General features: G+C 34.8%; 1 protein-coding gene across 2 annotated transcripts; it reads left to right on the forward strand.

Moving 5' to 3' along the window:
* The first annotated feature begins 63,453 nt into the window (after nucleotides 1-63,453).
* On the forward strand, nucleotides 63,454-118,696 carry CDH10 (cadherin 10). 2 transcript variants are annotated; one of them, XM_058818726.1, is made up of 11 exons: nucleotides 63,454-63,811; nucleotides 85,320-85,614; nucleotides 95,436-95,555; nucleotides 96,156-96,323; nucleotides 101,319-101,506; nucleotides 104,411-104,664; nucleotides 106,197-106,333; nucleotides 108,443-108,564; nucleotides 114,509-114,671; nucleotides 116,575-116,826; nucleotides 117,708-118,696. In XM_058818726.1, exons 1-11 carry the CDS (start codon nucleotides 63,581-63,583, stop codon nucleotides 118,199-118,201), a joined length of 2,424 nt encoding a protein of 807 aa, XP_058674709.1. In that variant the 5' UTR covers nucleotides 63,454-63,580; the 3' UTR covers nucleotides 118,202-118,696. The 2 variants fall into 2 exon arrangements, with proteins under 2 accessions (XP_058674709.1, XP_058674718.1); XM_058818735.1 differs by having other exon boundaries at nucleotides 114,563-114,671.
* The last annotated feature ends 25,483 nt before the right edge of the window (nucleotides 118,697-144,179 follow it).

The raw sequence follows: 144,179 nt of genomic DNA on the forward strand, positions 1-144,179 counted from the left end.
GTTGAAGTAAAATTTTTAGAAACCATTACTAACTCAGTGGGTTGCTGCCATACTAGGTTTTGTTAAAATATTTCATATTAACTTAATTACAAAGCACTTGATTATTTAATGCAATTGTGAACCAGCTCCTCCACAAGAGTTACAGAGATTCACACAGTAGTGGTCTCTTGCATTGAGCCATTAGTAAAAAAGCCCGCTGTTTTAAATTTCCTGCTGTCTAACAGTTTTCTCTTTATCATTTTAAATTAATTTCAAAATTCAACTGAAAAGTTTTTACCCCTAACCAGGACCTCTGAATACAAGGAGACTAAAAAGTAATTTTTTTTTTTAGTTAACTGATGTGGCTGCATTTGATCTGTCTTAAAAAGGAAAAACATTTATTAATATTTTAGCCAAGTACTGTCTAAGCAGAAGACAAGTTGGCTTGTCTTTCTTGTTTTGTTTTAGAGAAAAATATTTCAGCTAGGTACATTTTATATTGGCAGTCAACACTGGATAAATATGAAAAATTCTAAGCAAAATAGGTAGAAGTGTGGGAATTGTCTGAACATATATTGCCTGCTACATAGACAGTACCTAACATTTTCAGCGATTTCATCATAAAAATGCAATTAATTTAATTAAAGGACCTTGAGACAAGGAAAAAAAATCTGAATTTTTTATTTGTAAAATCATTACCATAAAAATAGAAAAAAATAACTGAAGTTTTGCAATTGTTTTTAACTTCAACTCCTGAGGTATGGATGAAGGAGTCAGACTACTGAGAACAGAACTTCCTGGGTTCCTGGGAGAAACACGGCCTGAAACCAAGAGCAACCTAATCAGATGGAACAGAAATGGAATAAGAGAGTTTAAAGTATCTATGAGATGAGCCAAGACATGTGGGTTTGTTTTGTTTTTCTCCAGAACTGTCGAAATTTAAATATAAGGAAGAAAAATCATTCAAAGTGATTGAGAAGTTTTGCTGTTTTCAGACTGAGATGAGGAAGGGCTTTGATTTAAAAGAAATGAGAAGTAAAAAGCCAGATTAGGAATGAAGTGATGAGGCAAATATTGAGATGGACACAATGGAAGGTGATGTCTTTAAGCTGACATCAGAAAAACTAACTTGCCAATAAAGACATTTAATACCTTTTGAGGAGGATGTGGACTTAAAACACTTAGGAAGATAATCAGACTTAGCAGTCCTCTGAAAGTAAAATGCCACTAGAATATTTAATTATAAGAATCTGACATTCATAAGTTCCCTCAATGTTCAGGTAATTTCCTCTCTTAACTGGTTCGATCATTTAACTTTTCTCCTTTGCAACTAACATTCCATAAGGCAATTGGAAAATGAGATCAATATTACCAATGTCACTATGACATTTGATTAAGTAAAATCTTGCCTGGCTTTTCATGAGAAAATTTGGGATTCTCATTTCCAGAACTTAATTAAGTCCCATTTTTCTAATTTGATTATCTTTGCAACTTCAACTTTCATCTTAATTGTAAGCAGTGGTGAGAAGCTAAATACAGCCTACATTGTCAGAACCATTGAGATTTGTGCAGTTTAGTCTTCTTATTTCCACAATGTGTTTATGGGCTCGGTATTTTTTTCTTTTTCCTTTTCCTTTTACATGTGGAACACGTTGTGTGATGTAAAATCTGAATTCTATAAAGGCTTGCAGGCTTGAAGGCTAGATCGTGATATAGCATTTTTAGTCTGTTTATTTTCTGCTATAATTTTGAGAAATGTGGCTTTATTTTAAGGCTTCCTTTCTGTGGCATAATCACAGTTGCCATGTTATCTTGCCTAGCTACTAGTTACCTTATCTAACCATCTAACCTCTTAAAATGTATTTTTTGAAATTTCAATTTTTGGTGTGAAGTGCTTGTGAGATGTTGTGGGTTGGGTTTTTTTAATTTGTTTGTTTGTTTGGGTTTTTAAAAATTATTTTTCTTTTGTAAGTTATAAATAAAATATAAAATATAGGACTTCTTCATTATAAAGGGTTTTCTTTTTCCCTTGAAAAGAGAAAGATACTGTATTTGGTCTCTCCATAGTTTTTCTGGAAATCAACACAGCAGCTCTTATTTTAGAAAGAAATGCCTAAGTGAAACATTCATATGGAAAGACGTGTGTCAGCAGGGAGGCTATGTTTGAGGTTAAAGGCAAAATTAATGGGCATTACCCTCCAGCTGCTGGGAAATGTAAAGCTGTGCTGGAGTTGAGTCAAAAGTTCAGAAGGAATCTCAAATATATCGGGACTAGAAAGAAGCCAAAGCTCTCTCCTACAAGGCTGGTAAGCTTTTGGGTTCCTTGAAATGTCACTGATCTTCAAACCAGTAATCCATTTAGCATTATTTTATTATATTCCATTTTACACAAAAATAATGCTAATTGATGTATAATCCATCACATGTTTTTCCTGCTGATACTTCAGCATGAGATTTGCATCTACAAACAAGAATTTTGGTCTCTTTAGAAACCTCAGTGGTACTTGACTTTGTTACCAAACTCTGAGTTTGCAAAAGCTCAGAAGTGTGACCATGAAGTGATTGATGTCATATAATAATTTCTAGCTTTAATAACTGCTCCAAGCAGGTATTTCAAAGTCTGTATAACTTGTAAATAAATACATTGACCAAAAACTTGTTTGTTTGCAAGAAATCCAAGAGTCTATCGACCCCATCTGTGCTCCTACTACCTCATGTTGTGCAGCGCCTGAGGGACAGGGCTTGAAGGGATGAAGAATTCAGAGAAGGATTTGCTCACAAGGCATTGCTGGTGGCCCCAGCACAGGACAGGACTGAGCTCCTCAGCCACAGGTGGGCAGGTGAGACCCCTGGGGGAAAGTCCAGGCAAGGGAGGGCAAAACACTGCCTGGAAGCCAGGGCTGAGTGAGGGGAAAGAGAAGGATGAGGTCAGGATGGTCCCCAGGCCCCCAGCAGGGATGCCTCTGTGGCCCCAGGAGAGACCCTGTCAGGGCAGGTGGACAGGCTCCAAGGGACTCTGCAGCCCATGGAGAGCCCATGCTGTAGCAAGCTTGTCTTGAAGTACAAGCTGCTTGTCTCCAGCTTATGGAAATGCCCCAGGCTGGAGCCAGTACAGAGTGTGAGGAGGGAGGAGCAGCAGAGAGGAGTTGTTATGGACAGCGCCCCATTCCCCATCCCCCTGCTCTGCTTGGAGAGTGTACTGGTGCATTTGTATTAAACATGGCTTTGGTAATACCTTTGAGGTGGTGCCTAAAGTAACCTAAGCCACTCATTCACAACAGAGGAGAAGAGTTAGGGGACTGACAGATGAATAAGTAAAAGTAAACCTGGGAAAAAAAGAGGGGGATAGGGGTGGGTCAAGGTGATATGTGAATTCTGCTTTTGTTTCAGACTCCTCCAATCTTTTTTTTATTTGGCAATTATTTACTTTGCTTTCCGCCATTCGATGGTAATTGGTAAGAGATGTCCCTGTCTTTATCTCAATCCATGGGCCTTTTCATTATTTTTTCTCCTGATCTGTTGTAAAGGGAGATGAGACTGGATGAGTGGGGATCTGGGCATTACATAAGGTAAACTCGCCATGTCATCCTTCAAGGGAGATGTAGATAGCAATTAATTCACCCTTACCTTTCCTCTTCTTAAAGCCAAACTTTTCCTCACCCTTGTGGCCCTCTGCTGGAATCACTCCAGTGCATTATCTCCTTTGTACAGGGCAGTCCAAAACTGGATGGTTTCCAGAGGTGGTCTTGTAAGTGCCTGTTCCTGAATTTGGATATCCATTTCCAGTTAATGCTTTATCCCTAATTTAAAAGTTAACATCAACATTTATTTGAAAGACCTTTGCATCTGAAAGTCCTCTGTCACAAAAAACAAAGGAAAACAGTATAAGGATCTGGAATACTAAGTTAATAATGAAGGTCACAAGTGACCACTTTAATCAGCTAATATAATAGCATAAGGGAAATTCACTTCTGTCTTTAAGCTTTAATAAAAACGGTTACAATGCCTTTATAAAAGGACACAAAGTAAATATGAAAATTAAACAGCTGTAAGTATCTTACATATGTTTTTGGCAGATTTTACATTGCTAAATTAAACTGGCCAACAAAAAAAACCACCAAACAAACAAATAAGCAGATAAACAAAAGAATCACAGCTATTGGATCTTTCCATGCACTTATTCAGCTAAGCAAGATAGACCTCAGGAACTGCCTTAACCTGTTGAATTTTGTTTTTCTTTTTGTAGAGAAGTTAATCTTAGACCACTCATAAAAAGGTGCTAGAAGCAAGTTTGCAGCAAATTGTTAAGGCAATGTCAGCATAGGATTTTGGAGTTTTACAGTCTTTAACTTATGGATGCTTGTTAGTTGACATTATAGTATTTTTGTTCATTTCAAGAAAATTTCTAAATGGTGACCAGTTAGATAAAAACATTGGTATGCTTTTGCTTTGCTAAAGCATTTCCATTTCTTAACAGTATTACATCTGCAGGGAAAATAACAGCAAAGTGCAAATGTATATCTCTTAGCAGCAAAAATCCCAAACTCTCCAAAGATTTTAGAGAAAAGAGATTTTATTAATAACTACTGGTAGTACTTTCCATACTCACATTGCACTAGTTTCTCCCTCGACCCTTTTTTTATTATATATTTATAAATATGTATATAGAATATAGATGTATTCTTATTATAGATCCTTTTACACAGTAGAAGTCGGACAAGGAAGAACAGAAAAGAGGTTTCCCTTTTGGACAGTGAATTATTAGTAGCATGTTCCAGTAGTATTACAATATACTCCATATTGGAGAAGAAAACTTCTTTCTTAAAGAGAGAAGTTGCCTGATTTTATTAGGAAACTAAATATGCTTGTAGATAATTTTTGCATTTTCTAAAACAAAATGGTTTCTGAAAAATGTATTGTCAATAACTGGAAATTTTTCAAAAAGATACTAAAAGTTATTGCTGTGGATGAAAACTTCGAAATATTTAAACTTTTTATTTTCCTCTCTGATATCCCCTCCCTGGTTATTTGCACTATATTTCTGATTTTCAACCTATTGCATAATAATAATGAACAAATGTCACAATAATTTCATTGCTTAAATGTTTTTAACCCAATCCCTTGCCTCAGACACTTAGCAATATTTGAAATGCTTTCATTTTTACGTACTTTAGATTTATTTTAAGCTAGATATACTGAACAGTGTAATGCACTTAATTAGTAATAAAATATCCCAGTCTGAATTAGAAACCATATCTTAAAATTATCTTTATTTAACAGTTTGAGATAACTACATTAGGTATTTAATTTTGGAGCCTTGATATTGAAAAAAACATTACAGTATTTCTCCTACTTATTAATGTTCCTTCATCTGCTTTTTAGTAATTACTTTTCAGTTTCAGCAGTTTATAGTTCTCCAAGGTGCTGGAGGCTGAAATGTTAATGGTTATTGACTCACACAATTGGCTGCTTGCAAAAGCAATGGGTGCTTTGGTGAGGCTGGGTTTGCAGCCCCCAAGCAAAGGTGAGGAGGAGAATTTTGGATTTGTGGTGGCAAAACCTCTGACCCAAGTAAGACAGAGGCTGTGAGCACCCACTGCTGGAGGATGACCCCAACAAGCTGACCTTTGTTTAGATAAACCAGTTGAGCTCTGTGTCTAATGGTGTCCCTGATCATCTCTGAGTGATGTCTTAAACAAGCTGTTTTCTGGCCAGATAAGGGGAAAGGCCAATAAGAATAAGATCCTGCAGAGATGTGATGGCTTCTATTATGGTAATTCCTTCTGATAAGGCACAATATGAGAAGCAGGGCACAATACTGGCCATGTCATTAGAAAGGGCCAGAAACCATCAAACAGACCCAAAGCACCCTCAGAGTCATTCTGAGGTCTTCCACCAGAGGACCGTGCATGATCCACAGTGTTACATCAGGGACTGTAAAACTCACTCCACCCAAGGGAGATATCTGGGCATCCCCACCCAAACCTGAGCATTTATTACCCCATTGAACTTTGTGTTTCATGGGCTTCCCCCATACCAGACAGATCATGACTGGTGACCGTGTGACCATTACTTCGACCAATGGACATCAAATTTTTAACAAGCAGGTGTCATTTTTGGATCCATGGCTGGTGATTTCTCTCTTGTCCACTATCTACTCTTATCCTTTCTTTCTCTCCTTCCTTTTCTTTTCTTATATATATTCTCTTTATACTTTTATATTGCTATATGTCTATTTATAATTTAAAAAAAAAACAGCTTCATGCCTCCCTTCCATTGCAACCAAATTGCTCTAAAATAAACCTGCCACATATGGTGTCATTTCAATCTAATCAAGAACATCAGTTACCCCATCGTCAGGAGCAGGTCAGAACAAAAAACTGGGCTTTTTCCTCCTCTCTAGTGGTTTTCAACTTGTATATTCCTCTGAAGGAGAGCATTTACTTCTTAATAGATTGCTGTGGACATGCAGCTACACGGCATTGTACTGAAATGAGAGACAGAGTCTCAAGGTCTGTTTTCTGAACCTTTTATTTGTTTTAACAAAGTTGAAAATTTGCTTTAAAAGGCTCCATTATTCCAAGTTATATTTCAGTAAAATAGTGCAAAGGATCAAAGGTTCTTGGATATCTCCTGAGTGTTTCCATTTTGCAAAGAGATACAGGGAGGTCTGCCTCAGATGCGTGCATAACATGGGATGCCATTGAAGGTCTCTTAATCTGTGCCTATGCAACACAAAGGTTATTGTGCTATATCGTGATAACACTTGGGACTGTGCATTCCAAGAGAAATTTCAATTTTCTGTTTGAATTTACAATGAACCATATTAATCATTAGAAAAATAAGTGCCTGGTTGGATGGAGTTGAATGCTTGCTCAATACAGTAGAAGTGGTTCATTTCTTTCTTTCCTGTTTTCATAGTATATATATCCTTCAAGTATGTGTCTTGCAAGTTTCACACAAGGCAGATTTATTTTCTCTTCCTGCCACAAGAAAATTAAATTATTTATTAAATTTCTTTCATGCACTGTTACCCATTTTGGTAACTCTTCAAATTTTAATTTCTGATTTGATATTTTTTGACTTAACCTTTCATATGAAGTAAAAATCTTATCTACGGAACAATTTTTGCATTTGTACTTGTTGCTTTAGATTTTTTTTTTCTGTGATTAGAATGAATCTTAGTTACTGGAGATATAGTAACAAAGATTTTAAAAAACAAACTCAACAAAAAAGCTCAAAAACTAAAAATTGGGTCTTTATTTTCAGAAATTCAGGAAAATATAATCAAACAACTTGGAAAAATGGAAAGGTCATGTTATTGGCATGACATGTTCTCTTCCTAGCCCTTTGGAGATGACTTGGTACTTTTGCAATAATTTTACTATTACTGTGAAATTGTATTTTCCTTATTAACTGAATATATAAAGTTTATGTAACTATTTGATAAATTTGTATATAACAGGAATATCTTCAATTTCTAACAAATGTCCATATGTGGTAGATGATTATATTGTTTGGCATATTGAATAGGCATTTCAGCTGAGCTGTGTAAATCATTGCAGATATAGAATGTGAGCTATCATTCATGCAAGCAGTTTCTTTGGAACAGAAGAGGCAAGCACCAATATAATTGCAATGTTTCTTGAAATAATTTACTCCAAAGTAATATATACAATTTTTATGTAGTGCACTGTATAAAAGTGTACTTGTTAAACAGTGTTTTTTAATGTGCCTTCCAAATACACAAGGTAGAAAACAATTAAACACTTTTACAACACCTATCCAAGATAAGTTAGGCAAGTTATTAACTTCTCTCTGTAGCCCTCTAACTTTTGGCAGAAGCAAGTTAATTAATTCATTTTTTATGATACCTAATACTGGAATTAACTGTAATTTTTGTTCAATGAAGAAATTAAAAATTTCTAGGAAGAGTAATTTCACTAAGTGAAGAAAGACTAGGACCAAAAGATGATGGAATAAACATTTGTGCTGATTTTGGCTGGGGTAACAAAGGCTAAAATGATAAAGAGACGGGTTTTTTGCTTCTGAGCAGGGCTTACATAGAGCCACGGCCTTTACTGCTTTTCATTCTGCCACGGTGGAAGGTTCTTGAATATCTCCTGTGAGGGCGGCTCCCCAGCCTCTCCGCACAATCAGCTCCAGAGCTCAGTAACGAGCCCTGCACAGTAAAGAAGCTCTTCCTCATGTTCAGGGGGAGCTTCAACAGGACAGAATGAAAAAATGCTTGCTGTCTAATTGAAAAAACTTGCCACTTCTATAGATGGAGACTTGATGACTTCTGATAAATTATATCCCACTCAAAACTTCTGCATTTGACTAAGTTAAAACAAGTTTTGCCTGGGGGAGAGGTGAAATATACTTTTTGATCTTCTTAAAAAATGCAACCAAGGTTCAAGTATCATCTTTCTCTCTTTACACATGGCGATTAGTGCCACTTTAAAATCAACCTGTCTGGCTTGGAACACTATGCAGTACAAATCCAGAAAATGGTTAGTGACAAGTAATGGCTGGTGATGCATACCAGTGTCCTATCTTCTTTAGCTTTTATTTAATTATTATATTACTATTGTATATTTAACAAAAATTCAACTTGAAAAGTAAGTTGGCATACTAGTATTATCAGTTTAAAGATGTCTCCTGGGCAGCAGAATTTTTTCGGTCATTACTGAATGGATACACTAACACTGTCTCCTGCCAATTTTGATTTGTAAATTTCTTTCCTTTTTTCCCCCAGAAAAAAATGTTGTATTTATTTCTGCAATAAGCTTTCTTTGAAATTATGGAACCAAAATGACAAACAATATACATGCCACCTCCTTATTTAATTTCAGTTGTGTTGACAGCATTAAAGCTTATCATAACTAATGGCTCAATCTACTAAAGTAGACTGAGATAAATAATCAAGATCTCTTAACTTGCTAATGCTCTGTAAGTAAAGCATCTGGCAAGAGAAAGAAAATAGTTCTTTTTCTCATCAATTCTCTTTGGAAATTAACCTAACAACTCAAATAAAATGAGATGTTTGTGGACTAAGAATGACATATTAGTGGGAGAACTTGGTTACAGAGAGCTAAGAAACTGGAGATCTTCTAGAACAATAGAAATAAGAAAATATATTTATGAGGCTCAAATAAATAAGAAAAACCCCATTAATAGTTCTCTGAGTTACTGGGAGACTTATGAGTTCGTAGGAGGCTAATTTCCAGCGCACTTTTTTTGTTGTTTTAGTTGACTGAATTTTTTGAGCTAACCTGTGCTAAAGTTTGAATGTGCACTCATCCTTCATAAGATACCAGAAATTGTTCATTCAGGAGAAATGTTGCACATGTCATATGGCCTAGAAAAATCTTGGTCAGGACATCTCGTGACACAATCCCAGGCACACATTGCCACTGTCAATGGCTGCTGGGACCCCCACTCCCCTTTATTTTTTTGATGCAATTAAGGCTAATATTTCATTGTGGTATAAAAATGTTAAGTATTAATCATATTTTTTCTAATCTGTGTATTGATAACTTCTGTAGGGATTTATTGCTAATTGTTAATTTTTATTTGACATGCAAATCATACAGCTTCCTAGTCCTCCATTCCAAAATCTCCTGACATTCATAGGGAGGCTTTATTATATGTGCAGTAATATTTTCCTATGTGAAATACAATAGCTAGTATATGTATGTATGTATTGTATATAATCTTACTTCATACATTTAGTTTTTAAATATATCAAGTGGAATATGGGTAAAGAGCTTATGCACTATTGTGATTTATTCCGTAAACTGGCAACATTATATATAGTACAAAATATGATGAGTTCAAAAATACCTAAATGACTCAAAAACTGCAGAGATATACCAAACAATGTCAAATCACCTCTGAACAACGCAAGGAGATTGCACATGCAGCTAGCCATATTTTCTTTGATTAAAAACTAGAGTTTATTCAGAAACTATTTTACTATTTGACCACATTGTTATTCACCCCCAAGTTTACTTTAATGAAAAGTAGATGTTTTGGTTTTGAAAGTTTTGAGGTTTTACATCTCAACATGAAAGTGCATTTCTATATTCAGTGTAGTCTGTCCTTATCTTCACTTCCTTAAAACATCCTGACTTGGTTCAGCTTTTTATTCTAGAAATCAGTTATTGCTGCATATATAATCATGATGAACCAATTTGTTTTTTTTTTGTTTTTTGTTGCTTTTTTTTTTTAATTCCACACCTTTTCAGTTCACTGGTAAAGGAGATAAAAACAAAACTTATTAAGAGTTTAAAAAGTTTCATGATCACTCACATGCAATTTCTTGCTTTTCCAATGCTGACAGAAAAAAAACCCACACTAGGTTACAGGAAAATGTCACAACTATAATAGTTTAGCCAGAATAATTTTATAACATCTTTTGACATTCAGAAGCTCTCTTGATTTTAGTTCCCATGCAACTAAAATTAGAAACTCCATGCTGTTGTCCTGAATGGTTTCTTTACTCACACATAAGAATTACATTTGTATTTCCTGGTTACTAACTAATTTTCTTATGATTGATTTGCTTTGCTCAAGAGAAACTAAATTATTTCTGAAAACCTGGTTAAACTAGAGCAGTATCACATATATTTCAAGAAAAAGGGCTCTATTTTTTTAAATTCATTATATGACTCACATGAAGGCCTTCTGTAATTTATTTAAGCTAAAGTTTGACCCTCTCATCTTTTAACAAATACTGCTATTTTAATGTAGTTTCACTCTTTATCCCCCTTTTCTATTCTTTTCCACAGGAAAATAAAGATCCAATAGTAATTATGAAGTAGAAACTGGATGATGATTAACCAGAAATTAACTAATTCATGTAATAGAGTTGCTCATAGTCAAGGTAAGTATATAATGAAATAGCCTTTTTTAAGGATTAGATTGAAGATGGTTTTATGAACCTCTATTCAAAGACAAAGAATGTTAAAGGCTGATTTATATCTTGAAAATAATGTTAAATGCAAGTTTCAGAGTTTAAAAAAGAGGCATTTTGAAATTAAATCATGGTACATAAATTACTGTTTAAATGAGGTACTGTTTGATTTTCCTTTCCATTACAATATGTTCAAGGTTCTTTTCTGAATGCTTCAATTCAAAGCAAAGAGGTTTATTCTTAAAAATATTCCACATTAGAGATGCACAGAAAATTAAACAATGAAGCAAAGCAGATCTTGATGTGACTATTCACTGAAGTGTATGTCCACAGCATGTCTGAAGGAAAGTCAGCAGGTACATGACAGATTACTACAAGGATATCTCTGTAGCAGTACCCGTCATCTCCCAACAAAGCACAATGTTCTTGCTTCTCTCAGTTGTCATTTTCTCAGCAACAGAAGGGACATTTCTAATTTAAATCTTGAAAAAAAAAAAGTATTCTAATAAGACTGAAACTTCAGCATATGACTGTAATCTAGGGATGTTGTTTCTTATATTCTGAGTATTTTGATAAGATTAATCTCTCTCTCTTATTTCTGCAACATTTTAAAGTGAGGAAAAAAGATTTCAATCCAAAATGTCTTTGAAATACAGCATGCTGTTATGAAATAACACAATTGTGTCTTTCCTGTATGATAAGGCATATTGTGTTCGCCAGAAAAACTGACTTTCTGTTAGCTAAATCCAGAAAGATTGTCATTTTGAGAAAAGCAGCATGTCTTTAATGAACGCAACACCTGTCTTGCTTTGGTTTTGGTTTTGCCTTTCTGGTGATCCATACAAGGTTTTTCTAATCCTAACTTTGCAGTGACCTCAACTCTGTAGGCCAGAATGTTTTAGCTTGATATTTCTTTTCTTTTGAGCAGTATTTTCTACCCAAATGTTTCTTGTCATAGTGAAACGTTAACTGCTCCTCTCCACACTCACTATTTCCACATCTCTTTGTTTAGCTTCTCATTGTGAGTAAAAGAATATTCCAGAAACATTCCTGAGCTCTGGGGAAAATCTTTCGACATTTCAGTGGGAATGGTGACCTTCAAAATTTGTCAGATTTACTGCAAACCTGAGAATTGTTCATCTGGATCAAAATAAAACAAGTATCCTCAAATAATCTTAAAAAAATTGCCTTTGTAGAAAACATGTAAATAATTATTATTTATTGCCATTATTGTTAATATCCAATTGCTTTCTAACATTGTATGAACATTAGTATGATACTTCTTACAGCTGTGGGGAAAGCCAATGATAAAAATTAATAAATACAATCATTTTTTGGTAGTTTCTAATGAAGTTATTTCAAGTTCTTTAATGACAATTGAGACACTCTTTCCCAATATATGTCACCAATATTTTGTGGCTAGTAACAGAATTTTAATTGTTTAAAGTTTAGACTTACACAATTAGGAAAAAAACCAGTATCACATATATTTCAAGAAAAATTAGCCAGCATTCCATAAGTTTCGGTGGAAAAAGAAACATTGTCATCTTAGAATTAAATGATTAATTATGCAGAAGAAATGCAAGGAAACTGTAAGCTTTGTATGAGCAATTTGCAAATTGAAGGTGAAATGTAGTAATTCTTTAATTAATATCTCCATTGTAGTGATGAACACAGATAAGGGATTGGCCAAAATTCACAAAAAGAATTTATGACAAAATTTATAATAGAGATTATTATCTCTAGAACTTGACATGTGTTGTTACAGTTAGACTACACAGCATTTATAGTTAATAAGCTATTTTATAATACTTATGGAAGGGATTTTCTACAGTTATCATCTTCTTCCCAGTACCCATTAATAGTGAGTTATGTTCCATGCATCATCTTAGAGCTTTCACAGTTAAGTGTTAAATTTTATATTTTTTGATTCATGTAAGTTATGTCAGTTTTTCAAAAATTCAGGAATGTTCTTTTCTTCACGATGAAACCTAGGAGGCTGTCATGGTGTTCTCTCTGAATGCACTGTGCATTGTATTTTCTATACAATTTAACTGTCTTGAGACCTAAGAGACCAGTTACCTTTCAAAGATTTTTTAAATTAACTGTTTTTACTTAAAATAAAAAACTAAACAAGGGCAATATTAAGTGAAAAATGTTAAACAGTGTTAGTCTGATTTTCAGGGTTCTTTACTTTTGGCTGCATTGCCTAATTGCTAATTCTGCATATGGCATTTATGACAAAATAAATATTAAAAATTATTTGCTATGTCCCAAAAAAACTGTGCTAATAGTCTCCCATAGGCTTTCATTATACCTTATAACTTCATGTTATACTGCACAGAAGCATAATTAAAAAATGCCAGAAGTCAGAACTCTTGAATACTTGCTTTTTTGGGACCAGAATTAAGAATGTAGCACAATAAATGGCCTAACAAGAGAGCAAACCCAGGCTTCTAATCTGATGTTCAGGTTGAAGATAAGCTATAAAATGGTGTTGGCTCATTTGTGTCCTCTTGAGTTTCTTTTTTTGTTGGTTTGTTTGGTTCAAGTTTGTTTGATTTTTTTTTCTTTTGTAAAGCTATTGTCCTGAGGCTAAAATATTATGGTCTTTTAGAAAGCTGTATGGGAAATTAATTTTCTGCTGTGTTGTGACATTTTTGAAAAAGAGAAAGTATTAAATGACTGAATGGTGAATCATTGTTTTGAGATTTATTTTATTATTATGTTACTATGTTATTAAAGGCCATATTTTGCTAAAATGTTGAAGACTCAGTTTGAAGGTAAATTAATTTTTGTTAAATTTTTTAGGTCACTTCTTGACTCCTGCATAAAAATATCTTGTTACAGAGGAATATTTTTCTAGAATGGTATCTATTACATTTTATCCAGTATATTCCCATTATGTATCACTGAATTTTTCAGAAGACAAGAAACAGTTGGTAATATTATTGTGGTAACAAAAACATGTATAAACCTTCAGAACAATTTTACATTTACATTTAGAGTAATATAAATGTAACAATTTCTAAATTTCAAGTAGTGAAGAAAATCATATCTGTTGATATTAAAATATCTAACGAAACACAGAAATGACACTTTAATTCTTGTTTATGCCAGGAAGTCTGTAATTTTACAGAAAGAAACAAAGTTATACACAAGAGTAATATATAATGTCTTGTATGTATTGGATTGACTGTGTTGTGTTATACTATTTGCAAGAATTTTCCCTTGCCTTATTTTGACTAAGCCATGAAAACCAACAACAAAGCAACCCACTCTATGTATTAGTTTCACTTGATTTTGATTCAATCAAATGTGATTGATTGATTGATTCATTCAGTCATTTTAAACTCATCTGAACTTCATAGGCAGTTTTCTTTGCCTGTTCTTTCTGTGTTTTTTCATCCAGTTTTATTTCTGGCATCAGATGTTATGTTGTCACCTAAGCAAATCTCTTTTCCATTTTTGTTGAGTCTGCCAACAAGATTGCTACTCTAATGAGTCCTGATGGCAATTTTTACGTGTGCATATTTATGTTCCTTATTCATTGGGTCCTTATTCATTGGGCGGTTGTCCAAGCAATAAAGTGATTTTATTTAAACCACTAACTGGACATTAAATGATGACGACTTCCTATATTACCTACAGACTGAATTTTCATATAAGGTATGTGCATAGCCGTGTCCTTGGTTATGTATATATTTGTTGACTATGGAAACATCCATATCTAAAAAGAGACTTGCCTGTAGCTATCAGATGATTTTGTATTGCAATTTAGTGTGTTGCTATTTGGCTAAAATTTTGACAATTAACATGTATCTTTTTCACAAACCTTGATGACAGTTCTGCAAACAATGTAAGTGCTGATACTTTTGCAGGAATCGGTAAAGGACAGACTGACTTTAAAATGTGACATCCTTTCAGTGACACTTCAGTAGGGTTCTTTTCTCAATACAGAAAGATCAGACTGAGGTTCAAGGAGGAACAACTGTGTCATGCAAACATGGATAGGAGCATTTTTTGACTTCATGTAACTTGCCCTTGGTGTTAGAGTTGAGCACTCTGCACTCTGAATTCTTTGCTGTCAGATGAGGACAATCCCTTTTCTGTGTCTGTTTGGCACCCCACTGAAATATAAAGAGCATGAATTCCAATCAAGGGTGCTACTTAAGATCTAAATCCCTACAAGTCTGCTGACTGGTAACTCTCTGGTATTGTATTTGGAATAGCGAAGATGATGATTTCACTAAATTTTTCATGAAAAAAAAAAATCTGTAACACATGAATACAGAGGTTAGAAAAGAAACAGTTCTTCTAACAGATATTGATGATGGTTTTGCAAACTACAATGAGTTGTTTGACCTCGTATTTTTACTCCTTGTCAATTTTTTACTCTTTGTATTTCTACTCCCAGTGTTTTTTACTCCTTCCTCAGAGAAAGATACTGCTATTCCTGTAGTAGTCAGGAAAGTTTAAGGCAAGAAAGTTAGGCATACTGGGAGGGATTAAAAAAAGAAAAATATGCCATGTGCAACATTATGCAACAGCTACATTGTTTAAGCACAGATGAAGAGTTTCAGTCAATTATCAGCTTTTTGTTTGTTTGTTTCAAAGTGTAATCCGTCTATTTAATGGGAGCCTCTTTTGGGGCTTTTTCCTTAATTCAATGAAAAATATACAGATAAGAGATTCAACTTTGTGATTGAGAGTTCAGAGTAAATTCTGATGTTAAGAAAAGGTGCTAGCATTTGTTATTTCAATGTCTTGCTCCTTTGTTACAAGAATAATGTAACTGCTGCTTGGAACACTTCTTTTAGCATACATCTATACAAGTTATAATTTTTTTTTTTTTTTTGTTTTACAAAGGCATCTTAATTTTCTCCTCACCATTTATTTTCCTTTACTTGTAGTCAAAAATATGTCAGTAACACTGAAGCTCTCTTCCTATATCTGGATATCGGACTAAGTCTTCGTCAGTTTATATACACAAAGTATTTTAGATGTATAGATCAGCTTCTGGTTTGTATTTGATGCCCCTAAAAAATCTTATATAAAACAACTATAACCAGAATCTGGAAGTATTTGATTTGCATGTTTTTAATCTGATTTTCTTTTCAGTAAAAATCTTAGGTTCTGTTTTATCATTTCTGTAGTATTTAAATGCATGTATTTTAAGCATATGAAGTCCTGGTTTTCTATCTGAGTTTTGGTGCTGAGTCAGAAATTATAGAGAAGTCTCCCTCTACCTATTCTCAAGGGTAGGCTGGATTATTACTCGGACTATCTGGAGTAGAAATAAATATTGTCTGAACTATTTGGAAGACAGCAGGTTGATATTTAATAGGGGACTTACCATTACTGTTAGTTTTGGTAGGATGTGAAACATTCAATGCCACATCACTTTTCTGCTGTTGGGCAACTTCCCCCTCTCTAATCAATGAGTTTATCCTTGTCCAATTATAGATAGAAGAGACTGAGTATGCTTAGGCTTGCTAATCAAGAATCATAAGAGTCATAGAATAGTTTAGGTTGGAAGGGACCTTAAATACCATCTTGTTCCAACCCCCTCCCATGGGCAGGGACACCTTTCACTAGACCAGGTTGCAAAGAGCTCCATCCAACCTGGTATTGTACACTTCCAGGGATGGATCATCCACAGCCTCTCTGGAAACATGTTCCAGTGCATCACCATCCTCACAGTAAAGAATCTTTTCCTACTGTCGAATATAAACCTGCCCTCATTCAGTTTGAAGTCATTTCCTTGTCCTGTGCTTTTGTGAATAGAACCTGTAAAAGAACAGATATCTGAATCAATTCCAGTAAGTAAATAAAAAATATTTTACAACCTCTCCTGTTACATAGTTTTGTATTCTCAGTCAGAACACAAATTCTTATCCAATCCCTAGTAAAATCTCTCCTAAGGAGGTGTTTCAAAGTAAAGCTGGAGTACAAGCACGTGATTAATTCCTGTAGGAGAATCTGTAGGTAAAATTTAGAAGAAATAGGAAAGACTGCTAATGGTACTTCCAGACCTGCTAATTGCAGCTTGACTTGCAAATCACCTAAAACCTGCTAAGAAAGAATTGGGGGAATTTTTTGTTGTTGTTTGTTAAAACGTTTTCTCTTTGTCTGACTTATGCCCTCTATACGTCATTCTCTATGAGGTAGGTTCAGTGGAAAAAAAACATTTCCTCAGGTGTACTGCTTTGTACATTGGCAACTTGACCCATAACAGGGACAGCATAAGAAATAACAGGCCCCTTCTTTATTTCACTTCTTATATGCTAGACAAGAAGGTGTGCCTCTTGACAAGTAGATAGCACAAGAGTAGCACTTTTCATAATATGATACAGCTGAGAAGTGTCAATTTGGATCCTGCTAATTGCATATGAAACATTCAATGACTAAAGAGCTTAAAATGTCCCTAAGTCTTTGAATTCAAATGTAATATGGCAAAAACAGTATACACATGTTGAAATGTAGCCTTTTTTTTAATTTTATTTTTGTCTTTTATACTGAGCAAGGTTATGATTTACTGTCTGCTTTTGTCTATAAATATAATTCCTGGTATTATTTAGACTGAAAATGTATGCTGAATTTGATTTTGTTCTCTGAGGGAATATAGTTTCTTTCAATTGTGAGCAATTGATCTAAAGATGGTTAGCAGTTTAGCTGTTCTTAATGTATCACCATCACACTTGCCAAATGAAAAATTGATACATTCAATCTGTATTCTTCCAGATATGTTATGTTATCAAGGGAGGTAAGATTTCTTGGCTGTTTGTTAATTTATTTTCAATTGCATTTGCATGCACATTCTTATTTAAATGGAATGGAATGGAATGATACTAAACCCCCTTATAAACCTGCAGAGACAGATTTATGTGTAACAGCATTGTTATATAATATTAAATCAAAACCATGCATCTAAAGCAAACATATCAATGGGCCTGAAATATAAAAAATACCATTTACTTAGGAATGCAGAGAGACATATTAATGGGAATCAAAGAACAAGTTTTTGTAATTGTTTGTAACATTTCTGGTGCTGTTATCACTGAATGAAAAATAAGAAATGGAAAGATCAAGGAAAAGAGATACCTGGCAACCTTCACATAACTATTACTAAGAACACTTTGGTGTGCAGTGGGTCTTTTACACCGTGTGATGTCTTATACCTGCAAATTAACTTTAACAAGGCTTGAACTAGTACTAACAAAAAAAATAACGAACAATTGGCTGACTTGAAAAAGGGAAATCTACTGAGTAATTTTGGTGAAGTCAAGTAATGATGTCTTTTTTCATATATATTTGCATAGTATTATACAGAAATAATTTTGGTCCAAATTAGAGGATAGCTGTTCTATCAAAAGACTTCTGCTTGCTTGTATTAATAAAGCATTATTTTATAAAAGCTTTATCTATTCTAACTGCTAAAGAAATGAAAGGCTATTTGAAGACTGCTACCAATAATCCATAAAGATTTGTCCTGCTGGTTGCTAAAATTTTTTTTCCATAATTATTAAGTAAACCAAAGACAAGTTTTTATACAATATAGATTTTTTTGACACATCTCTTAGTTTCGTAGTAATTTAATCTTTTCTGTGTGTAGACTTCTGTATGAATTATGTTTCATTTATAAATGACACATAATTCCATGTTTGTAGATGTTTTCCATGTACGTATAAACTTTTTTATTGCACTAAAATTCACTTGTAGCATCAGAACATCTGCACTCTAAGATAGAGGAGTAAGAAGGCAGATTTATAAAAGCAAAAGAGTTTTAGCAGATATCAGGATGTGCACATTCTGAAATAACTGCAATTAATGAAAGACTGGATGTTGGACTGATTGTTTTGAGCCAGCTACTTCAGCTTTCAAAAATTGCAAAAAACCCCTATTGTTTTGGTTAAAATGAGATGCCAGAAATCCAAAGAAGTCAAAAAATCTTTCTTGTTGTTTTTGTTTTTAGTATAATAATAGATCAAGGGGAATTTATAACAGGAATCAGGGCATTGTAAGACATGGCTGAGACTGCACGGAGAGTTAAAGGAAATGTTGCTATTGTCAGAGCAGCAGCTGGTATGAACACTACTGGATGGAATGGAGAGGTGATGCTACTTTTAGGAAAGTAATAGGGTACTGCTGTTGGATTTTTTTCTTAATGCTTGCACTGTGAGATATTTTGCTCCTCCTTCTTTTTGTTCCTGGTACTACCAATATGTTCCTCCAGAGTACTTAGACTGTTTGATATTGGATCCTCTGCTCCTATATTGCTGTCACCTCTCTCTACTATTTATTGTTATACTTTTATGGTTCTAAGAGACCTCTGGAGGTTGTCTTGTCCAACCCTTCCCACAAAAGGCCATCTAGAGCTGGTTGCCCAGGACCATGCCTAGACAGCTTTTGAATATCTCCAAGGATGGAGACTCCACAACCATCTGGAAAACCCATGCCAGTGCTCAGTCACCCCCGCAGGACAGAAGTGTTTCCTGATGTTCAGAGGAACCTCTTGCTTTTTGGTTTGTGCCCATTGCCTCTGGTCCTATCACAGGGCAACTCAGGAAAGAGCCTGGCTCTGTTCTCTTTGCAACCTTCCCTCAGGTGCTCATGTACACTGATAAGATCTCCCCGAGCCTTCTCTCTTCTGGTGCAAAGAGTTGCAGCTCTCAGCCTTTCCTCACATGTGAGATGCTCTTTGCTGGATTCTCTCCAGTGTGTCCATGTCTCTCTTGTGCTGGGATGCCTGGAACTGGACAAAGGACACCAAGGCATGGCCTTGCCAGTGCTGAGCAGGGAGAAGGATCCCCTCCTTTGACCTGCTGGCAGTATTTTGTCTAATGCAGCCATCAGCCTGCTCTGCAGAAAGGGCACGTTGCTGGCTCTTGTTCAGCCTGGTGTCCAGAGAACCAGGTCCTTTTCTGCCAAGCTGCTTTCCAATAGGTCAGTTTCTGGAATATGTGGGGTTGTTCCTCCCCGGACGCAGGACTTGGTGCTTCACCTTGTTGAACTTCATGAGGCTCCCATCAGCTGTTTCTGCAGCCTGTTGAGGTGCCTCTGGATGGCAGCATGGCCCATCAGCCACTCTTCCCAGTTTGGGGTCAGCAGCAGCAAACTGACTGAGGGCATACTCTGCCCTATCATCCAGATAATTAATGAAAATGTTCTACAGTATCGTCTCTGATACCCATCCTTGGGAAATGCTGCTAACAAGTGGCCTCCAATTAGACTCCATACCTAAGTACTTAGTACATTCATGTGCATTTCATGAATAAATAATCCACATTATAGATGTGCATGTAGTCATTGTAGAAGAAAACAGATAAGACTTTAGACTCAATCTTACAAAAATTCAGGAAATATTAAGATTATTTGCTTATCCTGCAGCTACGATGTGGTGCATAATGATCATTATATTTTCCTAGGTTATTGTCCTAAAGGCACATATTCACTTTTTAAAAAATTCTGCTTCGTTGTGATTATTCAATGTAGTGTATGACTTTGTTTGGGACACACTTTTCAAATCCTGCTTTTTTACATAATTCTTAAGGACTTCTGTAGTTCCTAGCATTAATGTTTTCCAAACATTAGCTTGTCCTCTTACTAAGTGTCTGACCTGGGGCCGTGATATTTAACCTTTTCCAAAAAATAGAATTTAAGACATAGAGAGAAACCACAATCAGAGGTACCGGCAGGCTCAGTGAAAACACACAGACTTCACTTTCACAACTTTTGCTGTTACTTCAGCACATGAAACTGAATGTTCAGCACTTCTTTATATCACAGCTAGCACTTCAGTCAGAAACTTGGAAAGAATCAGATATAACAGGAAAGCAACCATTAAAGATATCTGGTTCAAGTAATGTGTTCAGCATCAAGCAGATGTAAGTGGCAGAGGTTTAGATATGGTCTCATTCAAAGAAGAATGTTTTGACTGTGAAAACTTCTATTTTCCCCTCCATTCAGTTCCATTCCCTAAAAATTTTCTGGCTACTATAAAAGACAATTTTTTTCTAGATAACTGTTGCCAGACGGTGACTTACCCATAAACCAGTCCATTTTGTGCAGCAAGGAAGTGCACTTTCTGGATTGTGTGAAGAGAGATGGAAATAAATTAGGATATATGTGTAATAAACTGATTTCTTTTTATATATGCACTACAATATTTTAGTTTAGTTTTCCTTATTAATAACAAACAATTCTGGCTTTTGTTAACTTTGAGGCACTTGACTTTTATTGTTGGGTTTCTGTGTAACATATTACAGACATAAAAAATGTATCAAATGTGGGATAAAACTATGAAGAAATAGGATCATTAAGCTCCATACAGGTCACTGCTAGGTTTGGAGTCTTTACAAGCACCACACTGATCAATACTTCAAGGGTTCATGAGGCTACTAATGTGCTGTCATGCTTCATGTGGGCCAACAATGAGTGGAGAGAATTCCAGTGGGTAGGACAGACACTTGCCAGTAGCAATATTTAGGACAATGGGGTCTAATTCCAGATATTTCTTTCTCATCTTTCTTATACCTTTTCATCTTCCTAAAAATGCAAAAAATGTTGGTCTATGGTATCTCTGCCACTATTGTAACCAGAAATGAAAATAGAAGAAAGCATCTCCACGGTAGTGTGGTAGTAGATACATAATTTTGGATGATAAAACTGCGTAACTTGAAGATGGCAAAAAGCAACCCCACAGTCTCTGGCAAGATCTTTATCTGTTTGGCTTTTCATTTGTGTGCTTCCTCTTTTTTTTTCCCACCTCAGGTTTCCTTGTTCAGTTTCCATGAATTTATTTCTTTGCCCCTATTCTGCCACTACTTCTTCCTTCTTGCTTCTTTATCAGATATACGTTGTTGTTTTTCTTTCCCTTTGCTGTCCAAGAAGAATGAGTCCTCCAGCCTCCACTCCTGCTTCTACCACCCTTTATTTTCATGCTCCTTGACCTAATCTGTCCCCATTGTTAAGCTTCTGTGACTCAAAGGCCAGCTGTACTCTGTGGAGTTTCACATTCTGCCTTCAAAACATGAAGGTTGTTTCACTTCTGTGAGAAAATTTCAGCTGTATAATTTTTTCTGATTCTCTGAAATTTCAGTGTCATTGTGGCCAAAATGTTTTTAAATGATTTCTGCCCAAGGCATACCATCGGTGTAGAAAATTTAATCCTAAATAATTTGTTTGGTAAATTGATAAGTAACTAAAAATGGACTTTTCTAAAGGGAAGTATTAGGCAGTGTTAAAAATAGGTTATGATGCCACCTTGTTTTAAAGTTACTGTCATGTGTATGAATAAGTATATGGTTGAATAAATGTTTTTCCTTAGATGACCATATGCTATCAGCATTCATAGACACTGAATTTTAAGCAGCTGACCATACCAACAGAAACAGTAGTTTGTGAAAAAGTATGGCTTTTCTAGAGTTAAACCTCAACTCTCAAAGTCAGTCCAGTTTAAGGGTACAAGTGTGACTTGCAGTAACTATGCCTGAATAAATTAATATCTCTCTAGGATAAGATAAGTTCACTTCAGCTGAATAAAACCCTAGAAGAAATGTACCAAAATACTTCACAGAAAAGGGAGTAAGCACACAGTCAGGGTCTCTGACCTTCTTTTTCCTGAATTATTTCCACTTATTTTCTGTCAACATTTGGCATAGATCTCTGTGTGTATGTGTGTGTGCATGTGTAGAATAGATTTTTCTGCATTTACACAAATTGTCATTTATTACCAACTTTGTGGTTGCAAATGAGAAAAATGCTAAAAAGAGATGCGGTTTTTACCTTAATATTCAACACTTAATATTCCGTTCATCATCCAAAAAGAAGTCCAGCTTTATAAAGATATTTTGCATCCATGTATACACACTTGCACATATTTGTGTCTCCCTTCCTTAAAATTTAATTTGTTAGTATTACTAAATTGAAAGTGTAACTTTTATTCTGCTGTCAAAGCCTAAATCTAATATGTTAGGAGACAGAAGCACAGTTGGTACAGTCCGAAAAGAAAGTTCCATGAACTTTACCTTCAGATTGATATGAGAGGATTTGCTTAAAATAAAATAATCTTGTGCTTTCAGTTCAGCACAAATAAATGTGTAAACTTGGAAAACAGCACAGGTGCCTCAATAATATTGCCAGTTCCACGTGGATTAATGGGAACTGTGAATGTATCTTTACATTTTATCTTTACATATCTTTACCTCTGTGTGGTAGAGGCTAGGAAAATTGAGTTAGTCCTTTGACAGGAGAGGAGAAGATGAGGATCTGAGAATGAAAGTCATTGGAAACCAGGAGCAGAGGGGCACATGGCAGTTCTGATTTTTATAGTGATAAAAGAATGGGAAAGGGAGAAGGAAAGGATACTCTTTTTTCTACAGAGATTTTATACATGGCACTGTATTTATGAGCCCAAGTACAACGAAAGCCAATAAATTGAATTGCTTTCCTTGAAAGATTAAAAATCTGTCAGGGTAGATGAATTTCTCAAAACAAAATCATTTCATGTATGGCAGTAAAAAGAGATTCCCTCTGCCCCCACAACTTGGCATTTTGCTGCTTTACTTGTTTCTATCTCCAGACGATATCTTCACATGCTAGTATAGTATGTTCCTGAAATGCTGACTTGCTCATCTGCCAAAAGGTTGTGCTGAGGTGATGGGTCATTCCTGTTCCTACTGATGATTACAAATAAGGGAAAGCAACAGCAGGTGGTTATATCAGAAAATGATGGTAAGTCATGGTACTGATCTTGCCTTTTTTTTTTATTGTCTTTTATCCTGAAAGCAGCTAAAAACAAGCAGAATGGTTAAAACTGAGTAGCCTAACAACATCCAGTGAGCTACACATTTCTGTATTAGATTTCCTAATAGTGAAATAGTTGTCATTGTTTCTTTCTTCCTCACTCCCAAATACACTTTTCAACTCCTGTTTTAAGAGAATTTGGCTTTCCTTTTTTTTTTTTTGAAGACTTTTTTTTGCAACCAGAGAAAGCCTCTTATGACACTTCTTAAATAGAGCAATACTGACATCCATTGGTTTAATCTTATGTGACTATTTGTTAAATCTCTTCTAACTAATGTACACAGAACTCTCTACAGTATCACAATGAAAGGATTGAATTTGATACAATCCAAGGAGGATTGTGCTAAGTCCAATTTGCTGTATTAGAAACATGAAACCAACACAGATTACTCGATGCAAAGAAACACATTGCAAAATGTGAAGTCCAAATACGATGACTAAAATAAAATCAGGCATCACAAGTACCAAATGGGGAAAAAATATTAATGGGGAATCAGTAGTGATGCTGATTTTTTTTTTTTTTAGAATCTCTAGAAATGTGAAAAAAACCTAATTTTATATGAACGTGTCTTGTTTCATATTAATCATAAGGCAAAATAGTGAGGTGTGAGGAAAAATTACTAATCTAATAGAAAAAAGCAGTTCAATGAAGAAAATAATTAGTCTCTGGTTTCATCTCAGCCCTCAAATGTTTTCCTTTAACTTGGCGGCATGCTGGTTTTTAAAATAGATATATCTTTTATAAACACTGCTGTAAGACCACTGGTGATATAATGAGGCGGTTACATTTAATGAAGAAAAATACGCCACAAAAAGTGGAGGTGCTTTCAGTATTCATTAATACGACGAGCTAAGCAGATGAGGCTTAGGCTTCAAACCCAGAGAACCATTCTGGCAGCGAAGGGAGGGCGACAGGCTTCCACAAAAAAAGCTTTCCGCTCGCTGTACCCTCCCACCGCATTCACTTGCAAATCGCTGTGTGCTCGGGAAGCCTGCACTTCCCCGGGCTCCAACCTTCCCACCAGGGTAAGTGCTGCGGCTCCAGCACAGCCTCCCTCCGCTCCCCTCCGAGCGAGGGGGGACACTGACGGAGGGGTGTCTGTGTGTCCGTGTGTCCGTGTGTCCGTGCACGCTGCGCGTCTGTGTGTCTGCGGTGGTGCGTCTTCGCTGTTGGTGGTGGTGGCTTTTTTTTTTTTTTTTTTTTTTTTTTTGGTCGTAAATCAGAAGCTCTGAATGAAAGCCGGTCGGAGGGAGAGCTCCCCCCTTAGCTTTGGCTCCGGACTGTCCAGAGTTAAGTGATGCTGGGAGGAAAAGCCTGAGTTAGATCCAAGTAGAATCAGTCTTAAAAAAATAGCAGGAGAAAACTGACCAAGAAAAGGACTCTAATAGCTCGTTTTTCAGTTTGGTTGGGGTGGACACCACTTTCTCAGCAGAATAAAAGGTAGGAACCTTTCTCATTTTCTTTCTGTTGATATTATTACTGTTATTGTATTGGAGCAGTATGTTGTTTAATGCAATTCCTATATTTCTTCTACTGTATGCAACTTTCTGCATTTTATGAATATGCGTCAGGAGTATGAGACAAGGGATAGGAAATAACTGCTGTGCATTCTCTCCTCAAAGTAAACTGATATCATCATATGCATTCAGGATTGAAACACTAAGCATTTTATATTTTTTCTTCTCCTAGTATGCAGGCTGTCTTTTGAGCAGCAGTTTCCATCTATAGTCAGTTCTTGAAAATTCAGAATGGGGGGAGCAAGTCTAATTTAACTGAAAAAAGCACAATGTTTCCTAGTGTAACAGTTATGAGCATAGCATGAAACGCACACATATGTGCCCTCACTTTCTGTATACCTGTGCAAGTCTGTTGCAGCTTTCACTGTTAATCATTCTGACCTGGATTGAATTTCAGAATAATTACCTACACTCACAGAAAAATGCTTCTTATGAAGGAAATCCCTGTGGAGAAGGATAGCAAAGTGGATACAAGCAATATTTCAAATATCTGTACAGAGCTATATGTACACAGAGGGGGATAAAATTGCCTCGTTTGACATTTCAGTAAAAGGGAAGTGGAGGGAGAAGGAAAAAACAGGGGTTAGAAGGGAAAAGGTGGAGGGAGGAAAAATTCACTCTGCACCTGTGTGAGCATTTATTGTCAATGCTGCAATAAAATCCATATTTGATGTGGTGTTAAATTAATTCAGCACAATACAAACCTAAATCCATGCTCCCAACTACTAACTGTTGATGGCATTGTCATCTGCATAAGAAATTTTCAATAGGCTCATACTGTACATGATACTAGTTGCAGCTGGAGAAATCTAACAGCCCTTCAGCTTAGGAGAATGCATCTACACGTGCAATCAGTGACAAATAACAGCCAGCATTTTGAAACGGACCTATCATCTCTGTTGCTTCCACACAAATGGAGCTGTTGCCTATAATCTTCGTCTTTCATTTCAGTAAAAGCCTCTGTATTACCCCAACAGCACTCCTGCTGCTTTGAAGGTATTTTTTAATTATACAACTTGTTGTGCATGTATGTGTGGATCCATATGTGAGTGAGTGAGTATGTGCACAGTGTGAGGAAGCAGGTCTGTAAAAAATAGTGTGGGGCGTTTTTTCTTTTCTTTTTTTTTCCCCCTTCTTTTAAAGGTAGTAGGCTTTAAATTTACATGGTGATGTTACTGGAGGGGAAAGGCAGAGAGTGGGAGACTGGCACACACTTCTGAATCTCTAATTCCTTTTCACATATGGCACTTACTAGGAATATTACGAGTCTGGTACTAAGATTTATTGAGATTGTTACAGCTACACAAACTTTTATATTAATTGCTTACCTTCTGAATGAAATAGCAGTCTATGCTCTTTTAGAAGAGGAAAAGAAAGAAGGAACTTAGGGAACTAAGGAAAGCAAGAAGGAAACAGGTTATCTTCCTCAAGAATTGAAAACCAGCTATTTAGAGTCAATATGGGTTTATGGCAAGAGAAGAATACTACTTGGATTATCAACTCTTAATCTAGTTTGGGCCTGAGGGCTCATATTTTTATATACTTTGTTATATAAAAGTTTGAATAAATAGGTAATAATTTTTGCAGCAGTTTCTGTTAATTTCAATTTAGATTTATGTCTGTGGTTTTTTAAGTGTGGTGTCAAGACAATGATGTGCACTTAAAGAGGAACACTGAAATGTCTGAAGAGTGATGATTGTAATGCATATATTTAAACTGAAAATTGATCCTGATTATTTGATTTTCTTGTTACTTTGAGTAGCATTGGAAAATATGTCTTGGCTACTTGCCTTGCCAACCATTTATAAATATAATACTTTAAGCAGTTTGTGGGAAAGAAAATAGCAAAATACAACTTAAAAAGACTGTATATAGAATCTTATATATTACTAGATCATCTATTTCGCTTTGCATTAGAATAAATGAGTATAGATACACTAAAACTTCACACTTGCATGTTCTCAATAGACAAAGGGTCTGTGAAGAATGATGAAATACTGAAATGTGCTCACAGTAGACACTGTGTCTACTGTTCTTTTTTGTGCTTAGCAGTAGTTAAAAATGCAGAAAAATAATGTTATAGATGAGGGAAAATGAGCATGGAATTAATTAAATGTAGACAAAGATTAAAAAAATACACATCTAGACATACAAAGCAATATACAAATTTCAGCTAAGTGATGTAAGTTTTTTTCCTTGCTGAATAATTAAATGTAAAAGTCAGAAAAGGTTAATTTGAAGATAATATCTGCCTCTGATTCTGAGAGAGTAATTTCCTGATCTGAACGTGATTTCCCAAGGAAAGAAATGAATGTAATAGAGCCTGTCTCATCTGGATAATTCTGTGCAAGTGATTTTTTTTTTTTTTAGGTCTGCTAACCATACTTACAGTCTGATTGAAAAGGAGTATAATTTTGTACCACTAGGTTGCAGCACTGGTACAGGGGGTCAAAGTAAGGTTGAACTATTGTTGAATAGTAGTAATGGGGTGAATATGGGGTTATGTTAATATTATTTTAAATTGATTCATTATTATCACCTGAAATCATGTTTGTGAACACCAAGGAGTTTTAACTGGACTTCATAAAATGTCCTTCACAGATTTGAAAAAACCTGCTCTACTGCTAATTCTTTGACATTATTATTAATTTTGTGACTGACAGAAACAGAAGAAAACCACTGATTATTTGGACAGAATATAAGGGTCTAAGAAACATTTTGTGAGTGACTTCAGTGAACCACATGAATATTACCACTGAATTTGCTATGGGCTTTTTACTAACATACTGTTTGATACATTGGTTTTTGCAAAGAAGGAAAAACTGAAATTAGAAAAGTAAATACCATCTTCTCATGAGCAGTTTAAATATGCCTGAGTAAAGCATTATGCAGGGTGACGTCACCGCGCATGAGGATGCCACATCACAGCACACTTTCATTTGCTCTATATGAGCAATAGTATGTAATAATAGTATGTAACTGTCAATGAAAGCTCATAGAAACTAAAGGTGCAGTTCATTGAAACATTAGGTGATTAAAAAGCACACATGCTGCATGTGCTGGCCTTTCAAATCTGCTATAATGTGAACACCTGCCTTTTGAGAAAAAACCCATAATTCCTCTATTGTCTAACTTCCGGAAAACCTTAAAAGCAAAAAGAAATAAAAGAAGCAGCAATGGTATTCTGAGCTCTAAATGTTCTCCAAATCTCTCTTTAGGCCAAGAGGAACTCCTATAGCAAAAGTTGCTCACGTTTTGCTCCCTGGATTTACATGTCTTCAGCTTTGAATCATTGGCATGGTGACTTCCCTAAAATGCCTGTTTCTGTGGGTTTATGACTCTACAAGAGAGCAATAGAAAAAAAATTGTCATCTCTGGGAGCTGGGCATATTGTAGTGAGCAGACTGCATTACTGCACACAGAAAAACAAAACAAAACAAAACAAAAAAACCAAAAAGGTATCAGCTGAACCTGAACACCTCTTTTCATCTGGAGAGAAGCCAGAGTACCACCCAACCAAAGGCTATTGAGCTTATATATTCTCTCTACTGACCTATCAGTCTATTTTTTTTTTCATATGTGGGTGATCTGGCAAAAACATTGCCCATTGAAATCTTTATACACCTTTCTTTTTACGTGCAGTCTTCCTAACTATATAATGTCAGAGACAATTACCTCAGATGTGTATGTGTGATTACAGTAGAGGTAAAACAGGGACAACCTTTATCTTAAACAGGGCTTGCATTCTAGGAAGCAGAATACTTGAAATTTCTTTCTTAATTTAATTCAGCCTTTTATTACTTGACTTTTTCTGCAAGTCCCACTGCTGTTTCTTGTCTTTATTAACTTTCATAAAATAGATCATGTTTATAATTTTTTTTGTTAAAGGAGTGTGTCCAGCAGGAGGCATAAAGCTCTAGTAGCATCTCAGAGGTACTTCCTAGCTTGTCACAGGGCATCTGCTCTGGGATGCAAACTCAAGTCTGCTATCTGGAACTGTGTACCTTGTACCAGCAGGCTTCATTGGGGAAATACAAAGATTTAGGAAGTTAATTGGATGTAATGAAAAGCAACATGGGAGGTGTCCTTTTTAATATTATTCCCACATGTATGTCATTCTTCACATGATGTTTTTATTTGTAACTTCTTATGGCATCTCTTAATTTTAACTAAAGTGAATGTTGAACTATATTTAAAACAGTAGAGAATCATGTAATGAAGAGTTCATGTGTGTGTGTTTAGGTAAAGATAATGATTCAAAAAATTACATGAAATAGATGTTTCCAGAATTCTGGAAATTTTTTTGAATTGCTTCAAAGCTACAACTGTATTCTTCTGTTTTCTTAGAAAGCAAAAAACCCCTCTTCAAACATTTTCTCATGAAGAACTGTATATGGTATGATATATATGAATGTATGTACATGTATATTTTACTGTTAATATTCCATCACCTACCACGTTACAGATTGCATTTATTGTATCACCCTAGTGCAATATTTTGCATTAGAAGATAAAGAACATGATATGCCACCACTTATCCAGACCAGAACATGATCCTTAAAGATGGCTGCAATCCTCATGAACTCTGCAGTGCTACAATACCCAGATTTTATGAACATGAGGAATATATACCAATGTAATTTGCAGCATTATTGGCAAGACTCAAAATGCAGTGTCCTAGAGGACTGTTAATTTTTTTCCCCCAAACTAACATAAAATAAATATATAGAACTGAACTTTTTAGTGCATGCATCTACCACACTTTCCATCTGTTTAATACATGCAAAAATTATCTTACTAATTGTCACACTCTCCTAATAGAAAGCACAAATAAAACAGAGCTATACCTGTGTATAGAAAACTTAGAAGCCGTACATTCTGTCATGAGTTCCTCTAAGTATCACAGCCTTAATTAAGAGAGTTTCAAACAGTTAATATCTTACACAAAAGACAAAATACATGGAGTAAATCTATGATTTTAAATGAGAGAGAGAAAATATACAAGAACCCAAAGAATGTGTAATTATTTGGAGTTAATATTGACCATAGAGGGAGGGTGATTAAGTTTATTCCGGTTCTAAGTATTCCAAGAAAAATTATCCCATAAATGTATCAATTCCTTTCTCTTTGAAGTAGTGAGTTGTCATTTCCCTGATGCCTTTTCCATGGTGTATGGAACTGGGAACCATATAAATGAACACCCATTTTATCTCTGTGTCACCAGAAAATTAGTTAAAAGTAGACATTTAGATTAGATATTAGGAATAAATTCTTTACTTGTAGAGTAATGGGGCACTGGAACAGGATGTCCAGGGAAGCTGTAGATTTCCTATCCACACTAGTGGGTGTAATCATAACTCATGGTAGGAGGGCCTTGGAACTACATGATGTTGAAGATCTTTCAGGTCCCTTCTAACCCCACCCTTCTTATGACTCTATGATAAAATGTCATTGATTCTATAAATCATTAAAATTATAGGTAATATATCTACTAAAAGTTTACATGGGCTAATTAGATTGATAAGATTTAATTCTTAAAGTTATGTTGGGTGTATATTTGTATGTTTGGTTTTTTAAATGTTGAGATTATTCAGAAGATGATCTGGATGTTCAGTTTTTTAGAAATAATTGCAAAATGAAACCCAAGAAAAACAGAAAGCACAGAAAGAAAAAAGAACCAACTGAATAGGTTTAACATAAAAAATCACCAAATATGATGAATTGAAGCAAGAGAATGACAATATTTTAGTTCTTACTTCCTTTCCACCTGTAAAAATGAATTTTAGTAACAAATTATGCAAATAATCTTTTACAAGAAGATTACCTCATGCTATAGATCATATTTTCATTAGGAGTACAGATACCTTCTAATTTTTGGAGTTTTTAATTTAATATGGGACACGGTTTTTACATGTCGATACCGCTTCATGCTATATTATTTTTCCATGCATTATAAGTTTGATTCCGTGGCATAAGCTATGCAGAGCTGTTACCCTGCTCTCCTGACTTTCTGCTAAAAAATAAAAGCACTGTTAATGAGAGTAGTCTTGTATTAAGCAGTAAGTAATAGCGTAGACCTCAATTTATGAATGTGTTAATGGGGTACACCTAATTACTTTGCAGCCAAATCAAAAAATTTCCTTGCTTCTGAGACTACAGAAATTAGACATTTCATTATGGCATGAAATATATTTTAATATCTACTTAAACATATTACATCTAAGTTCCCTAAATATACTTCTGCTTTCCACTTCTCTTGGCCAAGTTTTAAATATTATAGTATTAAAAAAAAAATAGTCTTGTAAATCTTCTCTTAGGGATAGTTTCCACAGTCTTTTGGCAGAAATTTCTGGTGTCAATTAAAGAGTGGGTTCTCACTATCGTGAGAACCATTTTAGGAAGTGTGATTTTTCCCCCTCTGTTGGACAAAGATTATTTTCTGACATTAGCATGCTGAGATGTGCTCTTTCCCTTGAGTGAGAGTGTGGTCCTCATGGTGAAGATAGCACTAAAGCTGGAATCTTGATTAAAATGGGTGAACAGAGTCCCAGGCACGTTAGGTACATTTGGTTTTCTTCATGACTTAGGGGCATTTTATTAAGTTTCTGATTAAGAAGTTAAAAGCAATTGTGCTATGTGTTACTGGAACTACTTTGTTTTCTAGTAGTCACAACAGAATGGAATGTGAACAGATAGAGATAGATGGATTTTCCTCTCTAATAGCACTGTTTTATAAAATTGCTGCTACTATTCCTTCAAATTTCCCTTCTTAAGTGATTTCAAACCAAATAGTATCCTGATTAGTCTAATTAATTTCTTAAGGAAGAAATGTATTGGGGTTTTTTGTTTGTTTATTAGTTTTTACTATTTAGAGGGTCTTTAATCATTCTGATCACCAGAATAAACTGATCTCTTCTATAAAATTTAAGCACATATGTGGAATACTTCTACAGGATGGAAAATTAGGACAAAATCATACCTTTATTCCTTCCATCCTTGATTAACAAAGCATCTAAATCACTCTGAAACACATGCTGTTAGCGAATATATCCTAACTGTGGTTGGTTTTCTCCAGTTTTTTATTTGAAGCCAAAATAATGAGAAGTAGGAAAGGAAAGAAAAGAACTAAGACATACTGCATTATATTATCAATCCCAATAAAGTTTTGATGAACATAAATCTTCTAGAGAATTGAAGAATCTATAATGTGACTAAAAAAGGGTCACTAGGCTTGAGATATTCTAAACTGGAAGCCTGAAATATTGTGACAATGAAGGAGAAACCAATTATTTGAGCTAGGAAATCAGAATTTGCTTTTTTTTTTTTTTTTAAATACCAGTATAAATACATTTCACTGCTTTCAGGGGTTTAAGTGGTATTTGCTAGTGCTTTAGAACAGAACTTACAAATGAGCTTTTAAGTTTTTACTTCTAGCAACAACCACTTAGCAGGAGTTACAAACCAGTGGTAAAGCTCAAAGTAGTTCAGCCTTCTAAATTACAGGACCAGACCCCCTGTGTTAACAGAGCAATGAGTTCTTGTTAAATTTCAGGTTGTGTACATTCAGGAGAGAAAATACCTGCCATTTCCCTGCTCCATGGCTGCAGCTGTCAAGATCCAACTAGAAAGTGCTTGTGCATGTGGGCTCTGAGGTTGTTTTGCCACTTGGGCAGGCTGTGAAAGTCAAGGCTAATGGGGTAAAAGCAGCCTAGGTGGATCAGTGCCACAGCTGCCAGCTACATGGTTCCTGCTGAATCTCTGGAAAAGCACCCAGGTGGTTTTGCCTTAGAGGTGTCCATGACTATTGGGTCACTTTAGTGATGTGACTTGTTCATTGTTACTCTGAGTATGCTGGTTGGAGTCCATTTCTACTTCTAATATATTAAAATCCTTCTTTTCTCAGAAAAAAAAATAAAAATAAAAGAACACCACGATAAAAATCTTGATGCCCTGGTACTAAACGATTAATTCCTGGACAAGTTTAGAAGCTATTTAGTTATCATTACAGTGGGATATTAGTTGTGAGGAAGATAAAATGAAAAAAAAGATGATGTCATAATGGCATGATGACAGCAAAAAAAGTATACTTTAAAGTATTCTTTCTAATTCTATCTAAGTAAACAGAAATCATCCGAATGATTCTAATGTTTAATCAAGTGCTGACTTCTCAAGGATAATCCAGTAGTTCTTTAAAATATATGAGCTAAAATGAAGTGATGTGCAGAAAAAAATGTTTGAAGGTAGCCTAATATGTTTCTGTAAAATCAGAAATACTGGTGATGAGGATCAGGACAATACTGACACAAACCTATTTCTTTTACAATATTAAAATTTTTCTTTAAAGGAAAAAAGCTATAGTGACTTGAAATTAGCTGTGGAATTTTTAGTTCTTTTTTCAGAGATGTTTGCTTTCTTTCTCATTGGAGGTTATGAACTGCTTTTTAATAGTAGTTTTGCTGGAATTTTAATAGACACATGTGTTACATGAAATAATTGCCAGTGAAGTGATTATGGCTTGAATTTTTTGTCCTACATGGGACTATGGGGTCTGGTTTTGGTTTGCTTTTATGCAGTTAGCCTTCTCCAAGCTGTTCATGTCACATAGTAATGTCCTTTGTACAGGATGAGGTTTTGCTGTGGGAATAGAAAAGCATTCATTTGACAATAGGATGTCCTACAAGTTAGAAACAGTTTCTTCACTTTTCATGTTACATATCACACAACTTTTTAAAGAGCTCAAAAAGTTTGAGATAAACTTTGTTTTTAATGGTATTTGGGGGTTTTAATTGAGCAGAGTAAAGGAGCAATTCATAATGCATAAATGAAGTTTCATAAATTTTCTTTAATGGAAATGATACATTGCTGATGGTTTTGGAGTGAATTTTTTTGTGTCTGTTCAGTTTTTATTAATATATTAGATATGGTTTTACTTCCCTGTCCTATAGGGGAAATATATAATTCTAAATGTCCACAGCTAGTTCTTTGCAATTTGTAGGAAACTTAAGCTTTAGTATAACAATTTTTTTCTCCTTTAACTCTGTGGTAAGTCTCTACATTTTGGTAGTTTTTCAAAGTAAGCACAATGATACTCATAACTTGCTAACCAAATTGAAAGTCAAATATTGAAGACATTTCTTGTGCAATTCCCTGAAAAGTGTTCCTTTTTTCAGATGGGAGCCTTAGGAATGCAGATATTTTTAATCTTTTGGTGCCATCTCGTGGCAAGAACATAATTATATGAAACAAAGAGGTAGTCTTTTCAGCACGTATTTTCTAAGCTTAGCAAAAATGTACATTGCTTTGGTGATATATATTTATGTATAAATTTTAATAGGGACTGTAAAATAACAAACTAATTCATGCATAGGACAACGCTATCTTGGGTTTTCGGTTTTCTTCCTTTTTAAGAGCCTATAAGTATCGATTTGAGAAATCTCACAAAAATTGACTGTCATTAGCCCGTAGAAATAGATTTTTAGTCTGCTGCATTAGATCTCTGTAGCATACTTAACTGGTTCAAGGCAATTGTCAATATATTTTTATTCTAGCAGTGCATTACATCTCTGTAGAATACTTTAATATTTAGCTAGCTCAAGGCAATATTCACTTCAGCATCCTGTAATGTTTAACAGAAAGCCAGGGTCTGTGATAGCATTCTTGTGTTTCATTTTATTTTCTGGTTTTGGCTTGGGAATATTCATACCAGCCTGCATCCAAAAAAAAGGGGAAGAACAGCACAGGAATGCTCTATATTTTTCTGGTATTTTCATTGGGATTCAGAAAAATCAGTAGTTTTGTTTCTGTGCTAAATAAATACTAGCTTAATACAGAGAGGCTTTAAAGATAATGCTTGTAGGTATCTGCAATCAGTAAAGATCACATTCTTGCTCAGTTTCTGGAGAAATTTTCTATACATTGGTCCATATTTGCTTACTTAGCTTTAACTTCCAGTCTGAAAGTTGCTAGATGCAAATATACTATTCTCTTTAAAGAGCTGGAAAGAGAATCGAGATGTCTGTCCTGCTTTTACTTATGGTGGAGGGTTCTCATTCTTTCAAAAGTAACGATGTTTCTTATTCTTAAAAAAAAAAAAAGAAACTATATCTTGTTCAAGTAACATCCAAATATGCTGTAGTTATTGAAAATAAATGTCAGATTATTACTTTGTGAGTTATTATAGTATCCTGCAAGCTGAAGAAGAAAATACTATGAATCAAAATTAGTACCAAATGAGAACACTGTTTAAGATCCCACCTGTTCTTTTCATGTCAGATGATTCCATTACTTTCTGTAAATATTACCATTAGTGTATATGTACTGTATACTTTCTGTATTTTTACAGAAAATAATATTAGAAGGATAAAAATTCAAGATATATTTTCTAGCAATTATATGGTAAATATTAAAACGTTAGTCACTAGAATGTGATTTTTAATAATCACTCCCTAGCTGAGGTACCACTGTGATAAATTCAGTGTACTTTGATAAGTCAGTCAACAGGTGGTTGTTGGTTAGAGATTGTGTGATTTCTTTGATTAGGGTTAGCTAGATATAAAACTCCCTTGCCTATCAGCTAGAAAGAGAAGAATCATAATAAGATACAGAATTTCAACAGTTTTATACAGGTATGAGATAATGTGATTATTTCCTCCTCATCCCAATGCTTAACATTTAAGTGTTGAATACTTCTCTCTGTTTCTATATCTGCCTCCTGTAATAGACCACAAAATTAAAGTGGTGACTTAAGAGAGAATTGCAATTGCTCATTCCAGTGAATTGATTAGATGTATATTACCTTGCAAGAACAACAAATCCAAATATGTGTCATAGTTTTGATAGAAATACAGACAGAAAAGTGTGAAGCTTAAGGCCTCACAAACTAAATCTTAAAAAGGTTTATAGAAAGATATTTACCAATATATTATCTTCCTAACTTCTTCTTCTGGATTAATACACATTTGTTTATGGATGTCAGTGTAAATGTCTTTCTGTTACTTTTAATACAAACAGTACAGAATATTTTACAGATTATTAAAGAGGAGGAAAGTAGAATTCTGTTATATGTTTTGGACAGGTTTTTCTCACTTTTAGTTTAAGGCATTTTTAAAATGTACTTTCTTCTAAAAGCTTCAGCAAAGGTAGGCAGCATGCTTCACCTGAAACATGGAATGAGATGGGCAAAAGAGCAAGCACAGGTACAGAAAGATGATGCAGCATGCCATAAGTAACCAAAGAGAAAGTCTCCAAAGAGATGAGATTAAGAAAATTGCAGAGAGTGTTATGTGGATAAGAGGGAGGTAAAATCAGTTTAAGGGATAAAAAGAATATGTAGATCGGAAAATGTATTAGAAAGATGAAATAATTCAATCTATCAATGTCTTCTTTGAAGTTAGGGAGGGAAGAGGAAACATGGTCAATTTAAGCGATTCTTCCTATTTGTAGAGCTTCTGGAGGTGAAAAGTTAATGATTTTGTGATTATCTTCAGAAAAGCTTGGAAATATGTATAGCACAATTTCAGAATACCTTTTTGAAAAAATGCTAGGATCTCCTCATTTTTTTTCTGTAAAATTCCTTGTATTCCCTTTCTTCAAATGGCACCTGTTGAACAGTAGTTTTTTCTCTTTCAATCCCAGTGTGCATAATTTAGTTAGAATTTTAGGTAAGAAAATACATTATTTATGCTGGAAACTGTTGGATCGTGTATATAAAGGGGAGACTGAAAAGTGTCTGTCACTGAACTTGTCTAGATGATCAAAGGGAAAAAATGCTTTTTAAAACTGTTTCTGGGGTTATTCTGTCAGATAAGATTGATCGCTGAGCTGTGGAACTTGTGTATTTAGTGTGTTCTCCTGACTGTCAAAATTCTTTATATCTGGTGTGACGACCAGTTAGTCTAAGCAACACATACCTAAGCTGTGGCAGTGAAAGAAAAGAAATCATCCTGCTGTACAACTGCAGTAGTAAATAACTGACATGTTTCAGGGCCCACAAGCCTTCAGAAATTTTAAACAAGACATAAAGGTCACAAAAGCACAAGTTCCTGACAATCATGGGTGCTGTTATTACATGCACGATGTAGCTGTGCCATCTTTTCAGACTCCTGCAGAAACAGTCTGAATGAGTTTGTAGCTATGACTTTGTCCTTTGGACATTGCACTTCTTAGGACAAACTGGGAAGGGCTTTTTCAATAGAAAAGAGAACTGCAAAATTAGAAGTAGCAGCACTGATATGTAATTTTTGGCATTTGGTTAAACTTACTTTTGTCAAAGTAAACTTGGTTGTTTTCTTGTGAAGATAAACAGAGAAGCCTAGGTATGTATTATCTGCAAATGATGCACTTTTTCCTTCCCTACTTTTTACAGTATAGAAATAAATAATAACAATAACAATAATAATAATAATAATAGTAAAAATTTGTATGAGGTATGAATATAGAAATAAGAAAATAATTAAAATTATCTCTTATTGGACTGATGGGATGAAATCAACATGCTTCAGAAATAAAAATGTGTTTTCCTGCAGTGGATTTATAGCCATACACTCTGATGTAAAAGCACTATGACAGACTGTCATGAGGATAGCTGTCACTTTTTAGTATTGTTAAGAGAATTCAGGAAGAAAAAGGCAAAAGAAATTCTAGTTCCTTAAAAATGTGACAGAAATTTCCAGCCTTAAGACATTTTAAAACTTATTTTTCCCTGATATTATCATAATTTTTAATAGCCTCACAGTGTCTTGTGCAGGATAGAAACACTTTCAGAGAAACGAAACCCTTTTTTCTCTAGAATTGTCTCTCTAACAGCATTCAATTATGTTCTCTTCAAGCTAAGGAAAAAACACCTTTATGTCCAGATATTCCAGAAGTATTTGTGATAGTTTTAGACCTGCCTACAGCTCTTTTCTATCTCCTTAGGTGTTTGTGATGACTGATTTACATGGGAAGGGAATGGTGACAATGATCAGCTCTCCTGTTTTTTGTTTTTTTTTTGTTAGTCCACGTTGCTATCCACAAGGACTTTGCAGATTTTGCCCTTTGAAAATACCATACTAGTCTGTCTTGCCACTCATTAAAAAAAAAAATAAAAATCCTGCAGGAGTTAAAGTAAGAATAAATCTTCCTCTTTCTGTGTGTTTTGGTACTTCTCTGAAAGGCATTTTGGTTAACAGCAACAGTCAGGTGCTCTTATCAGTTAGGCCACGCTTGAAGTGCTGGGGCTTGTTCAGGCGGAAGAGTCATGCATGTGAGGAACCTGAGACTCGGGGCTGGACAGCACTGCAGGAGCTCCTCGTTGTCAGTGGATTTCTGGTGCCCTCTTTGCAATAACAGGGAAGGAGTTTGCCTCCAGGAAGGACTGAAAGCCACCTCCAACTATATTTTTCAAACCTGGAGTTTGTATGCAGAAAACCACAGAAGTTTGAGGCCAGGTTATGTTGATAAACTCAAGTGCTTCTGTGCAGAGGAGACCCCAGGAGTTCAAAAATTCTTTAAGCTTGTGTTTAATTTCCAATACTGTTGACAGGATTTGATCAGATATACAAAGTTCAGCACATTTATTTTTTTTTAATTGTGTCCAGATATGTCCACACTTGTGCTTTGGACAATTTTGTCCTTAAACACAGCTGTGCCTTGTTCTGAGACTAATTTTCTAACAGAAAATAAGAATAAAACAGCTCTGTATTTCTGAGGTTAACTTTTTCTAACTTCCAGTTAACCATCAATCTCATATATTTGTCTCAGCTAGTGCTTAGTAGTACTATGTTCAGAACTTATAATTTTTCCAACACTTCATTGGTTTCCACCTTCATTTTAATAAAAGGGTAATTTTAATTGCTCACATAATTCTTAGGAGGCAGTGACTTTTTTCATAGCCTTTCAATGATGTCCAATAAGTATTTCTCAGGAAGTTGATTTAATTGACTTAAGGACCATAATGAACAGCCTGCTTTAGTATTGAAATGAAGAGGACAGTTGGAATGATTAAATTTTATGGAGAACTCACATGATTAGAGCTTGTCCTGGAAGAGAAGTGCAAAATGAGAACTTTCACTGAGCTGAACATTCTTATTGCCTAGGAAGTGCTCAATTGCACTTTTGCTTCAGGGTACATTGAGCAGAAATTTTCACATCCAAAGCAATATAGGGAATTATATATTTAATAGAATACTAATAAGTTACCTCACTGAAATACCACAGTGTGGCAAGTCAAACACTGCCAAGTATTTTAGAATTATTAAATCTTCCACATAAGACTTTAATATATAATTATTAAGGATATCAAATTTCAAGCCTTTTTAAATACAAATATTTTACTTCTAGAATTTTAATCATTGCTGCATTATCCTTTATGTGTTTCTGTTAGTACAATTTCCAAAATTATAAGCAATGTTTTTGTGATGCTAGTTTTATTCCAGTGTGGCCCAGCTCTTATTCAGTTCTTGATCACTGGCTTTCTTTCTGTGCTGTGTAGGTATTGGTATTTTAAAGTTTCTTTTATGTTCTTTGCCTAGGACATACTTCTTATGTTCATTGATTCTCACTTCACATTTCCTGTCAATCACAGAGTTTTATCTTCATCTATGTGATGTAATATAGCAAATTAACAACTGAATGCTTTGAAATGCAATCAACAATTGAGTGCTTCAAAACAATTGGTGCTTGTGAACAAAAGGTTCACTGTGGCAGGCTAAAAGGAGTCTGAAGTCCTGTGTGAGAAACTTTATTATGTAGCTAAAACAAAGAACACTTCTTTTTTTTTAGCATAAAAATATATTAATTCAGGCATCCAAACTTCTGTTGTAGTAGGCTGCTAAGTAATGTCATACTTTTTCCAGGTATGCCCTTCCTGGGCTGTATCACCAAGATCCACAAAAATTGGTTAAACTTGAGGAGACCTAATTGGTGCAGCAATGGCCTGAAACCATGTCAGAGACCATATGGCACAGTGGCAAGGAGAAAAATTAAGAAATTGTTCAGACATCAACAGTCACGTGATAAGTCCCTTTACATCTATCCATAAGAAAAGACTGTCTCCAGGTATCAGCACACACATACAGATTATTCTTGGAGATGCTGTGATACTTTGCATATGCTTACAAATACATTTTTTCTAATGTTTCTTCGGACTTCTGCTAGTTTTTAAACATTGATTTTATGGTGTATTCAGTGCTTTTAAAAATATTCAATGCTCTCAAGGGTATTCATGATATACAGCTAGAATTCCTAGATAATTTTCGGTGTATAAAGGCTATTATTTATAAAGATTTAATTAACGATAAAGAAAAGTCTGGTTTTATCATGTCTTAGTTATTAGCTCCTAATAGGTGTGTGAAGTAATCGGGGTTATTAGGCTGCAACAGTGTTTGTGCTTAGGCATAGACCTCTTATCTATTTGTGCACTGCCTGGTTGTTTGCAAAACAGCAAAGGCTTCAGAACTGCTGAAGAGCTTTAGGCTGTTTTTTGTCCATTCAATATATTATAATTAAAAAATACAGCCACTGCCACCCCCCCAGACCATATCCACTCTGCTTAGTCTGTAGTCCTGTTACCTCCTAGAAATGTTATATGGATGCTTGGGCAGCACATTATTTAGTGAAATTTGAATTAAATTATAATTCCATAACTGGTGGGGCTTTTTTTCTTTTGAACTCAAACAAAACTAACAATCAGTATTTAGCCTAGAGCGGGGACATTGCAATTACACTGTATAGCAAATAAAATAATTCTTCTTGATCATCTGAGATTATCAAAAATTATGGGATACAGTTATGAGTATATAGATGTTGAAAACAGCATTCTAATATCAGTTTCATCTTGGGAATTTTTACTAATGATTGGGCTGCTTTGCATATAGTCTCTGGGGCTCCTTGTCTGTAAACAGAGTCTGGTGGGATTTGCTCATTCTCTTCAAAAGTCTTCCATTTCCTTGAGGTCCTGTGCCATAATGCTTATGTAAGCATTGAGAAAAAAATGTTCATGGGGGAGAGAAGAATTAGGATGTCTGAGCTGTGTATTGGGAGGGGAAACATAACCCAGGGTACATGTGATGTACAGTTGTTTGAAGATATGCAGCTTTACCCATTTTTCACTACACAGGAGTGAAAAGCAAAGAAAATCTTTCTATAGTGTGTTAGTATTGGGTTTCCAGCATGAAGACAGACCTATGCAAACTGCCATGTTTAGGTGTGTCTTAGTTTGGAGAGACAGGTGTCTGCTAAGGAAGGCAGGAGCCTCCCCTGAAATGAAAATGCAGACCCCCTCCCTCCAATTTGCTATAAATTTTAAATTAAGGGTCTCTCAGGCGAAAATATGGGAGCAGGAATAACAGTTCTTTATTAGAGAAGAAAATAAAAAGATAAAATAAACAATGCAGTAAACTAAAATAACACTGACAGAGTCAGAACATGACCTTACACCCTGTTGGTCAGGGTGTTGGTAGCAGTCCAGTTGGAATTGTGGCTGCAGTCCTCCAGGTGTGGCTCTGTTGGAGCAGGGACCCTGTAGAAAGGTGTAGTCCTCTTCTGAAGATCCAGTGGACGAGGCAGCTCTTCCTCTGGGAAATCTAGTGAAGAAAGCCATGCCGGTGTTCCAGAATCTCAAGATTATATCCAGGTAGGAATGCATGGCTCCTCCCTCTGGGTGGAGCATCTCACAATGAGATGCTATAGCTCTTATCAGTCATGCAGTGACATTCAATAAAGATAAGGAAAACTGCCCACTTAAGAGAAAACAACTGCCATACAGATGGCAAATAGAAAACAATTTACTTGGCAATCCAGGACAAGGTGCTTGTATTTTCTTGTACTTTTGGAAGTCTTTCTATGGAATCCTGCATATGGAAATATTGTGGCCTGTCAGAGACTGTCACAGAGATAAGACATTTGTAAAACTAAGACTGGGGAATAGCTCACAGAGTTTGGGAATAATTTGGCCTAAGTCAAGTTCATCCCTGTCCACTGGATATGGATTGTATTTGTATACTTAAGTAAAATAACATGGTAATATATAATAAAATAAATCTGGGAACTTTCAAGTCTGATGAAGTCATTCGCCATTTTAATGAAATGTTGATTTTATTTTTTCTTAAAAATTTTTCAGTAAACAATACTGATTTATTTCTTCTGCTTCATTCCACAGTCTCTTTGGAAACATAAGATTTTTTGTTTAATGCTGAATGACGTGTCACATTAGAGCTTAGTGATTTGAAACAGCTGAAATAGCTAAAAGAATTAAATGTTATATTGGAGGCAGGTCGTTCTTAATAGCAATGTGATTACAGTTTTCATAGGATTTTTCCTCTTTCAGACAGCATTTCTTCTGCCTGCTTAGAATCATTTCATCTTTCTTTCCTTGAAGACACAGTGGGTACATAAGCATTAACCATTTTGTGTTCAGGCCCTTGGGCTGTTTCCTGATCCAGTGAGGTTATGAAGTACTGCTGAAAATCTAGTAGTCTAAAGGACCAACTGTAAAAAAAACCCAAAACATAAGGTGAGATACTAGTCAACAAAATATGAGTAAGCATTTAGTTTTTCAAATTATGTTTAATCCCTAAGCAGCTCTGAAGGCCAGCCTGCAAATATTACCCATTTTATGTGGAATCTACATTAATGGAACACTTTATTATTTTTGATTTCACAAAATAGGGCCAGTATGATTAAGATTGGCTCAGAAAACTTGGTTCTCCTTTGTTCAGTTATTGTGTGGATATGAAATATATCTCAAAGTATACATTATATAATAGCATTTTATAACTTTTTTCAGTCTAGATAAAATGAAGTTCAGGGTTGGTCTTTTGGGTATAGCACTTACAAGGTTAAGGATGGATACAGGAGGAGAAGGAAGTTAAGCTTCAAGACAGTCTTAAGAGATTAATTGTACTATGTTAATGTGTGCTAGTTCTGTCTGTAGATGTGATTATCATAAAAAAATTTTTAAAAAAATTAACTGGACTGGAGTTTGTGGGTTTTTTTTCAGTTGTTCTTCTCAGCTACAAATAATTTTAAACATAATTTCTTGCACATTCAGTAAATATGGATAAGAGATTAACCTCCTTCCAAGTCATTCATATTTCTAAATTGTAACTTGTTCTTCCCTCTCACATGTTTTTTTTTCTATAGTGTAGCAGTACCAGTTTGTTCCATTTGCCATGACAGTCATGAGATTTCCTTTCCTCCACACCTCTTAAAATGTGGTGTTCAAAATGAATTTATTATTTTAGCTGAACCCTTCCTATTGTTGCGTGAGTAGAGAAGATATACTTTTTTTTCTTACAGGTAATAGTCCTCCTTATATATCAGTTTTGGTTTTTTTTGAATCCTGGTGATGTCTGCCGTTAAATCATATTCAGTGATCTTTGCCTCACAAGCATTAAGATGGTTGACATTTAGTAATTTTTCTCTGTCCACCAGGCATGATAATTATTCAATCATAGGAAGAATTAAGAGAGGAACTGGAGTGGAAAATGTATACTTTTAATCAGAGAATGACTAATTATTCTGAAGCTGCTTCAGCCAATTCATGTTCTATACTAGTAGTAAATTCATTAAGCCCATGCTTTGAAAACCTGCAAATTGCAGTGAACAGTGTGTGGTCCTTGAGAATCCCTGATTCTCCTGCTGAGCTGGTTTTATTTTATCAACATGTGAATGTGCTGCTGCTGGGTTGCTGGGTTTTCTAAATGTCTTACAACCGAGTCATCCCATAGCTTAGCAGTTGCCTTGCTTACAGCTGCACACCTTGTCCAGTGTCGTTCCATCCCCTTCAGGGGGAGTTTTCATCACTTCTCACCTAGAAAGTGTTTGTGCATTTCTTCAGGATATTGTGTCTCCTGGTTGTAAAACATATTGTAACTCAGCTAATAGGATTGCAAAAGGTGGCCATTCACATCTAAATTCTTTAATTACTCTTTCCTGTTTAATGCAGAGATCATAACATCTTGCTGCCAATATAAATTGTATTAGCTACCTGTCCTAAATATATTTGTAAAAGAATGCTGCTGTGCTAAGACAACATTCTCCAACTTCCTTCAATTTATCTGTCAAACACTGCTCCTCCAGTGAGTATTGAATCAAAATTTTCAATCTTGCTTCTGTTCCTAATTCTCTTACAGAATTGTTTCATCCTAGACATCTCTGACTTTTTTTTGTACCTTGACTTTGTCTATTTTACCTTGTTCTTTCCCTGTTATTGCTTTATATTCATATTTAAAAACACAATGCATTTTATATTTTTGAAGCTTGTTTCACTATGTTTTGAATGAAATTACAGTGTCTTAGCCAAAGTCTATTCTTTACTGCATTTTCTATTCCAGTTTTGCATTACAAAAGGTTTTGTTTGTGCCATATAGTTTCTTTCAAAAGTTACTCCTCCTTTGGTCTTCTTGTCTTTCCTGCACATAATATTATCATAATCTTCCAGTCCTTTAGGATACTGCACCAGCTTTCTAAGATGCTTATTATATGGTTTTGAACTTTCAAAACAAAAAATGGTGTGATTTTCTAGGTTTGCTCATTTTTGTATTAATGTACAGATGTCAAAGACATCTGATTAGATTCCTAATGCAGTATCTCAACCCTGACTTGTTTTTTTTTATCCTTCATGTCTCTCAATTCTATTTATTCTGTCCTATATTCTTTTTCCTATCCATACCTAACTAACATGTTTGTGTTAGCATACCCATGTTTCATCTCTAGAATCCTTTTACTAAGCTAGTACATAATTTTTCGTTCCTTATTCCCCTTCAGGTCCCCTAAGGGAAAAAAAATCATCTTTATGTAATAACTCAGTGAAAAATATCCCCTAAGTGAGGAAGGCAAAGAAGTCCAGATGACACAGTCAGTCACAGATTTATTTACAGAATTTGTTCTATAGAAGTGGAATTTTTTTCTTATGAGAAGGTTTTTCTATAAGGTAATGAATAAAAAGAGTTTGTTAATGAAAAGAGTAAGGTGTTTTTACAAATGTTGACACTGTGGAAAAAGCTTGCAAACCTTGGCATGGATGAGCATTTGTAGCAGACTTCAGCAATTTGCATAAATAAAGCTTTTGGAGGGGAAATTAAATTGGAAAAGGTTATGGAACAGGATTTGGAAAAAGCTCAAGGCACAGAGACATTGAAGAAGCTTCTGTGTGGTTGCAGAGCAGAAGGGACTCACGTGCAGCACCTGTCAGGACTGAGGATAGAAATGACAGCAGCAGTGCTGCTGCTGATCTGGCTGCTCTGTGACGTGACTTCTTGCTGACCTCATTGCCTGTCAATGGTGTTTAACATCTTACATCACCAGTTTCCAGAAAGGCCCAAAATTGACAACAATGTGAGAGTGACTTCCTATCATATTCAGTGTATGGACATTTTTTAAACACCTTTCTCTCTCAAAACTGGTGTACTTTTTGTAGGTTGGGTATTTATTTTCTTCACTGTCATAGAGCTGTCTGTCTTAAAGAGTTCCACTGAGTAATGTGAAGGAGGGATTGCAAATTCGAATGTTTGTTTATAGGCATTGGAAGAAATTACACTTGAGTTCTTCAATCCTCACTCATACAACAGTTATTAGAGATTAGATATCTGTTTTACTCTAAAATAATGTTTTGAGAAGAGGGAAGTAGTCATTGCTTGACATTTTCACTAAGCTTTGCTAATGTGTATGTATAGATATTTCATTATATTGTAGTTCTGTGCTTCTCAACACTGAGGAAAAAAATCCCTGTAGTTTATTTAAAAATCATAATATTCACTTTAATTACATATCACATTTTTCTTTGAGTAGCATCAGTGAATATCTTTAGCAAGTACACTTCAGTCACTGAAGTAGATGGCTTTTTGTTGCTGAAACTGAGAACAAATCCTTGACATTCTTGTAGCAACATAAGGATAGCACTGTCACCAACATTAGATTCTTATGCTAGTCTGCCTTTCTCAAATAGGTGTTTGGAAGAGGAGTAAAAAAACACCAGATATAAAAAAGAAGCTGTGGAGAAAAAAAGAGGATAGTTGTCAACATGCCAATGAAAATCTATTTTCAAAATATAGGCTAGAGTAAGCAACTTGTGAGTGACACTGGATGGAAATTGGAAAAGTAAACACATTGAGTCATAAGAATAAAAACATTCAATGGGATGTATTACCATTTAATTTATGTGACCTTTACAGCCTCCTAAGAATCACCTTTACTTTCTATTTGGAGCCATTAATCCATTGGATCCTAATAAATTAATTTGGGAGCTCAAGTAACCTTCCTCCTGTTTGTCTAAAATCCTAACCTTCTTGTAACTACTTGCTTTACTGTAAAGCAAGATATAAATGAAAATAGGACATTTAAAATGTTCAGCATTGCTTCTTCCATGCTGACAGTAGCATTGGGTCAATACGGTTTTTTCTTGCCAGGTGCAGCAAATGATGTTTGTAGCAATATGACAGAGATCCAGTCTGACATAGCATTCTCAAAAGTGAGAAGCTGGATGACACCCTGTAAAAATATCAAGGCAGATTGGATAAAATAGTAATTCTTTATCTACTAGTTAAGTCATGGTATGCATTGGATGGAAATGGATTTGCTTCCCCTGGAGTGATTTTGATAAGAAATGATTGCTATTTCCTATATTGACAAATATAGGAAAGTGTCTATATATTGGAAAGTGCAGAAAGTGTCTGAATATACTGTTTTATGTGTACTCTTGTACATACAAAAAAAAGCTGTATCTTTATGGATTTATTTCTTAGCCAGCTTTTAGACATTGGCATTAACAGAAGATGGGAGATTCAGATTTTTCTCATGACTTTGTAACCCAAGAATTGTAAGGAGAGTCTATCACATATAGATGTGTCTATCACATTTTTTGATCTTTTATGGTGTTCTCCTCCCTCTAAGTGATTTGAAATCTGGTGATAAGAATGCACAGATCATCTGGTTCTTGATATCCAAAGAGAGTAACTTTATTGAAAATAACTTTCTGTGAGGGAAGAGAAAAAAAATGCATGGATTTTCTGGATTAAACCTGGCAGGGAGTAAGCACCACACAGCTGCTCCGTCACTCCCCCTCCTGTGGGATAAGGGTGAGAAAGGGAAGGGTAAAAGTGAGAAAACTCATAAAGACACTTTAATAGAAAAAGCAAAAGCTGCTCACACAAGCAAAGGAAAGGAAGGCAATTAATTCACCATTTCCCATGGGCAGGCAGGTGTTCAGCCATTGCCAGGAAAGCAGGGATCCATCACATGTGGCAAAGGTGATGTGGGAAGATAGACATTGCTCCTGATGTCATCCACTTCCTTTTTTCCCTCAGATTTATTGCTGAGCATGATGTCAGATGACATGGGACATCCCTCTTGCTAGTAAGAATGGCCTGTCCTGGTTGTGTGTCCTCCCATCTTTCTTGTTTACCCCCAGTCTGCTCACTGGAGGGATGGGGCAAGGACCAGAAAAAGGCCTCAACACCAGGCAAGAGCTGCTTAACAAGAAGGAAAACATCCCTGTGGTATCCACACTGTTCCCAACAAAAATCCCAAACACAGTACCATAAAAGATACTGCAAAGAAATTAATTCTACCATAGACAAAATCGGTACAATGAGAAAATGAATTGAGGGATTCTAGTATGTTATGCACCAAGTGGGATTAAGTGGTGAGTTTCTTTTTGCCTTAGTTGAATAACATTTTTAAGTATTAATTATTTTACAGAAATACTTTGTGTTTATCCAAACTATTACTTTATAATGACAATAAACTATATGTAAAATATCTCAGGTATATGCTGCATATATCTCTATATATTTCACATTTTGAAAGGGTTTGCCTTCAAATACACAGAATTATCAAATTTCTGTTGTCCTAAGAAGAACAGCTTTTTTTTTTCCCCAGGTAGTTTTCTTAGGTATCTGGGTGGTATATACATCTTATCATTTCAGTTATGAGGCTGAGATGGAAATATATTTGTAGCTGAACAGACACTTTGAGAACATTTCTAATTCTAAGAATTGGAAATAGAGATTATTTTTTTTGCAGTCCTTTTGTGGTTACTCATTTGTGATCTCTACAAGAGAGAATTCACTTGCTGTTCTTGAGATTTGGTAAATTTACAGAAAAACATTTTTGAGAGAAAAATGTGTAGATACTGCTTAGTACACCATCACTTATTCAGAAATTATATCAAAATATTTCATATAATATAGGACAAGGTAGGAATAAGTCTCTGTAACACTTTACAAAGTCTTAACTGCAAAGATCAATATATCATTAATCACTTGTAATTTCTTTCTATTTAAAAAGAGGACTGTTGTTTAAAAAAACATATAGTTAAATTATCAGCTGTCCATATTTTAGTGAAACAGTCCCTTGTTCTAAAAAAACAGTCTCAAAAACCCAAAACTCAGAGACCAGATGGTAATTGCCAGGTGTAAGTTATTCCTATATACTAATTGTATTTCTCTTGTACAATTTTTACTCAGTCACATTAAATACAAATAAACAAGTTTTTTTCACATAGAAATATGTTTTTAATTCTAATTGAGTTCCAATTGGAATTAAACTATAAACATTTGTTTTACAATTATAAGAATATTTTATTCATCTTAGGTCCAAAAAAGAAAAAAAAAGAGAGGTAATTATAAACTGTTGTAAATACTGCATGCATCAATTACTTATTTAAAACCACAGAATTCACAGTACATCAGGTATATTGCTATAAATCATTGAGTTTTACTGGGATAATTGTAATCCTACAGGAATATGTCAGGAAAAATATTGATTTTATAGCTGTTTGTATCATTTTAATTAGGACTGTTTGTTGTTTAACAAAGGAAATAATTGGATAAACCTATAAGTATGAATCCATCTTCCCTTTGACCATGACAGCTACTTTGCTATTCTAATATAGTATTCCTAAACTCTCAGACAGCTTCTTGTGATCTTGCTAGCTAAGTGTGACATCATATGCATTGTTTGGATTTTGTTTTCTGGATTTTTGGTTTTGCTGTGGGTGCAGTTGGAGAATGATTGGATCAAAACATCAAGACTCATTGTCACTTTGGATATGGTGTGGACAGGCCAAGACTCTGCCTAACAGGACCTCTTGCAGGTTTGTATTTTCAGTTTGGACTAAAAAGAGCTATTAGGGAAAAAATATTTTGGCTTGGTGTTCCATGGGATGTGCAGGGCTGGACAGTACTGGTTGAACAGCTACTATTGGTTGCTGTTTTATGAGTGTCCAGCAGCCATGTAAAAGGAATCTGTTGTGATAGGGGAAAAAAAAATAAAGGAAGAAAGAAAAAAACACAGAAAAAATTAGCAGAGGTTATTGGAGGGGACTTATCAGAGAAACAGAAGTGAGTTTCTTTGAAACACAATATTGAAAAGAATGAGCAATAAAATAGGAATTAATAGCAAAACAAAGTCTTGTTAGTTTTAGCTTGTTTTCTCTTCAGAATATATTTTCTATCTTCATATATTATTCCTGCTAATATATACTTTGCTGAATAAGCATCCCTACAGCTGCAAAATTTTTACATGCACACATACTTACATACACAGAAACAAAACAAATAAGACTCTGTACCCAGAACTAGAACTTTTATCAGCTATCCAACCACCTCTCAGATGGCACTTACAATAAAGCCTTTACTGTCTAAAAAGCTCCAGTATTGTAATCCCAATTCCAGAGCCATTCATGGAATTTCCTGACAGAATTCGGATGAAAAAGAAACCAACTAACACTAAAAATCTATACAAAAGTCTAAATTTCTCCATATTCCTCAAATTTTTTTATTTTGATATTCTGTTACTCCTAGTTCCTGATTATTTTAACAAATAATTACTGACCATTTAATTGCTTGTATGACTCTTTACTTCATTCATCTAGATTTCAGTTTTATCCAAAAGGAGAATTTCTCATTTCTCTTGGCTGAAAAGGATGAAAACTCTCCATCCAATGCTCGTTTTAAATAATATGTCAATAAACACTGTAGGTGCTGTATATTACCGGCCAATTGCCAATTCACTCTATTCCAGTGTTCCAGTTCCAGTTCTGAAGACTGGTTGGCCAAAAACTGTTACATTTCAAAAAAGTAACATGTTGTCAAGGTAAACCTTACATAAGTTCTCACCTCCAAATCATTGCTTTATGAATAGTAAAACCAAAATCAACCAACCAACCAAAACCAGCAACAAACCAAACTAAACCAAAACAAAAAAAAACCCCAAACAATCAAAACCAAAAAAAGCAAACCAACAATAGCAGAAAGTTACTTTGAAAACATCTCAGATTAATTCCAAGGCCTGGGTAGTTTCGCAGGCATTTTTCAGTTTTCTTCCCCTTACAGCTCTTTAAAGTACAAGGTAATCTGTAATTACATGGGATTATTCCTGGCTTTCTTAAGTCAAATCACTGTGTCCACCATTTTCAGTTGTTTTGGAAGATCTCTACTTTCTGAATTCAATCAAATATAGCTGCACACACACCACTATGGGCTAATCATTCCTTTTAATTTACACGGAGTCAGACTTTTTTGGTTGCTACTTAGTCCCTCTCCTTGCAAAAAGTCATTACTTTGGAATGTCTTTATGCCTTACACCATGGATGTTGCTACTTTATTACTTGCTGCTAAGCAAGATTTAGGTGTAGGAAAGGAGATGCAGGGTGCTGATTCCCTTCAGTCCTAATTTTTCTTCTCACTCTCCACTTTATCCTGTTTGTCAGTATGAGCGCTATTAAACTACTGATTCTCCAGACACTCAAACTGTGAAACAAACCTTCAAGCTGCAACCCCTCATGCAGAAGTTGCAAATGTCCTCCTGAGTTTGCCTTATTTCTTGGATGTTTTGAAGAAAAAGGCTGCTTATGCTTACCCACATAACTTCACTTAATACTCCATTGACACACAGGTTTGTTTCTTCATTGGGTGCAGCAAAGCAGATATTTTCCCTATGGACTGAGGAGATTTTGCTTGTTATTCTATTTTGTACTCGCTCATTAGTTCACACTCAATTATGTCAATGTTCTGTTGTGGCATTGCAGTCCCTGGGTGAGCAAGGATAGGTTGGATTCAGTCTACACAGGGACTCCCAGCCAATGTCTTCCAGTTCTCAATGCAGATGTGTCACTGGCCAGAGAGCTGGATGGGCTAAGCCCTCAACCAATCACATGTGTAATTGGGGCTCCTATAAAAGGAGTAAACTGGAGGCTGTTTGTCACATGGAGCTTTGGGGTATGTGTGTTGTCCCTGTCTCCAACCACTGACCCCACAAAATGTGGATTTTAAACCTAATATTCTATTACTTGAGTTATGCAGCTAAAATAATTTCAGTATATTTATATCTCGCCAGAGCATTGCTTTATCCTACAGGTAGGAGCTTACTATTGTTTTCTTGTCTACCACACATCCTCCTGACTGAGAAGGCAAATGATCTCACTTGACTAATAGTAAATGTATTGCTAGTCATATGTTAATGACCTCACCAAGCAGGCTTGGAACGGGGACACAAGTAAGGGATACAGAATAAAAGCCTCTCAGAAGAAGTTAAATGAAAGACCACTCAGTGTTGTATGCTGAGACTTCAAAAGGTGCAATTAATCTTCTTGCCTATGACATAATTTCTCTGCAATCTCAGGTGATCCAGAACGACAGAATAATATTTTATTATTGTGTTCTGTAGAATCAATAGAAGAGAGTATATTCCTTTTCTGTATCATAGATGAAGCAGTAGTGAACACCATAAAGATTGCTAGTGTTGCTGTAACTAATGATCCAAGATGTTACAGATGAGGCATAACTCTTTTAATAATGTCAAAATATTTTGCTAGCCTATCTGGATGTATTTGACAAAAATGAAAACCGTAATCCAAAACATTCTTACAGGCAGAGAAATACTTTCTATCTGAAATTGAAAAAAAGGGAGTTTATACAGAAGTTGAAGAAATTACTCTAATTTAAATTGGATAGCTATCAATTGCAATAATTCTGCAAAGAAAAAATGTATATACATATATATTTGCCACCAATGAAATAGACTGCTATGAACATAGTGTTGTGGAGAATAACAAGAGATATTTAGCTCTCAAGGGAAAGAGACATTTAGTTTGTTTATAACCTGCAGACATACAGAGGTTAAAAGGGAAGGGAGAGAGAATGTGATGCACAGTAAAAAGATAAAATCACTTGAGTTCATTGTTTTTTTCTTCTAGATGAGTTTTGAAGTTCTGCTCCAGGTTTATCTTTGAAAGGTGTTTTGTTGGTTACCCTTGAAGATCAGGAGAGAAAGATCAGAGAGGAAATAACTGTTTTGAATAAAATCCTTTTAGTGGCAGCTAGATATAGCCCTTACCAATTACCCATGCAAGGTCATTTCCAGTCCAAGTGATTGCTGATTTCCACTCATGTATTTCTCAGAAAAGCACACAGCAAAGAGTGTGAAATGTGTAACATTATGTCGGGGGGGAAAAAAGTAGAATTCAGTGATTTAGTTCTCCAGAGAAGTGTTCTTCTTGGGAAAAGTTTCTCCTGACATTATCACATTATTGATGCGGGCCTTACAAGTGTTTTTCATCACATTGATTTTTTTCCTGAAATAATTTTCAAGTATTTGTTTTTTTCAAGAAGTATTCTATGTCCATGACACTTGGACAGGAAAAAGTAGGCATGTCCTTATTTGGCTTTTATCACAAATTTAGTGGCTCTCTTCAGGCTTTCTCTGCAATAGTCCAATATTATTACTGACTCCTCAGATGCTATGGTCAACACCAAAAAGTGACAATATATAGAAGGCCAGCAAACTAACATATATATCTCTGTATAACCATGAAACACGACAGATGTATCAAAACAAGTTGTACAATACAAATACGTTCTTAAATGTCAAAAGATTTGTCCAGTGAATATTTCTGAAATCCACAGGTTTAACTGACTTTTCCAGCTCAGCTTGGGAGCCCAACAGAATCTATTGCATTGGCCTGCCCTCTTGTACCTTGAAAGCTGAGACACAAACAGAGATTGTATAAAGCATAGAACTATACAGATACTACAGAAGGCATTCAGAACACACTTGATCCAAGTGTGGAACCCAGGGTCAGACTATGCATAATTTAATTTATCTTATCAATGTCTACATCTCTTTTTATATACAGCAGTGTTAGTATATGTATAAATTATGTTTTCTGAGCATGAAAAGCACTCTTGAATGCCACTGTAACTATAGTACAGTCTTACAGTGCACAGAAATATTCTTAAGTGAAAATTTCCTTGCCTCCAAGATTTCTAATTGACCTGTGTCCATCATCAGTTTATCATGTCCATGCTTATATATTCCTTAAGAGCAGATACCCTTTCACAATACCAGTCAAGACACATCCTTTTCATTACTGAGATATGCAAAAAAGGTAATTTTTTTTTATACGATTTGCAGGTTTTGCATTTAATCCCTCTGAAAAAGTAATTTTGAAAAGTGTCACATGCAGCCTGCTGTGTAGTGGTTTAAAGTGAGAACCATTTGGGATGAAGGAGCTCTTCTTGCATACCTCATACAACAGATAGTTTCACATTGCACAGGAAAACAGCAAATATTATATTTCCTGAATTGAAAACACTTCGTGATGCTGCAATGTACTACAGATTGTCTAATGTAAGGCACAAAAGGCTACAGACTGTTATAATATATATAGACTATATAATTATATGTTATAATATATATAGACTATATATATACAGACTATGCATGTATCTGTTATATTCTTAAGAGATTTCTTGTCATGGTTTGACATTTGTAACAGCTTATGAACAAGCTTATAAAAGAGGATCCATAATTCTGACTCGCTGAAAGGGAAGAAATTTTGATCATTTCCATCCAGCCACAGCAAACAAGTATAATGAATATTTACACTCCTTACAATTTCTTTTTTTTTCCATAATATCAGATCATCATGGTCCAACCCACACCAGTAACCCCATGAGGAGACTTTTGCTTTCCTAGATTAACTGAGAACAATACAAAAAGCCATAGCAGAATTTTAGCATGCTACAATTAAGTAATTGAGCACAAGGTGAAACTTCAGGCACTTTAAGAAACATTTATAGGAAAAAAATCCAAATGCATTGCAAATGTACCTTCCTCTCTTTCAAGATTTTATTTTTCTTCCAAATATGAGTTTTATGAAATTTGTCAATAACTGAATGAATTTTGCAATACTTACACTTTTATTCAAATAAGCTTGGGAAATAAAATAATGTATTCCACAAATTTTCTTAAAATTTGATCCTCTTGTTAATTTCAGCTGTGATTTTTCGTGAGAAATGGTTGCTTCCATTTCTTCCTGACTGCTAAGAAAGAATGTAATCCTTCTGCTATCATCTAATTAGCAGGAATGTGACTATCCATGCTGCAGGCACAGGCACTAACACAAGTTTGAGGAGCCACTGTGTAGACATCAATGAACACTTTATTAAATTACACAGTTTTCTAAGCAGGCACAGTCACTCAATGCCCCAATTCTTTACACTTTAGTGAACTGCCTCTGCTCTCTAAAGCTGTAAGGTTTCAGCCTGAGCTGAAGATATAAACTCCTGATGAGATTAGAGGGAGTTTTTAGATATTTGGCACGCTTCTGTGCTTATTCTATTTCCCGAATAAGGCTTAGAGTTTGCTGGCAGGTGAAAGCATTGGATAGCAAAGGCTAGGAGATTTAAAATTCCACCTGCACTGAAGGAAAAGAATGTATTTCTCTTAACTGTTCAGCATTATTCATTATAATTCACCCTGCTCAGGCAAATTTCATAACAGGGAGAAGGAATAGTCCCCAGGTCTAGATATTCAATGACCTCTCAGGTTTCATTCTTGGCAAAATTAACATGGAATTTTCTGATATTTTTATTTCCTGAAAAGCCATGGTCTGTCAAAGATGAAATGTAAGGAAAAATAAAAAGAAAATAGGGATAGAGGAAGGAAGGAAGGAAGGAAGTGTCGGAAGGAAGGAAGGAAGTGTCGGAAGGAAGTGTCAGAAGGAAGGAAGGAAGTGTCGGAAGGAAGTGTCGGAAGGAAGTGTCGGAAGGAAGTGTCGGAAGGAAGTGTCGGAAGGAAGTGTCGGAAGGAAGGAAGTGTCGGAAGGAAGGAAGGAAGGAAGGAAGGAAGGAAGGAAGGAAGGAAGGAAGGAAGGAAGGAAGGAAGGAAGGAAGGAAGGAAGGAAGGGAGGGAGGGAGGGAGGGAGGGAGGGAGGGAGGGAGGGAGGGAGGGAGGGAGGGAGGGAGGGAGGGAGGGAGGGAGGGAGGGGAGGGAGGGAGGGAAGGAAGGAAGGAAGGAAGGATCAAATACTAAAAAGCTGTAACTGCTTTGGGATTTCAGTTAGGTTTTATAATACATGAAGCAGAGGACTACCCTCTTTGTAAAAGAAAAATCTCTACTAATAGTAAATATGGATGTTTTAGAAGACAGCATGGCTATAGGTTAAACACAAAGAAGATAATTATTTAGGAAGATATACATGAGATGAATTGGAGGAAGAAAGAGATAAATTCACTATCGGAGAGAGTATAGCAGACAATTTATGGGATAAATGTAACTACAAATTCTTATGGAGGGAAATTCAGAGGACTAGCAGGACCTTCTCTAAACCATATGTCTAGGACTGTATCATTTGATGTGGAAAAGCATGTTATGCTGGCTGGCAAGCAAGAGAATTTCAGTTGCTCTCAACCCACAAAAGCAAATCTAAAGCCACTTTAAAGATTAAATCAGATAAATGGAAAAGGATGTAGTTGATCTGGAATGAACAATCCATATTCATATAGGAGAATAGGGTGACCAGTGGTTGCAGTGGTCACTGGTAGCAGTGGCACCAGACATAGAAAGATATAATGAAAAGGAATAATGGCATATAAAAAGAAAGGATAGAATTCAATGGGATGAAACGTGAAAATATCTTGAGAAATACTCTGGTCATACCAGCTGGAGGCAGCCCATACCAGAAAGCAGTTTGCTCAGACTGTCCTTCAAATCCTTCAGTCACATCTCATTCCAGCTGCCAGCTATCCCTGCAAATATATAGGAAGCTTTAGTTAACACTTAACCTAAATCACCGTGGCTGTGAATGAAGTAAATTGCTTAGACTATCAGTGTTGGGCATTGAAAATAATTTCTTAATTTCAAGAAGTGGTTCTAAAAACTACAACCATAGCCCTTTCTTCCTTTTGTTTTCTTTCTGTAGACTGGGTAGCTGGGTGTTGTTGTTCTTTCCTTAAAAATAATTTTTTTTCCTTGGTATTTTGTTACTAGCCTGATGTCTAATAATTTGCATGTTATAAATAATTACATGTGTGCTCAAAACTAAATGCTGAATTTACAATGGGGCTGAGTGGAGAGGAAGGACTATTTCATACTTCTTAAAAATAATATTCCTGTCCACATATCTTCTTTCCCATTTTCTTTTTCTTCTTTTTGAAGACAAGTGATAAAAAATCCACTATATGGAAATTGTTCAAAACCATTATACTTCTTATGCATTATATTCTCCAGAACTGTGCCTGGGTAGTTGTTGGGAGGACAGGGTTAAAAGCAGAAGAATGGCAAGGGGGGATGGTAGAATCTCTCAGGTGACCTTGCTTCGGGGAATGCCAGGGTCTGGAGAATAACAATGCAGGACACCTCACATACTACACCTACTGCTGATGATGTCTGTCGGTGGTTTGAGAGATTTGGAGGCAGTCTCACAGACCTGCTTGAGCTCCCTGCTTTGGGAGAGATCAAAGCAAAGATCATAAAAGCCACAGATGAGATCAGAGCATAGTGGTAAACTACAAGTGCACAGGGCCCTGAGAAATGTGTGTAAACAGCAGGGCCGCTGTCCATCAGGGTAGACTGAGCCTGATGGTGCCTGCATTCCCTCCTGGCTCTCTCTGCCCAGTGTTGCTTCAGGATCCTCTGGTTAGCGAGTAACGAAATTATTTTGCTCTTTTCATTTCAGACATGGGTTTGTGGTTGTTCTGGCTGCCTGCCTGTGTCAACTCAACACAGTAGTTTATTGTTATGCTGTGCAACCTCTTATGATCTTTCCACTTTTTTGCTACATCCTGCAAATTTCAGATAGTGGCTTTATTTTTTTTTTTAATACTTTGATTTTCTATCTTTAATTCAGCAGGGAGGGCTTATATACTCTATAAATTTACTAAATTAACTGTATACTTCTTCATCCTTATCATGTAGCAGAGTGCTGAGTAGCTGCCCCATGAAACTTTAACTCAGTATATGCAATGAGATAGGAAAGAGTCATATAGCAGGGAGAGCAGAGTGCCACATGTAATAAAATGCAGTGGGTACCTCACAATTTACAGCACTTATAAAGATTAAAATAACGTTTGCATGTTCACAAGTCACTCACCATTTAGTCACTGCTGCCTGTATAACTTCTCCCCCAAAACTTTATTGACAGTGGTAGATTTAACTATCTATGTAGAAAACTGTTATAATAGTGTGGCACTCTCAATGTCTTACTGTCAGAAAAGTTATATTCACTGTATGTGGAGAGCTAAGATTTATTATTAGCTATTGTTATCCAGATAACCTAATTAACACAAAAAATCCTCATTCATAAACAGTTAAAATTGTTATGCAAAATAACTTAGTAATACCTTCTGCCTTTTCTCTGGTCTTCTGCTCACTCTTTGAATGTCCCACTCTGTCTTATGCCTAAGGGTTCCACTCTTCTGTAAGAAGACAAGGGAGAAGTTTTCATGAGGCACCCAGAGGTTTTTAGAGGGTGGAGGACTATATTCTTCACAGGAGGGGAACTGGGAAGAGTGGGTTTCAATACCTTTTTCCTCTTCAGTTTAACATCAGCTTGGAGTTATCTTTTCCATGTTTTGGATTTTTCTTCACTTAACTATAGTTGTGGACATCCAATTACTGAACTACCAGTGGAACATAGATTGCATCCTTAACCTTCCACTTTGAATTTAGTATAGTGCATGTTTACTTGTTTTGGGTTTTTTTAATAGCTAGAATTTTTAGTACATAAATATACTTTAAAAAAAGACATAAGGCATGCTTATATATAATCTCCTGTAGCCCAAAAAATCGGCTTCTCTAGCAAAAGTTGTAAAGTTCAGTATTTCTTTTTCCTTTGTTTTCTCTGCTCGTTTTTCAGTACCTTTCTCCCCAAAACACTCCTTTGAATGAAGTAGTTTTGAGGATTAGGAAATATTATTAGTATTAAAAATTATAATAACTTATCCCTGAAATGGTAGTTGTTGGGGTTTTTTTTGTGTAGTATTGGACTATGTATATTTAACTCAAATTCCTAAGCAGATTAATGGTTAAAGGACTTCATAAACAAGACTGAATTATAAGGTTCAAAGGTATAACTGACTACTTTGCAAATTCCTGTTATAATTCAATAATTTGAAGTGTGGTCACTGTGGTGTGCAAGGGTTCTGCTAGAAGCTATGAAATAAGCAGCTTATTGACAATTTACCCATTATCTTCTTAGTTCAGAATCAAGCAATTAAATTATGAATTACTTCAGTTGACTTCATTGGGATATAATACATAAAGTAATGAACATAAATCTATAATACAAGGAATGATGAGAGTAGAATCCATTATGAATTGATCATTTGACAGACCTAATTTGTCTGTTTCAAATACTCTTAAAATTCGTTATAAAAATGTGTAGTCTTTTTTTCCCTTAAGGGATATCTAACACCAATGGGTTGCACATACAGAAAGATTTGCTGTGTTTTGAGTTACAGGCTGTTGCAAAGCTGTCTTTTTAAACTGCTTGCTTCATCACACTATGCTCCAAAGCACTAGAACTTCTGATTTTGATAGAGATAGCAAATAAATGAACACAACTAAATTACCTGAGCTGAAGGCTCTTTGTGAGGCTCAGTGAAAATACGTCTTTTTTGCACTTAGCTGTCCTGTTACTTCTATTTTTACTAGCTTGTTAAATAGTCCTTATTACTTCAAATCTTAGCCAGAGGTTTGAATTTCATTTCTGACACCACAAGCCAGGAACCAGAGTTCTAATGAAATCGAGGCACCTTAGCAAGTTGCCTAAGTCAAGGAAGAACCAAAATGTAGCAGTGGCACCAGACATTATGGAATTGTGGCTCATGGCTGATGGCCATAGGAACTTTGGCACTAGGCTGAAGGCGGGAGGAACTATGATACAAGGTCTGGAAACTGTGTTGGTAGCTCTCTACCAGTGGCTGGAGAGTGCCCAAAAATTTGGTGAAGTAAGACAGAAAGTAAGAAAAGTTTCTCACTGTGGCTCTGTATAAGAATAGCACTGTTGGCATCAGCTCTGCAGAGCAAGTGCAAAACAAGAACAAAATATGCTCTGCTTGCTTCCAGTATAATAAAATTAAATATTATTCTCCTCATGAGATTCTAACACAATTTAATCTAATTTTTCAGAAAGCATCTTCAGTTCCAAAAATTTCTTTCTTTTGTACAAACATAGCAAAAAGGATTGAAAGACAAGATGAGAGCTGTGAGTGGCTCCCAGCTGAAAAAGAAATGGGGAAACAGGATATTGCATAAATATCTTTCCTTAAACAAGCTTTTTGAAATGTCACATAATTAAAACTCAGTTCAAGTTTGACCAAGGCCAAATACAGAACAAAATTCTTAAATGGTAGGTATCCCAAGTAAAATTGTTATTGTTCAAATTTGCTCCTCAGAAGAGAAATTTACTTAAATTTCTTTATTAAAAAATAAACACAGTCTTTTGATCTGTATTAAATTTTCTATTTTAAATTTGGTTCTGCTGAATTCCAGAAGGAACTATATATGAGTACCAAAAAACAGACAAAACTAGGACAGAACTTAATCTAGAAATGAAATCCCTAGTGTAAAAGTTCTGTCTCCTGAACCAGTAAGTGGAACTTGGACACATGCATCAGTTAAAAGCATTCAAGGCCCATCTTATACAGATGTTGTCTTATGAGTTTCAAATGGCATGAAGTATGTTTTAGTATTGGAGGGAGGGGTTGAATGAATGAGAAGGAATATATAGTGTTTTTTAAATTTTGTAGAAGTTGAAAATCACATGAATACATTTTGAGCAGCATTAAAACATTTTTTTCTAAGTTCTGAGAGATATAGAAGTGATAAACCTATGGAAAGTACTGCCTAATGGTTTTTAAACCGTTACCTGAAAGCTAATGATGATAGAAATTGTTCCAAGAAAACTCATTAGAAATAATACAAATCCACAAACCTGTATAAACAAGATCACAGTTGGGAACAATGTTCTTCTGTAGTAATTTACTGTAATTTAGAAGGATACAACACAAAAATATGGGAATTACATGGGAGGATATTACACAGAAATTGGACATATCTGATAGATTTTAAAAGCTGTAATTTTTTTTCCTTTTTTTCTTTTCTATTGTGACAAAAATTCTAGAAGTGATCATCTGGAAAAAGAGGTAGAGAGAGATTTGATGAGAAAGATTGGTGAAACAATTTAATTTAAAACTATTTAAAGCAATTTTAAACTCTTTAAATTCTTTTAAAAATAAATACTTTAGGCCAGCAAAGCTATTTAAACTCTTCTGAGTTCTCAAACCCTCCCCTAAGCTGAATTTTTTTTTCAAAAGTTTGACAGTTTTCCATCTTGTTTTCCAGAGAATTAAAAAGAAACAAAAAAACAACCACACAAACAACGAACAAAACCCCTAAACACCAAAAAAGCAAACAGACGAAAATGTTTCTTCCTCCATTCACTCTTCCAGCACAGAATCCAGATATGCAATCTAATACAGAACTCAGATTGCTGTTTACTTTCTGTAGCTATGGATTAAAAGGTTTCCTTCATCTAATTGTCTTCAAATTTTACCTTTATACAATGCCTTTTATTAGTTTAGTCTGTTTTTTTCTTTTTCACTAGCTCATTTTTAAAGGTAAATGTTATTACTTTAGAGCAGACTACTATCAAGCTCATCACATTTAAAGCAGGAAACTGAACTCAAACAGGGCTCTCAAAGGAGAGAAAAGTCCTTGCTGGTATGTACATCCATTAAGCAGCTGTGCTTGCCAAGTACATTAGCTACTTTTGTGAGTTTAACAATTTTCATCTGAGCTTTCATTCTGCTGACCTAATTTAACAAGAAGGAAATTCAATAACAACCCCTAATATTGAAGCATTATTTCCCAAGAGGCATTTAACAACACTTCTACATCAAATAATAATGTGTGGATAATGGAATATATATACTGAGGGCAACAAGAAAGTGAAAAAAGGGAAAAAGAGAAAGGAAACACTCCCCTCCCACACACACACACACACACACACAAAAAAAGAGAGTGAGAGAAGAAAATTCTATATACCCTTTTCAAAAACCCACTAGTTTTCAAAATTTTAGGGAAATTGAGAGAGAGAATTTCAACTTTGAATTTTTTAAGGTCTTTGAAAAAAAAATTTCTAATTATCGTGGAATAAATCATTGCCCTCTTCTCTCACTTAGTTTACTTTTGTCTTAAAAGAACGCAAGTATGAGTTATGGTAAATTATTTCCAAGGTGGGGGACCTCCAGTTTGTACATGCTCATATAATTCAACATATGTAGCATATTCATCATTAGTAACTTATATTAGAAATTATTGTTCTGTGTATTAATCAAAGTTCACAAATGAGGTAAATGTCAAAGTTTTAGGAGAAAGGGAAAAGGGGTAAACAAAACTATACATAACTTGGTGTTTGCTTTGACCTATGGAAATGTGTATCTGTGAGTTACTGAGAACAAGGCTGGGGCCAAAATCCTTAACAGCAGTGGCTTTGAGAAGTTGTTTGCACTTCCAAATGCTGGGAAAGAGGGAAGAATGTTCTCCTGAGTGAATATAACTTGAAGACAATAACTGGTTCCTGAAAAATATCTGTTCAGTTGTTAACATGCCTGCCCACAGACACACAGGTTTTAAACTATATCACTATATTTCATAGTGTACCCACTTTAAAAATCCTGACATTTTATTATAAGCTCTTTTAATCAACAGAGGTTTACTAGAAATAGTTTGAGTAACACATCAATATCAAACTGAAATACAGGAAGAATTTCTGAAATGTTTACATAGCTCTTCTTTGAAAAATAAAAATATTTAAGATAATAGTGAAATATAGTGTAAATTATATTTATAGTGTAAAGTTATTGAAAGAAGAGCACATCGCTGACCTATTAAAATCAGCAAAGAGGAGAAAAAAGAACCCAAGCTGGTTACTATTTGAGTTTTTTGCCACTTGTGGAAGAATATTCAACCATCATTGTTTTTTATGGGTATGTTAGGAAGAATAGCAAAACCACCCTGATTAACGTTTGCAGAAACTACACCCTATTAAGATGAAAAGTCAAAGGTTATTATTGTTTACTGTAGGAAACAATTACAAAATGGTCTCACTAACAAAAACTGCTATTCTTTAAATGCTGGTATAGAAGTAAAGTGAAAAGAACTTGACTGAATTTCTCTTGCTGAAAGAACATCTCATAATTCTGTTAGATGAAGGAAGAAATAAAATAAAGCAAAGTGAAAAAAACAAAAGTGGAGACAAATAAAGGGTCTGTTGGGAGAGGCTTGCCTTCTCCCTGCAATATAATTTCCTACAATGAGATTAAATTCAGTATTTCAGGATAGTTGGAAAACAGGCAGTCATATTTTTAAAAATGTTTCCTACATTTTAACGCTGAGCTCGTATCACTCTATATTGCAAGACCATCTCAAGAACTTTTTCTGTTAAAAAGTTTCCTTTGTACCATGTTGTAGTTCTTCTGATGCATATATTTCCTTTTACCATTTAAAATGCCCTGGAGAACTGGTGTTGTACCATTTGTAATTTCCAGAACTACTTTGTGTTAGAGTTTCATGTCTCTTGATACTAAGATTAATAAAACACTGAAATTCTTGTAAATGAAATTGGGTGGAAAACATTTGAAGCAAAGACAGCAGTATTTAATGTGTAAGTTTCAGCAATATTTATCCACCAGTCTAAATAAAGAACACTCTTAGAAGTTTTGATTTTTTTTTAAATTGCACTCTTACTTTTTTTAAGGAAGTATTCTTACAGCAGCTACCTGATAGATTCAGCGTTCCCCCTACATGGATAACCTTTATATTTCTGACCAGATTGCTTTCTATGTCATCATGTTTTGTATGTGAAGGGTACAGTAGCAGTGGTGTTGGACGCTAAGGAGTGAATGCATTTCAACTTACATTGTCTCTTCGCTCTTTACTTTCAGGATTTGGTTACTGTATACAGTTCAGAGATGAGCTGCTGGAAACTGCTTGGCTGCATCAGAAACTAGATACATAAAAAAGCAAGCTAGGAGAAGCAGGACTTCACGCTCCACTGCCAACCGGCTTGAAGAGCATCAGCAGTGGAGAACTATGACAATACAGCAAGTCCTATTACTTCTGCTGCTCTGGATGTGGCTGCCACATCCCTGCCATACAGAAATGCTCTTCAGAAGGACTCCTGATCTCAGACCCAGAAGCTTTGGTGGACGTGCTTTAGGGAATGATGGGAAAACAATTCACCGCCAGAAGCGAGGCTGGATGTGGAACCAGTTTTTTCTTTTAGAGGAGTACACAGGATCTGATTATCAGTATGTAGGCAAGGTAGGTTTCTCATAAGGTTTTCTGTATAATTTTCAAGCACTTTTATCTTTCCACAGCCTTACTTTCTATGTTTTATTCTAATGTGTAAGAAGCATATTTCCAAGAAACAGATATACTGTTTCTCCTATTAGAATGACTAACCTAATGTTGCTAGTTAGAGCTATTGAGAAATACTTGAAGGAAACAAAAGAAAATATTTTTGACAGATTTGTTTGTTTAAGGACATCATACCTACCAGCAGCCCACTCAGTATGTCTTCAATATCAAAGCATAATATTATATAAATCATTATAATATAATTTTCCACCTATGTCTCTGAATATTTCATGTTTCATAGGAGATATTGCATTCTTTTCCTATTGCATTTCTTTTTCTGCTCATGTTTGAGAAATGCAGCCTATTTTGAAGAAAAAAATATTCTTCCTCTTTACCTCTCCCTGAAAATCAATTAATTGCATGGAGTAAAGTATATTTGCAAACCATGTGATAGAAATCACATGGTTAGGAAGTGAACTGCAAAAGAAGACAGCAGACTGGTACATGTGACTGTGTAGATTACTAGAGGTATACATAAATGACACTGGAATTGTCCTTTAAATAATTTTCTGTTGCTTTTTAGGTTTTCCCAAGCAATTTATTGAAAAATATATAATGCATAGTGCCACAATAACATTCAGTCAGGTACAAGTTGTTAATTCAAAGTAGTAATTTTCTTGAAAATGAAATTTAGTGTCGGCAGTAGTGGGTAGAACTTAACACCAATGATTGGTTCTAAACAAAGAAATTCAATTTTCTATAAAGCAGATTTTGAGTATTTACATGGTTTTGAACTTGAAAAATACCACAGTGATATACTGACTTTTTTAAAATCATTGACTCACAGAGCAGCTAAGATTTTAAGGCATGTTTGGAAATCAACTAGTTCAAACCCCATGCTCAAAGCTGAGTAAGCTTGATTTTCCTCATGACTATGTCTTGTCAGATTTTAAATAGCTGCAAAGGTAGAGACTTCACAATCTCACCAGGCAAACTATTCAATGTTTGACCATCCACTCAGTAAAAGATTTGTTCCTATATTTGAAGGGAATTTCTTGCATATCACATTGTGCCTATTGTCTCTTGTCATGTCACTGAGCACCACTGAAAAGAAACTGGGCCTGTCTCCCTCACTTCTTCCCCACAAGAATTTTATACATTATTAAAGTCTGTGCTGAGCCTTCTCTTCTCCAGGCTGAGCAATCTAAGCTCTCCTCATATGAAAAATGCCCAAATTCCCTACTCAACTTTCTGGCTGTTTCCTGGAGTCCACTCCAGTAGTTCTGTACCTCTCTTCACATGGGGAGCCCAGACCTTGGCACAAAAGTACAGATTTATCTCATGGAGGCAGAGCAATCATCTCTCTTCATCTCCAGGTGATCTCTTCCAAATGGAGCCCAGGGTGCTGATGACCACTGCTGCAAGGACACATTTCTAGCTCCTGGTCAGCTTGCTGCTCAGAAGGACCCCAAGGTCACTCTGCAAAACTCCTGTCCAGCCAGCTGGGCCCCAGCATGTACTGCTGCATGGGAGCATTGTATTATAAAATATTTCTTAGAAGAATTAAGGACACTGGAGGATTTGTGGAAAGAAATGCTTATTAAAACTTATGAAATTTAAACACTAAGTAAAAATTTAAGAGTGCAGGCTTATGAATGTAAGCCATTTTTTATTTGTTGCCTTGAGTCTGTAGTATTAGCACTAGCATTTAAATACTGCAGCCATTTCCAAAGCATGTTGAGTCTTGTAAATAGTCCCTATGTTTATTTCATCCAGTTCTCAAGTGTAAAGTCATGACTCCCAAGTGTTCTTAAGCAAGTGGACCAGTTGCTCAGTCTGTGTCAGGTGTATAGTTTCTGAAAATTGACCTTACCCACAAATTAAGAAGGGTAACTGTATCAAAACTTTTTACTATTACATTGAAAGTATATTGCTTACAACCATCCTAGGAAATAAACAGCTTTCCAGGGCACCCAGAACTTCGTATGTAAGGACCTCCAGAAGCATACTGATTACTTTTTTCCTATTGTACTATTTTTTAACGTTTATGTTTTCCAATCATGAAGAGGAAGTGGTGTTACTTAAAATTTTTCTTCCAATCATAAATAATTGAAGGAAAACTCTTTAGAAAAGAAAGTGTTAACATTTTTAGACTTAACTCACCTCCATTAGAAAAGCTGCTGATAAACATTGAACTACTTTGGCTGAGAGAAAATAAGTGTTTGCAAAACTGAAGTGGTAAGTAAAGATAAGTAAAATGATGGATTAAGAGTACAGCACTGAGAAGAAACTTGATGAGCTGTTAAGATAGTCCTTTCATCTAGTTTGTTCTGCTTAGAATAAAAGAGTTGTTAATTTTCAAAAGCAAATTTAAAATTTAACAGTATATAAAATTGCCCAGTAGTAATTTTGTGACAAATTTTGGAAAAGGGTTGAAAACACATATAAAATTAAGAGTATCATAGCATAGTACTTCTTCAGAGAGAATTTTATACAAAAAAAAGCTAATAGAAAGAGATATCATTATATGTGGAATAAAAATGTGATTGTTACATTAATAATGCTTTATTCTGATAGTCCAAAATCTCAAATGATTAGGTAAATAAACAATTACTGATGAAAATTTTTCTGTATAAATTTTATAGTATCTATCTCCTTTCTCTTATTTTTGCACTTACCTTTCCAATGGCCATCTCAGTTCTATACTCAAAATATTTCTGGATATTTCCTTTTACCTCATTTTATCCAGAGCCAAAATTATTTTGATAGGTGACATGAAATGCCAACTTTAATGTTAATTTCTCTGCAGCATGTTTACAGTTGGAAATTTTGGGAGATAATAAGAGAACTCAATGATTCATGGCCAAGGACTACGAGAGAATTTTTGTGCAATGCCAGTGGACGAATCAGCATAACTTCCAAAGCTGATTCATCTGGGTTTATGGTTTACATCTTTTGCTTCCTGATCTCAGCACTGATATATTTTTTCTTGTTTCATAACCTGCATCTTAATATCTGTCAGGGAAACTTCATAACTGGTGAATATGAAACAAGTGTCCACAATTCACAATGCAATTTTTGCATTCATTTATTCACTGTTTGGGTCATCTTGAAAATGTTCAACTACAATAATGCGATGGAAATGGTGTTCATTGAATTAATGGGATACAAAATCCCGTAACAACTGAAACATGCCTTCATGAATCTGTGTGAAATGGTGGCAGAGTACATATTGGCTGGTTATGGACATTCCCTGGTTTCTTTAGATCAATATTTTTTATTATCACAAGAAAGAGGATGGTCATCCTTTCCTTCATGTAATACAGAGAATCCTTAAAACAGAAATCAAAATTATGTAAGTGATTTTTGTATATGCAGAACCTCAAATAATAATTACAGCTGTATTTCTACTAAAGGTTGAAGTCATAAAGAACAGCCATGTGGAAAAGCAAACCTCTCCCTCTCTCTCTCTCTATATATATATATGTTATACAATTTGTCTTTAAGGTATCTTTACTAAAGAAAGAAGAAAATCTAAAGAAATTTGGAAGAAATTTCTTACTAGAAGAAAATCTGAGCAAAAAATGGTCCTCCCAGTTTCAGCTAAACAATGCAGGAATGTTCTAAAGGAAGTGTAAACCTCATGTCAGAAAACCACTTCATTAATATTATGGAAAGTTGATTCATAATTTTTATTTCTTTTCTTAGTATACAGTTTCAAGGCGCATTTATTGTTTTTCAAATTAAGTGCTGAAATTATAATGCAATTTCAAACCTGTTCAAAAAAACTTCAATTTACTTTGAGCATATCCAGAAAAAACCATGCTTTTAAAACAAAACTTTATTTTCTAGTAGTTGTCACCTAAAGGAAGCACTACTGTATACCAACAATATCTTAGTACAGGGTCATTAAAAAATAAATTTACAAATAAGTTCTGTATCCATATTAAAGTTCACTTCCCCTTTTATTATCTCAACAGATCTTGTCAATTGTTTATTTTTGCAGATATTCTCTCAACTAAGTTTTCTGAGATAGATATTGACTTTTTCCAGCAATTTCCATTACCGTAGTTTTATTGCATAAATGATCCACTGACACAAATATTTCAGCACTTTGAGAGACTGAAGTTCTTAGTAACACTGCAGTGCCTTTTTAGTATCTCAAGGGATAATTTATCATATATTTGCACATAAATGTATATAATATGTGTGTGTGTCATATTAGAACTGTTGCCAGAAAGGATTATCCTGGCAGTATTCACTTTCACGTGCTTGTAATGTAGTCATTATCTTTGATGGTGTAAAGAGCAGAACATGTCAACCTCACTTAGCTCCTTTCACTTCGAGAATCCCAACCCAGACATGATTCTGAGGGAAAGACTTAGCAAGCTGTGTGTGCATGACACATTTCCAGGAGCTGCAGTTACAGTTTCAGTAACTGTCTATAGACACTACGGATGATGTGCCACATAACAGTCAGGAAGACGTAAGGCAGGGAAGCCGCAGGTGTTGCTTGTATTTTTCTTTCTGATGAAGCAGCTACGAAAAGTACTGGTTTGAAGAGGGGAGCACAAAATATCATGTTTTGATTTCAAAGGTTTCATCATCAGGTGTGACACATACAATAAATGGTCCCAATGAAGTGATGTTATTGTAGTGGTAAGGTGACAACTTACCAAACCCTTTTAAAAATCTCTGCATTTTGATTTCTGAAGAGGATTTCTACCATACTTCTTTCTTTTTTGAAGACTTTTGCTGCCATGAGAGAGTAGTGTTTTGAATTGCAAGTGCTAATGGGCAGGCTTAATATTTGGTGTGAAGATCTGACTGAGAGATGTAAAATGCCTTTTCTTTCAGGTGACGGTAATCAGCTCTGTGGCGCTGAAGTTCTGTAAAGGTTGAATTTTCAGCTAGAGCAGATTCTCATGACAGAGATCAATAAAAAAAATGGAAAGGGATGGAAGATATTCTACAAACTGAATAAATGAATAGTGATCTGTCAAGGTGAAAGAGGGCAGCTAGTCCTTTAACAGTTTCCAAGTGAGGTGTTTTTGGTACAATTCCACTAGAAGCAAAGCCCAAGTTATTCACAGCTGTGTATCTTCAAAAACTTTATCTTATTGAAGATACTGCAGTGTGGTGGAATTGATATTTGAGACACAAGAACATTTAGAAATTTATTTCTTTCTCAGCAAGACTTAAAATACAGAATGTGAAGAGGGTTATTTAAGGCACCAATTCATTTCAAGCGTATGAAAGATTGCTTTTGGGGGTACATGTGTGGCCTCCTAGAAATTTAAGAACAGGTCAACAGTGTCAGAGTGTGATATTGTTTTCCCATAATATCAGAGACATCAAAAGCTTCCTGTAGGATTGTCCTGAAGGCTGATTGATTCTCAGTGAGTCTGGGAAAGGTTAATTCTCAAAGTCTGTTCAGTCTCAGCTTAGTGGAAGTTTATGATTAAAACTGCTTAGATTCATCACTTACTATAAATTGTTAGTGTGCAGAGGGTTGGTATTTTCTGTTTGCAAAAGGATTATTCCTTTGGAAACCTCAGTGTATGCTGGAGGCTCTGATTTCTTGCTTCAGGAAACAGCAGCAGAAGGTGCTGGTGGCAAAGAGCTATCCAGGCTGAATACTGAAGTTTTATTCTCATAAATAATGAATTGTTTGTTAGCTACTGTTCTGGATGTACCCCTGCAAGACACTGGGTTTTGCTGGATGATACAGAATGCAATGGGTAACTGTTGAAGGCAAAGTCTTTGTAGTGTCCACAAGTCTTTTGGTGATGACCAAAAGGGTCACAGTTCCTATGTGCCTGAATTTGAAGCCAAATATATTTGTTCAAAGACTGTGGCTTCACAGCCTTGGACAGATGTCTGTGCGTGTAAATTTCTTTAAAGTGTTGTCTGCTTAGAAGAAAAGAGAGGTTAAGTAATTTGAGTAGGGTATACTGAGGGCATACTTCCTTACCCAGCTGCTTAAGGGGACGATTCCCAGTGTCCAAATTATCTGATTATTTTTTTGCTCAGATGTGCCCCACACTTTAAATGAAAGACCTCCCAGTTCCTTTCTTTTTAGCCAGTGAGTTTTTTAAGTTGATGGGTCATGATGTCCCCCCTGGCCAGAATGACCTTTTACCCAATCAAAGCTGATTCAGCACAGTTGCAGCTTTGGCTTTCCTTAGAGTCCATAAATTCTGTATTCTTTGTATCCAATATTAATGATGTGTTCTTCTCCTTCAGTTTCTTTTAACCTCCCCCTGCATCTGAGGAAACACCCAGAAAATAGTATGACCTTTATCGTATCCCAAGTTCCTGCTATGGGGCCTTCTCTTATAGTTCAAGTTCTGGGTATCCATGGAAGGATGTTTGGGTGGGCCTAGGTGTTCATTAGTGGTCACAGATGCCATCTGTCCCATAGCTTGGGGTGGTCTTTGTTTGACCAGTGATACATGTACAAGCAGTTGCTTTACACAGTTTGCCAGAGCATGAATTTTTGCCTGGATGCATTAACCATGATGAGCTAACCAGACCTCACCTATGTGAGGCCTGGGGTTCATGCCATCCTGCTGCTCCATTCTGTTCTTATCTCATGGCAAAGTCCTTCTGTGGGATGAGCAGGGTTCAAAACAGGCAACTGTGCTCTTCAACTCCTTGCAATTCCAAAAAGAGAAGCAAAGCAAAATACATAGAAAAAGAACAGTAAGACACTAAATTGCTTAGGTAGACATATCTATATCTCAGGTAGATACATGTAAATGTGCTTTCACTCAATAGCTTGAAATTAAACACTAAGCATAGTAGAGAACCTCTTTCACTTCCGTGGGTAGTTTGGGGCATAGTTTGCATAGTTTTAAAGGTCATGATAACTAAAGGAGTTACAGTCAAAGAAGTGGGATATCATCTGTAAAATTATATGCTCAACTTTCAAGCAAATACTAATTTTACAATCTGTTCTTATATGTCTTTGGCCTCTATAGGACCTTAAGTATTTTACTTACCAAATTTAACAATTTTAATGGTTTTGGAATCTGCAATGGATCTTTACTGAAAACAAGGTGGTTTTATTTTTTTTCCCCTCTTAAGGAAAACTAATTAAAACTGAATGTAGGAGGTGCAAAATAGAGGAAGATACTAATGGAAATTTCAAGTTCTACTGAAAAAAGTTATGAATCAATTGAAAATAAAATGAACTTAATTGTTCTTCCTGACCAAGATGACCCTTTGCAGGCAATTTAAAGCTTTCTGTTTCAAGCACAGCTTTTGCTTGCTAAGACCGATATGTTGAACTTTTGAGGTAAAGCACTAAAAAGTATTTCTTGTTTGCTGTCATGTGTCAGGAGCGGGACAGCCCTGGCACTGCCCCAGCTCTGCACAGGGAGTGCAGGGCAGAGCCCCCAGAGCCCCCAGTGCTGCCCCTGCCACTGAGCAGGCGCTTGCCCCATATATGGTAACACGCTTAGCGCACGTATGTTAAAACAGCTTTTTATTATTTCCTTGTCCATGTGTCAGTAGTTCTCAGTATTGCAGAATTACATGCTATGTTCATACTTAATCTGCTATGAGTGCTTCACAAATGCCACTTTCCAAACAGTGTGGGTGTTTCACTTCATGTATTTCCGAGTCCATCCATCTAATTGCTTTCAAGTGCTCCAGCCTTATGTAAATACTTTGCAAGTCTACTTATAAACTAATGCAAATATGAGTAGGGACAAGTAGCTGAATATTTTTTCCTCCTCTTCTGTCAAGTTAATGGAAGCTACTTGTCTAATGTTATTGAGTGCTTTGATGTTGCATGATAAATGCAAAACACTGGGAATGTATGAATCATAGAACCACAGAATCTCCTGAACTGGAAAGGACCCACAAGGATTGAGTTCCATTCCTGGCCCTGCACAGAACCCCAAGAATGACAACATGTGCCTGAGAGCATTGTCCAGTGTTTCTTGAATTCTGGCAAGCTAGCTTTACCTAAATAATTTAATGAAAACTATCTATTTTGACACAAGAGTGAATAATATTATTTGACTTCTCTATTTTTCTTTTGCACATTGATACTTGAGTCCAAGCCATTTATCAATCTGATTAGAACTGGTAAATGAGCCTGAGGAGTAAATACAGTTCTGCTAGTCATGGAGGTAGGTTTCCTGAAACTGCTTTTCTCAGTATCTGAGAAAACTATTTTTAAATGGTAGATTTTGAATTTATTTTAGTAATCCCAGTAGCAGTAATCTGCCATTTTGAAAATAATTTATGAAATAGATAATTCTCATCTGTGTAAGCACAAAGTGAAATAACATCTAACAGTTGTCAGGAATATTTAGAAGGAAGATAGTCTAAATTACGGGCATACTTCCAGCAGGTGTAAAATCACCAATAGGATACATTTTGCTGTCTTTATGAAGAACACCTATAGCTCTCTTGGTGGTTTTCATTTAGAGTTTGTATCTGATTATACATTGTACTTAAAACAACATCATGCTTCAAAATAGTATAAGAAACTGAGAAATAGTTTAATCTGAACTCTCCAGTTCCTTTCAGTTCAATTTATCTTTCTGTTTTAGAATTTTATGTGCTTGTCACAAAAAAAGATAGTTCAAAAGGGAAAGAACTGATAAAACTGAACTGATTTATATTCAAAGCCACGACTCAGGAAAAGTAGAGTCTGCTTCATCACAGTACATTCATTCACTCAAGGAATTAAAAACCATAATATAAAAGAGAGCATTACAAATTTTTGACCTATACCTTATTTGAAATTATAAATGTGTAAATAGCCAATCGTTACAGCAGCAATTCAAAGGCTGATTCTCCTTAGGGGCTTTTTTTTTTTTTTTCCTTCTCTTGATTTTTTTTTGTTAAATCAGATGCAGATGACCTTTTAAATATCCTGTATACACAGATAGCAAGGAAGATCTGGGAGTAATACTGTGGAAAAATTGGTGACTTGCAACAAAATACCCATGAGGGAGAGAGTTCTAAGAAGTTAAAAGTTGATGTTTACCCTTTTAAAATATCTTCCTGCTAGAAGGTTTTCCTTATATTTATGAGTGGTTTTGCCTTTGAAGATAATTAAAATAAGCTGAAGCAAAAAGAATGCAATGGTAAGTTCTTCCAAAGTTTCTGATACCTTTTGTTTTGAGGCAGTAAGTATCTGAAGTCCCAGAAGACAGAGCAGGATTTGCTTGCAGGAGTAAACAAACATCTTTGTCGAACTCATCAGTGTTACTTTCTCAAAGAGTTATTTCTGATTCCTGAGTTTTTTCAACAGCTATTTACTTCAGAGCATTAAAGGAGGACAGGACCACTGAGGGAAAAAATTACCCTTTAATTTTACAATATTTTTGTCTGTAGTAATTTTAAATATATAACCCTAGATGAGTTCCTAATCTCTTCAAGCCTGAGAACAGAAGCTGTCTTGTTTTTGTTTCAAAAATTGAATTCACAGACCACCCAAATTCTTGACAGGCAGGTACAAAGGTACCTTACACATCTGAACACATGTCAGAGCTTAGAAAATTATTAGTGAATAGTTAGGAGGCTTGGTATCCTAAAAAGGCATGCATAAACAGATTTATGCAAAGAGCTAGGTGGAAAATATGTGCTGAACAAAGAAAGAGAATGTTCTGGGATATAAATGGTGTTTTAGTTTTTAAAACTAAGAAGTTACAAAGATTGCCACTCAGAGGACTGGGAATGTAAAATTTGAATGGGAAAAGACTGCATACTTGCAAGAACATGTAACAGCTGAAGAAAAGCTTGGTGCTCAACAACAATTCTGATCGTCTCTCCTGTTCCCCTTATCAACCGTGTAGAAAATCCTTGCTTCTTCATATTGGCTGTGCCTTTCATCTGTTTCCTAGATCTCTGGTCCAAAGTCCAGTTATGCTACCTGGATTTAAAATTATTGTCTTACACACAATGCATACCTATAGGAAATTAACTTTTCTGGTGATATTTTTATTTAGGCAGTAGTGTAGATGCTCTCCCTGCCTCTGAAATTGTATTCCTTCAGTCCTGTCTTTCCTTTCAACTTGCCTAAATGTGTGGATCAAAGCAGTTGTGGGGGAAGACATAAGAAAATTAAGCTTACTCTTGGTGTAAAGTTAGGAGTAATCATACTGTCCTTCACTGCCCGTGTTTTGGTAATCTGAGGTTTTTTTCAGGTTCCTCTTGGGTTGTTGGTTTGGGTTTTTTTTGTGTTTTTTTTTTTTTCTGGTTGAGAATGTTTGTACTTTCTTAATAATTCTCAAGTGAATGACATTTATTAACACAACAGGAAACAGAGATTAGAATGACGATTTTTAGAATATTTCTGGGTGAAACTGGTGGCAAAAAGAAGCACAAAGACAAACAGAAACCCACAGAAAAACCTACTTTCTGGAAATTTTGGAAGACTGCATGATGCATTAGAGATGATAATATGGGATACTTTGTCTCTTCCACACTCAAGAACAGCTGAGAAAAGATGCAACTAGTCTTTCTGACCATTTGGTTTAGAAGCTGGTTTATGTTACAAAAGTGCTTTTCTTGGTTTTATTCCTAAAATATTTTAATAGTTTTCTTAGTAATTATATGTAATTTAGAAGTACATATGTTAGAATATAGGAATTAATAGAATAAATTACACTTGATATGCAGAAACATGAAGTAGTAATACAGATTTCTTCTTTCTATATTAAGAACTCCATCTTCTAATGACAGCATTTGCATATCCATTTTGATGTATGACATTTGCTGTGAAGTATGCATAAATTCAAATTTCTGAGTCTCCATGCTGATGATTGTAAATTCCATTAGAAATGGTATCTTTAGGAATTAGAAATATTTAAGAAATACTATCTTAGAGTGAATGTAATAATTAACAACTATTAGTACCTAGGCAATCTTGGATAGAAATTATCTATCTTAATACCAAATTATTAAAATGACATTGATATTTTAAGTTTTGGCAGTGAGAAGATTGATTAATGCAACTCTGTGAGAGGTGAAGTAAATGGGGTGGGGGGGAGAAAAAGAGGGTTCCATTTTTTAAAATTTGTTTTAATGAGTAGGAATTTAAAGAAATGTCATGAAAATCCATTTTGAGAAAGGAAACTGGAAAGATGGAGTAAGGCAGTGTTCCAAGCCATGTTACTAAAATTTAAGAAAAGTTTTAATGATGTGAAAGTACTTGTAAAAAGTAAAATTAATGAGGCAAGTAGAATATATGATCTTCAGGAGAGGCCACTTGGTTACAGCCATACAGAAAATAAATACATCTATGAGGAGACAGAAAAAAGCATAACTTCTGTTAATTTATATAAGTTTTTAAAATTTAAATCTTTTACAGTACACTCTTATACTTTTAAAATACCTGTCCCTTGTGAGAACTACTGTGCAGATATACAGCCACATTTTTACACATTTTTGCTACTGAAGATGCCATAGAGGACTCAGAAATACCTCTAGCAATCAGCAGGATGTCTTAAGTCATTCAAAAAGGATAATGAGACTGCTATATAAATAATACAGTTGGAATATGAGGAAACTGCTTAATTACCTATTTAGTTAGGTCAGGTTATGTGACAGACCATTCTCTATGTGTCAGGAGTGGCATATTGTCTACTAAAAGCCAAGTGAAATAAATGAAATAGCTGGAGGACTGCTGATGACTGTGACATTGGAAAGAGCTGCACAGGATAACCAAGGCTTGTCATTTAAGAATAATGGAAGAGATTTCAGTAATATTGATTTATTTCCTAGGAAAGGATAATGATATGCTATAGAAAACAAAGTCATTAAAGGAATAAGGAATACTATTTCAAGTGCCATGTAAAAGTCTCTATATCATAAAAGAGAATTAAGTTTTCTAGGGATAGTTTAGAATTCTTTTTACTATTGAAAGAAGAAAGTAGGAGCAAATAATACACAAGGCAAGAGCTAAAGCTTCATGGAAATGAACTAATTCTAGGGGAAAAAAAAAAGAATGTAAAGGATTTCTTTTATTCTACAGGCAAAACATAAAACCCCACACAAAGAAAATGAAATAACAGCAGCGTAACTCATATAGTGTACTTTATTTGTAATTAGGAAAAGGGAGATTAGGTAAAGGGTGCTTTTGATGTCTTACAAATGTCAGCAAATGTCATTGAAGCTTTATGGAAATACTGGCTAGGCCTATCAGCTGATTACCGGAGTTCACATAAGTTAAAAAAAAATTTCATCAGTGATGTTGTCCACGGAACACATTTTTTGAAACCAGCAATTAACATTGCAAGGGAGAATAATTACTATGGAATACAGTTCTTAATTTGTATCACTCAAGATCACAATGGGCTTTTTGTCCCCAGTAAAAGTATTTGAGGAATAGAGTTCACTGGGGCTGATGATGCTGTCCTTTTGTATACGCCATAACATGCAATTCTCTGTATGATTTGTGCCAAGATTTACACCCAAATCTGGTTATTTTGGTACTTTGCACTCTGATAGTGGAATAAAATATGCTGTTTTGGTAGAAAATTTGTAATTAATTGTAATTATAGCTATGTACACAGCTAGTACAGCTAGTATTAATAGAAACATGATTAAATTCAATTAAATTTATTTATGTGATTGTAATTCCCTACATAATTGGGGTGCCTACAAGGTGTCTACAAGGAACCATTGTGGATAAATGCCCAAAGTGTCTCCAGGAACTTAGCATGCTAGGATTGCACTCTTGAATGCCTTTATGATAAAGCATGAGGCGTGTGTAGTAAACACAATGAGTTAGAGGCCTGCATACAGCTGCAGTACTCTGGTTTTGTTGGGAATATGGATATTTAGTGGAATGACTTGCTTGACTGAAGCGTTGAAATGGACAGATACAGACTCTTTAGGAAGGATGGGAAGGGGCACAAAGAGAGGGAGTTGCCCTGTGTGTGACAGAGGAGCTAGAGCACATGAAGCTCTGCCTGAGGATGGGAGAGGAGCCAATGGGGAGTTTATGGATTAGGATTAAAGGCAGGACAGGCAAAGGTGACATTATAATGGGTGCTTGCTGTAGGCCACTCGACCAAGAAGAACAAGATGAGGCTCTCTAGAAAGAAGTGGCCTCACCTTCACAGCAGTCCAAGAGAGGAGATCCTCCCTCTCTGCTCAACTCTGGGAAGGCCATGCCTGGAGTGCCGTGTCCAGTTCTAGGCATCCCAGAACAAGAGATGGACACACTGGAGAGAGTACAGCAAAGGATGCTTAAGGCACTGGAGCATCTCACAAATGAGGAAAGGCTGAGAGAGAGCAGCTCTTTGTACCAGAGGAGAGAAGGCCCGGGGAGATCTTATCAATGTACACAAACACCTGAGGGGAGGGGACAAAGAGAACAGAGCCAGGCTCTTTCCTGAGATGCCCTGTGATAGAACCAGAGGCAATGGGCACAAACCAAAAAGCAAGAGGTTCCTCTGAACAGCAGGAAACACTTTTTTCCTGTGAAGGTGATAGCACTGGAAAAATCATGCCGGAATGTAATTTTATGTAATGATTCAAATTACAACTTCTTTATTTAGTTGCTGGTATGTACACAAGATTTTTCTTGAGAATAGTGTTCCCTAGAATAACAGATTTCATAATTTACTAAAAGAGGAGACAAACTTGATGGAAAAATAAAAATATGAGTTGCATTTAAGAGTTTATACATATTCCATCTCTTTTCTATCACTGATCGTCATTTAATGCCTACCTGTTTAGGGTTATAAGATTTCTCTCCTGGGTATATAGTCACACTGATTTCACTATGATATATATGAGGTCAGGATTGATACAGGACATCTTCATCTCTCTTTTTTTTAGTTGCTGTGATTAAAAATAGTATCAATTCAGACTCATCAAAAGTCTCCTGAAATGCATAAAAACATACGTCAGCTCTCTCCTTCTGTCTCTTCCCTTCCTTGGGATTGAATTTAACAATAGTACTCAATTATTGTGGACATCACTGTTTTGGAGATTATTAAAATAGCTTTTATTCCTTAATTTTGATATACAGTCTCCTCTTAAGTTGACATTTTCCACTTCCTGGGTTGACAGACATTGTTATACATTTCTGTGTGATAAATACAGAGTATACATGAAAAGAAAAAACATATATCATAATGGTAGAAAACCTTCAAAGCTCTTACCAATTGACATGTTACAATGATTTCAGATGGAAACAAAGACAATATTTCCAAAGACAATATTGTGTAACGTGTTTTTAAATGGCCTCCAGCAGTAGGCAAAATAAACCAAGCATCAACATTTTAAATTTTATTTTATTTTTAAAAATACAATACTTTCTATGTATAGTGCAAATTATACATTAGGATATAAAAAACTAACTGTTTCAATGGTTATTTTGTTAATAACTAGGTTACTTTAGGAAAACATATATGAACATACATATCATAAAATAATACTTGTTTACAAATAACCCCAAACCTACAATTGGTTCTTACAACCACTCTTTTGTGATTAGTGCAGAGAGCATAGGAATAAGTGGTGACTTTTCCTTTAAAAAACCCTCAACCTAAACAGACAAGCTCCTGCATTTTAAAATACATGAAGCTATTGTGAATTCAGTTAAATAAAAATATGTGCTGTCTTAGCATATTTGCCTTCCTAGGCTGTTCCTTGGTGGAATAGAGAAATTGTTCTGGAAGCTGCTTATTCCTTTATGCAATATTTAATACTAATTATTTTTAGGCAAAAAACATAGCACATAAAACACATGGATGTTAAAAAAACCCTCCAACCAAGTCTGAGGAAGATATTAACAGGTATTTATTCTGAGACCACAGGACAGAGACAACTCGTAGAAGTAGGAATGTAGGCTTGTGCCATATTGATTTCAGTAGGAGGAGAGCTGAACAATGTTTCTTTGTTCAGTCCAGTGTTTTAATGAATGGGGACCTGGACAACTGCGATGGGTCAGGACTTTTTCTTCTCTTTAGCACAAGAATTCCCTTCTGCTCACTCATAGCCATGTATTGGAGGTGCCAGGAAGTAAGGGCACTTCAGGTCTACTGGCACTTTCTGTCTTTTCCTAATGTACAGATTTTATTTATTACATGAAAATTGGAAGACACTCTGCATATTGGCTTATGCAAGAACATTTTGGTGTATGAAATTCAATTAGTCTCTCATCTTAGCTCAATGTTTGTGTGTCTTCTGGAGTGGAAGCTACAACAACCTAATGAAGCCGAAACTTTCTTGTTCCAACTCTCTGAACATCAGATAAGGACCTTGGCTTGAGGAGGGAGATTGGGTATTGGCAAATTGACTTAGAGCATCTATGAAAGACCTTTTGCTGCTGCTCATATGATGTATCTCAACAAAAAAATCCAGCCTTTCTCACCTGAAATCCTAGAATATTTTGTCAGTGACAAGACTATTTACCTTCTCCAGGCTTGACTCTTCCCTTTAAAATAATCTACAAACAGAGGAAAAATATACCAATCTAGTGATGAAAAAATGTGTTTGTTGTATGGTTATTTTCTGGAAATTGAGAATCTTCAAGATTCTGTCAGTAATGAAAACTGTAGGGAGCTGTGAAAATTATAATTCTATCTATGTTATGGTATTTCAGTCAGGGATCCGGAAAGAAATGCTAAAAAAGTATATTAATGTTAATTTATATCTTACCATTTTAAAATATTGTTAAAAACAAACAAATATTTTGAACATCTAGGAACTACTGTGAAATTTATCAATAAAAATAGTGGAAAATAATTTTCTCTTTCCTTTTGATAATGAATCAAGTTAAGCAAACACAGTCTGAAAATAGTCTGCATTGCAGGCTGGAGTTTTTAATTTCCGTTTCTTGCAAAAGAATTTCAGAGTTCTCCTAATCTTACATTACTTGTTACACTTCCAGTTTAGTTTGCTCATCCCTTATCTTTCCCAGTCTCACAAAGCATTTTTTTAAATCTTTTTCCTTTCTGCCTGTCTCCTCTTAAATAATATACAATATCACAGTCCTGGTAAACTGACTGTATAACTGAGTGAGAAAACTTAATGTGTGACGTGTCTGAGTAAAAATTAGTGCAAATTACAGAATCACTGAAAAGAGTTGCTTAAAATGTTAGCTTTGGATACATTAAATAAGTGAATTTCTTTGGCGAGTAAATGTGTCTGAGAGCCATGACTGTTACACCTGTCAGCTGTGAGGATATCACACACAGGACACGAGCCGGTCTGAAAATCTTTAGCAGTAAATGCAGCTACTGTTAAACAACTGTCTCATTTAATAGTTCAGTTCATGATGATTAAAATAAATATCTCCATTGTGGGAATTCTGTATCAATTATTTTCTGCTGACTTCATGTCAAATCTTCCCACTGTTGTGATTATGTTTAGAGACACAATCATTCCTATTCGACTAAGTATCCAGTCAAGTTGCTAACAGTAAGTGTGCACTAGAACAATGAGTGAAATGGCAAATGCTTCTATGGTGTATTCTGGCTTCACATTGCTAATATAATTACTAACAAAAAAGCTAATAGGTTACAATTTGCCCTGAAACTTATCCTCAGAATTAGGAGATGCTCTGGACTTATTTGTATAAAATCTAAAAGATAGACTAATTCAAGAGTGTACTGAGGTTTCATTGTTCCTTTGATAATAGAATTAAATTGAAATATTGACACATTGCCGAAGAAAGTAGAAAAAAAAAAAAGTTGCAGTATATAATTAAAATTACTGCTATGAAGTAAGAGATTAAGAGTCCATTTAGTGAGTTAATAATAATATAGTCTGTCAGTTTGCAAAGACTACAAAAACTTTAAACTGTTTTGGAAGGTGTCCTATACATTATAGTGTATTAAATTAAGATTAAAAATAACTTGAACTGCATTAATGCCTACAGTAAATTTTCTAACTCAAGGGAGGTGTCTTAATGCACTCATATTTGGTGTGTAGTTATTTGGATACCAATCTCTGAAAAATCATAGAGAGAGTTCTGAATCAGACATTCAAATAGAAATATGTGTGACAGATCTTAGAGTCTATCTCTCATTGTCATAAATCATTTTGAATTCCAGAAGTAGCTTGTATGATAAAATAGATCTGACTAGCCCAATCTTCTCTCTGGTTTTCCCAGTAGCATGCTGTCACTTTTTCGTGAAAATAGAATTAACACTTTGTATGGTATTAGAAAAAAAAGTCCACCTACTTTATACTCATTTTGGGAGATTTCAGAATTGTGTGGATTTCATGAGGAAAGATGGGGAGAAATCCCAAAATCCTGAGTCGACAGGTTTGATTTGAATCATTGGATGTTAATTAACAGGGATTTCCTCTGTTGCAATTTTTGAAGCAGAATTACTATGTTATTCAACTAAAGTATTCTGAAAATATTTTTACAAAGGTCTTTTACAGATCTAAAAAGTTATTGAGCTGAATTTGATTGGGTCATTTTTTTGTGAGCTCATTTTATTTATGGTTACATTTACCCTAAAGAAGGATGTAATATGTTCATTAACCCTGTGTTTTCCCCACAAATTAATAAAAAGTAAACCTCTCTTAAAACCGTTTTTTGTGTCTGCCTTGGATTGCTAATTCAGTTTCATTTTTAAGTATTCACATAACAATCCATTTTGTGCCCCTCTGTAAATATTATCTTCCATTTAACAAGATCTTCCTTTTTTATTTATATGAAATCCTTCTGGATTAAAAATGTTATTCAACCAATTTAGATAGAAGAGATGCAAAAATATCATAGTAATTGCAATTACTGTAGAATGAAACAGGGCTATATAAAATAATACCAACTGACGTTCTGATTTCCTATGAAGTCAGAAAAAATACACATAAAATACATATACCAGTGCAGCTGAAAAGGGAAGTATTTCTGTGGAAGAACAGCAAGAAATTCAGGAGTTTGCAAAATATCAGTGACGGATATGAAAACAAAACCACATCTTAACAGCTGATCATTTTGTGCAATGAAATTGCTAAATGAAACAGATGTCTTTCCATTTCTCAGCTTGGCTGACATGAATCACAGATGCCCATTAGCTAAAATAACTATAGGAAACACTTTATGCTAAAAGTAGCAGAAAAATATTTCACAGAATATTTTTTTTAGTATTTGAGTAAAATGAAAAAAACTCTGCAGCACTGTTAGACAAAGTGTTCATGCATTTTGGAGTTGGGTAATGATTCACCAAACAGGGCTGTGAAGCACCTTGGGCAGACTTTAGTCACCTTGAGTCCTCTAGTAACATCTGGTTTGAATTGAGAACTGAAAAAACAAAATGGGAGGTATTCTCTTTTGTTGTTTAACTATATTACAAATTTTCAGCCCTTGAATTATGTCTGGAAGACTTGTTCATTTTATCTATAGCTTTGTGTTTCCTGATCACTCAAAAAGACCTGAAAGGTTTTTCTGAATTTGAAGTTTTTTTACCATAACTCTGGACTCCTATGTATATACATATAATTTAAATTGGATTATCAAACCAAAGGCATTATTAATATCTTTTTAGTGAGCATAGTGTTATAGCTTAAAGTGTTCTTCTAACTATGTATGTTTGTATTCCTTTTATGTTACTGTGAGGTCCAACTCTTGGCTCCCCAGAAGTCTTTATGTGGTTGTCTCAAAGTCCTATATTCAGGTCCTTTTCCAAACTTTTTGCTAATATATGTGTGGGGAAAAACAAAAAATCCCAAAACCACACAAACAAAAAAAAACCCCACAAGTAGGAAGTTTGAATTTGGCAGAGGTAATAGGTTAATGATTTTGTGGGCATAAAAAACATTTTTAAATCACCTCACTAAGGCTTAAACATAGCTACAGGAGAGGCAATGGGAAATCAATAATGACGGTACCTTACATGTTAGACAAATGACTGTGTTAAAAGATCTTTGCACACTAAATTGGATTTAAATATAGATGTTCAAACGTTTTATATTTTGTAGTGCAGGGATTTTCTTAGTTTTCTGATTTAGTTTTCTTCACCATACTGTTCAGGCTTCAAGTGCCAGGCAATATTTTAAGGCACCAGAATATGATTATTGGGATTGCTAAATTGTTTTACTAGTTCCTGGCATGGTTTTGTTAAATATAACTGTCCAAAACAATTTACATGCATCATCCGTATGTTAAGTTTGGCCAGACACTGTTGCTGGGAACTGTTTGCATGGAGTTATTCTGTTCTGGAGATAATGTATTAGAATGGATTTTGCCAGGCTGCTTAATGGTTTCTGAGTGAAATGACAGGCACTGCAGCACCAATACACTATTTTAACCTTTTGTGAGAATTAATAATACCAGACCTGGGTTTGGAAAGCATCTGGGAAAACTGCAAGGTGCCCATTTAAAGATCCCACTCAAACAGAACCTTATTTTATATTTCTGTCACAGGTCTCAGGAAAAGCATGCTCTTATCATGCTCTTCATCATTCTGGTATGAAAATATTTCATAGAGTGGCCATATATTTCAGCGATGAGTTCCTAGGACCAAAATATTTTTAAAGTGAAATTATATTCTAGGAAGACATGGAGAAAAAAACACTCAAGAACTACCTACACTAGATGACATTTTAAAATGGAACACAGCTTGGAAGATGCTGTCAAGTCCGTTAAAGAAGGGTGAAAGGGTTAATTGGAGGCATGAAAGGTCACAATTTTTGTGAGCCATCAGGGGAGAGAATAAAGCTCACTTTAAAAATTCATTCCTCAAAAGAGGTGTGAGAATGGCTTGCAACCTTCAGTTTGAACTCATTAAGAGAAACAGAAGGAAAAGAAAGAAAAATATCTATTTGCAAAGGATTTTTCTTAACATCTACCTTCTTACTCTTTGTGTTTGGTGGAGTTTCATAATTTTTTATTTGTTGTAGAATGAAAAGAAACAGTAAGAAAATACTTTGTAAACATGCACGTGTGTAGTGTAAGCCAAGTTTAATGGGTCTAAATACTTTGATGTAGAAAATCAAAGTTCAGAACATGATAGTATTCAAATTTCTACCATGAAGGCTTTGATCCAAGATGCCTGGTGAGTTCTGTCTGTTCCACGTATATCAAGTCTGTGGGAAATATTCAGTGTTTGAAAATTTTTCACAACATCAAGTCTGCGGGATGTATTCAGTGTTTGAAAATTTTTCTCAACATCAAGTCTGTGGGAAATATTCAGCGTTTGAAAATTTTTCACAATATAAAAGTCTACTGTTTGACTTTGGCTTATCCCACCAGTCCACTCTGTATGCTTGGTTTCAGCACAAAAGACAAGGATAGACAAATTCGAAACCACAATAATGAAATATTTTTATTCTAATACTTGAAACAGTTGCTATGGAAGATAACATGAGGGCATCACAGATGAAAAAGAAATATTTTCATGGCTGCAAAGCAAGGGAGGGTATTTATACTATGCTACATGTATAACATTTTTCATTATCTGAAATGGAGGCTTAAATTAACAAAAACTCTTCACATGACTAAATATAATCTTCCTGTGGATTTAATCAGTGCTGTAATTACGTGTGCAAATAACTGTTTTTAGAAGGGAAAAAATGCACCAGTTCCTAAACTGGAATATTTTGCTATTTTTTGAGTGTGATTTCAAAAAAAATGTATTTGCACTTCAGTTTTGTAATAAGAGCTTCTACTTTATTTGATCCTTCTGCTGAACTCAAAACTAAGTTTACTAAAAAGAATATATATCATGGTGAAAATAAATGCGAGTGCCAGATTCTTTCAGCTAATTATGGAATTAATGAGATTGGAAGGACCTTTCCAACAAGATGTTTAGAGAAATTATGCTAAATGTATCCAAAAGATCAAATGAGCCATCATCTACGTGGGTGTGCTGAACAACAAAGCATAATTAAATAATTTTCCATATAAAGGCAGTCAGGACTGCAAGTTAGGTATGTGAAGTTAAGTTTTATACAACTTAAATAATGAGTGTTAAATCAATACTGAATGCTTAATAAATTTGGGTGGTTTTCCTTTAGTCTATTTACAGTAGTTGATAAAGTGCAAGTGAAAATGACTTAAAATCAAATGTTCCCCAATTTGGGAGGAGTATAAATAATATGAAATTAAATTTTTAAAAAATATATTATTTCATTAAATCAGTGGTTCTGTTTTCCTTAATTGTCTTGTATTTTGCCATGTTCTTTATCTGCTTAGTGAATTTACAACTAGCACAGCAGTTGTGAATTTTTAATAGGATCTCTTCAAGGAAAGAAAAGGTCAGTATTAACATAAAAATCTTCTTTAAGAATGTGGTGCAGAGGTTTCTTAGCAGAGAACAGGTGTTGCTGCAAAAAATCTTCCAGAACAGCCAAGTTGAAAGATTCTGAGAACTAAGTTAGGAAACTGGCTGTCAGTCAGTGGTGAATAAAAATTACATTCTTAATGGTATCAACCACATATGTGGCATACAGAATTACTTAAAATATAATATTGATATTTAAAAACAACCATTCTTTTCATTGCTTTCAAACAAAGTACTGTCTTCTTCCATTTCAGCTTCATTCTGACCAGGATAAAGGAGATGGATCCCTCAAATACATTTTGTCAGGAGATGGGGCTGGCACTCTTTTTATAATTGATGAGAAAACAGGAGATATTCATGCAACTCGGAGAATTGACAGGGAAGAGAAAGCCTTTTACACCCTGCGTGCCCAAGCTATCAACAGAAGAACTTTGAGACCAGTGGAACCTGAGTCTGAGTTTGTCATCAAGATCCATGACATCAATGACAATGAACCAACATTTCCAGAAGAAGTTTACACTGCTAGTGTTCCTGAGATGTCAGTAGTAGGTGAGTTCTCTGTACTGAGGTACAAATGCCTTTTCTCTTGACAAATTATTTCCACATCTTTTCAAAAGTCAGTCATGTGCAGAGTTCTACCTGATAAGTTTTTTTTTTTCATTTTGACATATTTGTTCAAATACTGAAAAGGCATTCAGAACCAGATTTTTATGATCTAAGATCTGTTTCTACTTGGAATGTCCAAATTATTGGCTTTACAGTTCTTTGGAATATAAATATTATAGATAGTAGGTGAATGGTGAATCATCCTCCTCCTCAGGAACTGTTAGAATAAGATGACTAAATTAGCCTGTTTAAAGCTCAATATTTTTTTTCTTTCATTTTCACTGCAAGTTCTTAGTGGTTGTAAGCACCAAATGGAGAGCTGTCTCCACTCCCTCTGTGGGTGAGGAGAATTATATATTGACTCATGCACTGTTGATGCACTGTCTGAAGGTAGACACCCTCTTTATTTGCTTTTCTGTCACTTTTTTACTGTATAGACAAATCCTCTTGCGCTTTCACTTCCTTAACTCCATCCACAAATGACACCTTCATGAATGTTAAACAGCTGTGTGACTTGATCTTTCCTCTCTTTGCAATGTATTTTCAGATCCTATCTTAACTACAGAGTTGTGGCCTGGATCATGCCAGCTGGTGAATTTTATAACCAATAACATTTGGAATATGACTTATTATTGATATTAGTGCATACAATTCATTAAGAATAATTTTTAAAAACTTAAAAATATATTATGTTTCTTTTAAAATATAATAATAATTAATTAATTAATTGTATAAATGTAGCTATTATAATATTAAGTTCTAAAAATTCAGAAAACAAACAATGCATTCAATGTAATTTTAGGCTATTATTACCATTTTAATCACCTCCACTGCCTGAATAGGTCAAACAGGTATTTTAGATTACTAAATTAGCCTGTTGAGATGATAAGTTTTTAAGATGTCCTAAATATATAGGTATTGATAATTTAGTACTTGACTTCAAGGACCTTGGAAAATGCTAAAAGAGAAAAAAATACATAATTATTGAGAGAGAATGCCCTCAGCAAATCTGTGCAGCAATGTATGGAAGCATAATACTAATATCTTTTTGTTCTTAATATTTCAATCTGCTTTCAGTTTGTGATTGAATCAGTTTTTACAAATCCAGCATTCAGCAAGTGGTTTTTATTGTAAAGGAAAATAAAATTTATAAAGAAAGTTAAAGAAATCTGACAGATGAATGTGTAGGCCTGTACTGAAATCTCATCAAATCAGCCCACATAAAGAGAAGAACTGAAAAATCTTCCACCTTTACTGTTCCAAAATCTAACAAAGTGTGATACCAATTTACTAACATACTGGTCAGTTTTCTAAACTTCCATAAACATATACAGCTTTAGGCAGAGCATCTTGAAAGTGCATCCTGGGGGAACATTTCTGGAGCATTTTCTAGAGAAGCATTTGGCTCGATTACAGGAGGGCTGAAAAAGTATGTCTCAGATTTTCAACTTTATTTCTCATGTTCTTTCTGTAAATTACAAAATGAATAGTTTAAAACATGATCGGAAAGATATAATAAAATTAATCATTGTTTTCATTAAATATTATGTTATTATATAATACTAAGTTATAAGCTATTGTTTCTTCATTTCATCAGTCTCAATTCCATAAATAACATTTTTTCTTTAAGTGTTCTCAAACATTCACAGCATTATTTCAATGCTTCTGAAGTATTCAGATAGCAAGGTTCCTGTGTATCTGTATAGCTGTACATAGCTCATAAAATTTGGAAACTGCAAAATATCAGCATTAAAACAACAAAAAATGAGATAACATGATAAGAAAAATATTTAGAAAACAATAATTTATAGAAAAACAAAGAGCAACAAACACACCAACTTGGGTGTACAGTGTGTTAACCTTGAATCTTAAATAAATAGCTGGGCTGAAACAAATTGACTTCATTTTGTCAATAAAATTATAATAATTAGGAGAATTATAACTCAGTTCAAATTTATCATGTTCCTGGATTTTATAAATGCAGTCATTCAGCTGCTAGAGTGACTGACTGTCTACCTGATAGGCAACATTTCTTTGAGCTTTATTACTTTTCACTTTATGTCTGCTCCCTAGAGGTTTATATTCATCTGTAGTCCATAAGAGAATGATGTGATTTTATAAAGTATTCATCAAAGTTGATTTATAAAGTATTCATTTCTTCATAACACTAATTTAATTCTCCAACTTAAAAAAAAATCTACTCAGTAATCTGAAAACTAAAGGCTAAAGGAAGAAGGAGAGAAGTCTTCTAAAAGAATAAGCTGCATAACACTTTTGAGAAAAATAGAACTAATTAGAAATTGTGAAGTTATTATGTTAAAATTCTTCACATTTTGGTACAACAATAATATATTATCACATCATTATTACAAAATATTTTTAAATTAGTATTTTTTCTGGCATCATACAATTCAAGAATTTTTAGTACAGCAATTTCCATGAGAAATTTATGAAAAAAGGAACAATTACATTTTTTATTACAATTTCACTTCCTCATTCAAAGGAAAATGGGAATAAATTCTGACATTTCTCTATTTTTTTCTCTCTGGACCTTTTTTTTTTAGTTATGGTATTGTGAGCAGCCCATTACTTGCCCAGTACTGTTGGCCATGGGCTAAGAAACTGTCAGGCTTGATGTAAGGCATGCAGATAGAAATGGCAGTCTTGGATGTAATTGCACATTCCGTTAAATGTCCCCTGTAGTAGTCACTTCTGTGAGAAAGTAGAAACAGTTAATTTTTCTATAAATGTCTGCAAACATTAAGAGGAGTTTATGATATTAATATTTTCACAGTGATAGGTACCAGAAAGAGAAATTACAAAGCTAAATTACTATGGCCCTTACCTGAATAGAGGTGAGTTATATGGTTCTACAGAAAGTGTGGTACTCTCAGGACTGTAATATTTTCATTATCTAGCCCAACATAGTCAACATGGTGTGGCACCATGCTACATATTGGGAGTCTGAGAAAGAGAGATATTGCTGGAACCACGCCCTGCCTTTCCTGTGTCCAACCTGCCAAGCAGAGAGAATCCCAGGTGAAGGATTCCCTGTCCTCCTTCTGTTCCACTTGGCTGAATGCCATGACTTCAGGGACAGGGGAGAATCGTGGCAAGCTCCTGCCCAGTCCTGCAGGTGCATCTGTTCCACAGCTGCCTCGCTGTCACAGGTGCCCTTGCAGGGGTGCTGCTGATCTCCCCTCTCTGCTGATTTGCAATAAGACACGAGAAAATCAAATGGAACTGTGGCAAGGGAAGCTCTAATTAGACATTAGGAAAAGGATCTTCCTCGAGAGATTGGTCAGTCACTGGAACAGGCTCTCCAGAAAAGTGTCAGAGTGTCTTGAATGCTTCTCTTAGTCATATGGTCGAGTTTTAGGTAGTCCTATGAGAAGCATTAGAAGTTGGACTTGTGATCCTTATGGGTCCTTTCCAACCCAGTATATTAGATGATTCCATGACAGCATTATCCACCAAAAATACATATATATTCTTATAGGATGACTTGCACTCCTGCTACTATTGGTACATCTAAGTTCAATAGTTTACTATCAATCAGGTGTAAAGGCTGGACCACTAGACAGACACATAAACATACCCAATGTTTTTTAAGATACTAGCTTATTCAAAACATCTACACAGAGAAGGTTCCTTATGTATAAAAGTAGGATTGTACAGTATAGTAAAATGGGGTGAAAAGAAAAATAAAATACATTACACTTTCACTATCAAAGATGAAAGTGGACCTTGTGCACATCGATGGTGCAGATTGAGATCAGATGTCATGCCTCCTATTGGAGGACAGAACACTGGAACAATTGTCTTTGTTCATTGTTTCCAATTCCTGTGGAAGTAAACATAGTCTTTCATATGTATATTCATCACACAAGCAATGTTTCATAGATAATAAATATTTACTCTTTTTTTTCTTTGTTATACATAAAATCCGTATCAGTCTTTATCATGACTACTAACTTACAACTTGTACCTGTGCCTCGCATTTATGTTGTGCTTTGTCTGTGTTCTCAAAACCTTGGCCATCACCTGGTGACTGCATTCTCTGTCCTGGTACTGAATATCAGTGTTTCAAATTGCCTTAATCTTATCTCTACTGTAAGAAGTGTCAAAAAAAACCCCAAAAGTCAGCTATTCTGCAGTTTTGCCACTGTGTTGTCTATTTCTGTAAAGCAGCTACAATGGTGAGGTCTTCATATGAACCTTGCATGCACTTATCTGGATACCAGAAAGAAGAGAAACATGGTATCACACCATGCAAAGAAAAGAATGAAATGCTTATATAACAAAACCTTGGAGTGATTGAAATCTGTGCACCCTTGGAGAACAGGGTTTGCTCCATCCTGAAGTTTCCTGTACTAGAAGGAAAGATAAGGTGATCAGAAAGTCAGAAAAGCACTATTGAGTCTTTATCTACTCCATATGCCTCCATCCATAAACCTTATCAAGTCCTGATGTAGCCACGCACCAGCCTCTTTCAGACCACAAGAGCAGTTTTGATTTCTTCCTCCGGCTGTGGTACTAACCAGACAGACACCGGAGGATATGGCTATTTCTATTATCAAATAGAGTGTTTTACAAAGGCCCATAAATTCTTTGTTGTCTTGTTCATCTTTCTTTTGTTGCTTATTAAACATTGAAAAGGCAGACATAAATGGGCCAGCTTCAGGATCTCACAGCTGGGTCGATATCCGAGAAGACAACTTATTCTCCTGAAGTCTTTGTACTGATTACTGGATTTTTATCTTCTTTCACTTTTTCCTTTCCTTACTTTCAGAGTTTGTGACCCAGACGGTTTTGACGACAGTCTTCTGCTCTGTCCATCATATTTTTTACCTATCTCTTTCTGCTCATTTGGAGATTTCTTTTCAGAACTGCAGATAGTCTATTTTCCTCTAGGTGGATTTTCCTGTGGAATTTGCCTATTAGTGTGTTTTTGAAAAGTTTTCAGAACTTTCTCTTTAGACCTCTTTTTATATATTTATATATCTTCCCAGCTTATATGTTCTATAATCATTCCCTATCCTTATTGCATCTTGTAGCTTTTCTGCTTCTAAATTAGGGATATCAATATATGATATTCAGAAGATGTAACCTCCTTCTGAGTTTACGTGTGATGTACAGGGTGCCCTGTTGTTCTGTCATCTCTACCTCTTATCATGTGTTTTTCTTTCTCTTTAGACAGCAGTTAGAGCTGCTTAACTTTTTACCCTAACTTCTTCTATACTCCCTCATTAGTGCTCTTCACCAGTTCGCAATGCTTAGTCCGCTCTGCCATGGAATTCATCTTATAACACCTCCTTCTGGTTTCCTACTAAGATATTTCAAAAACTTTTTTTTTTTTTTCATACAAAGTTCTCTCAACAAACACTTTTGCATCTTCTGACTTAGGACATTTCAAAAACCCAAATCAGGATTTTTTTTTTTACAGAGTTTTATTTCACTCTGCACACAAATCCTGCCATTAGGAGATGAAAAAAAAAGTTAAAAAAAACTCCAAAAGCAAAACAAAATCCCATCAAGCTAAAATATTTTTCCTTAAAAAGGACATCTTAAAATAATTGAAATTATCCAGTCCTGTGCTTGTTTGCAACTTATTGTTTTCTAATTTACAGGACTATCTTGTAGTCAAAGATCTTTCTGACATTGAGTTCTCTGAACATGCCGCCCTTTTCAGTTCTTTTCTGTATTCTGCAGCTTAAAATAGATTATTTCAGAGGAAAACATGTGTCGTTATTTCTGGGGAAAATAGGTGTCATTATTTCCTGTCTTTTCCACTAAAAACAGCAGAAAAATTCTATTAATTTGGCTTGTTATTTGTATGGATAATTTACTATAGAGGGTACTTACTCTAGTTAAGTATCACATAACTCAGCTGGGAGTAAAGAAAACAAAACCTAAGCTTACAATCCATCTCTACAGTGGATATTTTGTGGATTCCTTTTCCTAGATAATTATTTCCAGTGATTTTTATCTAATATGTATGCATCATAAATAAATTGTGAGGTCAAAGTCATTAATACTTGTATTGTGTTTGAAGATGCTTGCAGAAAACAGCAGCAAGGGCCAAATATATTAATTACTGTTATAGTCCTAGACTCTAGGGAGAGTCAAACACTACAATTAAAGTTATGTTAAAATATGCCTTCTGAGAGCTACAATAATCTGCCAAAAGACTGTTTGTTTCTGGACCAAGTTTACCACTATTGAATTCTAGTTCATGGTATGTAAAATAGGCAATTATGCCAGAAGAAAATAACAGAATTCACTGGTGTGTTATTAATAACATAGATGGTGCCTTATTCATAGATTCATAGAATGGTTTGAGTTGGAAGGGACCTTAAAGATCTCCTAGTTCCAACCCCCCTGCCATGGCAGGGATGTCACCTGCTGACCTCATTTCTCAGAACCCCATCCAGCCAGGCACTGAGCACTGCCAAGGATGGGACAGCTAAAGCTTCTCTGGGAAACCTGTTCCAGTGCCTCACCACAGTCACAGTAAAGCATTTGTATTTATATCTTATTTAAAACTGGTCTCTTTCAGTTTGCAGCCATCCCCCCTTGTCCTATCCCTACATGCTGCCCTTGTAAGATGTCCATCTCCATCTCTCCTATATGTAATCACTGTCTCCTTTATGCACTGCTATAGAGTTCAGATTAGGCTTTAAATTTCAAAAGTCAAAGACCAGATTCATCAGAAGCAACCTGTGACTATGTAAAAGACAGAGTAAGATCTAGACCAAGTAATGATTGTTAACTGATACCTACACTGTAGTTTTTAAGCCCTGGCATAAGTGATCATCTTCAATGCTTTTGGGTTTCTGGTCCAGGTTTCCAACCCGAACAAACAATAAATTTGTTTTATTGAGCATCAGTGGTCTTCAGTGTACTGAAGCAAAGCAAAACCAGCTGGTGCTTTGACAGATGATGTGCAGAATGTAATTGATACACTGATGACATTACTCCTGTTTACTTCTTGATGTGGTTTCTGTCAGGTTTTTACAGGAATTGCTGATCCCCCATGGAAGCCTGGGGAGCACATCTATTTTCCTCTCATAGCAAGGGGAGTTCTGCATCCTAAATGCAACTTGGAAGTGTAGTAGTGCCCTTGCACTTCTCCTCCCAGGTACCAGACCCATAAAATCCAAAGAGCTGAGGTAACATGAAAAAGTAAAGTTCATCCTTACTGCATTTGGGTAATAGAGTGTACATTGTCCTGAACATAACCCACCAATTGCATGGTGTGATAGCGATGAAATTAAGGAGCACAAGTCTCTTTCCACAGACTTTAGAGGGAATAGGTACAAATCTACAGTTTTCAGAAGTTTCTGACAGGTTTTTTTGAGGGGTGTATATATGCAGCCATGTTCATTCCAGCTGGAGAGAAGCATAGATGATGTAATTTGCTGTTTCATGTGCATGTGCACTGAGAGTATTAATTCATTATGACACCTAATAGCAGTAACTGTTAGACACAGAGTATTGCATTTAAAAATGAGTTGTTTAAAATATATTTTAAATTTATTAAACATTTTCTTCAGTTTCCTTCCAAATTATTCTTCAAAATTGGTTTTCCTTATATTTTTAAACTAAAATAAAACAAAAGTCTCATACAATTGACCTATTAATAGTTACATTTAGTTTCACAAATTAGGGAAATGTGAAAATTAGAAAAAAATTAATTATTCACTTACATGTAATAGAGACAAAGTGTTTATTTTTATGTATTTACAATGTAGAAGCTTCTGATTAACACATCAGGCTGTTGTGACAGATGTCTTGATTATGACTGTTCTGTGTTGGTATGGATATGAAATGGAGGAGTTGTAAACTTTACTTGCACAATTCCTTGTTGGTCAGTGGCTTGGGGGTTTTTTGCCCTTTTTTTAACTTGCATCACTTCAGTTACTGAGCATGGTTTGTGTTATCCGACTTTTACACAACTGCTTTTTCAGGGAAGGTAATTTTTAGGAGCAAGTATATATTCTAGCACTGCAGTTTCTCTATAGTAGTAGGATGGTCTGAAAGTGCATTTCAGAATCAAGACAACACTCTTCAGAACTTAAATATATTAAACAGAAAGGCCTATTCACCTTTTAGCAGAATAGTTATATAGACATATATCTACACATGGAGTTCAGAGTGGCTGAAGACGTAAGACATTTGTGAAGCATAGAGACAAAGTTTTTAGAACACACCTACCATCCCCACATTCTTACTTTTTAAAAAATGTTCCAATTTTCGGAATCAGCATATTCCGAATGGTTACCAGAGCAATCTTCAATACAATATAAAGTTATTTTCTCTTAATTTCTTTATACTTATACTTGTGTAGCATTTTTTATTTTTTAAATTTTATTTTGTGTTTGGGTCTTTACTCTGTAAATTCATTATTCACTCCATTTTAATAGGAATAGTATAACCAGCAATATGCCCATTTTGCCTTCTTTTTGAGAAGCCAGTACTTTCAGGGACTCACTGAAACAAGTATTTTTATTCTCTAGCAGTTGAAAACAGAATATTTCGGAAAACTCATCTCTGTTTCCATAGTTAGGCATATGGCTAATTCCCTTGGTATTGGTGCTATGATTGAACAATTTACTTATAAAAGGCAGGTTTGTTGTCATGTCATAAAATCCCAAATAAATGGAGAAATGGCATTTACTTTTACTTGTTTTTCTTTGTATGTTAGATTAACTCTGTAATATAGACAGACAATGCAGATAATGTGAGGAAGTAAATAATTGTGCCAAGGGTCCTGGATTTACAGGTGTCTTTTTTCATATTTTGTGGGGAAAAGAATTTTGAGGGAATTGGGCTAAAAGGAGAAAAAAGTTTTGAAGTCTTCTGATCCTCAGATTAGCCCATGGCTAGCCAGTCATGTGCTTGTGGTGATTGTTTTTCCTTTTTTTTTTCCTCAGTTCTTTCCTATATACTTAAAATAGCGTCTGCACTTTATGGATGCACAGTAGGGGGGATCCTTGTTCATACTTTATTTCTGTGATGGAAGAGTTGAACAGGATGTAGAAAAATATTTTGATTGTGGAAAAACTGTCCAACAGTGGTAACAGCAAATATTTCATGTTTTAAAGGATTGGTATATTCTATTAAAATTTAGAAAAGGTCTTTAAGGTTAGGAAATTTTCTGTAATCTAAATAATCAGCAGATTTCAAAGTTCATATGACAGTGTTTCTTTTGGTAATATCTATCTACAGTAAAACTTAAAATCAGGGAGAACCGATGCCTTGTTTTTCACAAGTTCCAATGACCTGTTTAATCATCTTTTTCTGTCATGTTCCTGCATGTGTAGTTTCATATCATCCTCATATCATTGAACAAAAGAAAAGAAAAAGAAAACAAACCACAAAACACCCCAAACCCATTCTAGGCAATGGAATGAAGGTATTTATTCCAAGTAAAAAAGTGTCTTCTGCAAAGAGGATGTGCATACATGAAATTATTGTAGCTAGGTAAGGATAAGAATTCAGCTCAGACCCAGCTATTGTTTATATTTTCTAATTAAATCTTAATCTCACTTGGGATTACTGAAGTTTATTTTCAATTTATGTAGAAGGAGACCCAGAATAAGGAAGAATGTACGTAATGTTGACTAGAAGATCACAAATATATTTGGAAAATCCAACTAGTATTAGCTGACATTTTCTTTGGTGTCTGTTGGAATGGAAATTGATGCTCTGACACCTCCGTGTAGTGTCATATGCAACTAAGTTGGTTTTGGATGTTTCAGGTACTTCTGTGGTCCAAGTTACAGCTACTGATGCTGATGACCCTTCATATGGAAACAGTGCCAGAATAATTTATAGCATACTTCAAGGCCAGCCATATTTCTCTGTGGAACCAGAAACAGGTAATGAATATTTTCATTATTTTCATTTGCTATAAACTTTAAACTTTTCCTTTCATTTAAAAGACCTTACATCGCATAAAACATGTAATTAAAAACTAACTGAGATGAAAGAGCATTTCTTGCTTTTTCTCATTATTTATAACTTTTATAATACATATAAAAACTCAAGACATCTGAAATTATGAACTGTAAGTAATTTCACAATGGGACTATTTATTGCTTAAGATTTAAATAACAACATTTCTGATAAAGGCGGGCATAAAGGTTTTTTTCCTCAGAAAATATTGTTCTTTTTTCCCCTAATGATTCTACTTAGATTAATAAAAGATGGTCTTTCTCCTAAACCTTTGGCACAAATATCTTGAAGCATTTTTAGCATGAAACTGGAAAAGTACCTGTGATGTAGAACAAGTACTGAACCAAGACACAGCCTGTACTAAAGACTACTATAATTGTAAGACTACTATAAAACTTATGGACAGAAATTTTTTCTTTGAAACATTAAATTAATATCTCAGAGATTTATTTCAGGACTAATATAAAAAAGATAAGCAACAAATACATTATTAGCGATTCTGTTTTCCAATTTATTTCTTTTAGGCATCATCAGGACGGCGTTGCCGAACATGAACAGAGAAAACAGGGAGCAGTACCAAGTAGTTATCCAGGCAAAGGACATGGGAGGCCAGATGGGAGGATTATCAGGGACCACCACGGTGAACATCACCCTGACTGATGTCAACGACAATCCACCTCGCTTCCCCCAGAGTAAGCTGCATTTAATAGTTGACTTGTGCTGGAAGAGTTAGGCAGTCACCATCTGGTTTAATTTAGAGTAAATCTAGATTATGGGGCACACATAAACAAAAGGCTTATGTGCTGATTATTATTATTAAAGCAGTATATTAAATGTTAAAGCTTTTTTTTTTTTTTTTGTTAAGAAACAGTTACATGATGAAATATAACTGCAGTAAACCTGGAATTCCTCCCAGGAATATGGGCAGCAATAGTAGGTGGACTTGTAAGAGCATTAGAGCAATGTTTTTGCTCTTTCCTTACCTATTGCTTAAATCCTACATGCTCTCCCACTGGAGAACAAAACATGTTGTAATTCTAGATATGCAGAAATATTTGAATTGACGTATCTGCTTAAATATTTAATCATGAAGAATATGGAAAAGAAATTACTCAAAGGGAATCAGACAGATTTGTACTTTTCAGCTATAGAGCTACAAAACAATATACAAAACTTCCCAAATTAAAGCAAATTAAATTTAACTTTTGTTTGGTTTTTTACAGCTTTAGTGAAGGTTTTTATAATGCTTTTTGCTCTTTGATACTACTGCTGTCAAGACTTTGTATCCTTAAACCAAAATGTAAAAATATTTTTGGTCTCTGATGTGAAAATATTAAACTATGCAGCATTGAACTTGTAACAGTTAAGCATTTTAAATACATTTGAAGCCTTTTGCATTAATTGAAGTTGCAGTATTTGCGCAATGATTTAGATTTACTTAGTACGTAAAGGATTTAGAGTATCCTCACCACACATTTTATACACTCTGTATAATTCTACTCAATCCAGTAGTTACTGATGCACTCTTCTTGATCAAAATAACAGAATCAGCTTTAAATTATGCTCCTTATGGCAGAACTGGAGTACATAATTATGTTCAATTTAATATTGAAGTTAATATATATAAGTTCATCTAAGATGTTTATCAGCATGTAATTTCATATTCACACTTAAAAAAAATAATCATACACTATTGAATAAGAAGAACTTGTGCATTTCTACAAAGGTCATATTCTGAACAGAATTTATTGTTACATTATAATTTATTTATAATTAATTATTTTTTAAATATTTTTTCATTTTTCCACAATTTTAAAAAATCATTTTTATTGTTTCAATATGTATATAGAAGATTATGGTATTTCCATTGTTGTGTAGGATAGGAGTGCTGTAGTACTCTTCTCTGGACACACTGGAGAAGACTGTTCAAAGAGGTGTCATGTTCAAAGCCTTACAGGAAAAAAAAAAAATAAGTTAAACTTAAGACAGCATAGAAGCTTCAAAAGTGCATATTTATACTTTTCGTCTTTTTTCTTGTTTTCTTGAACAGTGTGGTAAATTATAAGTTAGAATGATGAAATCAACTTTCCAGACCACTTTAACATGACTTATCTGGGATTCCAACATAATATTTGAGATAGAGAAGGATTTGATGTAGCATCTCTGCATTTTTCTTTAATGTCAGTTTAAATCAGATATGTCATTTGCTTTAAAGAAACTTAAATTTGCTTTCATGGGCTTTTGTTGTTTTTGTTTGATTTTTCTCTCTACTTTCTCTCTGCCACTTTCTTTGTTAGATATAAATGCACGTTTCATTGGAGATGAAAATTAAAACATTTATAAGGATGACATATTTTACTAAATATATGAAAGTAAAAATAGCTATTAACTTTAAAAATATATATATTTAGCCTCAAAATGGAAGTGGACATTATAATGATTTATGATTTTAACAGAGTTCAGTGAGACTGCTGGAATTGAAACTGTTTAAGTAAAATTATTCTTATTCTATTCCAATTTATAAAAAACTCAGATGTATTAGGTTAATGAAACAATAATATTCACATCAGATTTATAAATTATCAGGCTAAGTATTAGAATTCCCATTATGTTTCCACAGGACTCCCCATATTACAGCTATATGTTTCAATAAAATGTTTAATATCAGCTTATATGTCTCCCACAAGAAACTCATATTAAAATTGGGGAAAATTTGACATAATTTATTGTATTGTACATTCTAAAAACATAAATATAGAAGAACCCCTAATTCCTCTGTTGTTTGCATTATGAAACAAGGATTCTTAAAAATATACTAAATCCCACATAGATAACAGTGGTGATGAGATTGAGAACTTTTTCAAGGTGCTACAGAAAGGTCTTCAAAGACCTCAGACATTGGGTCTTTGTTTCAACTATAATACTTCCAGGTGTTCTCAGAAGTAAGGAGATGGTGTTCACCAGTGATAAACGGAAAATGTGATTTATGGACTTAGAAGCCTGGGACTCAGTGAAACTCAGTGCACCTGAATTATGGCACCCACGTATCCTGTGAGACTATAGCCTGTGGTAATTTATAATATTTGCCCTTACATTATATGCCTATTCAAGAGTGAATGGAAAGAAGGGTAAATGGAAAAATGAGATTGGTTTTTCATTCTTTATGACTGACTGAAGTATTTGCAATCCCAAGTGTGTAGACTGTAATCCTCAAGCTGATTTCTGCTCTCCTTAGTCTATGGAAAAGTATTCCTTTCCTTGATCCTCCCATTTCTTTTCCTGACAGACAAATGAAAGGACATCATTCACTGGAGTAAATGCAAAGAGTAAACTGCTTTCCTTGAGAAGTTAGAAATCAGATTGACAGCAGAGTTTTGCCAGGATGAGTCTACTTTGGTGTACTTTGTATTCTGATACAGGGTCCAAAGCTGCACTGCATCCCATACTTAGTCCATTAAATGTATTCAGTGACAAAAGGAATAAAATGAAGCGTCTCATCCTATGGTGGAGATTTCTAGAAATAGATAGGCTAGATTAAAAACTATCTTTTAGATGATAAGTTTCTGGTTATTTTCCCTCTCTGTTTCCACTACCTTATTAGCAACTCATGTATGAGCTCTTACAATTTTGTAGACTAAATAATGACTAAATAATGCACTGGGAGTCAAAGTGTCCAGAAGGCATAGGGATATAGTTTTAAGAGCTGAAAAAAATGTGGAGACTAGTTGACACCTCGTAAAAATAATTATAACATATAAATATTAATTGGGGATAAAAAAAAGTCTTTCACCATAGTCTCCTATAGTACTGCTGAAGTACTAAACTGGGGATAATTTTTCTTTTGCCTTTTTTTTACCATTAGATGATTAGAGAGAGATTCTCTGCTAGTGAAGTATTACAGGTTTAGATATTAGAGAAAGATAATGAAAATATTAGAGAAAATGCAGGATAAAATACTCAATTGAACATCAAAATGCAACTGAGCAAAAATAAACACATACAAATAGAAGGGGGTGTACATGGCCATAAAGAATTGATTCTGCTGCTATATGTCCCTTTCATATTAAAATATGCTTAAGTAAAATTAAATGAAGAAAATAAATTAAAATATTTCAATATTTTTCATTCAGTGTTTAGTTGAAAATTAAATGTGAATGCATCTATTTTTCAATTTTTGCATTTTTGCTTTTTTAGGTCTGTCAAACGGGAACATAATAACATAATAGAACAGAAAAAACATAACTCTGTGGAGGAAGAAAAAATCTCTAATGACCCAATAAATAATAGGTTTTTTTTGTACTAAGTGTCACTCTGTAGATGGCTTGTAATACACCAGTAATCCTCAAATGACTCATGCTTTCCTGAGTTTTGATAAAATCACATTGCCAGTGACCTTCCCATACAGCCATGCCAATCTCTCCCCATGACTCTTCTTGATTGCACAAAACTAATATGCCCTTGATGGACTTTTCTGTACTAGTTATTTGGGCAATGTATTTATGTGTTGCTTTTTGTGTAGCCTGTCCAGCTTTTTACTGTTGTGGTTGCTGCCCTTTACCATTTCCATTTTTGTGTTATTTCAAGCATACCTCTAACTCCTTTAACTTAGGTAGTGTCTAAGTAGAACAGAAAATCTTAGTAAACTTAACAAAGGCCATAGAAGAAAATGTTTTCCAAGAGACATTTGATGCATTCACTTTCATCTTTGGAATGACAACTGGAGATGCATTAATTTTAAAATATTTTTTCTGAGAATTCTTCATAGCGTATTATGTCCCCCACGAGTTTTTGTAGCGTATGTTCCAACAGATGGGATCAAATACCTCAATGCTTATTTACAGTTTTCACACTAAGGCTAGGACATGGAATGCTAAAATACATGGTAAGATACTTATTTCAATTTACTGCAGCATGTCTGAATGATGACAGTTTTATTCCTATGTATTTTATCAGCTGCATGACACTACCATAAAGGGATATAACTAAGATAAGGAAAGTAGCACGAACCAAGAATTGTAATATTCATAAGCCTATTTCAGTATGAATTAACTGCTTCAACAAGTATAGGCACAATTTCTGCTCGTAGATTTTTAAAATACCTCTCCCTGCATTAATGTGTTATTCAAATTTATTTAATATGATATCTTACTATCTAATTTTGAAAGCTGAAATGTCAGTCTGTTGCATAGAACTAGCCAGTGAAATCAAGGAATTCTATTCTTGCTATTGTTTCCATGATAAAATACATGTAATATGTATCTCAAAGATTGCCCTTAGATATTAAGGGGTAAAAAAGAAGAGTGAAACTGAGCAAGAACACACAGCAGTCTTTCCAGATGATATTTCAGGAATGAAAGAAAAATGAGAACAAGAAACTTACAAGGAAAAGAAAGGCAAGAAGAGTGCAGATATACTTGATTCTTCTCTGAGATAGAATAAAGATCTTTCTCAACCCTATTTTCTATGAATGTTTTTTCAACAATTTTGTTTTCAGTCTTCTATATAAAACTTTTCTCTGGATAGTTCTCTGCCTCATATTTTCTCCATTGCCTCAGTATTAAATGGCAAGTTCTCTAGAACAAAAAAATACACAAAATTTTGTTACCAGCTATTGTGTCACACAGTGTTACTTCATGCATGTGTTCCAGCTTGTGGGGGTCCTGAATGGCTATTTGTCTCTTTGACAGGTACCATCCATCTCCGCATCCCCGAGTCCTCCCCAGTTGGGACAGCCATTGGCAGCGTTAAAGCCACAGATGCAGACACTGGGAAGAATGCAGAAGTGGAGTACAGAATTATAGATGGTGATGGGACTGATATGTTTGATATTGTGACACAGAAGGACACACAGGAAGGCGTCATCACTGTGCGAAAGGTGTCTGTTAGCAGCATTCACTAAATTATTTTGATGTCAATGTTATGTCACAAGCGTTCATTGCTTACATTATGTGATAAGACATGCTAATTGCTTAACATTTGCAAGCATCCCCCATCAGTGACTGAAAGATACTGTTTCCTTTTAAGGTGAACTGGAAATAAAAGGTGGTAACCATATCTAAGATACACATAGGTTCAAAGCATTGTTGTAAGCAAAGTATGAAAAAGTGGACCAGCCCCAATGTTTTAGCACTAATTATTTCTATGATTTCAAATGCAGACTTCTTAAGTATTTCTATAATCTGTTTTCTTCAGCAAGCAACCAGCAGCTCACTCACTGATGAGAGACACACATTCCTTCTCTGTGAGATTCTCATCTACTTGGGTGAGATGAGATCTGTGTGCCAGAACACAGACATGAGTTGAAAGGATATGGTTTTGTTCCTGTTTCCAATGTGTGAGAGGGCTGCCACATGAGCAATGTGTATGTAATGAAGGTTTTGTTCCTGATCCAGAGCTAGCATTAGTTCTGCCCTCTGTCTTGCACTGTCAGAGCACTTTCAGATGCTTGTTTTCTAAGTCTATCTCACAAGAAGAAATGCCGCTCTCCTACTCCTCAAAAATTTCCCTTCCAAAAGTCCCTTGGTCCTTGTCCTTGGGAGTTTGAGATGAACTTCAAAGAGTTCAGGCACCATTTTTAAGATAAAACATTGTTTATATTAGCTTTCCAAACAAATGTCCTTAAGCATAGAATAATGAAATAAACAGTGATATAAAAGATACCTTCACATCTCTTGATAATGGCAACCAAGGAAGAGAGAAGTTCTGCAAAGAACGTTCCTTTTTAATTTCTGTGTTTTATTTTGTTCATAGTTAGTGTAGTTGTTTATCTGGGGAAAAAAAAAAAAAAAAAAAACAACTAAAAAAACAAAGTTTGAGGTCTAATAGTTTTTCTTTTCCTAGTTTGTGAAGGCTTTCTTGAGATGCTCTTCTCTTGCTTGCTTCAGATTTTCACACAATTACACTAAACATTAAATCAATAGCATCTCGAAAAAAGTCTAGCAGCTGAATCAAGCACAAGAATTTTCCTAAATTATAATACAGCAGTTCCAAAAATGTCAATAAATACTAATGAACAAGATCTTTTGATTTTGTTATTAGCAGTCTGACAGAATTTGCATTTTTCAGGATGCTCTCTCAGTCATGAATAAATAGTTTATTCAATACCACAGACAACAGAACTAACAAGCAAGGAAGGAGATGAGAATGCTGAGTTCATTGATTCATTAAAATAGTCTCTCTTCTTTTTGTTGTTATTTATCCATTTTGATTGTAATTTCTGTTTTCAGTGGTGAATAACTACAAATAGCTTGTGTTCCTTTACAAAGCTTCCAAGTTATTAAGTCTGAATTTATTATGCTCTATAAATAACTTTTTCTATACACATTTTTCTATACAATTTCTCACAGACAAAATAATTGATTTTCCACAATTTCATATATTTGGGCAAGAATTTCCTTCATTACTGTGGATGTGCTGGAATGCCTGTAAAATCTACATGTTTCACACCCATGTTTTGCAGTGTAGGTAGATATGTCCAAATTGGATGTGAATGTTGTAGTAGCAAGTTTACATATTCATCGTGCACATTCCGCCAGACTAGACTAATTAGAATAAGTCAGGACTAGCATGTCTTCTTTGCTTTTAGGATTGAAGCCAGTGTCCCTTAACAGCTGAATGATGCACTTTACAGACATAGCAATAGCCTCAGATCTAGGTTAAATGGTTGTTTTCCTCATTTGTATTCATAGATACTCTCCCCTCTGCTCTGACTACTTTTTTAAAACAAGTCTGAGGCAGTGGGGAAACTCATTCTTTCTCATGCACTGGACTGCATCTTTCTGCTTTTGAATAGTGTATTTAAATATCTAACCTGTCACTTTGGCATCTTTAGTGAACATTAATTAATATTTAAAAGCAGCTAGGCAGAAAAAAACAAGCCATCAACCACCCATTTTGATGAATGAAAACCACCAGTTCTATATCTCTCTGAGAATCTGTGGGAGTTAATAAAGTCTTCTTTGTGTCAGAAAGGTAGATTTTCAGCTTGCTCATTTCCTTAGAATCATTAACTAGCTAACACTTTTCATCTATGACAGCTAGAAAAATTTGAAGGAATAAAATTATTTTCAATCCAAAATGATTTCTAATTATAACCGTGAACTGCTCCTCCTCCCATTTTAAAAAGGAACTGCTGACAAAAATGTCAAATATATTTTCAAAAAAAAAAAAACCTTTCTGATGTCGGATTCATTAAATTAAATGAAAAGGAACAAGATTAAACCCCACTGTTTCTCTAAATATAGAGAGCTTTGACACACATACCTTCCTCAAAAGACACCTAAAACATTCCTGATATTTAAGGCCTACTATATGGGCTTGACAATAGCAATACTCTGGTCATTTTAATTATTCAGGGCTTTACAGAATTTCCTATGAAACATTAGTGTTAAATACCTTGTTCTGGAATGTTTGTATTTCCAGTCAGTATCTCAAGCTTTTTAAATGGTTATATGATTGTTTCAAATCCATATTCTTATGAAACAGCTGCAGAATTCCCTGAATAATTGGTTAATTTTCGCTGAAAATCTTTTTATTATTCACGCTGAGATAATTTAACTAATATACAGGAAAAGATACTTCTTCTAAAAACAATGTAATTTGTTATTTGACAAAGTGACTCCTGTGGTGGGGAAAATGTTAACTGTGTTGGTGCTCCCAGAATGCATGGGTAGGATCTGATAAGGCTTGAGCCCTCTTCAGTTTCCATTATGTACATAGGTCAACATCTGCCAATATGTAAATCTAATCTAATAAAATTTATTGCACTTTTCATTTTTAGCCACTGGACTATGAGACAAGACGGCTTTATACTTTGAAAGTAGAAGCTGAAAATACCCATGTGGATCCCCGTTTCTATTACCTTGGGCCTTTCAAAGACACAATTATTGTGAAAATCTCTGTAGAAGATGTAGATGAACCTCCTGTTTTCAGCAGGTCTTCTTACCTTTTTGAGGTGCATGAAGATATTGAGTTGGGGACAATAATAGGAACAGTAATGGCACGGGATCCTGATTCTGCCTCAAGTCCAATAAGGTAATACTTCAATGTCTAAACATATTATTTGCTAAAGAAATTAAGATAAATAGTAATACAACATTAATTTAACATAGAGATGTTTTATCTATTATTTATTAGTGTCCCAGAGATAGACAGAATTGAGAATGGTGCTATCTGTAAACCTACAAATATGTCAGGCAAAAGAAATTTACTTACACTCAAGAGACACACAAAATATTTTCCAGTGGCACAATTCATAAAAACTTGATTTCAAGTAGGCCCATCAGGATTGCTTTTTACTTCGCACTGTGAAAAGCTTTTAGAGTGCTGATTAAACAAGTTCTAGACTTCAATAAACCTAACATGTATGAAGTAAAATGAAATGCTTACCATATAAGCCAAATAGTCTTAAATATAATTTCTTTAGAAAATAGTAGATTTTTGTTTTATTCTAGTTAAGAATTATTAAAGTAAGCTAGTAGTAAAAAAAAACAAAAACATTTGAGTAAGTCTTTATTGCACTATAAGAAGTTTTCATAGGCTGTTCTTTTTTTGTTGTTTTTGTATTCATTTTGGCATTGACTTGTTCATTGGGGTTTTATTTGTTTGTCTTTTTATATTTACTGCAATTGTGTGTAGTGGAGTGAGCAAACAGCAGCCACCAAAACCGTATAGATGTTGTTTTCATATAACAGCATTTTTTTATTTGGCTCAATTTAGTTAAGTACTGTAAATGAAACCAGATGCACTTGATTAACAGTTTAGATCACTCATAAGTTTTCATAGAAACATAAACATTTGTTTCTATTGTACTATACAAGTGTACTATTTAACTTTTTAAAAAATTTGGCCAAATTCTGAAACGTATTCCAAAAATCATTCTGTATTTGACAAAATCCTGCATTTAATTCCATTCCATTCCAATTCTAATTTTAAGGCAATGTTAAATATTAAAAAAAAAAAAGAGGAAAGAGAAATTTTCTGATACTAGTTTGACACTACCATAGCATGTTGGTGGCCATTATGCCTGCCAGAAGTATAGCAACTATAGAAAAATAGAAGGTCCTTGAACATCTATCCATGAAAGTTCTGCATGTGGACTTATTTTTATACAAGTTTTTTTTATCTTGATCTCTAGTGAATTAATGCATCCTAAACAGCAGAAGCTGAGCTTATAGCAATAATTTTGAACAGCTTGTAAATTAGCTGTCAATCTCAGTCTGAAAAAACAGTATATCAAAGACCATTTTCCTTTCAGGATTAAATTAATTCTTTAATTATACATTAAAATTCTTATTTTTTAAAATAATTCTCCTATAGTCTTGTAAAAGCTCCAGTTATCAAATATTACACTATTGTATCACATTCTTAAAATCCAAGTTTTAATTCCTTGTTCTATGGAGCTAACATTCAGAAATTTGAGAAGTATTTATAGAAACTAAATATATGTCTTTTCAAAACTAACCTTTGTAATATAGAACATAAAACCTGTAGTGACTTGTGAAATATATATTTTCTTTGACTTTTTATAATTTTGACAACACTTTCTATTTTATTGTCATATTTAGGTTTTCTCTGGATCGTCACACTGACCTGGACAGGATATTTAACATTCATTCTGGAAATGGGTCCATCTATACTTCTAAGCCACTTGACCGTGAGATATCCCAATGGCACAATCTTAGTGTTATAGCAGCTGAGATTAGTAAGCTAATTTGGTTTTTCTTTTTACTTTCAGTTTTCTTTAGCCTGTAAAGTTACAGCTGCAACTTTGTGATGAAAACATCCCTCCTTTATTTTCTCCCTCTCCCTTTATACTAGATGTTCTGGAAAAGTGAACTGTGGGGTAGCTAACAGCAGCTGTCTCCTCATCGATCTTTTCCTCAGCTACCTCAATCACTGACCTTTAATGTCCAACTTATTTCTGAAATGTTAGCCAATTAAAATATAAGATTGGATTAATTATTTTTATTCCTTTCTTGGAGGACAATAACATGATTTTGCTGTTAAAATAGATGAGTTTAGCATAGTAATCTATGGTTTTGTCTCTATTATTTTCTTCATTTCCTTAGAAATACTTTCATTATCTCTTCCTATGGTATCTGCACCTACGGCTCTTTGAAATCAGCATCTAAAAATCACTTCCTCTCAAAGTCACTAATTTTTTTAGGGCTAATTCTGTATCAGTTAAAAAAAAAAGGAAAAAAATACTGGTCAGCAGTGAAACGTGTCTGGCAAGAGTTACACTGCAGAGGACTAAATGGAACATTGTGTCCTGCCAATTAAACATTCTGTGTTAAAAAAAAAAACAAAACAAAACAAAACAAAACAAAAAAAACAAAAACAAAAAACCCCCACAGTAGTTTGTTTTTTTTTTAAAAAAACAACTTTTTCTTTTGATGCTTTGTCCTGAGCTTGCAAGCATTCAGAGTGCTGTCTAATGTTGTACAAATTATTTTCAGATTTATATAATGAAGAAACTTAACATCCTTGCATGACTAGATCTTAGTGCTAAACTTACCTCCTTGTCAGAAAACTTAGAGCAAATTTACATTATGGACATATCTGGAGTAGTTAGCATTCTCCACAGAGATATGTTAATTTTGGAGAAAGAAGTGAAGAAGGAGATTTAGATCTTTAAATATTTTAAAATCCTACCTGTGAAGCATGACAGAATGAAAGCAGTGTTAGAACTGATTTGGAAAGTTAGCATGAACATACAGAAGGCTATGAAAAACTGCATGCTAAACCTGGAAATGTAAATAATTCAAGATGTCAAAAAAGATCCACTTCACACTCTTTAGCAAAGGTGCTACTGATAACAAGCCAATGTAATTCCAGCTGCTCCTTAATGTCTTTTGTTTTATTTAAAGCAGAAGAAGAGGGGGGGAAATCAGTAATTTGGAACAATCTGTTACTTTTGTTACTTATCCAGTTCCATTAATGTAAAAAAATCATATGCTGCTTAGCTACCACACAGCAGAATTCCAAGAAACATCTGCACTTTTTACACCCAGGAATTATTTATTATTTTTGGTATGGCAACAAGATCAGCAAGTGAGAACAGGGACACTTATATTCTTGAATTAACCTATACTAACAAAAGCGCACTTTAAATAATAATAATAGTATCTTGGCATTTGGTGAGGGGGACGTTATTCTTGTTTCTGAACCTAAGGTCTGAAACGTTACATTAATATTTTTTAAGGCAATTTAAACATTAAAAAATCTTATTCTAATAAGTTCTTTACCAAATTTTTGGAGGAGTACTTTCATTTGTTTTGTTGGAATTTCTTTGAGGGGCAAGAGAGGAAAGTCAGACTTAAAAATTTTTCAAAATATGTGTGCATGTCATAGACTAAATTAACTCTAACCCAGCCAAAACCAACACAATGCACAAATGATGTCCTTCGTATCTTTTCTCTGTAAAACAAACCAGATAAACAAAGAATTTTACAATTAAAGATCAAAACCATACAAAACCTTAAGTCCACCAAGTGATCAAATTTGTTACTGTAGTAGTGGGCATACATTTCATATACAATATTTGAATATATTATTAACATTTGCCACCCCTTATCTCCATGTAAAACTTAATTGCTCACTAGATCCCAATGCTTCTTTTTTTTTACTCTACACAAATAATTTCTTTGTTTTTCAGAAGGCCTGATTCTGCCTTGTTACTGGTTTGTACACTAAAAATTGACCAGATTCAAACTTCATCTTGCATGTGTATTGCTCATGAAATTTGGAAGAAAACAGAAAACTCTTAATAAGAAAATGATCTCATGTTTCTTCTCTCTTCTACTGTCAGACAACCCCAAAGATACTACTCGTGTTCCGGTCTATGTAAGAATTTTGGATGTTAATGACAATGCGCCACAGTTTGCTGTATTCTACGACACTTTTGTCTGTGAAAACGCCAGAGCTGGACAGGTATGCCTTTGATAAACACTTCCCACCATCTAGTTTTGCTACAGAACTCAATTGTAGATCATTCCTGCCTATTGCTTAAGAAAAATCATACCTAAATTATCTTTTGATATGTTCAAAATGAAAGCAAAGAAGCTCTGTAAGTGAGGCTTGGAGTGAAATGTCAGTACGTTACAAGCACACTAGTGTTTCAATCACCACTTTTTCTTACCTAACCTTGTACTGCTTTTAAATCCCAATGAGATATGTCCATGACAGGGTCATGGTCATGCCCTTAATTTCACAAAGAAGAACATTACATGTAACTAAAAACTTTGATCTATATTATTTTAATAATTCTCCAGTAGCAAAATTCAGATATATTTCAATCCATGCTGACAGTGAATACAAACCAAAAAACCTGTCACACTTTTTTTTTTCAATTGTTAGATTCATCTTTCATTATCTCACCAAAAATTTCTGTAAAGAAAACATGCATTTTTAAAAATGTAACAAAATATTTTCTTTCGCTTCTTTGAGGCTACACAATGTGTACTTCGATTTAAATGAATTGACTGTACTGCTTAATACCTAATGTCCAGGCAGTTGCTTATTAGAACTTTTAAATTGTTTTTTCTATTACATGTCCCAGAGCATAAGCTGCCAAAAATAAAACCTTTAAAATGATAGCAGTAGTACCTCAGTGCAACCCTTTCAGTACATTTGAATAGAACGTGGTACAAGTGCCAGCTTGTCTTAACTGTTGGGAGTCCCACAGGTATAACATTCAGGTTGTGTTGGAAATTTTGCATTCAGGTTGCCATTCTTCCTTCCAAAGTGACATAAGTTTGAACTTATAACAAAGAATTTGAGGCCAAAATTTATAATGCATAAAATATATAAAGGTACTGAGCAAGTGCATTTGTCTGCTGTGGCAGTCACAAGAGAATTCAAGGTGTTAGATAAAGAGAAATCACTGGCTAAAAATGTAGAAAGTTGGACAGCTGAATTGTCTACTATAAATGCCAAAAAATGTTTAATAATTTTCAATATGACATAAGGATTAATACTTGTAAAAGAAGAACATTGAATTTTCCTCTTCCAGTTTCACAAAAAACACATCCTGTGTGAAAAAAAATAATAAAAGCATACATCCACAAATTTTACTCATCTGAGTTTTCAGAATTTTTTCTGTGCAGGTTACTAGTTCTAGAGCGCACATGTAATGTTAAGAGAGCAGTTAAATTTCCATGTACAAGTATTTTAAATAACAGGTTTTTTCTGTGCTATCTAGACTATAAAAGTCAGTATAATTTAAAAGTAAATATAAAAGTATTTCAACATTGCATTGTTGTATTGTTTACAATCAGAATAGGCTGTCAGTTAAAAAGTTGAATAAAATAGCACTAATCACTTATAACTAATAAATGAGATTCTAAATAAGTTGACACAATGCATCCACAAATGCTTATTTAAGTTGTTATAGGGCTGAATAGTGTCTTTATCTGAAAAAAAACTGCCAAGGTTATTGAGAGGGCAGTTTTATATATATAAATATATATATATATATATATATATATATATATATATATATATATATATATATATATATATTATTATATATATATTTATATATATAAAATATATTTATATTTTATATAAATATAAATATTTTTTAAGAAATATGAGTTGCAAATGATTGCTTAAAGAAAACAATTCTCAGAAAGAGAAAAAATGTAATGCAGGATAACAAGAATAATCTTTTTGAACGTAATTATATTCTTCTTGTTTACTGGCAGCTCATAAATAAGACTTTTTAGTTTTCGAATTCAATCTGTCCTGAGAGAACGTAATCAATTCAAACTGAACATGGTTCCCTGAGCTTGATTCCTCCCCCATTTCTGCTATTTTTCTTCCCTTTCAGGTTTTCATAATTACATTTGATCCATAAAATTTATATCTATTAGGTAACTGAAACTAATGATGCTTCATCAGTCACAGATTCTGTTGTATTCATTTCAGTAATTCCCATCTACTAAAGAGAGATATTATAAGGAATATTATACTTTTCCATTTACTTAATTTGTACAGAAACCTAAATTTTATACATATATATATATAAACATATGCATACTACATATGATACCTAGGGAGGTGCACATAAATCCATGTATACAAACATACATATATATGCAAATATATAGCAAGAGAGAAATGTGACTTTTGTAGTCTGAAAGACTCAAAGGGCCTGTGATTGTTTTCCTGCTTGCTATTACTGCTGATGTCAGATCCTACCATGAACTTACAAACGATGCAAATATCCTATCTCAAAAGCTCAAGCTATACACAAGCAACCCCTCTGGCAGAATGCTATTTTGGTGGTTGCTGTTCTTTTGACCCCCCCCCCCAAAAATGAGGACAGTCTTGGTGTGATGGCATAAAGAGGACACAGGCATTCATGTGACCTACACAAGGCTGACTCAAAAGGAGTTCAGGGAAATAAAGCAGCAAAATGCTCAGACTGCTGCAGCCCTGCAACCAAAGAAGTTCAGCTGTCCTCTGCCCCCAGGTGAGAAGAGGCAGGAGCTGGGCATCTGGACAGATGGAATCCCACTGGTTTTGTCAGCTCCCAGCTGTCACATGTCTGGCAGCTCAGCTGCCAGCCTCCAAAGATCCTCTAATGTAAAAGATAAGAATCAGTTTAGAAAGCAGAAGTCAGTCCTGCTTTAGAGAGATCTTGCATGGAAGCTAAGTAAAACTTTTCCAAATATTCATTTTCCCTATAGTAGATGTCAGAAGAGAGGCCCTTCTTCTTTATGTGTAAATGATCTGCCAAAAAAAAAGGCAGAAGTTGACCTTGGTCAGCAGCCAAGTGCCCAACAAACCACTTCCTGCCCCCTCAATAATATAGGGGGAGAAAAGATGAAAAATAAATGGTTTGAGACAAACTTACAAATTACCATCACTGGCAAAACAGACTCAGTTTGGGGCTGTTGCAGCCGCTGGCACTGCCTGGGGCCAGCTTGGGCAGCCCCAGCACAGCCCTGGCACAGCCAGCACTGGAACAGCCTCACCTTTTTCAAGTCCACTGTGATGTTTAAATGGCTTGTTATTGTCTTGCTGTTACTAGCCTTCATTTTTACCTAATCCATACATACCTTTTCACATGGTCAAATGTTATGTAAATAGGTCTAGCTCATAATGGATTCTTTTTCAAAGACATTTTAAAATACAAATCTTGGGGTCTATTTTCCTTTTTCCAATAACTTAATGAAGAATAGATTATAAAAACAGACTAGGTTTCTTGAACCAATTAGTTTTATGCTGCTCTTCATGTTATCAGCTCATTTGACCCATATAACAGTCCTTATCAGGAAAAGGATGTCCTTTCCTCCCCATAATCTTGTTTAAATGTGGCTTTTGGGATCTTCGTAGTTCCAGAACTTTCCTTGTTATATTCACAAGTGTCTTTCTAAAAATAGCTAAAATTCACATCTATTGAAAAACTAAAATCCCTGAAGTGTTTTTCTAGCTTTCAATTTTCCCTTCCTATTTTTCAGATCTTTCTGTAAAAATTTCCTAAATCCTTTAATCCTGAAGTGTAATTTTATCTTTGTTTATTGCATCTTTCATTTCTTTTGATAAATGACAATTTGTGATCAATTTACTTGAAAATTTGTTCTCTTTCTTTCCCAACTCCCCTGAGTCATTCTTACTTTAGTTTCTTCAATATATAGCCATAGATCTTATACCTCTCAGTGAGGTATATGCTTTACCTTTTTCAAAAACCTTTTTCAAAAACTTTTTTAAAAACTCTCAAAGGTTTGCTTTTTTCACTCAGGCAAGAAAAAATTTTTGAACTGCAAATTGATGTAAAGTTTCTAAAGAGTTCTGCTTTCTTTTTCTCAATAGCACATTATATTTTCTTTGTCCTAAATTTAAAAGCAAAACTATAGTATATTTTTGAAGAAAACATTTACCTAAACAGTTGACGGAACTGATGCTTGCCGAAGTCCTACTAAGCAGAAAGTGAATTTTGTTGGAATAAGCGCACCTTATAGCAAACTTGTTTCCAGTGGTTTATCAGTTTTTTAGTGGCTAATGACCCTCATGACTGCTACTGTGCCATTAATTTCCTACCTATCATCATACAGAGTAACATCCTTGGCTTCCCTGCAGTTACTGCTTAGTGCCATTTCTAGAAAGAAACAACTTAAGAGTGTTATACCCCTATTTACAAGGAAATTGGGTGGCAGGTCTAAGATAAAAGAACTTTTGGAAACCACATGTAAAACAGGATTTATCACATTAAAATAGTAATCAATATTATCAGGAAGCCATTTCAAGTTGCAATATGATGCTTTCAATTCTACATGCTCTTTTAAAAAAAAACTATGATAATGAACACTCAGCAAATCAGTTGATTTTCAATAGCCTAACACCTGCAACTGACCATATTCATGGTCTCTAGTTGTTAAGTAAAATAAACTAGTGTTTTTATATTTCATTTTGTAAATATATATGAAAATTCACATGCTAATTGCTCACTAAATAATTAAAATATTCATTCTTCAAAAACATAATATTCTATGCTTGCATTATCAGTTTTATTCATATAGAAAGTTATTGGAGGATTATGTAAGAAAACAGATTTAGAGAAAGACAAAACTCCTGTTGAAAAAGCAAGGAAGTTGCTATATTAAAAGAAATCCCATCCTTGCCTCCTCAAGATATTTACTGCTATTTTCTGGATGGACAAGAAAGAAATTGGGAGTTAGTCATGCGTTTTTTAAGGCAAACAGGAGTGCACTGCAGTTGTTGATGTGAAAGATGATCAGACCTGACAAAAGCTGTGATATGAAGAGAAATGGCTGTATTTGGAAGAACTGGAAGAGGAAAAACAAACAGAGTTTAACAAGTACACCACAGGGAAGAAATGGTGTTAAAAATTAGATGTAATTCCATGGTTGAAAGAGCAGTGCAATTTAAAATGATGAATAAGAAATGAAGAATAAAAATGATCTAGGCTAAAGATAATCTATATTTGGAAGTTAAACTTAAGAACATAACTGAACCTTCAAGCATGCATGCACAAAAATCCAGACTTAAATTCACTTTATATGCCATAGTATTAAAAAAAGCCCCAGACTGAAAATAGGCAATAAAGTAAAAAATAATAGTAAAAAAATTCATTTTGCTTGGGAAACAATATTTAGCCACTCTTAGGTATAGAAATTTCACTGAAAAAGCCACATATTCACTTGCCTTAGAAGGGAAGAAGTACTGATAAAGGGGTTGCCATTACTGTCCCCAAAAATTGCCCAAATTTGTTGTAGGCATTGTGGAAAGCTCTGAGTATGGAACTGACCTGGTGCAGCTTACTCTCAGAATTATGACACCTGATTCTCATCCCACTCCAAACTTGTGCAACTCTAGGGTGTGCTACAATGTTTTACAAGAGTAGAAATATGTCTAAAATATAACTGGAACTTTTATCTCGGGAATCATGTTGCTGTGTTCTTCTATACTAATAAATAGAAAAATCATGTTAAAGAAAAAATGTTTTAATGTAGAAATGTAATTTGAAGCTTTAACTTCCCTTTAAAAAAAAGTGTTTGATAAAATGCCGTTTTTATCACAAAAATAGAAAACTTCATGTGAATTACAGTCTTAGGTGTTGATTTGAATTTAAAATGATGAATCAAAGATGAAGCGTAACAACTACCAGCTACAGCTAAAACTATTTTTGGCAAGTTTTGTCCACTATGTAGCTACAATAATATAGGTGCACATATTCTGTCACATGAAAAATACAGATTTTTTTTTCAAAAAAACTTACATAAGACACTTGTTGAACATCTGGGTTTTTTTTATTTTACAGAATAAATATTAAGTCAATATGTGTGAATGCCAAGTTACTCCAATGCTTTTCATCTTCTTTGATCAGACAGCTCTATCAAAAACCTAGGTGTATTTGGTCTTTTTGTTGTTGTTGTTTGTTTGCTTGCTTTTTTTCCTGCAGCTTATTCAAACCATAAGTGCAGTAGACAAAGATGACCCTCTTGGTGGACAAAAATTTTTCTTCAGTTTAGCTGCCGTTAACCCTAACTTCACTGTTCAGGACAATGAAGGTAAAATTCATGCCTGTTCCGAGGAAGGAGTTTTATCTTTTCTGTCTGGCTACATCCCTGAAATATATTTGCTTTTGATGCCTATCAGTATGTAGAGAAGTTGTGAAGGTTGCTGCTACCAAGAATACTTTGCCTGAATGAGGTATAGGACATCTACACTTGTATCTGTGTAAAGCAAAAATGTGATTTAAAAAAAGTTATGAAGAAAATCAGAAAATTGTTGGCTTGGGGTAAGAGACAGATGAAATACTTGACTACAAAAGAAAAAAGGCTTTCAAAAATGTCTTCAGCTGAAAGTTGAGATTTTTCACTTTAGCTTTTTGTGACATTGTTCTGATTCCCCTGGCCTTCTGTTTTGCTTCTTTCTGACCATTAATGAAAAGAACGGTTCTGAGAGCCACTTTGGCTTTTCTTTTGATCCTTGCTCAATCTGTCTTTATCAGAGAAAATTTTCAGAAGCTTCTGTTGGGGAAGTGAGACTATGAATTTTGGCTTTCATTATTAGTATGACTAATTGAGAGGACTCTAGATTACAGAAGACATAAATGAGAGAGGACACGGTATCAGTCTTCAAATGTGTCAAAGGCATAAAGGCAAAGGGAATAGTCCTCTGTTCCTGATGAATATTTCAGGATGTAATAGACTACAAACAACAGCAGAAAAAAAACTTCTAATGGTAGGGAAATTGAAGTAATTAAATAAAATATTTCACATACCTTATAAAATCCTTTGCAGAAGAGGTGTTTAAAGATCCGTAAGAGACTTTTTGATGTTGAGTGAAAACAAATAATGTTAAAATACCTAAAACCAGTGAAGGGAAGCAAGAAAGAAAAACTTTATGTTTCACATCTTGAAGTCTATGAAAAAATACATTATTTAGTATTTTAAACAAAGGTTATATCTTGGTGACTAGGCCCTGAATACAGAGAGGTATAGATCTTGATATTTCCTTATTATCTGTAGTTATTTTCTTGCTTTTTGCACATGGGTTATTTTAGTTGTGCCTGAAGTTATCTATCAAAATAGCTAACCACATAGCTCAGGCAACCCACAAATATGATGAAAATTAAATTTTCCTTTTAGTGCACATTAAACCGATATTTTCTCTCTTTTGGATAAAACAGTTATCAGCTCTGGTGTTGGCTGCTACTCTAGCATTGTGGCTCTAAAAGTAGAAGAAATAGTCTCTTCCTGTTATTCATTCCTTCTCTTGCTTCCCTTCCCTCTGGCCACTCTGTGGGCACCTTTTGGTGCTGAAGTATCCTGCACACAACTAAGATTTGTCTGTTACAGATACAGTGTAATAAGTTCACTTCTCAAAAATGTGCAGGAATACCTACCATCTTTCACATTTTCTGAATTCCTAAGACAATTTCTATCCAAAAAAAGCCCTACTTCATGTGCTAAGGTACATAATTCATTGTTCTACAGTGTGTTGAAAGCGGTTTGGTTTAACAAATCTCATTCTGAGTTGACAGCATTCCTGTGGGTGTTGTCACAGATGAGCCATAGAAGGAATCTTCTAGAGCAGAGTACTTGTTGAACTGCACAAAGTGGAAGGTTCTTTTTCCTCAGTTGGTTGCTGCATTTCAGGGTTTCAGCCCTGAACTGTAACTGTGTCATGCACTGCATGCATTAATCTATAAAACATTTTAAGCTTTGAGAAATCCTCTTTTCAAATCACACGCCAAAGTGGTGCAGAGGCACAGAGAAGCAGGCCAGATGTACCTAAAAACTTATAAATATCTTTCTGATCAAATGAGAATGCCGTTAGAAAAACAGAGCTATCACTGTAATATCAGGATCTATTTTGAAGTCATATAAAATACGATTATTTGCATCTACTATAAGTGATATGGTTTCTGTTTGTATAGGCTACAACAGTATCTTTTAATCACTCTAGATAACACTGCCAGGATTTTGACGAGGAGGAATGGCTTTAGTCGGCATGAAATAAGCACTTACCTTCTCCCAGTGGTGATCTCGGACAACGACTACCCGATCCAGAGCAGCACGGGCACGCTGACCATCCGCGTGTGCGCCTGTGACAGCCGGGGCAACATGCAGTCCTGCAGCGCCGAGGCCTTGCTGCTCCCTGCCGGCCTCAGCACGGGGGCTCTGGTGGCCATTCTCCTCTGCATCATCATCCTGCTAGGTAAGGGGAGAAACGCGCCTTCCCCTGCCCAGGAACAAATATTTGAGGCCTGACTCGTTTCACGAAATTATGCAGGTTGATAGAGTTAATGGTCCTGGATTTTGCAAGAAGGATATAAGTGCAGCTTAAAATAAAAAGGAAAAAACAAGGCCAAACCCTCATTATCTTTGTTATCTGCTAATTTAACACCATAAATAATTCGAGTCCCAGACTGTTAAACTGTCACTGTGCAGCCAGAAGCTCATTTATGTTCTTTTGTTAAGTTTCCCGAAAAAAGAAAGTTCAGAGAGGATGAATAGTGTAATCAAAAATCGCTTTCATGTCTTTCATTTTAAATTTTTTTGAGGAAAAGTCTCTTTTTCATTTAAATAACTACTGAAAATCAATATGCAGTATATATTTCACATATAATATAACAGTAATCAGTAATTTCACTACATCAAAGCCCTGTCTATACAGTGGTTTCAGTGCTGTAATAAAAAAAAAAGGAAAATTTTGTAAAACCTCCATTTTGTGGTTTATAGAATAACACTTAATGACCTATAATTCAACTCAAACCCACTTTTTAACAATTCCTTTGAGCTTGAAAAAGGAAAAAGATCTTCAGAATAGACCTGGCTATTTTAAAGCTCATTACAGCTACAGAAGGAGCATGCAGACAAGCTCATGGTCCTGTAAGCAGAGCACAGAATGTGTGCAAAATAGGTTCTTGATATAGACTTTATTGTGCTACCATTATACAGATAGGGGTGTTTATCCAGTTATCAGAAAAAAATGAGTTGGTGAAATGTAGCTGAAATGTGGCTCTTGCACCCGGTGGATTTGCTGCTAAGAAATTGTTAAATAGAGATCTTTACCCATTCTTTGTTTCCCTCTTTAAGTTATAGTGGTGCTATTTGCTGCTCTGAAGAGGCAACGAAAGAAGGAGCCTTTGATCCTCTCTAAAGAGGACATCAGAGACAACATTGTGAGTTACAATGACGAAGGCGGCGGAGAGGAAGACACCCAGGCCTTTGATATCGGCACACTGAGGAATCCTGCGGCTATAGAAGATAAGAAGCTTCGGCGAGACATTCTCCCTGAAACGTTATTTGTGCCCCGGAGGACTCCTTCGGCACCAGACAACACGGATGTCCGAGATTTCATTAACCAAAGGCTAAAAGAGCACGACACTGATCCCTCCGCGCCGCCGTACGACTCGCTTGCAACCTATGCCTATGAGGGAAACGATTCCATAGCTGAATCCTTGAGCTCCTTGGAGTCAGGTACTACCGAAGGAGACCAAAACTATGATTACCTCCGAGAGTGGGGCCCTCGGTTTAATAAGCTAGCTGAGATGTACGGTGGAGGAGAAAGTGACAAAGACACTTCTTAACCTACAGTAGGCTACTTTTTTCCTTTTCCTTTGAGCGGAAGTAATTTTACAGACACCTTCTGCACTCAACAGTATTTAACATTCAGGAAAATTTTCCTGCCACTCAGCACAATGGTTTCCTTTTAAAATTTGTTTTAAACTTGTCCATTAATGTCATTCATTCTTTCTAGTAGGATGCCACTTGGAATATATACAACATTTTATTTAATCAAACTTCCAAGAGCCAAAGCTATGGAAATTCAGTGTTGTACATTTTAGTAAGTAAAATAAAAAATATCTTACCTTCAGAAATTTGAACAGGGTGATAATCCCCTAAGCAACCTCATGTACAAGCCGCTTCTGTTAGGTACATGTCCTATTCCTGCAAGTGCAGCTTTTAAGATGGCGAAGAAGAAAAAATCCAATATGTCCTGTTCTGTACATTAAAATAAAACAAAATGTACACGTGGTGTTAATAAGTGTAATATGCAGCTGGTTTAAAAAAAAAGTTTGTGCAACTTCATTTCATCAAATTCTATCTGCCAATGTTTTATATTTATATTTTTGTATTTATTTTTAAAAAATAAACCAGTTTTTACAACTATGCTAATGTTTGCCTGCCTGTTCTCACCATGAGTTTCAAACTTGAAAAGAACATGGAATTTCTCCAGTGGGATCACAACCAACTGCTAATACTTCTGTGCTGAAGTATTCTCCATACATATAACACAGTCTGAAGTGCTTATGCTCACTGAGACAGGTGCAAGTTATACAATTACTTGCTTGCTCAGAAGTGCCACTTTCTATTGTTCAGTGTTTGTGAGAATTTTCTTGGTTTTATTTTTTAACTAAACTAATCATATTCTAATCTAGAAAGATTAATTACTCTCTTGTGTCACCTCGAATAGCCTTATTCTAAAAACACACTGGCACAATTTATCTATCCAAACACATAACATTAGTTTCAAAATCTCAGTTTATTTGTTTTATAGTTCTCCATTTTGAATCATACTTACATCATCATCAGAAGTGATCTGTAAGTGCAACAGATAAAGCGTAAAAAGATGCTCAATCCTTTTAAAGCTCTATTTTTCCAAAGACATTTGCTGACAAGCACTATGTGTTGTTTTTCAACCACTTTTAAAGCTGTCAATCTGAAGACTGAGAAAGTGTCACAAAAGCCACCATCCCCTCCCCTCAATTTACTGAGTTTTCTCAAGTCTGGTAAAAAGAAACCTGAGCAACTAGTCAACTGTAACCAAAAATATACTTTAGCTATCACAAAACAGAGTAGGTATCTGAAAACATTTTGAAATGCTTTTTCTTTTCTCATAATTTTTAGGTTATGCAAGTTTTATACTAGACAAGCACTGAAGACAATTTTGAAATGCTGCTGAGATTAAATCATTTCAGAGCCAAAGCAGTATGTTAAAAAGTCTGTATTAGCAACTGTGGGAGAAAAACACCTGAAGGTTTATTCTTCCTCACTTTCTCTTAGCTAATTATTGACATAACACCAAGAAATATTGGAAATTTACTAGTCCTTTGAAAAGTGAAATGTTGCATTCTCTTTTAGTTGGATTTTTCTTCTCCTTAATGGGCTGATAAAACCTAGTGAAGCTGAAAGCTACACTACCATTTAGCAATCTGTTTTGGTGCAATGGAGACCAAATTTTTATTGACCTGATATCAAGCTAACTATTTGATCTATTAACAAACTGTGAATATTATGGATTTTTCTTCATTTCAATCAATAGTACTTTTATTAACTAATGATTTTTTATATTCTTTACTAGAATACAAATCTAAGAATATTTAGACATGTCTTACTTAATCAGCATTACAAAGCTTTTTAAAAGTCTTACAGGTGATGCAAACAGTTGATCTTCTTTATGATCACTTAGTGAACAGGACCTAATTTTTTTCTTCCAAATCCACATTAGTCCTTCAACAGCATGCAATAAGAAGAAACAAACAAATAATATCGAGACATTAAATATATAAATGGACAAAAGACACTCTTCCAAAACTAATTTTGTCTACAGCCACACTGGATCAGTGGCATGCTATGTATTTAACTGAGTACATACTAGGACAGAAGGTTAAATAGGCTGTAAAACATCTGGGGTTTTTTACCTCTTTGCTAAAAAACAAAACAAAACAAAAACAAACAAACAAAAAAAAACCACTACCAACAATAACAAAAAAAAAAAAAAAAAAAAAACAACCAAATTGAAACAGGTCCAGATGACACTTCTACATATAAAACTTCTGGTTTGTTTCCAGAAGGAAAAAACAAATACACATCCCCCACACTATTCATCTATATCAGCAAACATCAAATAAGACTCTATGACTTTGATTTGCATTACAGTACCAATTTCCAAGTAATAACCATAAGGAAATATTTTTCTGTCACTGTGCTAGAGGAAGTTATTTTATAACTATTCAGCAGAATCTGAACCTGATATTTAAAATTTAATCCTGTGTGTTCTATTAAATAAAATATTAGTATATATTGTGAAAGTATACAACCATATATAAAAATCCTACTAACATTATCATATAAATAGCATATTTTTTTTTATTTGCTGCCATATCCTTGGGCATTTATTTCTCAGTACCTTTTAGGAAAGTTTAGGAATCAAAGGCACTATTACAAATGTCTTCTTGTACCCTTCATAGTGAGGAATAGGAAAGCGAAACTCCTGGACAACTCAAAATGGAAAAATTTTAAAATAGGATACCTGCTTCCCAAGTAGTATCTGCTAAGCTTAACCTCATGAAATCAGATGAAAATTAACAAAACATGCCAACATGTACTAAACAAAATCATGCTATTGTTTGGTCTGAATTAATTTTCTATATTTTCTTAAGACAAAATTGCCACATGACCACAGAAACAAAGAAAATATATTAAAATTACACTTCAATTAAACTTACAAGTTATTTACAATGTTTAAAAAGTCAGAGGTATATAAAAACAATTGTAGCCACTGGACATGCAACTGACAGTGAGTTCTTAGAGTCTTTTGCAAAAAAAAAAAAAGTATATTTAAAAGGATTTTACGGAAGCAGACGTGCACGAGATCTTATGTTAGTGACAACAATGTAAAGAATAATATTTCATAGAGCCTTCAGGAAAGTGGTGGATGGAAAGAACAGTCTAAGGAGAGTAAAAAAACACCTGACTACAAAACAAGCACTGAATCCATCAAAATCCTCATGTTGCAAAGATCAGGTAATATCCACCATTTCCATCTCTGTATATGCAGATGTTTTTAACTCATTCACTCTAACAGCATATCATATTTCCATAATTTCTCCTTCAATTATATGTAATAATACTCCCGGGCAAAATTATTTATCAATTGCATTACTGTCTACCAAGAGTTTATCCTTCATTCCTCTCACTCATTGTCCAGTGTGACTCAGTTGCCTTTGAATCACATGTTCCTATTACTTCTTAAATTCTTCCTGTGGTACCAGTCACACAAAGCTGGAAGAAGGAGAACCAATTTTGCTACATTATTTCCCTTCAAACCTTGTTGTTATAATTTGCTCCTACTGGGTAAACTACATAAATACTTATTAATGGCTACTGAGCTGCTCATTATGCTAGCAACAGAATATTCTGAGTTGGAAGGGACCCATAAGAATCATCATGAATGATGGAGAAAATTAAATGCAATCATTGCTCCAGGTTGCTTCAACCGTTTGCCCTTATTCTATCAGAATTAAAATTTTTGACAGTGTTCCTCTAATTTTATCCAATATTGAATAAATAAGCAAACACTCTTTTGGACCATCACTAACTACTCAAAATAAAATAAATTGAAAAAAAACCACAATGAACCTTTCAGGAAGCTAGGTAGACACACATCTTATATAAGAACATACAGAGTTTCCTTACTTTGAGTCAAATAAGTTGAACTAGAGACCAGGAAATAAAAGTTACCAGAAGCCTTCAAACCCTGTGTTATCATTATCAGGCTTGAACAGCACAGAAATCACTCAGCTGTAATCTGTTCATAGCAAGATGCACAAATAGATGTTCAGTCTAAAACAATTTCACTTATTCGTAACAGTGTTATCTGTTATGTTCAAAGCCATCCTATAAATAGTAAACATAAGGAGATAATTGGAAACACAAGGAGACATGTGAATACAACTTTTATTTTTCCAACAAAGTATTCTAGGCTTCTCTATTGTCTCTCCAGTTTTTTATAGTCTTATTTAAACTCTATTCTAATATGGTTAAGCTGTATGAAAAATCACTTTCTACATGACAGAAGATAGAGCTAATAACATGGGAATTCACAAATACAATAAGCCAGAGAGAATTTTTAAAATTCTTTTGTTTTCCCTTCTTCATAGCTATTTTTCTTTCCATTTTAAAATAATATAATCAACTACTAAATCAAAATGACAGTTTTTAAACCAATATTTTTTCAGAACATCAGTTTCTCTTGAATTCCCCCCCCCCCAAAAAAAATCAAAACAATCATTTAATTTTTGAGAAAATTCATTGTCTTTGATGCAAACCCTAGTCAACAAGGACAAACTAAAAATATATTTGAAAATAAATATGAAATATTCCTTTATTTTTTGACTACAAACCAGAAATCATATAAATTTTGAACTTATATTTAGCAAAAGAATTTTGGACATTTCCATTAATGTTTGCAAAATGGTATTTTGTTTAATTATTAACTTTTGGAAGGCAAGAATTTTATAAATATTTTTGCACCCATGTCTAACTACTCTCTGTAGAAACTTCTATCAAAACTTTTTGAGGGAAGCAGAACAAATTCTAATTTATTACAGTCACAAAAAGGTCAAAGTCAGTAGCTGAATCTAAAAAGTATTTTTTATGTTTCAAACAGGTAGCACAACTTGCAACTTTGCAGTCACAGAAAGTACAGAAAATACAAATTAAATAATCAGTAACACCTGAAAATGTTTGAAAGTCATCACACTGTTGAAAAAAACTTTAATTTACTGAGGAACTTCAGTGTATTTAACATAGGTGCGTAAGAAATATCTCCATCATATTGCATGTTGCAATTATTTGTATCATCCTACTCATTTCAGAATTGTAAAACATTACAGAATCAATGAACTTTCTTAATTTTGGCTGGTTTCTGGATAGGGTGGCATCCTCTTTGTTCACAAGGACAGAAATTAAGATTTGGCCACTCGCAGGAATTTAATTCGAGTGCTATGAATCAAGGGAGTTACACTTCTTACATATAGAAGAGGGAGCTTCAGATTTCATAATCTGCTGAGTTTTTCAGAGGGTATTTGACAAGGTCTCTCATCAACATTTCAAAAGAAATTAAGCTAGAAAATCTTCTCCTCAACAAAATACAGAAATTAATTATAGTAAACATTCAATAATCCTAATAGAGGATGGAAAAAAGTGGAATTCTTTTAGATCTGATCTTTTGATCTGGCAAAGGAAATTAATAATTGGTATGAGAGCTTATTTGGGATTGTTATTAAGACCAGTAAATAAAAAGGCCATTCAAAAGAATGTGAAGTGATGAAGTGGTACAACATGGTTATTCACAAATGAGATCTTGTAGTTATAATAGCTCATTGTGGGAAAGTCTTACCTCAGTGTTAAGTAAATAAAGGAAATAATATATTAAGAATTATTAGGAAAAGAAGAATAAATGTTATGCTACTAACTGGCATGTCCTTATAGTGAAGGTTTTGTTGTTGTCATTAACATATCCTCCCTCAGACAGGGTATTCTCCATCTAGCAAAAAATAAAGAAGAGGGCAAGTGATGGTCAAAGTCAGAAAATGTTTTTTCTATAAAGAACAAGGCAGGCTGGGATTTTCCAGCTGATAGGAAATAGATGTCTATGAAAACATGAATTATATGCAGAATCTAATATTCACTGTGCTTTTCAATGATAGAATCAGGAATCTTATAATAAAAACAACAAAAAAAATTACCAGGTTAAAAAAGAAAAGGAGGTTATTTTCAGATACGAAACACACTTTGGACTGTGGATTTCCTTGCTGCAAGATTTTGCAGATGCCAGCTGCTTAAATGGATTACAAAATTGTTGAAGGAAATGTTTCAAAAGCCCCTCCATGTAAGTTATAATCAATCAAAAAGCCCCACAATTTTACACTGCCAGTGATCATAGAAGAAACTTCTATATTTAATTATCACTACATTCTTACTTCATGCTTTCACTCTTCCTAACCACCCACAGCTGGCCACCATCAAAGACAGGTTTTGATGACCTAGACATTTGAATTTCTGTTACAATGATTAATATATTCTCATTTTTATGACCTTCCCTCTGTCCCCAGAAACAAATCCCACCATATAATTCTCAATGGATCAAGTGGATCAAGAATCCTTGACATTCTTTCAATATATCTCTAAGTGCTGCTAAATTGTCATGCCAGAAAGTGTTTTAACAGTGTGCAGAAGAGAAGTAGACCAGGATAATGTTAGATGGCATTGACAGAAAAGCTCTATTTGACCTTTACTCAGCTAAACTCACCTTCCCTTCATTACAGTTGTGCTTTAATATAAGTGGGGCCAAAATAGAAATTTATTCAAATTTATATTTTGTGGATACTTTTCTAAGACATGGCTGACATAATAGCTAGCAAACACTAGGTTTAATGAGATGATATATAAATTGCAATTTAAAATATTTCCCTCTACATGAAATTCCATCAGACATAGTCAAGGATTTTATAGTTAATTTAGCTGTCATAAGCATCACTTTATTTAGTAAACCTTGTTCATAACTGAGAGACTGCTGAAAACTATCATTGGAAGGAAACTGTGGCCCAACTTCTTTCTGTCCTCCAAATAATTCATGTTTGAGAAGTTGTTTTGCTTACTACTCTTTATTTTACATTCAAAGCAAAATATAACCCAAAGAAAATACTATTTCTAACATCAATATTCCATATACATATATATATATCTATATATCTATATATGTATACCAGTATGTATTAATGTTCTAGGTAAACATATCACAACATACATAAATGTGTATACAATATTGATGCGTGAAAAGGGAAACAAACATGTTTCATTCCTATTAATAAGACACAGTTTTGCAAATGTCACAGTAACCTTTCTGAATGACACTCCCAGCAGAGAAACTTTAGGAAGCTGCTATGCACAATTATACCAAAGATATATAAACCTTCCTGCATCACAGCTCAAAACAGTGACCTGAGCAGCCTTGGCACAAATGAGGCTGGATGACAGAAAAAAAGAAAATCATGAAGGTTGTCTTCTGACCTTTAATTATATAATCTAAAAAACAGTTCTTCTAAAAAAGTGTTCCTTTGTAGCTATGGCCTCAGTCTGGCCTTCTTCTATACTAGTGCACTAGAGAGAGAGAAAAATCTGCTTCCTTATTGCAAATTTCCAGGTACTCGAAGTACTATGGTAACTCTTATGTTCCCCTATTTTATTTTTGCTTGCTCTATTTTCCTCAGTTCCACACTGGGTAAACTTGTTTTGGTAATAGTTAGAGGCCACTGTAAAATGACTATTTTCTGTAGAGATTTGCCTCATTTCACATTGAGATTGTAATTTGTAGTAAAACTATTCCAACAAAATACCAATTCCCAAGGAAGCAGTCTTCTATTTCTACTGGAGAGTCTTAAAATAAAATAAATATTGAGAACCATAACCTATATAGTTTTGAATTTCTGAGCTCCAAGCTTGTGGCAAAACCATCAGTCCTTCAAATCAAGAATTCACAGCTACATATCTCAGCTGGCAGATATTTTCTTTAGTAGTTATTCCTCAGGTCTTATTTGTAAAAGACGCATAAATAAGGCTTTTAAACCATGAGGATTTTTGTTGTTCAATTAATTCTCAAACACTGGTCTTCTATAGTGGAAAGCACAGTATGAGTGCGAAAACAAAGAGGCAAACAAACAAACCAAAGCAAAATACTTGATAGCCCCTTCTAAGGAGAATAAGGTGAATTAAATATTTGGGTACTCATTGGACAAAGTCAATAGTTACTTATGAAGTGTAGGCCAGCTGTCCTTCACCAGAGAAAAAGAAATGTAAAAAAACCACCACATGATTAAAACTCGCCTACAACACAGATATAAAATAAAGAAATAAGCACAGCCTCAATAACAGAATTTTCTGAGCTGCCTTTACTGCCTTAATTTTGTTAACTAATAATAAGTTTAATTGTTATTCCCATTAGTATGTGATAAAGTCAATCAGATTGTTCCTTACAAATTAAGTTATACCTATATTGTAATGTGTAAGGAACCATTTCATACATTAAATTTGAAAATCTGACTGCTCTAAGATTCCCTTGTAGTTTTAGCTAATTTAAAATGCAAGGAAAATTTGGGGTTTTGTTTGTTTACTGTAAATAAGGGCCTGCCAGATTATTTTTCCCCGAAAAAAAATAGAATCTTCTATTAATATTAATATTAGTAAAACTTCAGAGTTCTTATCTGTTTTATAGGAAAATAGAAAAAATATACCCCAAACCTTCAACTATAAAACATTAAAAAAGACCTTTTTATCAACAGACATAAAAAAGCAAATTCTATTTCCCTAAAATTCCAGTTCATAGAGTAAAAACGTGATTGAATTATAAATTGTAAATATTCTTAAAAGTAGATTGAGCAATCTTCAGTATTTATTCCTTTCAGATAACACATTAGGAAACCCCTTAAATAAGAATATGACTTACTGCTGTCATATTTGTTGACAGGCATGTTCTGACTAACACTATAAGCATTACCCCTACTCTTAAGAACTGTCAGAATAAAATCAAATATCTAATGTGAAATTGCTCTTATAAAGTGCTCTAATCTTCTACCTTTGGTTCAGTACACATTTTTGCCAATGTAAACATGCTTGCAAACTGAAACTGGTTTTTGACTGAGACAGTGTGCAAACAGTCCTGTGTATCTGCTTTCTAAATTCAAATCTTTTTAGTTCCAGAGCTACAAACCTGCCTGATTATGCTCGTTACAGAAGGATGTTATTTCTTTCAGCATCAAGTGCATCATGTTACAAACCACACAAAGAATGCCTTAACACTGTTAAAATGAATGCCAGTAAGTTTCCTTGAAGGTGCCTAAAGCCAGAACTGAGAGTAAGTTTGAAGACCTGCAACCGAAAAACAGAGGAAACCTTTCTCGAAGTTTTTATGTAAGGAAAAACAAATCAACCTGCAGACCTTACAGGAATCTGCACAGTTGAAAATCAGCTTTGTAGCTATTTGTCAGGTCTGTCCATTTCAATGAAAACAAAATATTTCTGTGATTACATCCCTTAATTTAATTAATGTAAGTAAAAGCAATATTAATCAACATTCATATGTGCAGATAAAATCTCTTTAAGCCCACTGAAAATAACTACTCCTAGCCACTGTCAGCTATTTATATATATCTAAGCCATTTAATGCACAATTATCTTACATAAGATATTAAAGGAAAAACATTTTATGTTGAAAAGTAAAATGTCAGGAGAGGGGAGCGGTCTAGTTTTTTTCTAGCACCCAAATGCTGTGAAATGAATTAAAAGCAATTCATGCTGCCACTGGAGGTTGAATAAAAATTATTTTTTTATTTATAAAGTAGTGAAAGCTGAAAAATGTTTTGGGCTTGGTGGTTTTTTTTTGCACTGTTATTGCAGGAAAAGGTATTGAAAGAATGTAGCAATAAAATATTATTGTATTACTTGAAAAAATGGCCAATGTTTCCTTCTATCATTAGTTCAGCTTTATTTCTTCCAGTGGATGTACCTCAAATAGATTTAGTTTAGTTAAGCACAAACAAGCCATTCACAGCCTAACTGAATATTTTTAGGCACCTTGATGTTCCTCTGCTGATATTAAAGAAAGTAGAACCCTAAAGTGATAAGACAACTTTAATATAAATTCAGCAGGATCTTGTTTGAGTTAGTCAGGACCATTTACTTTATGAATTCCGATTGTATCTTCTTTTTCATAACTATAGTGGGATTTTTCATGCACAGTCAAGGAAGTAGAAATTACAAAGTAAAAACATATGAAAAAATAAAACATTCTATTAAAAGAAATTTGTTTTGAGAAGCCAGTATGTACTAGTAAAATGAGCTTGTTTATTCATTCTGATAGTCTACTTTTCCCTTATTAGTCCTTCAGTAAAGAAGAACAGCCATAGAGTTTTAAAAAGAAAAACAATGGGCTATGGATTTTTTTAACTCTCTTCTTATGAAGATTGGCATAAACTAAGTTGTGAACTGAGCATAAGGGGGATTACATGTGAAAAGAAGCTGTAGTAGATTCTACTACTATATCTTAGTGTAGTTCTAGAGAGAAGCACCATGCATTTCCTTTAAAGGCATCAGTTCCAGAGAGATAAGGAGCAAAATTAGACTAGGAAAAAGACAATTTCAAGTTCAATGTCTATGACCCTTCCCTGATTCATAAAAACTAGAAACAATATAAAGATTTTTTATTGTTTTTTTTTACTTATTACTTTCAGAGAACTAAGACCTAAAATTATCTATATCTCTGCCTGGCGTTACTGTGATTGAAGATGACCCATATCTCTTCCCATTATTACTATATTTCAGGGAAATTCCATTGTTAATACTTCACAATTACCTTGAGAGTCAGATATACATGTTAGTAGCAGAGCACAGCTATTACTTGGTTCTAGCATATGTGGTTACAGGTTCTTCTTAACTTAACAGAAGACTTATGAAGAACAACAACCAGAAGACTTACAAGAACAACAAATCTGCTCCAGTTTTTGATCTTTGCTGGTGCTCCTGCTGAAATGTATACTTTTCAAAAATATCACCCAAGCCATTCAGGAGGCATTCAAGATACAGCTGTCTAAAACTCATTCTATGCAAACAAATATTTCTGACTTGCAGTGAGAAGCTCTATATTTCTAATGTCTCTGCAAGTTATCATCTGTTTTCTTGATGATATGCAAATATCAGCATATTTCAGTTATATCATCTTGAGTATACTTAAATAGAAAACCAAATATTCAGCAAGCGACAATGATATTTTTACAGCATGAAAAAAAAAATAAAGCTACTTAAAATTAGGTCTTAACGATATTGCCTTGTATAAACTGAACTCCTGACTGCTGTGTTAACTGCGCATTTTATTTTAGGAAGGCACATTTTAAAAGTGTACAGGAATAAAAGAAATTATTTTTCACAAGTATTAGTATATTTCATAACCTTTTCACCATAAGGGTGTATCATCCCTCTCTGATAAGAGATCTCTGATTATGTCGCTCTGTTGAAACATATCTGACACATTTCAGCACATCATTAGAAGTATCAATTTCACAAAGATGGAATAGCTCAAGAAACATGTCATGTAGATTTCTGACTTCACAGGACATGCATATTATTATCTCACTAAGAGATTTATAGGAAATGGCTCATGAACTATAAATTAGAGCATTGGAAATTTTTTCTATAGAAAAACTTATTTTACAAATACAAAATTAACCATTATGTGAATTAATGACAATTAATCCTCATGACCAAGTGAACAATATCCCATATATAATATTTTACTTCAACACTGTTTTGTGTGAGAAAAAAGTGAGTTACATTGAGAATTAAAATATGTTTTTGTTAGCATATTCAAAAATGTTATTGTACGTTTTATTTATTTAGTGATGTTTTGCTTTAGGAAAATTCATCAGTGCATGGTGAAACATTGCTGCTACTTTTCAGTATAACTGATGTGCCAACTGAAAAAAAGTAAAATCACAACCAAATCTGATGGTCTATATTTGGAAATGAAAAGCTTTTTATTTTTTTTTTAATGGGCTTCAAATCCTCCTATTCTGATTTATGCCTCTTTCATCTGCCTTTCCCCATTTCCCCCCACCCCCGTTCAGACATTATCTTTTTTCAACTGGACTGATGCTTCAAGCAGAGGCATATGATGCAAAAATGCTGCCAAACTGCTTTCACCTTAATGTTTTGGACTCAATCACATAATGATGGCCTAAACTGACCCTTCATGGAAGATTATATTGCTGTAATAATTGTTTTTTCAACTCTATTATTTTAAGACTTTTATTAAAATATACTCAAGACTAGATGACCTGTAGTAATGTTATCTATGCAAAGCGTAAAACATTAGGAAGAATTAGAAAAAGGCAAAACCGGGTGTTCATTTAGTGGTTTTACATACTAAAGAAATATCTGTTAGAATGCTCTTCATTTTTTTTCTTTTTGTTGTTGTTCATATTACATAATGCTATCTTCATAGAAAAGAAATCTCATGTCCCAGTCCCATGCTACAACTTTGAGTGATGTTCTATTAGGAACCTCTCAGTATATTTTACATAAATTGCAAATATGGCAAAAAAATAGCATCTTTTCTGGGTTGAAGTCTCAGAACAGTTTTAGCTCTTTTTCAGCCAGCCATGTTATCCTGCTCAAGACTCGGCTGCTCATTCTTGGTCAGCCAAATCCAACATCTGATGCCAGAGGCTGTAACTATTCATTCTTTCCATGTAAAACCTTTGGGAAGGTTCATTTCATGTGTAAAGGATCTGTACTGGTTTTTCTAAACAACAAAGTATGAAGATGCAATGGTGTTCACAGCTTTTCTGAAATCTTATTCCTTTCTCATTAAATGTGAAGCATTCTTTACTATGTCACTTGCAGTATTAAAGGCAGGATATATTATTTCTCTAAGGAAGCTACATCAGCTGCTGCAGGCTATGGAACACATTTTTCAGGCTGAGAAAAAATATAATTTTGTATAGCATGTCATCTTTTCTAAAATGCTTTCTAAAACATGGCAATAAAACACCTGATTTCGCCAATTCAGCTTCTGTCTTCATAACATTTACAGCAGTGAAACTGATCTAATTTGCTCCCATGCAAATTTTGAAGGAAAGCAAGCACATTTCAATTAATTTCTTTGGTTTTTAAAAGGAAATAATCAAATTCTGGCATCCTTTTTTTCATATAAACATTGAGTGCTTTTTTTATTTTCCTTAAAATATCCTTTGTTGGCCAAATTCAGGATAAGGGGAAAATAGCCAGGAATTTTCGGTGAAAACCACTGATTGTTATTTCATTTAACCCTTCCGAAAAAGGGTTTCACACCTCCTTTCTGCAGATGTTATACCTTCTGAACTGCTCCTTACTTTCATGCTAATTAGTTATTTCACACATTTTTCACAGGTCTTTTTTTGTCAGGGACTGTGAGAGGTTTTGCACTATAAAATGAATGGCATAATCTTGTGAGGTAGAACTTCTTCACTATAACAGTCAAAACCTGAATTCTGACTCTGAAACACCCACTGCTGTACATGCTGCCATGCAGGGTTTGACTGTCTGCATGCTGTTTTCTTTTCTCTAGGTAATTTCTGAGATTTTGGCTGAGAATTAGACAGTTGCAATCAACTGTATGTGGAATCTACCAACATACAGTGCTAGCATAGAGAAAAAAATGAAATGCAGATACGAAATGTTTCCTTGAAACTTGTTTTTACCAGACCACAGTACTCCTGTGAGAGGTTTTGTTTAACTTTTGATTAAACACAATGTCTCCTAAATGTATGGAACAAGGATTGTTGGTGACCAGAGGTCTCATAAGCCAATCTTTTACTCTGTGGGATTCGCATTAACTTTTTTGATCTTTTGCCAGGGTGAGGGTGGAAAAACATTTCCAGATAGGAATGAGAAAATTGGGTCATTATTATTTATGCATAAATTATGTTCTGAGACACTAAACTGTAGTCACGCTTGGTGGGGAGGGTGTTGGGTTTTTTGTTTGGTTGGCTTTGGGGTTTTTTAATGCAAACAAAAGTAACAAAGCAAGTATATGTTGCAACATATTGTTTGCAACTGAAAAAGTTAGGGATAGATATTTGGAAAATTTTAAGTAAACAAAACTTCATGACCTGCCTGGTGGATAAAGGAAAAGTTGTGGGTTTAGTCTACCTGGTGAATGGAGTTACATGCAGCTGGCTACCAGTCAAAAGTGGCATTCCCCAGGGCTCAGGATTAGGGCCAGTCAATGATCTGTCTGATGGATTGAGCACATCCATGCAGGATGGCACTAAATTGGTGAGAGTGTTAATCTGCTGTAAGGTAAGAGGGCTCTGCAGAGGGATATGGACACGCTGGATTCATGGGCCAAGGCCAATAGTATGTAGCTCAATAAGTAAAGTGCCAGGACCAACACTTGATTCACAATGACCCCGTGCAACACTACAGAATGGGACCAGAGTGTCTGGAAAGTGGCCCAGCAGAAGAGAATCTGCGGGTGCTGGTCAACAGCTGGCTGAACATGATCCAGAAAGTTCCCAGGTGGCCAGAAGGGCAATAGCACCCTGGCCTGTGTCAGCAGCAGTGTGGCCAGCAGCACCAGGGCAGTGATTGTCCCTATGTACTCAGTGCTGCTGAAGCTGCACCTCGAGTCCTATATCCAATTCTGGGTGCCTCACCAAAAGAAAGGCTTCGAGGTGCTGGAGCATGTTCAGAGAAGGGTGATGGAGGTCATGAAGGGTCTGGAGAGGAAGTCTTGTGAGGAGCAGCTGAGGGAGCTGAGATTGTTCAGCCTGGAATAAGAGAGGCTCAGGAAAGACCCTGCCACTCTCCACGACTACCTGAAAGGAGGCTGTAGCCAGGTGGGAATTGCCGTCTTTCAGTTGCAGCTAGCAATAGGACAAGAGTAACTGGTCCCAAGATATGCCAGGGGGAGGTTCAGATTGTACATCAGGAAGAATTTCTTCACTGAAAGGGTGGTTAAGCATTGGAACAGGCTTCCCAGGGAAGTGGTAGAGCCACCACCACTGGAGGTGTTTAAGACATTCCCTGTGGTTCAGTTGACATTATTGTGTTCAGTCACAGGTCAAACTCCGTGATCATGGAGGTCTTTTTTAAACCTAAAGGTTTTATGAATCTATGATTTGGTTTTATTCATAAGAAAAATGCTCCATCTTTCTTGATTTCTTCTGGGTTTTATTACTGAATAAAAAGTCATTGATCACTCTGGATACAAAGATAACTTCTATAAGTATGAAACATAGGTAACTCAGTAATTAAACTGGCTGGGTCCAACCTGGTTTTCTTCAAACTCTTCAGGTTCCAGCTGTGAGTCCTGTCTCTCCAGCCATTCTTTTCACATCATTCTGCTTTTCCAACTGTGAGCAGTCTTTCAGCAGGGAGGGAAAGTATTGTACTTACCTATTTAAGGCTAGAAGTAATGGAAAAGTTCCATATGGTGATGGTATTCCCATTAGATATAGCAAGTTAATGTGCATGTGCTGCTTCACACGTGCATTTTGCATAGATTGAAAACAAATTATGGTGATAACTTGCAAATATCCCAAGTATCTCTTCAGCAATTAGAATTGTCTTAGCTCATTTTCAGCTGACAACATCTTACTCAAGGGTCCTAGAGACAATCCCGACATTCCCTATGAATTTTCTAAGCTCATTATACATTGCTTCTGTTGTCAATTTTATCAGCTTTCGTGTTTACCCTTGGAAAGCCCCTACCCTCCTAATGAGAGACATACAAGTAGCATCCTCAAAATTGCCCAAAACCAACTTCACATCCTTAAAGATGTGAAATAAACCATTATTAGATGTCTGAAACTTGGAAATAATGTGTCAATCTAAAGTCTTGTGGATAAATGATAGGCATTATTACCTTGACTACTGGGACTGTCTAAAATTTGATTGACTGCTTTTCCACTTTCTCCCTATATACAGGCACCTGTGTATAAAAATATATGTATTTACATATGTATATGTATATGTATATGTATATGTATATGTATATGTGTGTATATGTATATGTATATATAATTTTTTTCACTAGGCAACAACTACATCAGGCAGCTTTACATGATGGGTGATGAACACATTTTTTTGGTACATTCTTTGTTGTATCTCTTTGACAAATGAATAACTGGACCAGAAGAGTCCTTAAGGTGGTGAATTAAAGCACACAGCTCCAGCTACCACTATAAGAGTATTCTCTTAAATACTTTGCCACAGCTTTTATTTAAACAATATTTTACTCATGATCTGAAACCCTGTGAGCATATTCTTGTTTGTATTTTGGACAGGAATAACTTCTACTCCTTTTTTGCCCTTAGCATGTTTGCTTTTAGTCTTACTCTTGAGAAGATGGCCCGACTCAAATGGAAATCACAACTTTGAAAAACAACGGAAATTAATTTTAGGCTTTTAGTTGTTTTTTTTTAGTTTTGGTTTGTTGGGCTTTTTGTTTGTTTGTTTGTTTGTTTTTTAAGACATACCTCATAATTTGAGTATGATTTAATTTGATTGCACAGATGGAACTAAAAAATGCTTTTTTGTGTATGTTAACTGAGTCCAAATGAGTTTGTGAAGACATTTACCTTTCAGGAGAAAGACAGTGATAATGAACATAGGAAATATGTAAATACAAATATTTTCTTTGTGTCATCAAGACAGGCAAGGTACTGAATTGTTTGGTGTGTGGTTTTCTTATCTCTGATGAAATCACAGATGTATTTATGAGAGCCTTTTAAACTCACACATAGAACAAACAAGAAGTCTGAACCACACCACAAATGTTTATTTATGTAAGACTACTGAAATCATTGCCTAGCAAACAGGGAAATGGATCATGGCTAAAAAATACAGGTGAGTCCATTTAGTAGGTTCTTGACATCATAAACAGAGGTTTTATTCTTCACAAGATTCTCTTGAGAATTTCCTGAAATTCTGCAACCTTCTGACACCTCCTACATGCCAACTCTGACACTTAAACCTGACTGTTGAGGAATGGAGCAAACAGAGAGTAAATTAATCACCCAGTCCTGCAGAACCTTTTTTTTTTTTTTCCTATTTGGGTCAGAAAAAAATCATAGGATCAATAGAATAATTGGAAAGGCAGCAAGCAGAAGCAAACATGCTTTGCTTCTGTTGGAAGCGGGAACTTTAATGGCTGCAAGCTTGTATCTGAGAACAGTTATATGAAAATTAAAATGAACTCAGGACCTGACCTGGTAGCTTACATAAGATGTAATGCAATGCAAAAATACCTACTTCATGTTTGAGATATGTGTAATAGAAAGAGTCTTAATTGGAGGAGAAGCTGACTTTTCAAGAAGAATCTCAAAATGAGTCTTGAGGTTGTTGTATGTTTTTGAGTATTTAATTTTTGTCTCCAAGTGTTGGTAAAGCAAAACTTTGCAGAAATATTTAAGCATGAAGAAACTAGGTGAATTGAAATTACAACACAAAGGTGACAAACAGGATTAGGATGCTCTGACTTAGACTAAGGTCCATCACAAGAATTAGGAGAAATTTTTGGATGGTTGATATATCTGCATCAACCATTAGAAAACAAGTCATTACCCATTTTAAGGCACAATTCCTTTAGAGGCTACTATTTCTGGTCTAATGCACTTTCTTTTCCACTCCACTGACTGCAGGTCTTTACTAAACCATACAACTCCTTCCTATGCAGTATAGATCCAAGAATAGCAATGAGATTGTTATATGGCAAAGAACCTTTAATTTTTCACTTAAATCCAGTAGTTTAAAATTAGAAGCATCTAAATATGTCCTTGAAGTATTATCTGAATAGGAATGGTATATGCAATTAGAACAGTCAAAAGAGTTTGAATTTTCATGTGATTGATACACATTATTTGAATAAGAAGGAATTCTCGTTTCCCTATTAAATAGATGTAATTTTTAAAGTAATTTTATACTTTTGTTTCCAATCTTTACTTGCTTGAAGCTAAGAGTGTCAGAGTATACCTACATCAGGCTATTCTTTGAAATGATATCTTAGGATATGATTTTTGATTACTCTTAAATTACTACATATCAAGATTAATTCTGCTAAAGCTTAAAAAAAAAAGGATCAAAACAGTAGTATAAACCTTTTGCAGGGGAAATCAGTTTATTGGTTTTTTTCCGTTTTTTCTGTGCTTCATTCTTGTGAACTAAGTCCTGAAATTTTTTTTCAGCAAGATTTTTCTATCATTGTACAAAGAAATTTCTAGAGCTACCAAACTGAAGATTTCACTTGACTTATAATTTTCTGCACTAAGTGCATATTATTATGGCCAACAAACAAATAAATAAGAGAAGGAGTGTTGCAGAACTTGATCATTTTAATTTCAAGTCCAATTTATAGGAAAAAAGAATGTTAAAATCAGACCCAAGATTAATCCATCATCAGTTTTCCAATGTTATGGAGAATTTAAAAAGTTGGCAAATTTATTAAGTTGTGCGTCTATGAACAAACACATTTAGAAACAAGAAATTGTACTAGAAGAACAAAATTAATACACAACCTTCATAAAGGGGTCAGAACACTGTTCTAACCCATAAGGATCAAATCACATCAAATAATATTTTGCCAGGCTCTAAGCAGAATAATATTGACCTAGAATTGATATGAACAAGTCCACAGCTTTTCATTTGGCAAAAGCCTGGGAAATACCGCATACTTACATTTTTTATTGTGAATAATAATTAAATGGAGCAAAACAGTCCACAAGCCAAATATCAAAACATCACTAAGATTTGAGTTTTCATGTGCCTTATTTCGAGCTACGTTTTTCATTTTGACACACTGTAGTCAAGGAATGTACATGTTTCCATGTACTTTTGGCCCTGTTCAATAAATATGAAGGAGGAAGAGACTGTAGAAAAACACTAAGTGGGTTATCCAGGTAGTGAAAACCTTTTGTTGCCAACCTTACTCAGTAAATATAACCCCTCTCATGTGCCCGTTCTTCACAAAAAAGCATCAAGTGGAAAATGAAAAAGAACAATTATTTTAGGAATGCTTGATGATAAATAGAAGGAAGAAGGAAGGAAGGAAGGAAGGAAGGAAGGAAGGAAGGAAGGAAGGAAGGAAGGAAGGAAGGAAGGAAGGAAGGAAGGAAGGAAGGAAGGAAGGAAGGAAGGAAGGAAGGAAGGAAGGAAGGAAGGAAGGAAGGAAGGAAGGAAGGAAAGGAAGGAAGGAAGGAAGGAAGGAAGGAAGGAAGGAAGGAAGGAAGGAAGGAAGGAAGGAAGGAAGGAAGGAAGGAAGGAAGGAAGGAAGGAAGGAAGGAAGGAAGAAGGAAGGAAGGAAGGAAGGAAGGAAGGAAGGAAGGAAGGAAGGAAGGAAGGAAGGAAGGAAGGAAGGAAGGAAGGAAGGAAGGAAGGAAGGAAGGAAGGAAGGAAGGAAGGAAGGAAGGAAGGAAGGAAGGAAGGAAGGAAGGAAGGAAGGAAGGAAGGAAGGAAGGAAGGAAGGGAAAGAAAGGAAAAGAAAGAAAGGAAAAGAAAGAAAGAAAGAAAGAAAGAAAGAAAGAAAGAAAGAAAGAAAGAAAGAAAGAAAGAAAGAAAGAAAGAAAGAAAGAAAGAAAGAAAGAAAGAAAGAAAGAAAGAAAGAAAGAAAGAAAGAAAGAAAGAAGAAAGAAAAGGCCTCTAGATTTTTCATTTATGGCATAGGGTAGAAATATGACAGTTCCTGCACAAATAAGAGTTCTTCATGTTTTTCCACCCTTCCAGAGACATTTACTTTAAAGTCATAATTTTTTCTCTCTTTCTGCCTCTATTCTACACTCTCTGCACCAGTGAGGAGAGAAGGAGCAAGCTCACAGAATTGATTAGTCTGCCACATGTTCATGGGGTAGCTCCAGGTGACATTACAACACACTGTAGGAATACAGATATCTTAAGGCAGTTCTGCACCAGTTCTGTCACAATAAGATAAATGTAGCAGTACTGCCCCTAGGGCTTGTACGTATTTCATGGTACCTGAATGATTAATATCAGTTGATTAGCTAGCACAAAACATTCTAAGTAAAATGTGAGAGAAAAAGTAGGCTAAGCTTGTACCTTACTTAGGATCATCACAGCATCTCGTCAAAATTAGGTTTATTTATTATCTTCTAAAGAAGTTTCTGCAACCATCCATTCATAGGATCTCCACTATCCCTTGTCTGACAAAAATATATTTCAAACAGTTTGCCAGTGCCAGAATATTAGTATATATGAGTGGGAAGATTACAGTTTCCTTAGCATTATTACAAAAATTCATATTTTAGATTAAAAATCAAATATTCACTGACCTAATCTCCTCAGTACTGTCAGGTAGTTCTCAATTACCTGCAAGCACTTTTCAATACATCTTTATATTCTGTCAACCTGTAGAAGTATGAAATGTGAAGTCAGGACAAAATATTACTTATTCTTCCACTGTGTGGGATATACGTTTCCACTTATCACCTCTTCAGTGCATCTTCAAAAACTTTACATCAAGGAAATCTTTGAATTGACAGTCCATGTACAAAATTGCCTGTACAGAAGGTGTTGAATGTGTAACAGCGACTAAAGTTATGCTAATTTCATGACACCTGGACAGGTGCCAAAATCTTCTTAGCAGCCATCTTCTAGGGGAAGGACTTTCCATGGCCAAACCTTCCTGCTGCTTCAGAAAGGTCACCTGTTACCTTGGCTTCTGGATAAGGATCACTGGAGGGCTACCAAAACTTGTAAAATATGGCATGTAATCCATTAAAATTGCCACCAATCAACGAAATTTGGCTAGTTGGAGTGCTTCTTTCTGCTGGATATTTTGAGCTTGCCTAGCTTGGAGAAAAGGAGGCTGATGGCTGACCTCAATGCTCTACATTTTCCTGAGGAAGGGAAGGGGACAGGAAGGAAGGAATTGATTTCTTCTCCCTGATCCAGGGACAGAGTGTGCAGGAAAAAAAAAAAAAAAGATGCATTAGGGGATATTTAGACTGGATATTATAAAGCATTTCTTTACCATGAGGGTGGTCAAACACTTAAATACTTTCTAGAGATGTGGTTGAGGCACCAAGCCTGTCAATGTTTAAGAGGCATGTGGACACTGTTGAAAATAACATGCTTCAGCTTATGGGCAGTCCTGAAGTAGTCAGGCACTTTGACTAAATGATCATTGTAGGTTCCTTCCCATTGGGATAATCCATTCTATTCCAGTATTCTGGTTTTCGCATTCCACATTTCCTTTCATGTTTTCTTTTATTGTTAAAATCTAGAAAGATTCTAAAAACAGGTCTTTACACCATATAAAGTCTAGATATTACAAGTGCCTTCATGTCTGTGAAATATTTTTGAGTACTGGATGTCCAGTTTTGAGAATCACCTTCCTCAAAGGGTAGAGGAACATATTACTTTTGAGGTCTCCTAGCCTGCTCTGAGTCATGCTGGAGCACACTTGGCATCTTACACAGGTGGGCAGGGCTCATGGAATAATAGGAACCAACAGGGAAATACTGCTGAAACACCTCAAAGGAATTAAAGTGCATTCCTCTAAGAAGGTGACAGCTGAAGTGCCTCCAGAGTTATGCACGGAGCATTGTCAGCAAACAGGAGCTGGAAGCCGTGCTGCTGGAAAGCTGCAACCTAGTTACCATAATTGAAACTTGATGATATGAATACAAAGCTGAGAGTCTGGCTATCAGTGGCTGTAGGCTGTTTAGAAGGGACAGGAAAGGAAGGGAAGGCGGAGGGGCTGTCCTCTGTATCAAGAAATGAACAGAAATACAAAAGCTGTCACTGAAGAACAGCCATGAGCAGGTTGAAAGCTTATGAAGAATAACTAGAGACTGAGGCAAGAAAGGGAGCATTGTTGTTTGTGTCTACTAAAGTCTGCCTGGTCACGAAAAGCCTGTTAACAAGGCGTTCTTGCTCCAGCTGTGGGAGGCATCACATTCACAGCCTCTTGTCCTGGTGAGGAACTTCAACCATTCTGACATCTGCTGGGAAAATAGCACAATAAACTGTAGGCAATCCAAGATATTCCTGAAGTGCATTGAAGATAACTTCTTATGCTGGGTAGCAGACAACCCCACAAGAGTGAACACAGTACTGGACCTGATGACACCAATGAAAGTGACTTGATCAATGACCTCAAGAGGGAACTTGAGGGAACTTGAGCTGCAGTGATCATGCACTGGTGGTGTTCACCAGTAAAGTCAGGACCCTGAATTTTAGGAAAGCAAACTTCCAGCTGTTCAAAGAGTTCAAAGAGTTAGTCAACAGGACTCCCAGGGAAACTGCCCTGAGAGACTAGGGAGAAGAGCAGGAGAAGGCAGATATTTAAGGATCCTTTCCATAGTGTGCAAGAGCTCTTGATCCCCCGGTGCAGGAAATCAAAAAAGGAAGGTAAGACACTGGCATGGCTGAGTAAAGCCAGGAAGTCTGAGGCACAGCTAGAGCTCACACTAATAATAATAATAATAATAATAATAATAATAATAATAGTAGTAGTAGTAGTAGTAGTAGTAGTAATAATAGTAGTAGTAGTAGTGAAACAAAGGATTCTACAGGTATGTCAGCCAGAAAATTAAGGTCAAAGACAGTTGACAAGGAGAAGGGTGAGGTACTTAACAACATTTTTGCCTCAGTCTTCATTGGCAACCTCTCTTCCCACATCTAATGAGCAGATGGACGTCTGTACCTCAAGGCAGGGACTGGAGAAACTAAGGCATTTAAAAGACTTACAGATGTGACACCTAGGGACATGGTTTAGTGGTGGACATGTCAGGGCTGGCTTAACTGTTTAATATAATAACCTTAAAGGTATTTTCCAACCTAAATGAATCTATTAATTAGGAAATTTTCTCACTGATTAAGAAATCTAGATGTGAAGAATATGTACCTAAATATAGCATGGATCTTTATACATGGAGCTTTTAAATTTTGTTGGATAGTAGAAATTCTTTCAAACTGTTCTTCACTTGACATAAAAATGTGTCTGTTATATTTATGGAAAAACTTTTTTTTATTTTATTTGTACATTGTAGTAATTATACTATATGTATATAATATATATATACATATTATATGTATATACTGACTAGATGCTCGGACTGTATATTACAATGGCATCTTTGTGCACTTTTCTTAATATTAAAATATTTTCATTTTTATAGACATATTAATTATATATCTATAATGGAAAAAATCTTTCAAATTATTATCACAATATTTATAACATATATACAACATTTCTGTAATGGTTACTGCATTTAAATAAGATATATATATCCTACGGTGACCAAGACAATATAGAAAATGTTTAAATTATGGAAAGTCTGTAGAAACTTTTCTGACTACATAATAGGCTGTTAAAATGAACACTGTATAGAACAACATAGAGATGTTAGTGATTATGTATAATAAATGAGAGCCATACAGCATTCTTATAGTTGTTGAATATTTGTACTACAAGATAGCTTAAGTTATTAATTTTTAAATAATTTTCTTCATGCATGTTTTATTCATAATAACAAGAAAATAGTTTAACATTTTCTCCAGTCTCAAATACAGTTCTAACTTCTTTTTTTTTAAAAAAGTAATATGATAGAATATGCCTTTAATAAAAAAAAAAATTAAAAAGCAAAGAAAAAAAAATCAGGCTTTAAATAATAATAAAATAACAACAAGAAAAAAAAGCAAGCTTTTGTGGGAATCTGGGGCCCAGGGAATATTTTTTCTGTCTGCTCTGGGGTGTTCTGACCTCCAGAGAAATACTGCATTTAACCTTCACCCGTGGAGAGGGCTTCTAAGGTTTTGAGATAGACTAGAGTTTACCAAAGTGTGAAATAAATAATAGAGAGTAGTACAGTATATCACTTCAGTGAGAAATTTAGGTTTTGGGATTTTTAGTATGGTGTAGATAAGAAGCAAGATGGAGGAATTTGGGTGTAGTCCCTGTCTTCTTCTTCTTCTTCATCTGCTCCATTTTCTGCAGTGTTGGTGGAACAGGGTGATTGGTCAAGGAAAGCAGAGTGCAGCGATTATGTGGACAGTCAAGGCAACTTTTCATCTTAGTGCCCCCCTGAAATCAAGGCTCTCCCAAAACAGATGCTGCTTGCACATTCTCCACCCATTCTCCCCTACATTCCCACTCCAGTAATGGAGTTGAAAACTGGAGTCTCTAAAATGTGAAAATTAGGGTTTGAGATAGGAACAGTTTACTGGAAACAGCAAAAAGATAATATAAAAAAACAGTAACAGCAACAGTATTAAAAAGGTATGAGAGTAAGACACTATTTACACAGAAAACTGTGACAAAATACTGACTGGCTCTTCCCCACCACATCCTGCTTTCTCCCACCTGGAGTGAGTCCCTTACTCCCGCCCCTTGCATCTCATCCCATGACATGGCATATCCTTACTGGCTACTGAAAAAATGGACTGTGTTCTGGCTGAAACTAGGACAGTACTGCACTTCATTTAATAGTGTTTTACTTTTGATATGGCTTTGTATTTTTTTCCTAATGGGATTTTTGAAAATTATGATGCATCTTTATAGACTGATCGATAATTAAGTGACTGATTATGATGACCCTAGTAATGTTTTCAGTCTTCATTAATTTTTTGCACATTGAAATCCCAGGTAATTTATTTTCTCTTCCCATTTATATTACAAACAGCATTTCGAGTTTATATCTTCTAGCTTACACCATTAAGTCCTTATGCTGGCAATCTGAGAACTACTTAATTATTTATTATAGAAATTGAATAATCAGGAAGAAAACACAGGGAAGATAACTGTTAAGTGTAGCTGTAGGTAGTATAACATACAACCATGTCTCCAGGGAATATTTCACCAATTAAAGAATCCTAATTACTAAACAAGACAGTTGTAGAATGAACATAAAAGCACAACATGGTTCATCTGACAGCAACCAGCCTTTTTAATTTTCTCATTACAATGGCTGAAAGGAAGAAGCATTCTACCTATGATCTCTCAGTGTTTTTTAAAAAAAGAGATTCTACATTTCAAAGGCTGTGTTTAGTAATTGCTGACCATTAGGTCCTTTGCATCTCATATAGGCTATTGGAAGAATAAAGATCACAACATGAATAATCGCTGCTGAAAATCATAGTTGGATGCCCAGGGTCATAAAATGATTCTCATGAAATGGAAGATACCTGTCTTATTTAATCTTTCTTGTAACTGACTTAATTCTTCAGAGCAGCTCCAGTACTTTTTTTCCTAACAATAAAGAAACTGTTAGAAGGGGATATGAAATAATTAAACCTAATAATAATTAAAACTAATTCCCTAGACATGAAAAATTGACTCATATTTCTCTTCTTCATTTTTGCAGGGACCTTGTCTCTCATACTTATATTCCCTGTATTTCTTCCAATACCTGTTCCACTCATTTCTATCAAAGTATCCACACTTTCATTCCTGATCAACCGACACCAAGTAACAGACCAGGAATTGTTCTGGAGGTCACAGAAGCTTTCTCCTTTTTTACTTGTCTTCCTTACATGAAGTTTACTTGTCTAACTTACATGAAGTTAATTCTATGACTTCTGCATCTATGGGACATTTGGTTCTAAGTGTTCATGGGTTAAAAAGCTATTATGAGATCTGAAAGGTAGAAGGTGACACTGATCTCTTACTTCTTGTTGCTTTAGAAAATCATAAAATATTTCTGATAATAGCAGCCTCCTACCAAAAGTTAATTTGAAACCATTCTAAACAGAACTTAGAACAAATACTATAAGTTTAATTATCTCTAAGTTTTAAATATCCATTTTCTGGATTCAAGATGTACTAATTATCTTTCAGAGAATATTTCACAAAGAACATGCTTCTATCTTATTACATTTTAAAATAATAATTGTGCTTTCCTAAGTAAAATATAAAAAAAAAAAAAAGAAACCAAAAGAAGTTATCTTTATCAAGAGAGCTGTTGGCCTTGTGGCTTGTTTGGTGGGAGGTTCACTCAATTTGAATTACACGTGACTGCAGGGATTCCCTTCCCCATCAAGGGGGCAACAAGAAATATCACACGTTTCTAGAGAACTTTGGTATTGTTAATCATACTTCAGTATATCAAGCATTAACACTTGCAGAACTAAATCTGTTCATGGACTTCCATCCATTTTGACATTTCCATCTGTTTCTCACCTTCAGAGTTATTCCTGAAAAAAATTAAGTTTAATAGAAAGAAGATCTGC

The sequence above is a fragment of the Ammospiza caudacuta genome, chromosome 1 (genome assembly GCF_027887145.1).
Source record: "Ammospiza caudacuta isolate bAmmCau1 chromosome 1, bAmmCau1.pri, whole genome shotgun sequence".
Taxonomy (NCBI): Eukaryota; Metazoa; Chordata; class Aves; order Passeriformes; family Passerellidae; genus Ammospiza; species Ammospiza caudacuta.

Coding starts and splice junctions, on each gene's coding strand:
- CDH10 (XM_058818726.1), top strand. CDS start 63,581: ATGACAATACAGCAAGTCCTATTACTTCTGCTGCTCTGGATGTGGCTG. Junction 101,507..104,410: donor GCGTCATCACTGTGCGAAAG/GTGTCTGTTAGC, acceptor TTTCATTTTTAG/CCACTGGACTATGAGACAAG. Junction 116,827..117,707: donor CTGCATCATCATCCTGCTAG/GTAAGGGGAGAA, acceptor TCCCTCTTTAAG/TTATAGTGGTGCTATTTGCT.